This window comes from Vicugna pacos, unplaced genomic scaffold (genome assembly GCF_048564905.1).
Source record: "Vicugna pacos unplaced genomic scaffold, VicPac4 scaffold_20, whole genome shotgun sequence".
Taxonomy (NCBI): Eukaryota; Metazoa; Chordata; class Mammalia; order Artiodactyla; family Camelidae; genus Vicugna; species Vicugna pacos.
The window spans coordinates 13,559,673-13,703,851 of record NW_027328741.1 but is presented as its reverse complement, the minus strand read 5'-3'; the positions used below and the strand labels follow the sequence as shown (position 1 = coordinate 13,703,851).

Sequence of the window (144,179 nt, the reverse complement as noted above, 5' to 3'; positions counted from 1 at the left end):
CAACCGTAAAGAGCTGACATGACCCCTTTAACAGTTTGGACTGCTAGTTTGCATTCTATCTGTCTAGGTTTCCCGTAGAGCTGACAAAATGTTACCAAAATTGACAAGTCTGGCTTCTAGGTCGATTTAGCGTGTTTCAAAAAATAACTTCATTTTCGTATAACTCCCAAAACATGTAAATGAATTCTGTTAAAATTCTTAAAGGGTGCAAATGAGATATCAACATAATGTCAAAACAATTGTCTTCGGACAATCCCTCCCACCACGGCTGTATAGAAACCAAGAGCTAAGCAAATATCACATTTCTGTGAAATGTATCTGGATAGTGTTGATTCATCGATGCCCAGTTGGCAGAGAAGAAGTGCAACCTGCACTCACTCGCTCCCATGTACAGAGCAATGGAAACATCCACTCACCCAGCCCTTGCACAGGACACTTGCCGAAGAGAGGTCTGTTACTACCAAAGACAGGATGAGGCCTCAGAACACCTGGAAGCAGGAGAAGGCAATGCAGGGAATGGAAACCAGTGCAGGGTCTGACCCCTGGTGATGGAGCAACAAGGGTGAAACTCTGTTAACTTGGACGCACACTCTCAAGCGGACAGGAGACATGGGATTGAAGGTGATGTGCTGAGATTTACAAGAGTGCACAGCAGATGCTTGGCTGACAGAACTCAAAGAAACCAGCGCAAAATATCCCCACAGTTGATTCTGAGACCAAGATCCGATCTGCCAAATTTGAGGTAGCAGAGGCAACGGTCAGTGAGGGATAGGGCTACGGATGATGGCACACGCTGAGTCTCAGGGATCTGGAGTGCGTTGTGGGATGTGGTGGGTCGAATCAAGAGAGCAAGCCGAACTGTGTACCAATGATAAAGCAACCACACTGGTCACGCGGTTGAGATTACCGATATGTCCCATGGCCACACCCAGTGCATCTGCAGGACCAGGGACCAATTGGGCATTTTGCCAATAGAGCACGTGTGGGGCTGAATCAGAGCTATCGTGCATCTGGTCTGAGGGATCCAGGGGGCCTTGGGTATGAAATCAGAAAGAAAAGCCTTAGGATCTGCTACATTCATAACCTGGGCTGGGATTATGCTTTGGTTTGAGGCACAGGATGCGCAACAGCTCTGCGGTTGCCTTCGTGCACCCGTGCCACTAGGATGAGAGGACAAGGAAGAGTGGTCCAAGTCCACAGCGTGAGAAGAGGAAGCATTACCATCACCATTATCTCCCAAAAGCGGATGCTACATTTTGGATGGCACTGGCACGGAACGGCACAGAGGACGCCAATGCAGGTCTGCGGGACCATTCCAGCAGACCCTGATGTGTGACATCCATAGATATGCTTCCAATGTTGTGTCAGTAGACAGAGAAGCTCTGGGAAGAACTGCTTTCATTGGGACATTCCCGTGGCTCTTCAAAGCACAAGTGCACTCTCAGTTTGCTGTTTTGGAAACACTCCAAAATGACATAGAGCAGAATGCAGAGCTGAGAACCTTTAGAAGCTTCATTTCCACAAGAGGAAGGGTCCTGCGCACTTTCAGAAATGTGAGATAAGCGTAATCAAAATGAAGTTATGCTACTCGAAATAGTATAGGTTGTTTATCACAACAAATGCAACACCAGCAATTGGAGATATACAGGACAACACACACAGGAACAGGATATGGCATCAATGTCTAGGAGAAATTGTCCTCACAGAAATCCCATGGAATTGCGTAGAGCCAAGAGTCTAAAATTTTCACTTAACAAAGCCCTAGAAGTCTACATTAGATATCTGATATTACCTGACCAGTAGAGATGAAGAAGTACAGTAAAAGAAACAGGAAGTACCATTTTCAGTTCCAAAGATATTGAAGGCCCAAAAGATAAGCTTTCAAACAACTAGACTGCAAAACGCTATCCAGACCAAGGGTTGAAAAGGGTGGTCAGGAAAACACTGAAGAACAACAGTGTCTCAGAATCACCAAAGGCAGAACACCAGAATAGGGGAAGAGAAAGTCTAAAGACGAGCCAAAAAATATCAGAAAACTCAATGGATGTGATAATATCAGGGCTAAAATTCAGTCCTTAGCAGACTAGATAATGCAGAGGGATGCGTGAATGACTGTGAAGACAGGGGAACAGAAATCCCTCGGTCAGAAGCAGACATAGGAAAGCAAGTGCAAACCAATGAAAACATTGCTGTTGAATCCTGGGTTAAGACAGGGCATGAAAGACTAGAATTCATAAGAGTCCCAGATGGAAAAGCAAGAGATAAAGAAACAAAAAATATCTGAAAATTTATCTGTAGAAAAATCACACTGAAACTTGCTGAAAGCCAAGAAAGTATCATCTATGCGAATTCAGGAAGTACACAGCGTCCAAAGGAGGTGGAATCCCAATAGACCTACCAGCAGCTGTATGATTCAAATCAACAAAGTTCACGAATATCCCAGTGATTTAAATGCACCTGGAGGAAACAACATAGTCACAAGGGAACCTCCAGAGGGGTTTCAGCTGATATCTCGGCAGCAATATTGCAGGACAGGGAGGAGTGCCAGGACACAGACCATATCCTGATGGCCAAATGCTGCCATCTAGGGTAGCCTATGCCACATGACCACCATTTCTAATAACGGCAGAGCTAGACAATTCCACAGACCGGCAAACCTTAAAAGAATTCAGCAGTTCAAAATTTCTTCTAAAAGAAAGGTTGACAAAACTCCCCTGAATAGAAAAGCAGCAAGAGGAAATGGAAAGAAGAAAACCATTATTGGAAATGCAAGAAGAGCATGAGTGGCAAAGAAGAAACAAGAAGAAGGCAAGGAGGACATCAAAACCCTAAAGATGGGAGAGGGAAGCAGGAAATCATAGGTGATTGGAAGCACTCTCTTAAGTGAATCAGCTTATTTGACTCTCTGTTTGAAGCGAAAGGAGAGATGCATGGCCTGACGTGTTTGCAAAACAAGCGAGAAGCAGACCAACAAATAATCAAACCAACAAACAAGCACCAAACGGGTACGGTTGGCTGACATATACCAAGGGAACCATGATTCTTCAAAAGAAAATACTCAAGGTGATGTCAAGGATCCTTCAGCAAGCATCGACCCAGTATCGCGGCTTGCATGTAATCAGCACACTTGTATTCGGAAATCAGAGGCGTGCATTCATATTCGTAAATATTGATTCATAAGAGCATATCGTGACCTAACCCAAATGCTGATTTGGAATCAAATGGATTCCTAGTCCGTGATGTAGACTTGTATGTCTTCCAACAGGATGAAGGAATGCCATATTCTACGCTACGTAGAGAAGAAATGTAAGAAGCCTATAACAAAGGCAAGTAGCTCTGCCAAAGTGTACTGAGAGCAAAAGAGCCAGACAGTAAAGTGCACATTGGGGTTGGTTTCATTTCTTGGAATTTCAGCCCCCATGAAACAAATGGATCCATGTCCTGAGAGTGCGGGTGTTTCAGCAGAAATCAGGCGACGCATATGTATTCCGGGTGTACGGATATTACAGGAACATAAGTCTCCTTTCGTGGGTCTCTGTGTACTGTGAACTGTTAGAAAGTTTAAAGACGTGTGAAAGCATCAACTGAAAAGGGACACACGTCCCTCCATTGGTACTGTGCATACAGATCTGAACCAAAGGAAAGAGGGAAGAAGAAAGGCCCATGGGACGCTAGTGGGTAGAATCACATTTACCTTAGGAACCTCTCGTCGGATGCAGCCCCTCCCCCAAGACTGACAAGATGCAGCAGCCATTGGGGATGGCAGTTACCGGTTGGATTCCAGGTGGAATGTTGGTGTGTACCGCGAGGCATGTTGTGGCTGTTGGATCCTAGGTAACTGGGCAGAGTTCTGTGGGTGGATCAGTGTGATGGAGGGGCTGCCGCAGTCTGTGGAGCTTGGCTTAGGTGTTTGGTCCGGGAAGCAGTGTAAGTTCGAGATACTGCTGCTGCCCAAAGACCTGAGTTCACAGGTCAGTTTCCAGAACCTGAAAGGGCAGACAGTGGAAGATCTGCCTGTTATCAGCTTACTGGTGAGGCTCCGAGGTACTTTCCGACTTGCCCAGTCCTGGTGAAGTCGACTTTATGGGAGACACGAAGAGAAGCTGGCCGAAAAGCTGGCTGCACGGATTGAGGAGAGATGCGAACACATTGATGAGAGATGTTCTGCTACCATGGAGAATACTGGCGTGGAGACAGCTGTAGAGGATACCAGGCTCAAAAGACATTCATGAGACATATTGGACCTCGCTGATCCTGGCAGAAACATACGGAGTGCCAACGTGGACTTGAGGAAGTTCCTCAATTCTCTTCTCCAAGAACGGGTCCAAGGTCCCTGACGTCTGAAAGAGAAGAGATGGCAGAGATGATCAAAACGCTCCTGTTCTTGGAAGAGGTCGTGAGAATCCACACGTCCCAAGGGGCATTCCCAAGCCATTCTGACCAAAATTCACCAAGCCCAGGTAAGCCTTTTCCCAGGTTTGGGCCTAGCTAGCAAGCACTTGCCCTTCCCTCCCCTCCACTCAGGCATCCATTTTGAAGGATCAGTACCTGAGCTGCAAGGAAGCCATTACGAGAAGAGCAAGCCCCTCCTAGAATCAGAGTTCCTCCAGCTTCACACTCTGTGAACAACAGTGAACTCCTTAAAGGTCAAATAATCTCGGCTGAAATAGATAGGAATTGAATACTTAGCTCACACCTAGAAACGATGGCCTTCCGCTAGATTCAGCAAATGTTGTGTTTATGTCTTCCCTGGGGTGAAGGGAGTGTGGTAAGTGAGGGGAATCATTGACTGAACTTGAATCTGTATTAGGCCTCAGTTTTTCAAGACAGTATAGGTAAATAGTATAAGTCAGAAAGTGAACTGTACTGTAAAAGTCGCCAATGACATTAAAGTCACAGCTTTTGTGGATCGCCTTTCACTTGAGTCAAGCCCCCGGGGGCACTATATCATGGGGGTGCAGACTTGGTTGCGTTAAATGGCTTTACCCAACATGATCGGATGATTAAGCGTTCTCATCACTGATAGAAGAACACCTGGTTCTCAATAGACTAGCATAACTGCAGCAGGGTTCTCCTAGCTATAATGCCTCTAGGTGCTTTTAGATTCAAACCTAAATGTATATATTTGGTTTGTTTCCTCTTGTATTTTCCTAGAGAGGGATGTTACCCCTTGAAATGCCAACATTGGCCAGTAGGTGTCATTGGGAGTAAAGGGCACCACATGCACAAGTGAATCCAAGGTTGGGGGTTACTTCCTGTTTCCAATAGTTATTTCATGGTTCCTGTTGGTTTCGGAGGCTTCAACCGTAAAGAGCTGACATGACCCCTTTAACAGTTTGGACTGCTAGTTTGCATTCTATCTGTCTAGGTTTCCCGTAGAGCTGACAAAATGTTACCAAAATTGACAAGTCTGGCTTCTAGGTCGATTTAGCGTGTTTCAAAAAATAACTTCATTTTCGTATAACTCCCAAAACATGTAAATGAATTCTGTTAAAATTCTTAAAGGGTGCAAATGAGATATCAACATAATGTCAAAACAATTGTCTTCGGACAATCCCTCCCACCACGGCTGTATAGAAACCAAGAGCTAAGCAAATATCACATTTCTGTGAAATGTATCTGGATAGTGTTGATTCATCGATGCCCAGTTGGCAGAGAAGAAGTGCAACCTGCACTCACTCGCTCCCATGTACAGAGCAATGGAAACATCCACTCACCCAGCCCTTGCACAGGACACTTGCCGAAGAGAGGTCTGTTACTACCAAAGACAGGATGAGGCCTCAGAACACCTGGAAGCAGGAGAAGGCAATGCAGGGAATGGAAACCAGTGCAGGGTCTGACCCCTGGTGATGGAGCAACAAGGGTGAAACTCTGTTAACTTGGACGCACACTCTCAAGCGGACAGGAGACATGGGATTGAAGGTGATGTGCTGAGATTTACAAGAGTGCACAGCAGATGCTTGGCTGACAGAACTCAAAGAAACCAGCGCAAAATATCCCCACAGTTGATTCTGAGACCAAGATCCGATCTGCCAAATTTGAGGTAGCAGAGGCAACGGTCAGTGAGGGATAGGGCTACGGATGATGGCACACGCTGAGTCTCAGGGATCTGGAGTGCGTTGTGGGATGTGGTGGGTCGAATCAAGAGAGCAAGCCGAACTGTGTACCAATGATAAAGCAACCACACTGGTCACGCGGTTGAGATTACCGATATGTCCCATGGCCACACCCAGTGCATCTGCAGGACCAGGGACCAATTGGGCATTTTGCCAATAGAGCACGTGTGGGGCTGAATCAGAGCTATCGTGCATCTGGTCTGAGGGATCCAGGGGGCCTTGGGTATGAAATCAGAAAGAAAAGCCTTAGGATCTGCTACATTCATAACCTGGGCTGGGATTATGCTTTGGTTTGAGGCACAGGATGCGCAACAGCTCTGCGGTTGCCTTCGTGCACCCGTGCCACTAGGATGAGAGGACAAGGAAGAGTGGTCCAAGTCCACAGCGTGAGAAGAGGAAGCATTACCATCACCATTATCTCCCAAAAGCGGATGCTACATTTTGGATGGCACTGGCACGGAACGGCACAGAGGACGCCAATGCAGGTCTGCGGGACCATTCCAGCAGACCCTGATGTGTGACATCCATAGATATGCTTCCAATGTTGTGTCAGTAGACAGAGAAGCTCTGGGAAGAACTGCTTTCATTGGGACATTCCCGTGGCTCTTCAAAGCACAAGTGCACTCTCAGTTTGCTGTTTTGGAAACACTCCAAAATGACATAGAGCAGAATGCAGAGCTGAGAACCTTTAGAAGCTTCATTTCCACAAGAGGAAGGGTCCTGCGCACTTTCAGAAATGTGAGATAAGCGTAATCAAAATGAAGTTATGCTACTCGAAATAGTATAGGTTGTTTATCACAACAAATGCAACACCAGCAATTGGAGATATACAGGACAACACACACAGGAACAGGATATGGCATCAATGTCTAGGAGAAATTGTCCTCACAGAAATCCCATGGAATTGCGTAGAGCCAAGAGTCTAAAATTTTCACTTAACAAAGCCCTAGAAGTCTACATTAGATATCTGATATTACCTGACCAGTAGAGATGAAGAAGTACAGTAAAAGAAACAGGAAGTACCATTTTCAGTTCCAAAGATATTGAAGGCCCAAAAGATAAGCTTTCAAACAACTAGACTGCAAAACGCTATCCAGACCAAGGGTTGAAAAGGGTGGTCAGGAAAACACTGAAGAACAACAGTGTCTCAGAATCACCAAAGGCAGAACACCAGAATAGGGGAAGAGAAAGTCTAAAGACGAGCCAAAAAATATCAGAAAACTCAATGGATGTGATAATATCAGGGCTAAAATTCAGTCCTTAGCAGACTAGATAATGCAGAGGGATGCGTGAATGACTGTGAAGACAGGGGAACAGAAATCCCTCGGTCAGAAGCAGACATAGGAAAGCAAGTGCAAACCAATGAAAACATTGCTGTTGAATCCTGGGTTAAGACAGGGCATGAAAGACTAGAATTCATAAGAGTCCCAGATGGAAAAGCAAGAGATAAAGAAACAAAAAATATCTGAAAATTTATCTGTAGAAAAATCACACTGAAACTTGCTGAAAGCCAAGAAAGTATCATCTATGCGAATTCAGGAAGTACACAGCGTCCAAAGGAGGTGGAATCCCAATAGACCTACCAGCAGCTGTATGATTCAAATCAACAAAGTTCACGAATATCCCAGTGATTTAAATGCACCTGGAGGAAACAACATAGTCACAAGGGAACCTCCAGAGGGGTTTCAGCTGATATCTCGGCAGCAATATTGCAGGACAGGGAGGAGTGCCAGGACACAGACCATATCCTGATGGCCAAATGCTGCCATCTAGGGTAGCCTATGCCACATGACCACCATTTCTAATAACGGCAGAGCTAGACAATTCCACAGACCGGCAAACCTTAAAAGAATTCAGCAGTTCAAAATTTCTTCTAAAAGAAAGGTTGACAAAACTCCCCTGAATAGAAAAGCAGCAAGAGGAAATGGAAAGAAGAAAACCATTATTGGAAATGCAAGAAGAGCATGAGTGGCAAAGAAGAAACAAGAAGAAGGCAAGGAGGACATCAAAACCCTAAAGATGGGAGAGGGAAGCAGGAAATCATAGGTGATTGGAAGCACTCTCTTAAGTGAATCAGCTTATTTGACTCTCTGTTTGAAGCGAAAGGAGAGATGCATGGCCTGACGTGTTTGCAAAACAAGCGAGAAGCAGACCAACAAATAATCAAACCAACAAACAAGCACCAAACGGGTACGGTTGGCTGACATATACCAAGGGAACCATGATTCTTCAAAAGAAAATACTCAAGGTGATGTCAAGGATCCTTCAGCAAGCATCGACCCAGTATCGCGGCTTGCATGTAATCAGCACACTTGTATTCGGAAATCAGAGGCGTGCATTCATATTCGTAAATATTGATTCATAAGAGCATATCGTGACCTAACCCAAATGCTGATTTGGAATCAAATGGATTCCTAGTCCGTGATGTAGACTTGTATGTCTTCCAACAGGATGAAGGAATGCCATATTCTACGCTACGTAGAGAAGAAATGTTAGAAGCCTATAACAAAGGCAAGTAGCTCTGCCAAAGTGTACTGAGAGCAAAAGAGCCAGACAGTAAAGTGCACATTGGGGTTGGTTTCATTTCTTGGAATTTCAGCCCCCATGAAACAAATGGATCCATGTCCTGAGAGTGCGGGTGTTTCAGCAGAAATCAGGCGACGCATATGTATTCCGGGTGTACGGATATTATAGGAACATAAGTCTCCTTTCGTGGGTCTCTGTGTACTGTGAACTGTTAGAAAGTTTAAAGACGTGTGAAAGCATCAACTGAAAAGGGACACACGTCCCTCCATTGGTACTGTGCATACAGATCTGAGCCAAAGGAAAGAGGGAAGAAGAAAGGCCCATGGGACGCTAGTGGGTAGAATCACATTTACCTTAGGAACCTCTCGTCGGATGCAGCCCCTCCCCCAAGACTGACAAGATGCAGCAGCCATTGGGGATGGCAGTTACCGGTTGGATTCCAGGTGGAATGTTGGTGTGTACCGCGAGGCATGTTGTGGCTGTTGGATCCTAGGTAACTGGGCAGAGTTCTGTGGGTGGATCAGTGTGATGGAGGGGCTGCCGCAGTCTGTGGAGCTTGGCTTAGGTGTTTGGTCCGGGAAGCTGTGTAAGTTCGAGATACTGCTGCTGCCCAAAGACCTGAGTTCACAGGTCAGTTTCCAGAACCTGAAAGGGCAGACAGTGGAAGATCTGCCTGTTATCAGCTTACTGGTGAGGCTCCGAGGTACTTTCCGACTTGCCCAGTCCTGGTGAAGTCGACTTTATGGGAGACACGAAGAGAAGCTGGCCGAAAAGCTGGCTGCACGGATTGAGGAGAGATGCGAACACATTGATGAGAGATGTTCTGCTACCATGGAGAATACTGGCGTGGAGACAGCTGTAGAGGATACCAGGCTCAAAAGACATTCATGAGACATATTGGACCTCGCTGATCCTGGCAGAAACATACGGAGTGCCAACGTGGACTTGAGGAATTTCCTCAATTCTCTTCTCCAAGAACGGGTCCAAGGTCCCTGACGTCTGAAAGAGAAGAGATGGCAGAGATGATCAAAACGCTCCTGTTCTTGGAAGAGGTCGTGAGAATCCACACGTCCCAAGGGGCATTCCCAAGCCATTCAGACCAAAATTCACCAAGCCCAGGTAAGCCTTTTCCCAGGTTTGGGCCTAGCTAGCAAGCACTTGCCCTTCCCTCCCCTCCACTCAGGCATCCATTTTGAAGGATCAGTACCTGAGCTGCAAGGAAGCCATTACGAGAAGAGCAAGCCCCTCCTAGAATCAGAGTTCCTCCAGCTTCACACTCTGTGAACAACAGTGAACTCCTTAAAGGTCAAATAGTCTCGGCTGAAATAGATAGGAATTGAATACTTAGCTCACACCTAGAAACGATGGCCTTCCGCTAGATTCAGCAAATGTTGTGTTTATGTCTTCCCTGGGGTGAAGGGAGTGTGGTAAGTGAGGGGAATCATTGACTGAACTTGAATCTGTATTAGGCCTCAGTTTTTCAAGACAGTATAGGTAAATAGTATAAGTCAGAAAGTGAACTGTACTGTAAAAGTCGCCAATGACATTAAAGTCACAGCTTTTGTGGATCGCCTTTCACTTGAGTCAAGCCCCCGGGGGCACTATATCATGGGGGTGCAGACTTGGTTGCGTTAAATGGCTTTACCCAACATGATCGGATGATTAAGCGTTCTCATCACTGATAGAAGAACACCTGGTTCTCAATAGACTAGCATAACTGCAGCAGGGTTCTCCTAGCTATAATGCCTCTAGGTGCTTTTAGATTCAAACCTAAATGTATATATTTGGTTTGTTTCCTCTTGTATTTTCCTAGAGAGGGATGTTACCCCTTGAAATGCCAACATTGGCCAGTAGGTGTCATTGGGAGTAAAGGGCACCACATGCACAAGTGAATCCAAGGTTGGGGGTTACTTCCTGTTTCCAATAGTTATTTCATGGTTCCTGTTGGTTTCGGAGGCTTCAACCGTAAAGAGCTGACATGACCCCTTTAACAGTTTGGACTGCTAGTTTGCATTCTATCTGTCTAGGTTTCCCGTAGAGCTGACAAAATGTTACCAAAATTGACAAGTCTGGCTTCTAGGTCGATTTAGCGTGTTTCAAAAAATAACTTCATTTTCGTATAACTCCCAAAACATGTAAATGAATTCTGTTAAAATTCTTAAAGGGTGCAAATGAGATATCAACATAATGTCAAAACAATTGTCTTCGGACAATCCCTCCCACCACGGCTGTATAGAAACCAAGAGCTAAGCAAATATCACATTTCTGTGAAATGTATCTGGATAGTGTTGATTCATCGATGCCCAGTTGGCAGAGAAGAAGTGCAACCTGCACTCACTCGCTCCCATGTACAGAGCAATGGAAACATCCACTCACCCAGCCCTTGCACAGGACACTTGCCGAAGAGAGGTCTGTTACTACCAAAGACAGGATGAGGCCTCAGAACACCTGGAAGCAGGAGAAGGCAATGCAGGGAATGGAAACCAGTGCAGGGTCTGACCCCTGGTGATGGAGCAACAAGGGTGAAACTCTGTTAACTTGGACGCACACTCTCAAGCGGACAGGAGACATGGGATTGAAGGTGATGTGCTGAGATTTACAAGAGTGCACAGCAGATGCTTGGCTGACAGAACTCAAAGAAACCAGCGCAAAATATCCCCACAGTTGATTCTGAGACCAAGATCCGATCTGCCAAATTTGAGGTAGCAGAGGCAACGGTCAGTGAGGGATAGGGCTACGGATGATGGCACACGCTGAGTCTCAGGGATCTGGAGTGCGTTGTGGGATGTGGTGGGTCGAATCAAGAGAGCAAGCCGAACTGTGTACCAATGATAAAGCAACCACACTGGTCACGCGGTTGAGATTACCGATATGTCCCATGGCCACACCCAGTGCATCTGCAGGACCAGGGACCAATTGGGCATTTTGCCAATAGAGCACGTGTGGGGCTGAATCAGAGCTATCGTGCATCTGGTCTGAGGGATCCAGGGGGCCTTGGGTATGAAATCAGAAAGAAAAGCCTTAGGATCTGCTACATTCATAACCTGGGCTGGGATTATGCTTTGGTTTGAGGCACAGGATGCGCAACAGCTCTGCGGTTGCCTTCGTGCACCCGTGCCACTAGGATGAGAGGACAAGGAAGAGTGGTCCAAGTCCACAGCGTGAGAAGAGGAAGCATTACCATCACCATTATCTCCCAAAAGCGGATGCTACATTTTGGATGGCACTGGCACGGAACGGCACAGAGGACGCCAATGCAGGTCTGCGGGACCATTCCAGCAGACCCTGATGTGTGACATCCATAGATATGCTTCCAATGTTGTGTCAGTAGACAGAGAAGCTCTGGGAAGAACTGCTTTCATTGGGACATTCCCGTGGCTCTTCAAAGCACAAGTGCACTCTCAGTTTGCTGTTTTGGAAACACTCCAAAATGACATAGAGCAGAATGCAGAGCTGAGAACCTTTAGAAGCTTCATTTCCACAAGAGGAAGTGTCCTGCGCACTTTCAGAAATGTGAGATAAGCGTAATCAAAATGAAGTTATGCTACTCGAAATAGTATAGGTTGTTTATCACAACAAATGCAACACCAGCAATTGGAGATATACAGGACAACACACACAGGAACAGGATATGGCATCAATGTCTAGGAGAAATTGTCCTCACAGAAATCCCATGGAATTGCGTAGAGCCAAGAGTCTAAAATTTTCACTTAACAAAGCCCTAGAAGTCTACATTAGATATCTGATATTACCTGACCAGTAGAGATGAAGAAGTACAGTAAAAGAAACAGGAAGTACCATTTTCAGTTCCAAAGATATTGAAGGCCCAAAAGATAAGCTTTCAAACAACTAGACTGCAAAACGCTATCCAGACCAAGGGTTGAAAAGGGTGGTCAGGAAAACACTGAAGAACAACAGTGTCTCAGAATCACCAAAGGCAGAACACCAGAATAGGGGAAGAGAAAGTCTAAAGACGAGCCTAAAAATATCAGAAAACTCAATGGATGTGATAATATCAGGGCTAAATTTCAGTCCTTAGCAGACTAGATAATGCAGAGGGATGCGTGAATGACTGTGAAGACAGGGGAACAGAAATCCCTCGGTCAGAAGCAGACATAGGAAAGCAAGTGCAAACCAATGAAAACATTGCTGTTGAATCCTGGGTTAAGACAGGGCATGAAAGACTAGAATTCATAAGAGTCCCAGATGGAAAAGCAAGAGATAAAGAAACAAAAAATATCTGAAAATTTATCTGTAGAAAAATCACACTGAAACTTGCTGAAAGCCAAGAAAGTATCATCTATGCGAATTCAGGAAGTACACAGCGTCCAAAGGAGGTGGAATCCCAATAGACCTACCAGCAGCTGTATGATTCAAATCAACAAAGTTCACGAATATCCCAGTGATTTAAATGCACCTGGAGGAAACAACATAGTCACAAGGGAACCTCCAGAGGGGTTTCAGCTGATATCTCGGCAGCAATATTGCAGGACAGGGAGGAGTGCCAGGACACAGACCATATCCTGATGGCCAAATGCTGCCATCTAGGGTAGCCTATGCCACATGACCACCATTTCTAATAACGGCAGAGCTAGACAATTCCACAGACCGGCAAACCTTAAAAGAATTCAGCAGTTCAAAATTTCTTCTAAAAGAAAGGTTGACAAAACTCCCCTGAATAGAAAAGCAGCAAGAGGAAATGGAAAGAAGAAAACCATTATTGGAAATGCAAGAAGAGCATGAGTGGCAAAGAAGAAACAAGAAGAAGGCAAGGAGGACATCAAAACCCTAAAGATGGGAGAGGGAAGCAGGAAATCATAGGTGATTGGAAGCACTCTCTTAAGTGAATCAGCTTATTTGACTCTCTGTTTGAAGCGAAAGGAGAGATGCATGGCCTGACGTGTTTGCAAAACAAGCGAGAAGCAGACCAACAAATAATCAAACCAACAAACAAGCACCAAACGGGTACGGTTGGCTGACATATACCAAGGGAACCATGATTCTTCAAAAGAAAATACTCAAGGTGATGTCAAGGATCCTTCAGCAAGCATCGACCCAGTATCGCGGCTTGCATGTAATCAGCACACTTGTATTCGGAAATCAGAGGCGTGCATTCATATTCGTAAATATTGATTCATAAGAGCATATCGTGACCTAACCCAAATGCTGATTTGGAATCAAATGGATTCCTAGTCCGTGATGTAGACTTGTATGTCTTCCAACAGGATGAAGGAATGCCATATTCTACGCTACGTAGAGAAGAAATGTAAGAAGCCTATAACAAAGGCAAGTAGCTCTGCCAAAGTGTACTGAGAGCAAAAGAGCCAGACAGTAAAGTGCACATTGGGGTTGGTTTCATTTCTTGGAATTTCAGCCCCCATGAAACAAATGGATCCATGTCCTGAGAGTGCGGGTGTTTCAGCAGAAATCAGGCGACGCATATGTATTCCGGGTGTACGGATATTACAGGAACATAAGTCTCCTTTCGTGGGTCTCTGTGTACTGTGAACTGTTAGAAAGTTTAAAGACGTGTGAAAGCATCAACTGAAAAGGGACACACGTCCCTCCATTGGTACTGTGCATACAGATCTGAACCAAAGGAAAGAGGGAAGAAGAAAGGCCCATGGGACGCTAGTGGGTAGAATCACATTTACCTTAGGAACCTCTCGTCGGATGCAGCCCCTCCCCCAAGACTGACAAGATGCAGCAGCCATTGGGGATGGCAGTTACCGGTTGGATTCCAGGTGGAATGTTGGTGTGTACCGCGAGGCATGTTGTGGCTGTTGGATCCTAGGTAACTGGGCAGAGTTCTGTGGGTGGATCAGTGTGATGGAGGGGCTGCCGCAGTCTGTGGAGCTTGGCTTAGGTGTTTGGTCCGGGAAGCAGTGTAAGTTCGAGATACTGCTGCTGCCCAAAGACCTGAGTTCACAGGTCAGTTTCCAGAACCTGAAAGGGCAGACAGTGGAAGATCTGCCTGTCATCAGCTTACTGGTGAGGCTCCGAGGTACTTTCCGACTTGCCCAGTCCTGGTGAAGTCGACTTTATGGGAGACACGAAGAGAAGCTGGCCGAAAAGCTGGCTGCACGGATTGAGGAGAGATGCGAACACATTGATGAGAGATGTTCTGCTACCATGGAGAATACTGGCGTGGAGACAGCTGTAGAGGATACCAGGCTCAAAAGACATTCATGAGACATATTGGACCTCGCTGATCCTGGCAGAAACATACGGAGTGCCAACGTGGACTTGAGGAAGTTCCTCAATTCTCTTCTCCAAGAACGGGTCCAAGGTCCCTGACGTCTGAAAGAGAAGAGATGGCAGAGATGATCAAAACGCTCCTGTTCTTGGAAGAGGTCGTGAGAATCCACACGTCCCAAGGGGCATTCCCAAGCCATTCTGACCAAAATTCACCAAGCCCAGGTAAGCCTTTTCCCAGGTTTGGGCCTAGCTAGCAAGCACTTGCCCTTCCCTCCCCTCCACTCAGGCATCCATTTTGAAGGATCAGTACCTGAGCTGCAAGGAAGCCATTACGAGAAGAGCAAGCCCCTCCTAGAATCAGAGTTCCTCCAGCTTCACACTCTGTGAACAACAGTGAACTCCTTAAAGGTCAAATAATCTCGGCTGAAATAGATAGGAATTGAATACTTAGCTCACACCTAGAAACGATGGCCTTCCGCTAGATTCAGCAAATGTTGTGTTTATGTCTTCCCTGGGGTGAAGGGAGTGTGGTAAGTGAGGGGAATCATTGACTGAACTTGAATCTGTATTAGGCCTCAGTTTTTCAAGACAGTATAGGTAAATAGTATAAGTCAGAAAGTGAACTGTACTGTAAAAGTCGCCAATGACATTAAAGTCACAGCTTTTGTGGATCGCCTTTCACTTGAGTCAAGCCCCCGGGGGCACTATATCATGGGGGTGCAGACTTGGTTGCGTTAAATGGCTTTACCCAACATGATCGGATGATTAAGCGTTCTCATCACTGATAGAAGAACACCTGGTTCTCAATAGACTAGCATAACTGCAGCAGGGTTCTCCTAGCTATAATGCCTCTAGGTGCTTTTAGATTCAAACCTAAATGTATATATTTGGTTTGTTTCCTCTTGTATTTTCCTAGAGAGGGATGTTACCCCTTGAAATGCCAACATTGGCCAGTAGGTGTCATTGGGAGTAAAGGGCACCACATGCACAAGTGAATCCAAGGTTGGGGGTTACTTCCTGTTTCCAATAGTTATTTCATGGTTCCTGTTGGTTTCGGAGGCTTCAACCGTAAAGAGCTGACATGACCCCTTTAACAGTTTGGACTGCTAGTTTGCATTCTATCTGTCTAGGTTTCCCGTAGAGCTGACAAAATGTTACCAAAATTGACAAGTCTGGCTTCTAGGTCGATTTAGCGTGTTTCAAAAAATAACTTCATTTTCGTATAACTCCCAAAACATGTAAATGAATTCTGTTAAAATTCTTAAAGGGTGCAAATGAGATATCAACATAATGTCAAAACAATTGTCTTCGGACAATCCCTCCCACCACGGCTGTATAGAAACCAAGAGCTAAGCAAATATCACATTTCTGTGAAATGTATCTGGATAGTGTTGATTCATCGATGCCCAGTTGGCAGAGAAGAAGTGCAACCTGCACTCACTCGCTCCCATGTACAGAGCAATGGAAACATCCACTCACCCAGCCCTTGCACAGGACACTTGCCGAAGAGAGGTCTGTTACTACCAAAGACAGGATGAGGCCTCAGAACACCTGGAAGCAGGAGAAGGCAATGCAGGGAATGGAAACCAGTGCAGGGTCTGACCCCTGGTGATGGAGCAACAAGGGTGAAACTCTGTTAACTTGGACGCACACTCTCAAGCGGACAGGAGACATGGGATTGAAGGTGATGTGCTGAGATTTACAAGAGTGCACAGCAGATGCTTGGCTGACAGAACTCAAAGAAACCAGCGCAAAATATCCCCACAGTTGATTCTGAGACCAAGATCCGATCTGCCAAATTTGAGGTAGCAGAGGCAACGGTCAGTGAGGGATAGGGCTACGGATGATGGCACACGCTGAGTCTCAGGGATCTGGAGTGCGTTGTGGGATGTGGTGGGTCGAATCAAGAGAGCAAGCCGAACTGTGTACCAATGATAAAGCAACCACACTGGTCACGCGGTTGAGATTACCGATATGTCCCATGGCCACACCCAGTGCATCTGCAGGACCAGGGACCAATTGGGCATTTTGCCAATAGAGCACGTGTGGGGCTAAATCAGAGCTATCGTGCATCTGGTCTGAGGGATCCAGGGGGCCTTGGGTATGAAATCAGAAAGAAATGCCTTAGGATCTGCTACATTCATAACCTGGGCTGGGATTATGCTTTGGTTTGAGGCACAGGATGCGCAACAGCTCTGCGGTTGCCTTCGTGCACCCGTGCCACTAGGATGAGAGGACAAGGAAGAGTGGTCCAAGTCCACAGCGTGAGAAGAGGAAGCATTACCATCACCATTATCTCCCAAAAGCGGATGCTACATTTTGGATGGCACTGGCACGGAACGGCACAGAGGACGCCAATGCAGGTCTGCGGGACCATTCCAGCAGACCCTGATGTGTGACATCCATAGATATGCTTCCAATGTTGTGTCAGTAGACAGAGAAGCTCTGGGAAGAACTGCTTTCATTGGGACATTCCCGTGGCTCTTCAAAGCACAAGTGCACTCTCAGTTTGCTGTTTTGGAAACACTCCAAAATGACATAGAGCAGAATGCAGAGCTGAGAACCTTTAGAAGCTTCATTTCCACAAGAGGAAGTGTCCTGCGCACTTTCAGAAATGTGAGATAAGCGTAATCAAAATGAAGTTATGCTACTCGAAATAGTATGGGTTGTTTATCACAACAAATGCAACACCAGCAATTGGAGATATACAGGACAACACACACAGGAACAGGATATGGCATCAATGTCTAGGAGAAATTGTCCTCACAGAAATCCCATGGAATTGCGTAGAGCCAAGAGTCTAAAATTTTCACTTAACAAAGTCCTAGAAGTCTACATTAGATATCTGATATTACCTGACCAGTAGAGTTGAAGAAGTACAGTAAAAGAAACAGGAAGTACCATTTTCAGTTCCAAAGATATTGAAGGCCCAAAAGATAAGCTTTCAAACAACTAGACTGCAAAACGCTATCCAGACCAAGGGTTGAAAAGGGTGGTCAGGAAAACACTGAAGAACAACAGTGTCTCAGAATCACCAAAGGCAGAACACCAAAATAGGGGAAGAGAAAGTCTAAAGACGAGCCAAAAAATATCAGAAAACTCAATGGATGTGATAATATCAGGGCTAAAATTCAGTCCTTAGCAGACTAGATAATGCAGAGGGATGCGTGAATGACTGTGAAGACAGGGGAACAGAAATCCCTCGGTCAGAAGCAGACATAGGAAAGCAAGTGCAAACCAATGAAAACATTGCTGTTGAATCCTGGGTTAAGACAGGGCATGAAAGACTAGAATTCATAAGAGTCCCAGATGGAAAAGCAAGAGATAAAGAAACAAAAAATATCTGAAAATTTATCTGTAGAAAAATCACACTGAAACTTGCTGAAAGCCAAGAAAGTATCATCTATGTGAATTCAGGATGTACACAGCGTCCAAAGGAGGTGGAATCCCAATAGACCTACCAGAAGCTGTATGATTCAAATCAACAAAGTTTACGAATATCCCAGTGATATAAATGCACCTGGAGGAAACAACATAGTCACAAGGGAACCTCCAGAGGGGTTTCAGCTGATATCTCGGCAGCAATATTGCAGGACAGGGAGGAGTGCCAGGACACAGACCATATCCTGATGGCCAAATGCTGCCACCTAGGGTAGCCTATGCCACATGACCACCATTTCTAATAACGGCAGATCTAGGCAATTCCACAGACCGGCAAACCTTAAAAGAATTCAGCAGTTCAAAATTTCTTCTAAAAGATAGGTTGACAAAACTCCCCTGAATAGAAAAACAGCAAGAGGAAATGGAAAGAAGGAAACCATTATTGGAAATGCAAGAAGAGCATGAGTGGCAAAGAAGAAACAAGAAGAAGGCAAGGAGGACATCAAAACCCTAAAGATGGGAGAGGGAAGCAGGAAATCATAGGTGATTGGAAGCACTCTCTTAAGTGAATCAGCTTATTTGACTCTCTGTTTGAAGCGAAAGGAGAGATGCATGGCCTGACGTGTTTGCAAAACAAGCGAGAAGCAGACCAACAAATAATCAAACCAACAAACAAGCACCAAACGGGTACGGTTGGCTGACATATACCAAGGGAACCATGATTCTTCAAAAGAAAATACTCAAGGTGATGTCAAGGATCCTTCAGCAAGCATCGACCCAGTATCGCGGCTTGCATGTAATCAGCACACTTGTATTCGGAAATCAGAGGCGTGCATTCATATTCGTAAATATTGATTCATAAGAGCATATCGTGACCTAACCCAAATGCTGATTTGGAATCAAATGGATTCCTAGTCCGTGATGTAGACTTGTATGTCTTCCAACAGGATGAAGGAATGCCATATTCTACGCTACGTAGAGAAGAAATGTAAGAAGCCTATAACAAAGGCAAGTAGCTCTGCCAAAGTGTACTGAGAGCAAAAGAGCCAGACAGTAAAGTGCACATTGGGGTTGATTTAATTTCTTGGAATTTCAGCCCCCATGAAACAAATGGATCCATGTCCTGAGAGTGTGGGTGTTTCAGCAGAAATCAGGCGACGCATATGTATTCCGGGTGTACGGATATTACAGGAACATAAGTCTCCTTTCGTGGGTCTCTGTGTACTGTGAACTGTTAGAAAGTTTAAAGACGTGTGAAAGCATCAACTGAAAAGGGACACACTTCCCTCCATTGGTACTGTGCATACAGAGCTGAACCAAAGGAAAGAGGGAAGAAGAAAGGCCCATGGGACGCTAGTGGGTAGAATCACATTTACCTTAGGAACCTCTCGTCGGATGCAGCCCCTCCCCCAAGACTGACAAGATGCAGCAGCCATTGGGGATGGCAGTTACCGGTTGGATTCCAGGTGGAATGTTGGTGTGTACCGCGAGGCATGTTGTGGCTGTTGGATCCTAGGTAACCGGGCAGAGTTCTGTGGGTGGATCAGTGTGATGGAGGGGCTGCCGCCGTCTGTGGAGCTTGGCTTAGGTGTTTGGTCCGGGAAGCTGTGTAAGTTCGAGATACTGCTGCTGCCCAAAGACCTGAGTTCACAGGTCAGTTTCCAGAACCTGAAAGGGCAGACAGTGGAAGATCTGCCTGTCATCAGCTTACTGGTGAGGCTCCGAGGTACTTTCCGACTTGCCCAGTCCTGGTGAAGTCGACTTTATGGGAGACACGAAGAGAAGCTGGCCGAAAAGCTGGCTGCACGGATTGAGGAGAGATGCGAACACATTGATGAGAGATGTTCTGCTACCATGGAGAATACTGGCGTGGAGACAGCTGTAGAGGATACCAGGCTCAAAAGACATTCATGAGACATATTGGACCTCGCTGATCCTGGCAGAAACATACGGAGTGCCAACGTGGACTTGAGGAAGTTCCTCAATTCTCTTCTCCAAGAACGGGTCCAAGGTCCCTGACGTCTGCAAGAGAAGAGATGGCAGAGATGATCAAAACGCTCCTGTTCTTGGAAGAGGTCGTGAGAATCCACACGTCCCAAGGGGCATTCCCAAGCCATTCTGACCAAAATTCACCAAGCCCAGGTAAGCCTTTTCCCAGGTTTGGGCCTAGCTAGCAAGCACTTGCCCTTCCCTCCCCTCCACTCAGGCATCCATTTTGAAGGATCAGTACCTGAGCTGCAAGGAAGCCATTACGAGAAGAGCAAGCCCCTCCTAGAATCAGAGTTCCTCCAGCTTCACACTCTGTGAACAACAGTGAACTCCTTAAAGGTCAAATAGTCTCGGCTGAAATAGATAGGAATTGAATACTTAGCTCACACCTAGAAACGATGGCCTTCCGCTAGATTCAGCAAATGTTGTGTTTATGTCTTCCCTGGGGTGAAGGGAGTGTGGTAAGTGAGGGGAATCATTGACTGAACTTGAATCTGTATTAGGCCTCAGTTTTTCAAGACAGTATAGGTAAATAGTATAAGTCAGAAAGTGAACTGTACTGTAAAAGTCGCCAATGACATTAAAGTCACAGCTTTTGTGGATCGCCTTTCACTTGAGTCAAGCCCCCGGGGGCACTATATCATGGGGGTGCAGACTTGGTTGCGTTAAATGGCTTTACCCAACATGATCGGATGATTAAGCGTTCTCATCACTGATAGAAGAACACCTGGTTCTCAATAGACTAGCATAACTGCAGCAGGGTTCTCCTAGCTATAATGCCTCTAGGTGCTTTTAGATTCAAACCTAAATGTATATATTTGGTTTGTTTCCTCTTGTATTTTCCTAGAGAGGGATGTTACCCCTTGAAATGCCAACATTGGCCAGTAGGTGTCATTGGGAGTAAAGGGCACCACATGCACAAGTGTATCCAAGGTTGGGGGTTACTTCCTGTTTCCAATAGTTATTTCATGGTTCCTGTTGGTTTCGGAGGCTTCAACCGTAAAGAGCTGACATGACCCCTTTAACAGTTTGGACTGCTAGTTTGCATTCTATCTGTCTAGGTTTCCCGTAGTGCTGACAGAATGTTACCAAAATTGACAAGTCTGGCTTCTAGGTCGATTTAGCGTGTTTCAAAAAATAACTTCATTTTCGTATAACTCCCAAAACATGTAAATGAATTCTGTTAAAATTCTTAAAGGGTGCAAATGAGATATCAACATAATGTCAAAACAATTGTCTTCGGACAATCCCTCCCACCACGGCTGTATAGAAACCAAGAGCTAAGCAAATATCACATTTCTGTGAAATGTATCTGGATAGTGTTGATTCATCGATGCCCAGTTGGCAGAGAAGAAGTGCAACCTGCACTCACTCGCTCCCATGTACAGAGCAATGGAAACATCCACTCACCCAGCCCTTGCACAGGACACTTGCCGAAGAGAGGTCTGTTACTACCAAAGACAGGATGAGGCCTCAGAACACCTGGAAGCAGGAGAAGGCAATGCAGGGAATGGAAACCAGTGCAGGGTCTGACCCCTGGTGATGGAGCAACAAGGGTGAAACTCTGTTAACTTGGACGCACACTCTCAAGCGGACAGGAGACATGGGATTGAAGGTGATGTGCTGAGATTTACAAGAGTGCACAGCAGATGCTTGGCTGACAGAACTCAAAGAAACCAGCGCAAAATATCCCCACAGTTGATTCTGAGACCAAGATCCGATCTGCCAAATTTGAGGTAGCAGAGGCAACGGTCAGTGAGGGATAGGGCTACGGATGATGGCACACGCTGAGTCTCAGGGATCTGGAGTGCGTTGTGGGATGTGGTGGGTCGAATCAAGAGAGCAAGCCGAACTGTGTACCAATGATAAAGCAACCACACTGGTCACGCGGTTGAGATTACCGATATGTCCCATGGCCACACCCAGTGCATCTGCAGGACCAGGGACCAATTGGGCATTTTGCCAATAGAGCACGTGTGGGGCTGAATCAGAGCTATCGTGCATCTGGTCTGAGGGATCCAGGGGGCCTTGGGTATGAAATCAGAAAGAAAAGCATTAGGATCTGCTACATTCATAACCTGGGCTGGGATTATGCTTTGGTTTGAGGCACAGGATGCGCAACAGCTCTGCGGTTGCCTTCGTGCACCCGTGCCACTAGGATGAGAGGACAAGGAAGAGTGGTCCAAGTCCACAGCGTGAGAAGAGGAAGCATTACCATCACCATTATCTCCCAAAAGCGGATGCTACATTTTGGATGGCACTGGCACGGAACGGCACAGAGGACGCCAATGCAGGTCTGCGGGACCATTCCAGCAGACCCTGATGTGTGACATCCATAGATATGCTTCCAAAGTTGTGTCAGTAGACAGAGAAGCTCTGGGAAGAACTGCTTTCATTGGGACATTCCCGTGGCTCTTCAAAGCACAAGTGCACTCTCAGTTTGCTGTTTTGGAAACACTCCAAAATGACATAGAGCAGAATGCAGAGCTGAGAACCTTTAGAAGCTTCATTTCCACAAGAGGAAGTGTCCTGCGCACTTTCAGAAATGTGAGATAAGCGTAATCAAAATGAAGTTATGCTACTCGAAATAGTATAGGTTGTTTATCACAACAAATGCAACACCAGCAATTGGAGATATACAGGACAACACACACAGGAACAGGATATGGCATCAATGTCTAGGAGAAATTGTCCTCACAGAAATCCCATGGAATTGCGTAGAGCCAAGAGTCTAAAATTTTCACTTAACAAAGCCCTAGAAGTCTACATTAGATATCTGATATTACCTGACCAGTAGAGATGAAGAAGTACAGTAAAAGAAACAGGAAGTACCATTTTCAGTTCCAAAGATATTGAAGGCCCAAAAGATAAGCTTTCAAACAACTAGACTGCAAAACGCTATCCAGACCAAGGGTTGAAAAGGGTGGTCAGGAAAACACTGAAGAACAACAGTGTCTCAGAATCACCAAAGGCAGAACACCAGAATAGGGGAAGAGAAAGTCTAAAGACGAGCCAAAAAATATCAGAAAACTCAATGGATGTGATAATATCAGGGCTAAAATTCAGTCCTTAGCAGACTAGATAATGCAGAGGGATGCGTGAATGACTGTGAAGACAGGGGAACAGAAATCCCTCGGTCAGAAGCAGACATAGGAAAGCAAGTGCAAACCAATGAAAACATTGCTGTTGAATCCTGGGTTAAGACAGGGCATGAAAGACTAGAATTCATAAGAGTCCCAGATGGAAAAGCAAGAGATAAAGAAACAAAAAATATCTGAAAATTTATCTGTAGAAAAATCACACTGAAACTTGCTGAAAGCCAAGAAAGTATCATCTATGCGAATTCAGGAAGTACACAGCGTCCAAAGGAGGTGGAATCCCAATAGACCTACCAGCAGCTGTATGATTCAAATCAACAAAGTTCACGAATATCCCAGTGATTTAAATGCACCTGGAGGAAACAACATAGTCACAAGGGAACCTCCAGAGGGGTTTCAGCTGATATCTCGGCAGCAATATTGCAGGACAGGGAGGAGTGCCAGGACACAGACCATATCCTGATGGCCAAATGCTGCCATCTAGGGTAGCCTATGCCACATGACCACCATTTCTAATAACGGCAGAGCTAGACAATTCCACAGACCGGCAAACCTTAAAAGAATTCAGCAGTTCAAAATTTCTTCTAAAAGAAAGGTTGACAAAACTCCCCTGAATAGAAAAGCAGCAAGAGGAAATGGAAAGAAGAAAACCATTATTGGAAATGCAAGAAGAGCATGAGTGGCAAAGAAGAAACAAGAAGAAGGCAAGGAGGACATCAAAACCCTAAAGATGGGAGAGGGAAGCAGGAAATCATAGGTGATTGGAAGCACTCTCTTAAGTGAATCAGCTTATTTGACTCTCTGTTTGAAGCGAAAGGAGAGATGCATGGCCTGACGTGTTTGCAAAACAAGCGAGAAGCAGACCAACAAATAATCAAACCAACAAACAAGCACCAAACGGGTACGGTTGGCTGACATATACCAAGGGAACCATGATTCTTCAAAAGAAAATACTCAAGGTGATGTCAAGGATCCTTCAGCAAGCATCGACCCAGTATCGCGGCTTGCATGTAATCAGCACACTTGTATTCGGAAATCAGAGGCGTGCATTCATATTCGTAAATATTGATTCATAAGAGCATATCGTGACCTAACCCAAATGGTGATTTGGAATCAAATGGATTCCTAGTCCGTGATGTAGACTTGTATGTCTTCCAACAGGATGAAGGAATGCCATATTCTACGCTACGTAGAGAAGAAATGTTAGAAGCCTATAACAAAGGCAAGTAGCTCTGCCAAAGTGTACTGAGAGCAAAAGAGCCAGACAGTAAAGTGCACATTGGGGTTGGTTTCATTTCTTGGAATTTCAGCCCCCATGAAACAAATGGATCCATGTCCTGAGAGTGCGGGTGTTTCAGCAGAAATCAGGCGACGCATATGTATTCCGGGTGTACGGATATTATAGGAACATAAGTCTCCTTTCGTGGGTCTCTGTGTACTGTGAACTGTTAGAAAGTTTAAAGACGTGTGAAAGCATCAACTGAAAAGGGACACACGTCCCTCCATTGGTACTGTGCATACAGATCTGAGCCAAAGGAAAGAGGGAAGAAGAAAGGCCCATGGGACGCTAGTGGGTAGAATCCCATTTACCTTAGGAACCTCTCGTCGGATGCAGCCCCTCCCCCAAGACTGACAAGATGCAGCAGCCATTGGGGATGGCAGTTACCGGTTGGATTCCAGGTGGAATGTTGGTGTGTACCGCGAGGCATGTTGTGGCTGTTGGATCCTAGGTAACTGGGCAGAGTTCTGTGGGTGGATCAGTGTGATGGAGGGGCTGCCGCAGTCTGTGGAGCTTGGCTTAGGTGTTTGGTCCGGGAAGCTGTGTAAGTTCGAGATACTGCTGCTGCCCAAAGACCTGAGTTCACAGGTCAGTTTCCAGAACCTGAAAGGGCAGACAGTGGAAGATCTGCCTGTTATCAGCTTACTGGTGAGGCTCCGAGGTACTTTCCGACTTGCCCAGTCCTGGTGAAGTCGACTTTATGGGAGACACGAAGAGAAGCTGGCCGAAAAGCTGGCTGCACGGATTGAGGAGAGATGCGAACACATTGATGAGAGATGTTCTGCTACCATGGAGAATACTGGCGTGGAGACAGCTGTAGAGGATACCAGGCTCAAAAGACATTCATGAGACATATTGGACCTCGCTGATCCTGGCAGAAACATACGGAGTGCCAACGTGGACTTGAGGAAGTTCCTCAATTCTCTTCTCCAAGAACGGGTCCAAGGTCCCTGACGTCTGCAAGAGAAGAGATGGCAGAGATGATCAAAACGCTCCTGTTCTTGGAAGAGGTCGTGAGAATCCACACGTCCCAAGGGGCATTCCCAAGCCATTCTGACCAAAATTCACCAAGCCCAGGTAAGCCTTTTCCCAGGTTTGGGCCTAGCTAGCAAGCACTTGCCCTTCCCTCCCCTCCACTCAGGCATCCATTTTGAAGGATCAGTACCTGAGCTGCAAGGAAGCCATTACGAGAAGAGCAAGCCCCTCCTAGAATCAGAGTTCCTCCAGCTTCACACTCTGTGAACAACAGTGAACTCCTTAAAGGTCAAATAGTCTCGGCTGAAATAGATAGGAATTGAATACTTAGCTCACACCTAGAAACGATGGCCTTCCGCTAGATTCAGCAAATGTTGTGTTTATGTCTTCCCTGGGGTGAAGGGAGTGTGGTAAGTGAGGGGAATCATTGACTGAACTTGAATCTGTATTAGGCCTCAGTTTTTCAAGACAGTATAGGTAAATAGTATAAGTCAGAAAGTGAACTGTACTGTAAAAGTCGCCAATGACATTAAAGTCACAGCTTTTGTGGATCGCCTTTCACTTGAGTCAAGCCCCCGGGGGCACTATATCATGGGGGTGCAGACTTGGTTGCGTTAAATGGCTTTACCCAACATGATCGGATGATTAAGCGTTCTCATCACTGATAGAAGAACACCTGGTTCTCAATAGACTAGCATAACTGCAGCAGGGTTCTCCTAGCTATAATGCCTCTAGGTGCTTTTAGATTCAAACCTAAATGTATATATTTGGTTTGTTTCCTCTTGTATTTTCCTAGAGAGGGATGTTACCCCTTGAAATGCCAACATTGGCCAGTAGGTGTCATTGGGAGTAAAGGGCACCACATGCACAAGTGTATCCAAGGTTGGGGGTTACTTCCTGTTTCCAATAGTTATTTCATGGTTCCTGTTGGTTTCGGAGGCTTCAACCGTAAAGAGCTGACATGACCCCTTTAACAGTTTGGACTGCTAGTTTGCATTCTATCTGTCTAGGTTTCCCGTAGTGCTGACAGAATGTTACCAAAATTGACAAGTCTGGCTTCTAGGTCGATTTAGCGTGTTTCAAAAAATAACTTCATTTTCGTATAACTCCCAAAACATGTAAATGAATTCTGTTAAAATTCTTAAAGGGTGCAAATGAGATATCAACATAATGTCAAAACAATTGTCTTCGGACAATCCCTCCCACCACGGCTGTATAGAAACCAAGAGCTAAGCAAATATCACATTTCTGTGAAATGTATCTGGATAGTGTTGATTCATCGATGCCCAGTTGGCAGAGAAGAAGTGCAACCTGCACTCACTCGCTCCCATGTACAGAGCAATGGAAACATCCACTCACCCAGCCCTTGCACAGGACACTTGCCGAAGAGAGGTCTGTTACTACCAAAGACAGGATGAGGCCTCAGAACACCTGGAAGCAGGAGAAGGCAATGCAGGGAATGGAAACCAGTGCAGGGTCTGACCCCTGGTGATGGAGCAACAAGGGTGAAACTCTGTTAACTTGGACGCACACTCTCAAGCGGACAGGAGACATGGGATTGAAGGTGATGTGCTGAGATTTACAAGAGTGCACAGCAGATGCTTGGCTGACAGAACTCAAAGAAACCAGCGCAAAATATCCCCACAGTTGATTCTGAGACCAAGATCCGATCTGCCAAATTTGAGGTAGCAGAGGCAACGGTCAGTGAGGGATAGGGCTACGGATGATGGCACACGCTGAGTCTCAGGGATCTGGAGTGCGTTGTGGGATGTGGTGGGTCGAATCAAGAGAGCAAGCCGAACTGTGTACCAATGATAAAGCAACCACACTGGTCACGCGGTTGAGATTACCGATATGTCCCATGGCCACACCCAGTGCATCTGCAGGACCAGGGACCAATTGGGCATTTTGCCAATAGAGCACGTGTGGGGCTGAATCAGAGCTATCGTGCATCTGGTCTGAGGGATCCAGGGGGCCTTGGGTATGAAATCAGAAAGAAAAGCCTTAGGATCTGCTACATTCATAACCTGGGCTGGGATTATGCTTTGGTTTGAGGCACAGGATGCGCAACAGCTCTGCGGTTGCCTTCGTGCACCCGTGCCACTAGGATGAGAGGACAAGGAAGAGTGGTCCAAGTCCACAGCGTGAGAAGAGGAAGCATTACCATCACCATTATCTCCCAAAAGCGGATGCTACATTTTGGATGGCACTGGCACGGAACGGCACAGAGGACGCCAATGCAGGTCTGCGGGACCATTCCAGCAGACCCTGATGTGTGACATCCATAGATATGCTTCCAAAGTTGTGTCAGTAGACAGAGAAGCTCTGGGAAGAACTGCTTTCATTGGGACATTCCCGTGGCTCTTCAAAGCACAAGTGCACTCTCAGTTTGCTGTTTTGGAAACACTCCAAAATGACATAGAGCAGAATGCAGAGCTGAGAACCTTTAGAAGCTTCATTTCCACAAGAGGAAGTGTCCTGCGCACTTTCAGAAATGTGAGATAAGCGTAATCAAAATGAAGTTATGCTACTCGAAATAGTATAGGTTGTTTATCACAACAAATGCAACACCAGCAATTGGAGATATACAGGACAACACACACAGGAACAGGATATGGCATCAATGTCTAGGAGAAATTGTCCTCACAGAAATCCCATGGAATTGCGTAGAGCCAAGAGTCTAAAATTTTCACTTAACAAAGCCCTAGAAGTCTACATTAGATATCTGATATTACCTGACCAGTAGAGATGAAGAAGTACAGTAAAAGAAACAGGAAGTACCATTTTCAGTTCCAAAGATATTGAAGGCCCAAAAGATAAGCTTTCAAACAACTAGACTGCAAAACGCTATCCAGACCAAGGGTTGAAAAGGGTGGTCAGGAAAACACTGAAGAACAACAGTGTCTCAGAATCACCAAAGGCAGAACACCAGAATAGGGGAAGAGAAAGTCTAAAGACGAGCCAAAAAATATCAGAAAACTCAATGGATGTGATAATATCAGGGCTAAAATTCAGTCCTTAGCAGACTAGATAATGCAGAGGGATGCGTGAATGACTGTGAAGACAGGGGAACAGAAATCCCTCGGTCAGAAGCAGACATAGGAAAGCAAGTGCAAACCAATGAAAACATTGCTGTTGAATCCTGGGTTAAGACAGGGCATGAAAGACTAGAATTCATAAGAGTCCCAGATGGAAAAGCAAGAGATAAAGAAACAAAAAATATCTGAAAATTTATCTGTAGAAAAATCACACTGAAACTTGCTGAAAGCCAAGAAAGTATCATCTATGCGAATTCAGGAAGTACACAGCGTCCAAAGGAGGTGGAATCCCAATAGACCTACCAGCAGCTGTATGATTCAAATCAACAAATTCACGAATATCCCAGTGATTTAAATGCACCTGGAGGAAACAACATAGTCACAAGGGAACCTCCAGAGGGGTTTCAGCTGATATCTCGGCAGCAATATTGCAGGACAGGGAGGAGTGCCAGGACACAGACCATATCCTGATGGCCAAATGCTGCCATCTAGGGTAGCCTATGCCACATGACCACCATTTCTAATAACGGCAGAGCTAGACAATTCCACAGACCGGCAAACCTTAAAAGAATTCAGCAGTTCAAAATTTCTTCTAAAAGAAAGGTTGACAAAACTCCCCTGAATAGAAAAGCAGCAAGAGGAAATGGAAAGAAGAAAACCATTATTGGAAATGCAAGAAGAGCATGAGTGGCAAAGAAGAAACAAGAAGAAGGCAAGGAGGACATCAAAACCCTAAAGATGGGAGAGGGAAGCAGGAAATCATAGGTGATTGGAAGCACTCTCTTAAGTGAATCAGCTTATTTGACTCTCTGTTTGAAGCGAAAGGAGAGATGCATGGCCTGACGTGTTTGCAAAACAAGCGAGAAGCAGACCAACAAATAATCAAACCAACAAACAAGCACCAAACGGGTACGGTTGGCTGACATATACCAAGGGAACCATGATTCTTCAAAAGAAAATACTCAAGGTGATGTCAAGGATCCTTCAGCAAGCATCGACCCAGTATCGCGGCTTGCATGTAATCAGCACACTTGTATTCGGAAATCAGAGGCGTGCATTCATATTCGTAAATATTGATTCATAAGAGCATATCGTGACCTAACCCAAATGGTGATTTGGAATCAAATGGATTCCTAGTCCGTGATGTAGACTTGTATGTCTTCCAACAGGATGAAGGAATGCCATATTCTACGCTACGTAGAGAAGAAATGTTAGAAGCCTATAACAAAGGCAAGTAGCTCTGCCAAAGTGTACTGAGAGCAAAAGAGCCAGACAGTAAAGTGCACATTGGGGTTGGTTTCATTTCTTGGAATTTCAGCCCCCATGAAACAAATGGATCCATGTCCTGAGAGTGCGGGTGTTTCAGCAGAAATAAGGCGACGCATATGTATTCCGGGTGTACGGATATTATAGGAACATAAGTCTCCTTTCGTGGGTCTCTGTGTACTGTGAACTGTTAGAAAGTTTAAAGACGTGTGAAAGCATCAACTGAAAAGGGACACACGTCCCTCCATTGGTACTGTGCATACAGATCTGAGCCAAAGGAAAGAGGGAAGAAGAAAGGCCCATGGGACGCTAGTGGGTAGAATCCCATTTACCTTAGGAACCTCTCGTCGGATGCAGCCCCTCCCCCAAGACTGACAAGATGCAGCAGCCATTGGGGATGGCAGTTACCGGTTGGATTCCAGGTGGAATGTTGGTGTGTACCGCGAGGCATGTTGTGGCTGTTGGATCCTAGGTAACTGGGCAGAGTTCTGTGGGTGGATCAGTGTGATGGAGGGGCTGCCGCAGTCTGTGGAGCTTGGCTTAGGTGTTTGGTCCGGGAAGCTGTGTAAGTTCGAGATACTGCTGCTGCCCAAAGACCTGAGTTCACAGGTCAGTTTCCAGAACCTGAAAGGGCAGACAGTGGAAGATCTGCCTGTTATCAGCTTACTGATGAGGCTCCGAGGTACTTTCCGACTTGCCCAGTCCTGGTGAAGTCGACTTTATGGGAGACACGAAGAGAAGCTGGCCGAAAAGCTGGCTGCACGGATTGAGGAGAGATGCGAACACATTGATGAGAGATGTTCTGCTACCATGGAGAATACTGGCGTGGAGACAGCTGTAGAGGATACCAGGCTCAAAAGACATTCATGAGACATATTGGACCTCGCTGATCCTGGCAGAAACATACGGAGTGCCAACGTGGACTTGAGGAATTTCCTCAATTCTCTTCTCCAAGAACGGGTCCAAGGTCCCTGACGTCTGAAAGAGAAGAGATGGCAGAGATGATCAAAACGCTCCTGTTCTTGGAAGAGGTCGTGAGAATCCACACGTCCCAAGGGGCATTCCCAAGCCATTCAGACCAAAATTCACCAAGCCCAGGTAAGCCTTTTCCCAGGTTTGGGCCTAGCTAGCAAGCACTTGCCCTTCCCTCCCCTCCACTCAGGCATCCATTTTGAAGGATCAGTACCTGAGCTGCAAGGAAGCCATTACGAGAAGAGCAAGCCCCTCCTAGAATCAGAGTTCCTCCAGCTTCACACTCTGTGAACAACAGTGAACTCCTTAAAGGTCAAATAATCTCGGCTGAAATAGATAGGAATTGAATACTTAGCTCACACCTAGAAACGATGGCCTTCCGCTAGATTCAGCAAATGTTGTGTTTATGTCTTCCCTGGGGTGAAGGGAGTGTGGTAAGTGAGGGGAATCATTGACTGAACTTGAATCTGTATTAGGCCTCAGTTTTTCAAGACAGTATAGGTAAATAGTATAAGTCAGAAAGTGAACTGTACTGTAAAAGTCGCCAATGACATTAAAGTCACAGCTTTTGTGGATCGCCTTTCACTTGAGTCAAGCCCCCGGGGGCACTATATCATGGGGGTGCAGACTTGGTTGCGTTAAATGGCTTTACCCAACATGATCGGATGATTAAGCGTTCTCATCACTGATAGAAGAACACCTGGTTCTCAATAGACTAGCATAACTGCAGCAGGGTTCTCCTAGCTATAATGCCTCTAGGTGCTTTTAGATTCAAACCTAAATGTATATATTTGGTTTGTTTCCTCTTGTATTTTCCTAGAGAGGGATGTTACCCCTTGAAATGCCAACATTGGCCAGTAGGTGTCATTGGGAGTAAAGGGCACCACATGCACAAGTGAATCCAAGGTTGGGGGTTACTTCCTGTTTCCAATAGTTATTTCATGGTTCCTGTTGGTTTCGGAGGCTTCAACCGTAAAGAGCTGACATGACCCCTTTAACAGTTTGGACTGCTAGTTTGCATTCTATCTGTCTAGGTTTCCCGTAGAGCTGACAAAATGTTACCAAAATTGACAAGTCTGGCTTCTAGGTCGATTTAGCGTGTTTCAAAAAATAACTTCATTTTCGTATAACTCCCAAAACATGTAAATGAATTCTGTTAAAATTCTTAAAGGGTGCAAATGAGATATCAACATAATGTCAAAACAATTGTCTTCGGACAATCCCTCCCACCACGGCTGTATAGAAACCAAGAGCTAAGCAAATATCACATTTCTGTGAAATGTATCTGGATAGTGTTGATTCATCGATGCCCAGTTGGCAGAGAAGAAGTGCAACCTGCACTCACTCGCTCCCATGTACAGAGCAATGGAAACATCCACTCACCCAGCCCTTGCACAGGACACTTGCCGAAGAGAGGTCTGTTACTACCAAAGACAGGATGAGGCCTCAGAACACCTGGAAGCAGGAGAAGGCAATGCAGGGAATGGAAACCAGTGCAGGGTCTGACCCCTGGTGATGGAGCAACAAGGGTGAAACTCTGTTAACTTGGACGCACACTCTCAAGCGGACAGGAGACATGGGATTGAAGGTGATGTGCTGAGATTTACAAGAGTGCACAGCAGATGCTTGGCTGACAGAACTCAAAGAAACCAGCGCAAAGTATCCCCACAGTTGATTCTGAGACCAAGATCCGATCTGCCAAATTTGAGGTAGCAGAGGCAACGGTCAGTGAGGGATAGGGCTACGGATGATGGCACACGCTGAGTCTCAGGGATCTGGAGTGCGTTGTGGGATGTGGTGGGTCGAATCAAGAGAGCAAGCCGAACTGTGTACCAATGATAAAGCAACCACACTGGTCACGCGGTTGAGATTACCGATATGTCCCATGGCCACACCCAGTGCATCTGCAGGACCAGGGACCAATTGGGCATTTTGCCAATAGAGCACGTGTGGGGCTGAATCAGAGCTATCGTGCATCTGGTCTGAGGGATCCAGGGGGCCTTGGGTATGAAATCAGAAAGAAAAGCATTAGGATCTGCTACATTCATAACCTGGGCTGGGATTATGCTTTGGTTTGAGGCACAGGATGCGCAACAGCTCTGCGGTTGCCTTCGTGCACCCGTGCCACTAGGATGAGAGGCCAAGGAAGAGTGGTCCAAGTCCACAGCGTGAGAAGAGGAAGCATTACCATCACCATTATCTCCCAAAAGCGGATGCTACATTTTGGATGGCACTGGCACGGAACGGCACAGAGGACGCCAATGCAGGTCTGCGGGACCATTCCAGCAGACCCTGATGTGTGACATCCATAGATATGCTTCCAATGTTGTGTCAGTAGACAGAGAAGCTCTGGGAAGAACTGCTTTCATTGGGACATTCCCGTGGCTCTTCAAAGCACAAGTGCACTCTCAGTTTGCTGTTTTGGAAACACTCCAAAATGACATAGAGCAGAATGCAGAGCTGAGAACCTTTAGAAGCTTCATTTCCACAAGAGGAAGTGTCCTGCGCACTTTCAGAAATGTGAGATAAGCGTAATCAAAATGAAGTTATGCTACTCGAAATAGTATAGGTTGTTTATCACAACAAATGCAACACCAGCAATTGGAGATATACAGGACAACACACACAGGAACAGGATATGGCATCAATGTCTAGGAGAAACTGTCCTCACAGAAATCCCATGGAATTGCGTAGAGCCAAGAGTCTAAAATTTTCACTTAACAAAGCCCTAGAAGTCTACATTAGATATCTGATATTACCTGACCAGTAGAGATGAAGAAGTACAGTAAAAGAAACAGGAAGTACCATTTTCAGTTCCAAAGATATTGAAGGCCCAAAAGATAAGCTTTCAAACAACTAGACTGCAAAACGCTATCCAGACCAAGGGTTGAAAAGGGTGGTCAGGAAAACACTGAAGAACAACAGTGTCTCAGAATCACCAAAGGCAGAACACCAGAATAGGGGAAGAGAAAGTCTAAAGACGAGCCAAAAAATATCAGAAAACTCAATGGATGTGATAATATCAGGGCTAAAATTCAGTCCTTAGCAGACTAGATAATGCAGAGGGATGCGTGAATGACTGTGAAGACAGGGGAACAGAAATCCCTCGGTCAGAAGCAGACATAGGAAAGCAAGTGCAAACCAATGAAAACATTGCTGTTGAATCCTGGGTTAAGACAGGGCATGAAAGACTAGAATTCATAAGAGTCCCAGATGGAAAAGCAAGAGATAAAGAAACAAAAAATATCTGAAAATTTATCTGTAGAAAAATCACACTGAAACTTGCTGAAAGCCAAGAAAGTATCATCTATGCGAATTCAGGAAGTACACAGCGTCCAAAGGAGGTGGAATCCCAATAGACCTACCAGCAGCTGTATGATTCAAATCAACAAAGTTCACGAATATCCCAGTGATTTAAATGCACCTGGAGGAAACAACATAGTCACAAGGGAACCTCCAGAGGGGTTTCAGCTGATATCTCGGCAGCAATATTGCAGGACAGGGAGGAGTGCCAGGACACAGACCATATCCTGATGGCCAAATGCTGCCATCTAGGGTAGCCTATGCCACATGACCACCATTTCTAATAACGGCAGAGCTAGACAATTCCACAGACCGGCAAACCTTAAAAGAATTCAGCAGTTCAAAATTTCTTCTAAAAGAAAGGTTGACAAAACTCCCCTGAATAGAAAAGCAGCAAGAGGAAATGGAAAGAAGAAAACCATTATTGGAAATGCAAGAAGAGCATGAGTGGCAAAGAAGAAACAAGAAGAAGGCAAGGAGGACATCAAAACCCTAAAGATGGGAGAGGGAAGCAGGAAATCATAGGTGATTGGAAGCACTCTCTTAAGTGAATCAGCTTATTTGACTCTCTGTTTGAAGCGAAAGGAGAGATGCATGGCCTGACGTGTTTGCAAAACAAGCGAGAAGCAGACCAACAAATAATCAAACCAACAAACAAGCACCAAACGGGTACGGTTGGCTGACATATACCAAGGGAACCATGATTCTTCAAAAGAAAATACTCAAGGTGATGTCAAGGATCCTTCAGCAAGCATCGACCCAGTATCGCGGCTTGCATGTAATCAGCACACTTGTATTCGGAAATCAGAGGCGTGCATTCATATTCGTAAATATTGATTCATAAGAGCATATCGTGACCTAACCCAAATGCTGATTTGGAATCAAATGGATTCCTAGTCCGTGATGTAGACTTGTATGTCTTCCAACAGGATGAAGGAATGCCATATTCTACGCTACGTAGAGAAGAAATGTAAGAAGCCTATAACAAAGGCAAGTAGCTCTGCCAAAGTGTACTGAGAGCAAAAGAGCCAGACAGTAAAGTGCACATTGGGGTTGGTTTCATTTCTTGGAATTTCAGCCCCCATGAAACAAATGGATCCATGTCCTGAGAGTGCGGGTGTTTCAGCAGAAATCAGGCGACGCATATGTATTCCGGGTGTACGGATATTATAGGAACATAAGTCTCCTTTCGTGGGTCTCTGTGTACTGTGAACTGTTAGAAAGTTTAAAGACGTGTGAAAGCATCAACTGAAAAGGGACACACGTCCCTCCATTGGTACTGTGCATACAGATCTGAGCCAAAGGAAAGAGGGAAGAAGAAAGGCCCATGGGACGCTAGTGGGTAGAATCACATTTACCTTAGGAACCTCTCGTCGGATGCAGCCCCTCCCCCAAGATGCAGCAGCCATTGGGGATGGCAGTTACCGGTTGGATTCCAGGTGGAATGTTGGTGTGTACCGCGAGGCATCTTGTGGCTGTTGGATCCTAGGTAACCGGGCAGAGTTCTGTGGGTGGATCAGTGTGATGGAGGGGCTGCCGCCGTCTGTGGAGCTTGGCTTAGGTGTTTGGTCCGGGAAGCTGTGTAAGTTCGAGATACTGCTGCTGCCCAAAGACCTGAGTTCACAGGTCAGTTTCCAGAACCTGAAAGGGCAGACAGTGGAAGATCTGCCTGTCATCAGCTTACTGGTGAGGCTCCGAGGTACTTTCCGACTTGCCCAGTCCTGGTGAAGTCGACTTTATGGGAGACACGAAGAGAAGCTGGCCGAAAAGCTGGCTGCACGGATTGAGGAGAGATGCGAACACATTGATGAGAGATGTTCTGCTACCATGGAGAATACTGGCGTGGAGACAGCTGTAGAGGATACCAGGCTCAAAAGACATTCATGAGACATATTGGACCTCGCTGATCCTGGCAGAAACATACGGAGTGCCAACGTGGACTTGAGGAATTTCCTCAATTCTCTTCTCCAAGAACGGGTCCAAGGTCCCTGACGTCTGAAAGAGAAGAGATGGCAGAGATGATCAAAACGCTCCTGTTCTTGGAAGAGGTCGTGAGAATCCACACGTCCCAAGGGGCATTCCCAAGCCATTCAGACCAAAATTCACCAAGCCCAGGTAAGCCTTTTCCCAGGTTTGGGCCTAGCTAGCAAGCACTTGCCCTTCCCTCCCCTCCACTCAGGCATCCATTTTGAAGGATCAGTACCTGAGCTGCAAGGAAGCCATTACGAGAAGAGCAAGCCCCTCCTAGAATCAGAGTTCCTCCAGCTTCACACTCTGTGAACAACAGTGAACTCCTTAAAGGTCAAATAATCTCGGCTGAAATAGATAGGAATTGAATACTTAGCTCACACCTAGAAACGATGGCCTTCCGCTAGATTCAGCAAATGTTGTGTTTATGTCTTCCCTGGGGTGAAGGGAGTGTGGTAAGTGAGGGGAATCATTGACTGAACTTGAATCTGTATTAGGCCTCAGTTTTTCAAGACAGTATAGGTAAATAGTATAAGTCAGAAAGTGAACTGTACTGTAAAAGTCGCCAATGACATTAAAGTCACAGCTTTTGTGGATCGCCTTTCACTTGAGTCAAGCCCCCGGGGGCACTATATCATGGGGGTGCAGACTTGGTTGCGTTAAATGGCTTTACCCAACATGATCGGATGATTAAGCGTTCTCATCACTGATAGAAGAACACCTGGTTCTCAATAGACTAGCATAACTGCAGCAGGGTTCTCCTAGCTATAATGCCTCTAGGTGCTTTTAGATTCAAACCTAAATGTATATATTTGGTTTGTTTCCTCTTGTATTTTCCTAGAGAGGGATGTTACCCCTTGAAATGCCAACATTGGCCAGTAGGTGTCATTGGGAGTAAAGGGCACCACATGCACAAGTGAATCCAAGGTTGGGGGTTACTTCCTGTTTCCAATAGTTATTTCATGGTTCCTGTTGGTTTCGGAGGCTTCAACCGTAAAGAGCTGACATGACCCCTTTAACAGTTTGGACTGCTAGTTTGCATTCTATCTGTCTAGGTTTCCCGTAGAGCTGACAAAATGTTACCAAAATTGACAAGTCTGGCTTCTAGGTCGATTTAGCGTGTTTCAAAAAATAACTTCATTTTCGTATAACTCCCAAAACATGTAAATGAATTCTGTTAAAATTCTTAAAGGGTGCAAATGAGATATCAACATAATGTCAAAACAATTGTCTTCGGACAATCCCTCCCACCACGGCTGTATAGAAACCAAGAGCTAAGCAAATATCACATTTCTGTGAAATGTATCTGGATAGTGTTGATTCATCGATGCCCAGTTGGCAGAGAAGAAGTGCAACCTGCACTCACTCGCTCCCATGTACAGAGCAATGGAAACATCCACTCACCCAGCCCTTGCACAGGACACTTGCCGAAGAGAGGTCTGTTACTACCAAAGACAGGATGAGGCCTCAGAACACCTGGAAGCAGGAGAAGGCAATGCAGGGAATGGAAACCAGTGCAGGGTCTGACCCCTGGTGATGGAGCAACAAGGGTGAAACTCTGTTAACTTGGACGCACACTCTCAAGCGGACAGGAGACATGGGATTGAAGGTGATGTGCTGAGATTTACAAGAGTGCACAGCAGATGCTTGGCTGACAGAACTCAAAGAAACCAGCGCAAAATATCCCCACAGTTGATTCTGAGACCAAGATCCGATCTGCCAAATTTGAGGTAGCAGAGGCAACGGTCAGTGAGGGATAGGGCTACGGATGATGGCACACGCTGAGTCTCAGGGATCTGGAGTGCGTTGTGGGATGTGGTGGGTCGAATCAAGAGAGCAAGCCGAACTGTGTACCAATGATAAAGCAACCACACTGGTCACGCGGTTGAGATTACCGATATGTCCCATGGCCACACCCAGTGCATCTGCAGGACCAGGGACCAATTGGGCATTTTGCCAATAGAGCACGTGTGGGGCTAAATCAGAGCTATCGTGCATCTGGTCTGAGGGATCCAGGGGGCCTTGGGTATGAAATCAGAAAGAAATGCCTTAGGATCTGCTACATTCATAACCTGGGCTGGGATTATGCTTTGGTTTGAGGCACAGGATGCGCAACAGCTCTGCGGTTGCCTTCGTGCACCCGTGCCACTAGGATGAGAGGCCAAGGAAGAGTGGTCCAAGTCCACAGCGTGAGAAGAGGAAGCATTACCATCACCATTATCTCCCAAAAGCGGATGCTACATTTTGGATGGCACTGGCACGGAACGGCACAGAGGACGCCAATGCAGGTCTGCGGGACCATTCCAGCAGACCCTGATGTGTGACATCCATAGATATGCTTCCAATGTTGTGTCAGTAGACAGAGAAGCTCTGGGAAGAACTGCTTTCATTGGGACATTCCCGTGGCTCTTCAAAGCACAAGTGCACTCTCAGTTTGCTGTTTTGGAAACACTCCAAAATGACATAGAGCAGAATGCAGAGCTGAGAACCTTTAGAAGCTTCATTTCCACAAGAGGAAGTGTCCTGCGCACTTTCAGAAATGTGAGATAAGCGTAATCAAAATGAAGTTATGCTACTCGAAATAGTATGGGTTGTTTATCACAACAAATGCAACACCAGCAATTGGAGATATACAGGACAACACACACAGGAACAGGATATGGCATCAATGTCTAGGAGAAATTGTCCTCACAGAAATCCCATGGAATTGCGTAGAGCCAAGAGTCTAAAATTTTCACTTAACAAAGTCCTAGAAGTCTACATTAGATATCTGATATTACCTGACCAGTAGAGTTGAAGAAGTACAGTAAAAGAAACAGGAAGTACCATTTTCAGTTCCAAAGATATTGAAGGCCCAAAAGATAAGCTTTCAAACAACTAGACTGCAAAACGCTATCCAGACCAAGGGTTGAAAAGGGTGGTCAGGAAAACACTGAAGAACAACAGTGTCTCAGAATCACCAAAGGCAGAACACCAAAATAGGGGAAGAGAAAGTCTAAAGACGAGCCAAAAAATATCAGAAAACTCAATGGATGTGATAATATCAGGGCTAAAATTCAGTCCTTAGCAGACTAGATAATGCAGAGGGATGCGTGAATGACTGTGAAGACAGGGGAACAGAAATCCCTCGGTCAGAAGCAGACATAGGAAAGCAAGTGCAAACCAATGAAAACATTGCTGTTGAATCCTGGGTTAAGACAGGGCATGAAAGACTAGAATTCATAAGAGTCCCAGATGGAAAAGCAAGAGATAAAGAAACAAAAAATATCTGAAAATTTATCTGTAGAAAAATCACACTGAAACTTGCTGAAAGCCAAGAAAGTATCATCTATGTGAATTCAGGATGTACACAGCGTCCAAAGGAGGTGGAATCCCAATAGACCTACCAGAAGCTGTATGATTCAAATCAACAAAGTTTACGAATATCCCAGTGATATAAATGCACCTGGAGGAAACAACATAGTCACAAGGGAACCTCCAGAGGGGTTTCAGCTGATATCTCGGCAGCAATATTGCAGGACAGGGAGGAGTGCCAGGACACAGACCATATCCTGATGGCCAAATGCTGCCACCTAGTGTAGCCTATGCCACATGACCACCATTTCTAATAACGGCAGATCTAGGCAATTCCACAGACCGGCAAACCTTAAAAGAATTCAGCAGTTCAAAATTTCTTCTAAAAGATAGGTTGACAAAACTCCCCTGAATAGAAAAACAGCAAGAGGAAATGGAAAGAAGGAAACCATTATTGGAAATGCAAGAAGAGCATGAGTGGCAAAGAAGAAACAAGAAGAAGGCAAGGAGGACATCAAAACCCTAAAGATGGGAGAGGGAAGCAGGAAATCATAGGTGATTGGAAGCACTCTCTTAAGTGAATCAGCTTATTTGACTCTCTGTTTGAAGCGAAAGGAGAGATGCATGGCCTGACGTGTTTGCAAAACAAGCGAGAAGCAGACCAACAAATAATCAAACCAACAAACAAGCACCAAACGGGTACGGTTGGCTGACATATACCAAGGGAACCATGATTCTTCAAAAGAAAATACTCAAGGTGATGTCAAGGATCCTTCAGCAAGCATCGACCCAGTATCGCGGCTTGCATGTAATCAGCACACTTGTATTCGGAAATCAGAGGCGTGCATTCATATTCGTAAATATTGATTCATAAGAGCATATCGTGACCTAACCCAAATGCTGATTTGGAATCAAATGGATTCCTAGTCCGTGATGTAGACTTGTATGTCTTCCAACAGGATGAAGGAATGCCATATTCTACGCTACGTAGAGAAGAAATGTAAGAAGCCTATAACAAAGGCAAGTAGCTCTGCCAAAGTGTACTGAGAGCAAAAGAGCCAGACTGTAAAGTGCACATTGGGGTTGATTTAATTTCTTGGAATTTCAGCCCCCATGAAACAAATGGATCCATGTCCTGAGAGTGTGGGTGTTTCAGCAGAAATCAGGCGACGCATATGTATTCCGGGTGTACGGATATTACAGGAACATAAGTCTCCTTTCGTGGGTCTCTGTGTACTGTGAACTGTTAGAAAGTTTAAAGACGTGTGAAAGCATCAACTGAAAAGGGACACACTTCCCTCCATTGGTACTGTGCATACAGAGCTGAACCAAAGGAAAGAGGGAAGAAGAAAGGCCCATGGGACGCTAGTGGGTAGAATCACATTTACCTTAGGAACCTCTCGTCGGATGCAGCCCCTCCCCCAAGACTGACAAGATGCAGCAGCCATTGGGGATGGCAGTTACCGGTTGGATTCCAGGTGGAATGTTGGTGTGTACCGCGAGGCATGTTGTGGCTGTTGGATCCTAGGTAACCGGGCAGAGTTCTGTGGGTGGATCAGTGTGATGGAGGGGCTGCCGCCGTCTGTGGAGCTTGGCTTAGGTGTTTGGTCCGGGAAGCTGTGTAAGTTCGAGATACTGCTGCTGCCCAAAGACCTGAGTTCACAGGTCAGTTTCCAGAACCTGAAAGGGCAGACAGTGGAAGATCTGCCTGTCATCAGCTTACTGGTGAGGCTCCGAGGTACTTTCCGACTTGCCCAGTCCTGGTGAAGTCGACTTTATGGGAGACACGAAGAGAAGCTGGCCGAAAAGCTGGCTGCACGGATTGAGGAGAGATGCGAACACATTGATGAGAGATGTTCTGCTACCATGGAGAATACTGGCGTGGAGACAGCTGTAGAGGATACCAGGCTCAAAAGACATTCATGAGACATATTGGACCTCGCTGATCCTGGCAGAAACATACGGAGTGCCAACGTGGACTTGAGGAAGTTCCTCAATTCTCTTCTCCAAGAACGGGTCCAAGGTCCCTGACGTCTGCAAGAGAAGAGATGGCAGAGATGATCAAAACGCTCCTGTTCTTGGAAGAGGTCGTGAGAATCCACACGTCCCAAGGGGCATTCCCAAGCCATTCTGACCAAAATTCACCACGCCCAGGTAAGCCTTTTCCCAGGTTTGGGCCTAGCTAGCAAGCACTTGCCCTTCCCTCCCCTCCACTCAGGCATCCATTTTGAAGGATCAGTACCTGAGCTGCAAGGAAGCCATTACGAGAAGAGCAAGCCCCTCCTAGAATCAGAGTTCCTCCAGCTTCACACTCTGTGAACAACAGTGAACTCCTTAAAGGTCAAATAGTCTCGGCTGAAATAGATAGGAATTGAATACTTAGCTCACACCTAGAAACGATGGCCTTCCGCTAGATTCAGCAAATGTTGTGTTTATGTCTTCCCTGGGGTGAAGGGAGTGTGGTAAGTGAGGGGAATCATTGACTGAACTTGAATCTGTATTAGGCCTCAGTTTTTCAAGACAGTATAGGTAAATAGTATAAGTCAGAAAGTGAACTGTACTGTAAAAGTCGCCAATGACATTAAAGTCACAGCTTTTGTGGATCGCCTTTCACTTGAGTCAAGCCCCCGGGGGCACTATATCATGGGGGTGCAGACTTGGTTGCGTTAAATGGCTTTACCCAACATGATCGGATGATTAAGCGTTCTCATCACTGATAGAAGAACACCTGGTTCTCAATAGACTAGCATAACTGCAGCAGGGTTCTCCTAGCTATAATGCCTCTAGGTGCTTTTAGATTCAAACCTAAATGTATATATTTGGTTTGTTTCCTCTTGTATTTTCCTAGAGAGGGATGTTACCCCTTGAAATGCCAACATTGGCCAGTAGGTGTCATTGGGAGTAAAGGGCACCACATGCACAAGTGAATCCAAGGTTGGGGGTTACTTCCTGTTTCCAATAGTTATTTCATGGTTCCTGTTGGTTTCGGAGGCTTCAACCGTAAAGAGCTGACATGACCCCTTTAACAGTTTGGACTGCTAGTTTGCATTCTATCTGTCTAGGTTTCCCGTAGTGCTGACAGAATGTTACCAAAATTGACAAGTCTGGCTTCTAGGTCGATTTAGCGTGTTTCAAAAATTAACTTCATTTTCGTATAACTCCCAAAACATGTAAATGAATTCTGTTAAAATTCTTAAAGGGTGCAAATGAGATATCAACATAATGTCAAAACAATTGTCTTCGGACAATCCCTCCCACCACGGCTGTATAGAAACCAAGAGCTAAGCAAATATCACATTTCTGTGAAATGTATCTGGATAGTGTTGATTCATCGATGCCCAGTTGGCAGAGAAGAAGTGCAACCTGCACTCACTCGCTCCCATGTACAGAGCAATGGAAACATCCACTCACCCAGCCCTTGCACAGGACACTTGCCGAAGAGAGGTCTGTTACTACCAAAGACAGGATGAGGCCTCAGAACACCTGGAAGCAGGAGAAGGCAATGCAGGGAATGGAAACCAGTGCAGGGTCTGACCCCTGGTGATGGAGCAACAAGGGTGAAACTCTGTTAACTTGGACGCACACTCTCAAGCGGACAGGAGACATGGGATTGAAGGTGATGTGCTGAGATTTACAAGAGTGCACAGCAGATGCTTGGCTGACAGAACTCAAAGAAACCAGCGCAAAATATCCCCACAGTTGATTCTGAGACCAAGATCCGATCTGCCAAATTTGAGGTAGCAGAGGCAACGGTCAGTGAGGGATAGGGCTACGGATGATGGCACACGCTGAGTCTCAGGGATCTGGAGTGCGTTGTGGGATGTGGTGGGTCGAATCAAGAGAGCAAGCCGAACTGTGTACCAATGATAAAGCAACCACACTGGTCACGCGGTTGAGATTACCGATATGTCCCATGGCCACACCCAGTGCATCTGCAGGACCAGGGACCAATTGGGCATTTTGCCAATAGAGCACGTGTGGGGCTGAATCAGAGCTATCGTGCATCTGGTCTGAGGGATCCAGGGGGCCTTGGGTATGAAATCAGAAAGAAAAGCCTTAGGATCTGCTACATTCATAACCTGGGCTGGGATTATGCTTTGGTTTGAGGCACAGGATGCGCAACAGCTCTGCGGTTGCCTTCGTGCACCCGTGCCACTAGGATGAGAGGACAAGGAAGAGTGGTCCAAGTCCACAGCGTGAGAAGAGGAAGCATTACCATCACCATTATCTCCCAAAAGCGGATGCTACATTTTGGATGGCACTGGCACGGAACGGCACAGAGGACGCCAATGCAGGTCTGCGGGACCATTCCAGCAGACCCTGATGTGTGACATCCATAGATATGCTTCCAATGTTGTGTCAGTAGACAGAGAAGCTCTGGGAAGAACTGCTTTCATTGGGACATTCCCGTGGCTCTTCAAAGCACAAGTGCACTCTCAGTTTGCTGTTTTGGAAACACTCCAAAATGACATAGAGCAGAATGCAGAGCTGAGAACCTTTCGAAGCTTCATTTCCACAAGAGGAAGTGTCCTGCGCACTTTCAGAAATGTGAGATAAGCGTAATCAAAATGAAGTTATGCTACTCGAAATAGTATGGGTTGTTTATCACAACAAATGCAACACCAGCAATTGGAGATATACAGGACAACACACACAGGAACAGGATATGGCATCAATGTCTAGGAGAAATTGTCCTCACAGAAATCCCATGGAATTGCGTAGAGCCAAGAGTCTAAAATTTTCACTTAACAAAGCCCTAGAAGTCTACATTAGATATCTGATATTACCTGACCAGTAGAGATGAAGAAGTACAGTAAAAGAAACAGGAAGTACCATTTTCAGTTCCAAAGATATTGAAGGCCCAAAAGATAAGCTTTCAAACAACTAGACTGCAAAACGCTATCCAGACCAAGGGTTGAAAAGGGTGGTCAGGAAAACACTGAAGAACAACAGTGTCTCAGAATCACCAAAGGCAGAACACCAGAATAGGGGAAGAGAAAGTCTAAAGACGAGCCAAAAAATATCAGAAAACTCAATGGATGTGATAATATCAGGGCTAAAATTCAGTCCTTAGCAGACTAGATAATGCAGAGGGATGCGTGAATGACTGTGAAGACAGGGGAACAGAAATCCCTCGGTCAGAAGCAGACATAGGAAAGCAAGTGCAAAGCAATGAAAACATTGCTGTTGAATCCTGGGTTAAGACAGGGCATGAAAGACTAGAATTCATAAGAGTCCCAGATGGAAAAGCAAGAGATAAAGAAACAAAAAATATCTGAAAATTTATCTGTAGAAAAATCACACTGAAACTTGCTGAAAGCCAAGAAAGTATCATCTATGTGAATTCAGGATGTACACAGCGTCCAAAGGAGGTGGAATCCCAATAGACCTACCAGAAGCTGTATGATTCAAATCAACAAAGTTTACGAATATCCCAGTGATATAAATGCACCTGGAGGAAACAACATAGTCACAAGGGAACCTCCAGAGGGGTTTCAGCTGATATCTCGGCAGCAATATTGCAGGACAGGGAGGAGTGCCAGGACACAGACCATATCCTGATGGCCAAATGCTGCCACCTAGTGTAGCCTATGCCACATGACCACCATTTCTAATAACGGCAGATCTAGGCAATTCCACAGACCGGCAAACCTTAAAAGAATTCAGCAGTTCAAAATTTCTTCTAAAAGATAGGTTGACAAAACTCCCCTGAATAGAAAAACAGCAAGAGGAAATGGAAAGAAGGAAACCATTATTGGAAATGCAAGAAGAGCATGAGTGGCAAAGAAGAAACAAGAAGAAGGCAAGGAGGACATCAAAACCCTAAAGATGGGAGAGGGAAGCAGGAAATCATAGGTGATTGGAAGCACTCTCTTAAGTGAATCAGCTTATTTGACTCTCTGTTTGAAGCGAAAGGAGAGATGCATGGCCTGACGTGTTTGCAAAACAAGCGAGAAGCAGACCAACAAATAATCAAACCAACAAACAAGCACCAAACGGGTACGGTTGGCTGACATATACCAAGGGAACCATGATTCTTCAAAAGAAAATACTCAAGGTGATGTCAAGGATCCTTCAGCAAGCATCGACCCAGTATCGCGGCTTGCATGTAATCAGCACACTTGTATTCGGAAATCAGAGGCGTGCATTCATATTCGTAAATATTGATTCATAAGAGCATATCGTGACCTAACCCAAATGCTGATTTGGAATCAAATGGATTCCTAGTCCGTGATGTAGACTTGTATGTCTTCCAACAGGATGAAGGAATGCCATATTCTACGCTACGTAGAGAAGAAATGTAAGAAGCCTATAACAAAGGCAAGTAGCTCTGCCAAAGTGTACTGAGAGCAAAAGAGCCAGACAGTAAAGTGCACATTGGGGTTGATTTAATTTCTTGGAATTTCAGCCCCCATGAAACAAATGGATCCATGTCCTGAGAGTGTGGGTGTTTCAGCAGAAATCAGGCGACGCATATGTATTCCGGGTGTACGGATATTACAGGAACATAAGTCTCCTTTCGTGGGTCTCTGTGTACTGTGAACTGTTAGAAAGTTTAAAGACGTGTGAAAGCATCAACTGAAAAGGGACACACTTCCCTCCATTGGTACTGTGCATACAGAGCTGAACCAAAGGAAAGAGGGAAGAAGAAAGGCCCATGGGACGCTAGTGGGTAGAATCACATTTACCTTAGGAACCTCTCGTCGGATGCAGCCCCTCCCCCAAGACTGACAAGATGCAGCAGCCATTGGGGATGGCAGTTACCGGTTGGATTCCAGGTGGAATGTTGGTGTGTACCGCGAGGCATGTTGTGGCTGTTGGATCCTAGGTAACCGGGCAGAGTTCTGTGGGTGGATCAGTGTGATGGAGGGGCTGCCGCCGTCTGTGGAGCTTGGCTTAGGTGTTTGGTCCGGGAAGCTGTGTAAGTTCGAGATACTGCTGCTGCCCAAAGACCTGAGTTCACAGGTCAGTTTCCAGAACCTGAAAGGGCAGACAGTGGAAGATCTGCCTGTCATCAGCTTACTGGTGAGGCTCCGAGGTACTTTCCGACTTGCCCAGTCCTGGTGAAGTCGACTTTATGGGAGACACGAAGAGAAGCTGGCCGAAAAGCTGGCTGCACGGATTGAGGAGAGATGCGAACACATTGATGAGAGATGTTCTGCTACCATGGAGAATACTGGCGTGGAGACAGCTGTAGAGGATACCAGGCTCAAAAGACATTCATGAGACATATTGGACCTCGCTGATCCTGGCAGAAACATACGGAGTGCCAACGTGGACTTGAGGAAGTTCCTCAATTCTCTTCTCCAAGAACGGGTCCAAGGTCCCTGACGTCTGCAAGAGAAGAGATGGCAGAGATGATCAAAACGCTCCTGTTCTTGGAAGAGGTCGTGAGAATCCACACGTCCCAAGGGGCATTCCCAAGCCATTCTGACCAAAATTCACCAAGCCCAGGTAAGCCTTTTCCCAGGTTTGGGCCTAGCTAGCAAGCACTTGCCCTTCCCTCCCCTCCACTCAGGCATCCATTTTGAAGGATCAGTACCTGAGCTGCAAGGAAGCCATTACGAGAAGAGCAAGCCCCTCCTAGAATCAGAGTTCCTCCAGCTTCACACTCTGTGAACAACAGTGAACTCCTTAAAGGTCAAATAGTCTCGGCTGAAATAGATAGGAATTGAATACTTAGCTCACACCTAGAAACGATGGCCTTCCGCTAGATTCAGCAAATGTTGTGTTTATGTCTTCCCTGGGGTGAAGGGAGTGTGGTAAGTGAGGGGAATCATTGACTGAACTTGAATCTGTATTAGGCCTCAGTTTTTCAAGACAGTATAGGTAAATAGTATAAGTCAGAAAGTGAACTGTACTGTAAAAGTCGCCAATGACATTAAAGTCACAGCTTTTGTGGATCGCCTTTCACTTGAGTCAAGCCCCCGGGGGCACTATATCATGGGGGTGCAGACTTGGTTGCGTTAAATGGCTTTACCCAACATGATCGGATGATTAAGCGTTCTCATCACTGATAGAAGAACACCTGGTTCTCAATAGACTAGCATAACTGCAGCAGGGTTCTCCTAGCTATAATGCCTCTAGGTGCTTTTAGATTCAAACCTAAATGTATATATTTGGTTTGTTTCCTCTTGTATTTTCCTAGAGAGGGATGTTACCCCTTGAAATGCCAACATTGGCCAGTAGGTGTCATTGGGAGTAAAGGGCACCACATGCACAAGTGTATCCAAGGTTGGGGGTTACTTCCTGTTTCCAATAGTTATTTCATGGTTCCTGTTGGTTTCGGAGGCTTCAACCGTAAAGAGCTGACATGACCCCTTTAACAGTTTGGACTGCTAGTTTGCATTCTATCTGTCTAGGTTTCCCGTAGTGCTGACAGAATGTTACCAAAATTGACAAGTCTGGCTTCTAGGTCGATTTAGCGTGTTTCAAAAAATAACTTCATTTTCGTATAACTCCCAAAACATGTAAATGAATTCTGTTAAAATTCTTAAAGGGTGCAAATGAGATATCAACATAATGTCAAAACAATTGTCTTCGGACAATCCCTCCCACCACGGCTGTATAGAAACCAAGAGCTAAGCAAATATCACATTTCTGTGAAATGTATCTGGATAGTGTTGATTCATCGATGCCCAGTTGGCAGAGAAGAAGTGCAACCTGCACTCACTCGCTCCCATGTACAGAGCAATGGAAACATCCACTCACCCAGCCCTTGCACAGGACACTTGCCGAAGAGAGGTCTGTTACTACCAAAGACAGGATGAGGCCTCAGAACACCTGGAAGCAGGAGAAGGCAATGCAGGGAATGGAAACCAGTGCAGGGTCTGACCCCTGGTGATGGAGCAACAAGGGTGAAACTCTGTTAACTTGGACGCACACTCTCAAGCGGACAGGAGACATGGGATTGAAGGTGATGTGCTGAGATTTACAAGAGTGCACAGCAGATGCTTGGCTGACAGAACTCAAAGAAACCAGCGCAAAATATCCCCACAGTTGATTCTGAGACCAAGATCCGATCTGCCAAATTTGAGGTAGCAGAGGCAACGGTCAGTGAGGGATAGGGCTACGGATGATGGCACACGCTGAGTCTCAGGGATCTGGAGTGCGTTGTGGGATGTGGTGGGTCGAATCAAGAGAGCAAGCCGAACTGTGTACCAATGATAAAGCAACCACACTGGTCACGCGGTTGAGATTACCGATATGTCCCATGGCCACACCCAGTGCATCTGCAGGACCAGGGACCAATTGGGCATTTTGCCAATAGAGCACGTGTGGGGCTGAATCAGAGCTATCGTGCATCTGGTCTGAGGGATCCAGGGGGCCTTGGGTATGAAATCAGAAAGAAAAGCCTTAGGATCTGCTACATTCATAACCTGGGCTGGGATTATGCTTTGGTTTGAGGCACAGGATGCGCAACAGCTCTGCGGTTGCCTTCGTGCACCCGTGCCACTAGGATGAGAGGACAAGGAAGAGTGGTCCAAGTCCACAGCGTGAGAAGAGGAAGCATTACCATCACCATTATCTCCCAAAAGCGGATGCTACATTTTGGATGGCACTGGCACGGAACGGCACAGAGGACGCCAATGCAGGTCTGCGGGACCATTCCAGCAGACCCTGATGTGTGACATCCATAGATATGCTTCCAATGTTGTGTCAGTAGACAGAGAATCTCTGGGAAGAACTGCTTTCATTGGGACATTCCCGTGGCTCTTCAAAGCACAAGTGCACTCTCAGTTTGCTGTTTTGGAAACACTCCAAAATGACATAGAGCAGAATGCAGAGCTGAGAACCTTTAGAAGCTTCATTTCCACAAGAGGAAGTGTCCTGCGCACTTTCAGAAATGTGAGATAAGCGTAATCAAAATGAAGTTATGCTACTCGAAATAGTATGGGTTGTTTATCACAACAAATGCAACACCAGCAATTGGAGATATACAGGACAACACACACAGGAACAGGATATGGCATCAATGTCTAGGAGAAATTGTCCTCACAGAAATCCCATGGAATTGCGTAGAGCCAAGAGTCTAAAATTTTCACTTAACAAAGACCTAGAAGTCTACATTAGATATCTGATATTACCTGACCAGTAGAGTTGAAGAAGTACAGTAAAAGAAACAGGAAGTACCATTTTCAGTTCCAAAGATATTGAAGGCCCAAAAGATAAGCTTTCAAACAACTAGACTGCAAAACGCTATCCAGACCAAGGGTTGAAAAGGGTGGTCAGGAAAACACTGAAGAACAACAGTGTCTCAGAATCACCAAAGGCAGAACACCAGAATAGGGGAAGAGAAAGTCTAAAGACGAGCCAAAAAATATCAGAAAACTCAATGGATGTGATAATATCAGGGCTAAAATTCAGTCCTTAGCAGACTAGATAATGCAGAGGGATGCGTGAATGAGTGTGAAGACAGGGGAACAGAAATCCCTCGGTCAGAAGCAGACATAGGAAAGCAAGTGCAAACCAATGAAAACATTGCTGTTGAATCCTGGGTTAAGACAGGGCATGAAAGACTAGAATTCATAAGAGTCCCAGATGGAAAAGCAAGAGATAAAGAAACAAAAAATATCTGAAAATTTATCTGTAGAAAAATCACACTGAAACTTGCTGAAAGCCAAGAAAGTATCATCTATGTGAATTCAGGATGTACACAGCGTCCAAAGGAGGTGGAATCCCAATAGACCTACCAGAAGCTGTATGATTCAAATCAACAAAGTTTACGAATATCCCAGTGATATAAATGCACCTGGAGGAAACAACATAGTCACAAGGGAACCTCCAGAGGGGTTTCAGCTGATATCTCGGCAGCAATATTGCAGGACAGGGAGGAGTGCCAGGACACAGACCATATCCTGATGGCCAAATGCTGCCACCTAGGGTAGCCTATGCCACATGACCACCATTTCTAATAACGGCAGATCTAGGCAATTCCACAGACCGGCAAACCTTAAAAGAATTCAGCAGTTCAAAATTTCTTCTAAAAGATAGGTTGACAAAACTCCCCTGAATAGAAAAACAGCAAGAGGAAATGGAAAGAAGGAAACCATTATTGGAAATGCAAGAAGAGCATGAGTGGCAAAGAAGAAACAAGAAGAAGGCAAGGAGGACATCAAAACCCTAAAGATGGGAGAGGGAAGCAGGAAATCATAGGTGATTGGAAGCACTCTCTTAAGTGAATCAGCTTATTTGACTCTCTGTTTGAAGCGAAAGGAGAGATGCATGGCCTGACGTGTTTGCAAAACAAGCGAGAAGCAGACCAACAAATAATCAAACCAACAAACAAGCACCAAACGGGTACGGTTGGCTGACATATACCAAGGGAACCATGATTCTTCAAAAGAAAATACTCAAGGTGATGTCAAGGATCCTTCAGCAAGCATCGACCCAGTATCGCGGCTTGCATGTAATCAGCACACTTGTATTCGGAAATCAGAGGCGTGCATTCATATTCGTAAATATTGATTCATAAGAGCATATCGTGACCTAACCCAAATGCTGATTTGGAATCAAATGGATTCCTAGTCCGTGATGTAGACTTGTATGTCTTCCAACAGGATGAAGGAATGCCATATTCTACGCTACGTAGAGAAGAAATGTAAGAAGCCTATAACAAAGGCAAGTAGCTCTGCCAAAGTGTACTGAGAGCAAAAGAGCCAGACAGTAAAGTGCACATTGGGGTTGATTTAATTTCTTGGAATTTCAGCCCCCATGAAACAAATGGATCCATGTCCTGAGAGTGTGGGTGTTTCAGCAGAAATCAGGCGACGCATATGTATTCCGGGTGTACGGATATTACAGGAACATAAGTCTCCTTTCGTGGGTCTCTGTGTACTGTGAACTGTTAGAAAGTTTAAAGACGTGTGAAAGCATCAACTGAAAAGGGACACACTTCCCTCCATTGGTACTGTGCATACAGAGCTGAACCAAAGGAAAGAGGGAAGAAGAAAGGCCCATGGGACGCTAGTGGGTAGAATCACATTTACCTTAGGAACCTCTCGTCGGATGCAGCCCCTCCCCCAAGACTGACAAGATGCAGCAGCCATTGGGGATGGCAGTTACCGGTTGGATTCCAGGTGGAATGTTGGTGTGTACCGCGAGGCATGTTGTGGCTGTTGGATCCTAGGTAACCGGGCAGAGTTCTGTGGGTGGATCAGTGTGATGGAGGGGCTGCCGCCGTCTGTGGAGCTTGGCTTAGGTGTTTGGTCCGGGAAGCTGTGTAAGTTCGAGATACTGCTGCTGCCCAAAGACCTGAGTTCACAGGTCAGTTTCCAGAACCTGAAAGGGCAGACAGTGGAAGATCTGCCTGTCATCAGCTTACTGGTGAGGCTCCGAGGTACTTTCCGACTTGCCCAGTCCTGGTGAAGTCGACTTTATGGGAGACACGAAGAGAAGCTGGCCGAAAAGCTGGCTGCACGGATTGAGGAGAGATGCGAACACATTGATGAGAGATGTTCTGCTACCATGGAGAATACTGGCGTGGAGACAGCTGTAGAGGATACCAGGCTCAAAAGACATTCATGAGACATATTGGACCTCGCTGATCCTGGCAGAAACATACGGAGTGCCAACGTGGACTTGAGGAAGTTCCTCAATTCTCTTCTCCAAGAACGGGTCCAAGGTCCCTGACGTCTGCAAGAGAAGAGATGGCAGAGATGATCAAAACGCTCCTGTTCTTGGAAGAGGTCGTGAGAATCCACACGTCCCAAGGGGCATTCCCAAGCCATTCTGACCAAAATTCACCACGCCCAGGTAAGCCTTTTCCCAGGTTTGGGCCTAGCTAGCAAGCACTTGCCCTTCCCTCCCCTCCACTCAGGCATCCATTTTGAAGGATCAGTACCTGAGCTGCAAGGAAGCCATTACGAGAAGAGCAAGCCCCTCCTAGAATCAGAGTTCCTCCAGCTTCACACTCTGTGAACAACAGTGAACTCCTTAAAGGTCAAATAGTCTCGGCTGAAATAGATAGGAATTGAATACTTAGCTCACACCTAGAAACGATGGCCTTCCGCCAGATTCAGCAAATGTTGTGTTTATGTCTTCCCTGGGGTGAAGGGAGTGTGGTAAGTGAGGGGAATCATTGACTGAACTTGAATCTGTATTAGGCCTCAGTTTTTCAAGACAGTATAGGTAAATAGTATAAGTCAGAAAGTGAACTGTACTGTAAAAGTCGCCAATGACATTAAAGTCACAGCTTTTGTGGATCGCCTTTCACTTGAGTCAAGCCCCCGGGGGCACTATATCATGGGGGTGCAGACTTGGTTGCGTTAAATGGCTTTACCCAACATGATCGGATGATTAAGCGTTCTCATCACTGATAGAAGAACACCTGGTTCTCAATAGACTAGCATAACTGCAGCAGGGTTCTCCTAGCTATAATGCCTCTAGGTGCTTTTAGATTCAAACCTAAATGTATATATTTGGTTTGTTTCCTCTTGTATTTTCCTAGAGAGGGATGTTACCCCTTGAAATGCCAACATTGGCCAGTAGGTGTCATTGGGAGTAAAGGGCACCACATGCACAAGTGAATCCAAGGTTGGGGGTTACTTCCTGTTTCCAATAGTTATTTCATGGTTCCTGTTGGTTTCGGAGGCTTCAACCGTAAAGAGCTGACATGACCCCTTTAACAGTTTGGACTGCTAGTTTGCATTCTATCTGTCTAGGTTTCCCGTAGTGCTGACAGAATGTTACCAAAATTGACAAGTCTGGCTTCTAGGTCGATTTAGCGTGTTTCAAAAATTAACTTCATTTTCGTATAACTCCCAAAACATGTAAATGAATTCTGTTAAAATTCTTAAAGGGTGCAAATGAGATATCAACATAATGTCAAAACAATTGTCTTCGGACAATCCCTCCCACCACGGCTGTATAGAAACCAAGAGCTAAGCAAATATCACATTTCTGTGAAATGTATCTGGATAGTGTTGATTCATCGATGCCCAGTTGGCAGAGAAGAAGTGCAACCTGCACTCACTCGCTCCCATGTACAGAGCAATGGAAACATCCACTCACCCAGCCCTTGCACAGGACACTTGCCGAAGAGAGGTCTGTTACTACCAAAGACAGGATGAGGCCTCAGAACACCTGGAAGCAGGAGAAGGCAATGCAGGGAATGGAAACCAGTGCAGGGTCTGACCCCTGGTGATGGAGCAACAAGGGTGACACTCTGTTAACTTGGACGCACACTCTCAAGCGGACAGGAGACATGGGATTGAAGGTGATGTGCTGAGATTTACAAGAGTGCACAGCAGATGCTTGGCTGACAGAACTCAAAGAAACCAGCGCAAAATATCCCCACAGTTGATTCTGAGACCAAGATCCGATCTGCCAAATTTGAGGTAGCAGAGGCAACGGTCAGTGAGGGATAGGGCTACGGATGATGGCACACGCTGAGTCTCAGGGATCTGGAGTGCGTTGTGGGATGTGGTGGGTCGAATCAAGAGAGCAAGCCGAACTGTGTACCAATGATAAAGCAACCACACTGGTCACGCGGTTGAGATTACCGATATGTCCCATGGCCACACCCAGTGCATCTGCAGGACCAGGGACCAATTGGGCATTTTGCCAATAGAGCACGTGTGGGGCTGAATCAGAGCTATCGTGCATCTGGTCTGAGGGATCCAGGGGGCCTTGGGTATGAAATCAGAATGAAAAGCCTTAGGATCTGCTACATTCATAACCTGGGCTGGGATTATGCTTTGGTTTGAGGCACAGGATGCGCAACAGCTCTGCGGTTGCCTTCGTGCACCCGTGCCACTAGGATGAGAGGACAAGGAAGAGTGGTCCAAGTCCACAGCGTGAGAAGAGGAAGCATTACCATCACCATTATCTCCCAAAAGCGGATGCTACATTTTGGATGGCACTGGCACGGAACGGCACAGAGGACGCCAATGCAGGTCTGCGGGACCATTCCAGCAGACCCTGATGTGTGACATCCATAGATATGCTTCCAATGTTGTGTCAGTAGACAGAGAAGCTCTGGGAAGAACTGCTTTCATTGGGACATTCCCGTGGCTCTTCAAAGCACAAGTGCACTCTCAGTTTGCTGTTTTGGAAACACTCCAAAATGACATAGAGCAGAATGCAGAGCTGAGAACCTTTCGAAGCTTCATTTCCACAAGAGGAAGTGTCCTGCGCACTTTCAGAAATGTGAGATAAGCGTAATCAAAATGAAGTTATGCTACTCGAAATAGTATAGGTTGTTTATCACAACAAATGCAACACCAGCAATTGGAGATATACAGGACAACACACACAGGAACAGGATATGGCATCAATGTCTAGGAGAAATTGTCCTCACAGAAATCCCATGGAATTGCGTAGAGCCAAGAGTCTAAAATTTTCACTTAACAAAGACCTAGAAGTCTACATTAGATATCTGATATTACCTGACCAGTAGAGGTGAAGAAGTACAGTAAAAGAAACAGGAAGTACCATTTTCAGTTCCAAAGATATTGAAGGCCCAAAAGATAAGCTTTCAAACAACTAGACTGCAAAACGCTATCCAGACCAAGGGTTGAAAAGGGTGGTCAGGAAAACACTGAAGAACAACAGTGTCTCAGAATCACCAAAGGCAGAACACCAGAATAGGGGAAGAGAAAGTCTAAAGACGAGCCAAAAAATATCAGAAAACTCAATGGATGTGATAATATCAGGGCTAAAATTCAGTCCTTAGCAGACTAGATAATGCAGAGGGATGCGTGAATGACTGTGAAGACAGGGGAACAGAAATCCCTCGGTCAGAAGCAGACATAGGAAAGCAAGTGCAAACCAATGAAAACATTGCTGTTGAATCCTGGGTTAAGACAGGGCATGAAAGACTAGAATTCATAAGAGTCCCAGATGGAAAAGCAAGAGATAAAGAAACAAAAAATATCTGAAAATTTATCTGTAGAAAAATCACACTGAAACTTGCTGAAAGCCAAGAAAGTATCATCTATGCGAATTCAGGAAGTACACAGCGTCCAAAGGAGGTGGAATCCCAATAGACCTACCAGAAGCTGTATGATTCAAATCAACAAAGTTTACGAATATCCCAGTGATATAAATGCACCTGGAGGAAACAACATAGTCACAAGGGAACCTCCAGAGGGGTTTCAGCTGATATCTCGGCAGCAATATTGCAGGACAGGGAGGAGTGCCAGGACACAGACCATATCCTGATGGCCAAATGCTGCCACCTAGGGTAGCCTATGCCACATGACCACCATTTCTAATAACGGCAGATCTAGGCAATTCCACAGACCGGCAAATCATAAAAGAATTCAGCAGTTCAAAACTTCTTCTAAAAGGAAGGTTGAGAATACTCCCCGGAATAGAAAAGCAGCAAGAGGAAATGGAAAGAAGAAAACCATTATTGGAAATGCAAGAAGAGCATGAGTGGCAAAGAAGAAACAAGAAGAAGGCAAGGAGGACATCAAAACCCTAAAGATGGGAGAGGGAAGCAGGAAATCATAGGTGATTGGAAGCACTCTCTTAAGTGAATCAGCTTATTTGACTCTCTGTTTGAAGCGAAAGGAGAGATGCATGGCCTGACGTGTTTGCAAAACAAGCGAGAAGCAGACCAACAAATAATCAAACCAACAAACAAGCACCAAACGGGTACGGTTGGCTGACATATACCAAGGGAACCATGATTCTTCAAAAGAAAATACTCAAGGTGATGTCAAGGATCCTTCAGCAAGCATCGACCCAGTATCGCGGCTTGCATGTAATCAGCACACTTGTATTCGGAAATCAGAGGCGTGCATTCATATTCGTAAATATTGATTCATAAGAGCATATCGTGACCTAACCCAAATGCTGATTTGGAATCAAATGGATTCCTAGTCCGTGATGTAGACTTGTATGTCTTCCAACAGGATGAAGGAATGCCATATTCTACGCTACGTAGAGAAGAAATGTAAGAAGCCTATAACAAAGGCAAGTAGCTCTGCCAAAGTGTACTGAGAGCAAAAGAGCCAGACAGTAAAGTGCACATTGGGGTTGGTTTCATTTCTTGGAATTTCAGCCCCCATGAAACAAATGGATCCATGTCCTGAGAGTGCGGGTGTTTCAGCAGAAATCAGGCGACGCATATGTATTCCGGGTGTACGGATATTACAGGAACATAAGTCTCCTTTCGTGGGTCTCTGTGTACTGTGAACTCTTAGAAAGTTTAAAGACGTGTGAAAGCATCAACTGAAAAGGGACACACTTCCCTCCATTGGTACTGTGCATACAGATCTGAACCAAAGGAAAGAGGGAAGAAGAAAGGCCCATGGGACGCTAGTGGGTAGAATCACATTTACCTTAGGAACCTCTCGTCGGATGCAGCCCCTCCCCCAAGACTGACAAGATGCAGCAGCCATTGGGGATGGCAGTTACCGGTTGGATTCCAGGTGGAATGTTGGTGTGTACCGCGAGGCATGTTGTGGCTGTTGGATCCTAGGTAACCGGGCAGAGTTCTGTGGGTGGATCAGTGTGATGGAGGGGCTGCCGCCGTCTGTGGAGCTTGGCTTAGGTGTTTGTTCCGGGAAGCTGTGTAAGTTCGAGATACTGCTGCTGCCCAAAGACCTGAGTTCACAGGTCAGTTTCCAGAACCTGAAAGGGCAGACAGTGGAAGATCTGCCTGTCATCAGCTTACTGGTGAGGCTCCGAGGAACTTTCAGACTTGCCCAGTCCTGGTGAAGTCGACTTTATGGGAGACACGAAGAGAAGCTGGCCGAAAAGCTGGCTGCACGGATTGAGGAGAGATGCGAACACATTGATGAGAGATGTTCTGCTACCATGGAGAATACTGGCGTGGAGGCAGCTGTAGAGGATACCAGGCTCAAAAGACATTCATGAGACATATTGGACCTCGCTGATCCTGGCAGAAACATACGGAGTGCCAACGTGGACTTGAGGAAGTTCCTCAATTCTCTTCTCCAAGAACGGGTCCAAGGTCCCTGACGTCTGCAAGAGAAGAGATGGCAGAGATGATCAAAACGCTCCTGTTCTTGGAAGAGGTCGTGAGAATCCACACGTCCCAAGGGGCATTCCCAAGCCATTCTGACCAAAATTCACCAAGCCCAGGTAAGCCTTTTCCCAGGTTTGGGCCTAGCTAGCAAGCACTTGCCCTTCCCTCCCCTCCACTCAGGCATCCATTTTGAAGGATCAGTACCTGAGCTGCAAGGAAGCCATTACGAGAAGAGCAAGCCCCTCCTAGAATCAGAGTTCCTCCAGCTTCACACTCTGTGAACAACAGTGAACTCCTTAAAGGTCAAATAGTCTCGGCTGAAATAGATAGGAATTGAATACTTAGCTCACACCTAGAAACGATGGCCTTCCGCCAGATTCAGCAAATGTTGTGTTTATGTCTTCCCTGGGGTGAAGGGAGTGTGGTAAGTGAGGGGAATCATTGACTGAACTTGAATCTGTATTAGGCCTCAGTTTTTCAAGACAGTATAGGTAAATAGTATAAGTCAGAAAGTGAACTGTACTGTAAAAGTCGCCAATGACATTAAAGTCACAGCTTTTGTGGATCGCCTTTCACTTGAGTCAAGCCCCCGGGGGCACTATATCATGGGGGTGCAGACTTGGTTGCGTTAAATGGCTTTACCCAACATGATCGGATGATTAAGCGTTCTCATCACTGATAGAAGAACACCTGGTTCTCAATAGACTAGCATAACTGCAGCAGGGTTCTCCTAGCTATAATGCCTCTAGGTGCTTTTAGATTCAAACCTAAATGTATATATTTGGTTTGTTTCCTCTTGTATTTTCCTAGAGAGGGATGTTACCCCTTGAAATGCCAACATTGGCCAGTAGGTGTCATTGGGAGTAAAGGGCACCACATGCACAAGTGTATCCAAGGTTGGGGGTTACTTCCTGTTTCCAATAGTTATTTCATGGTTCCTGTTGGTTTCGGAGGCTTCAACCGTAAAGAGCTGACATGACCCCTTTAACAGTTTGGACTGCTAGTTTGCATTCTATCTGTCTAGGTTTCCCGTAGTGCTGACAGAATGTTACCAAAATTGACAAGTCTGGCTTCTAGGTCGATTTAGCGTGTTTCAAAAAATAACTTCATTTTCGTATAACTCCCAAAACATGTAAATGAATTCTGTTAAAATTCTTAAAGGGTGCAAATGAGATATCAACATAATGTCAAAACAATTGTCTTCGGACAATCCCTCCCACCACGGCTGTATAGAAACCAAGAGCTAAGCAAATATCACATTTCTGTGAAATGTATCTGGATAGTGTTGATTCATCGATGCCCAGTTGGCAGAGAAGAAGTGCAACCTGCACTCACTCGCTCCCATGTACAGAGCAATGGAAACATCCACTCACCCAGCCCTTGCACAGGACACTTGCCGAAGAGAGGTCTGTTACTACCAAAGACAGGATGAGGCCTCAGAACACCTGGAAGCAGGAGAAGGCAATGCAGGGAATGGAAACCAGTGCAGGGTCTGACCCCTGGTGATGGAGCAACAAGGGTGAAACTCTGTTAACTTGGACGCACACTCTCAAGCGGACAGGAGACATGGGATTGAAGGTGATGTGCTGAGATTTACAAGAGTGCACAGCAGATGCTTGGCTGACAGAACTCAAAGAAACCAGCGCAAAATATCCCCACAGTTGATTCTGAGACCAAGATCCGATCTGCCAAATTTGAGGTAGCAGAGGCAACGGTCAGTGAGGGATAGGGCTACGGATGATGGCACACGCTGAGTCTCAGGGATCTGGAGTGCGTTGTGGGATGTGGTGGGTCGAATCAAGAGAGCAAGCCGAACTGTGTACCAATGATAAAGCAACCACACTGGTCACGCGGTTGAGATTACCGATATGTCCCATGGCCACACCCAGTGCATCTGCAGGACCAGGGACCAATTGGGCATTTTGCCAATAGAGCACGTGTGGGGCTGAATCAGAGCTATCGTGCATCTGGTCTGAGGGATCCAGGGGGCCTTGGGTATGAAATCAGAATGAAAAGCCTTAGGATCTGCTACATTCATAACCTGGGCTGGGATTATGCTTTGGTTTGAGGCACAGGATGCGCAACAGCTCTGCGGTTGCCTTCGTGCACCCGTGCCACTAGGATGAGAGGACAAGGAAGAGTGGTCCAAGTCCACAGCGTGAGAAGAGGAAGCATTACCTTCACCATTATCTCCCAAAAGCGGATGCTACATTTTGGATGGCACTGGCACGGAACGGCACAGAGGAAGCCAATGCAGGTCTGCGGGACCATTCCAGCAGACCCTGATGTGTGACATCCATAGATATGCTTCCAATGTTGTGTCAGTAGACAGAGAAGCTCTGGGAAGAACTGCTTTCATTGGGACATTCCCGTGGCTCTTCAAAGCACAAGTGCACTCTCAGTTTGCTGTTTTGGAAACACTCCAAAATGACATAGAGCAGAATGCAGAGCTGAGAACCTTTCGAAGCTTCATTTCCACAAGAGGAAGTGTCCTGCGCACTTTCAGAAATGTGAGATAAGCGTAATCAAAATGAAGTTATGCTACTCGAAATAGTATAGGTTGTTTATCACAACAAATGCAACACCAGCAATTGGAGATATACAGGACAACACACACAGGAACAGGATATGGCATCAATGTCTAGGAGAAATTGTCCTCACAGAAATCCCATGGAATTGCGTAGAGCCAAGAGTCTAAAATTTTCACTTAACAAAGCCCTAGAAGTCTACATTAGATATCTGATATTACCTGACCAGTAGAGTTGAAGAAGTACAGTAAAAGAAACAGGAAGTACCATTTTCAGTTCCAAAGATATTGAAGGCCCAAAAGATAAGCTTTCAAACAACTAGACTGCAAAACGCTATCCAGACCAAGGGTTGAAAAGGGTGGTCAGGAAAACACTGAAGAACAACAGTGTCTCAGAATCACCAAAGGCAGAACACCAGAATAGGGGAAGAGAAAGTCTAAAGACGAGCCAAAAAATATCAGAAAACTCAATGGATGTGATAATATCAGGGCTAAAATTCAGTCCTTAGCAGACTAGATAATGCAGAGGGATGCGTGAATGACTGTGAAGACAGGGGAACAGAAATCCCTCGGTCAGAAGCAGACATAGGAAAGCAAGTGCAAACCAATGAAAACATTGCTGTTGAATCCTGGGTTAAGACAGGGCATGAAAGACTAGAATTCATAAGAGTCCCAGATGGAAAAGCAAGAGATAAAGAAACAAAAAATATCTGAAAATTTATCTGTAGAAAAATCACACTGAAACTTGCTGAAAGCCAAGAAAGTATCATCTATGCGAATTCAGGAAGTACACAGCGTCCAAAGGAGGTGGAATCCCAATAGACCTACCAGAAGCTGTATGATTCAAATCAACAAAGTTTACGAATATCCCAGTGATATAAATGCACCTGGAGGAAACAACATAGTCACAAGGGAACCTCCAGAGGGGTTTCAGCTGATATCTCGGCAGCAATATTGCAGGACAGGGAGGAGTGCCAGGACACAGACCATATCCTGATGGCCAAATGCTGCCACCTAGGGTAGCCTATGCCACATGACCACCATTTCTAATAACGGCAGATCTAGGCAATTCCACAGACCGGCAAATCATAAAAGAATTCAGCAGTTCAAAACTTCTTCTAAAAGGAAGGTTGAGAATACTCCCCGGAATAGAAAAGCAGCAAGAGGAAATGGAAAGAAGAAAACCATTATTGGAAATGCAAGAAGAGCATGAGTGGCAAAGAAGAAACAAGAAGAAGGCAAGGAGGACATCAAAACCCTAAAGATGGGAGAGGGAAGCAGGAAATCATAGGTGATTGGAAGCACTCTCTTAAGTGAATCAGCTTATTTGACTCTCTGTTTGAAGCGAAAGGAGAGATGCATGGCCTGACGTGTTTGCAAAACAAGCGAGAAGCAGACCAACAAATAATCAAACCAACAAACAAGCACCAAACGGGTACGGTTGGCTGACATATACCAAGGGAACCATGATTCTTCAAAAGAAAATACTCAAGGTGATGTCAAGGATCCTTCAGCAAGCATCGACCCAGTATCGCGGCTTGCATGTAATCAGCACACTTGTATTCGGAAATCAGAGGCGTGCATTCATATTCGTAAATATTGATTCATAAGAGCATATCGTGACCTAACCCAAATGCTGATTTGGAATCAAATGGATTCCTAGTCCGTGATGTAGACTTGTATGTCTTCCAACAGGATGAAGGAATGCCATATTCTACGCTACGTAGAGAAGAAATGTAAGAAGCCTATAACAAAGGCAAGTAGCTCTGCCAAAGTGTACTGAGAGCAAAAGAGCCAGACAGTAAAGTGCACATTGGGGTTGGTTTCATTTCTTGGAATTTCAGCCCCCATGAAACAAATGGATCCATGTCCTGAGAGTGCGGGTGTTTCAGCAGAAATCAGGCGACGCATATGTATTCCGGGTGTACGGATATTACAGGAACATAAGTCTCCTTTCGTGGGTCTCTGTGTACTGTGAACTCTTAGAAAGTTTAAAGACGTGTGAAAGCATCAACTGAAAAGGGACACACTTCCCTCCATTGGTACTGTGCATACAGATCTGAACCAAAGGAAAGAGGGAAGAAGAAAGGCCCATGGGACGCTAGTGGGTAGAATCACATTTACCTTAGGAACCTCTCGTCGGATGCAGCCCCTCCCCCAAGACTGACAAGATGCAGCAGCCATTGGGGATGGCAGTTACCGGTTGGATTCCAGGTGGAATGTTGGTGTGTACCGCGAGGCATGTTGTGGCTGTTGGATCCTAGGTAACCGGGCAGAGTTCTGTGGGTGGATCAGTGTGATGGAGGGGCTGCCGCCGTCTGTGGAGCTTGGCTTAGGTGTTTGTTCCGGGAAGCTGTGTAAGTTCGAGATACTGCTGCTGCCCAAAGACCTGAGTTCACAGGTCAGTTTCCAGAACCTGAAAGGGCAGACAGTGGAAGATCTGCCTGTCATCAGCTTACTGGTGAGGCTCCGAGGTACTTTCCGACTTGCCCAGTCCTGGTGAAGTCGACTTTATGGGAGACACGAAGAGAAGCTGGCCGAAAAGCTGGCTGCACGGATTGAGGAGAGATGCGAACACATTGATGAGAGATGTTCTGCTACCATGGAGAATACTGGCGTGGAGGCAGCTGTAGAGGATACCAGGCTCAAAAGACATTCATGAGACATATTGGACCTCGCTGATCCTGGCAGAAACATACGGAGTGCCAACGTGGACTTGAGGAAGTTCCTCAATTCTCTTCTCCAAGAACGGGTCCAAGGTCCCTGACGTCTGCAAGAGAAGAGATGGCAGAGATGATCAAAACGCTCCTGTTCTTGGAAGAGGTCGTGAGAATCCACACGTCCCAAGGGGCATTCCCAAGCCATTCTGACCAAAATTCACCAAGCCCAGGTAAGCCTTTTCCCAGGTTTGGGCCTAGCTAGCAAGCACTTGCCCTTCCCTCCCCTCCACTCAGGCATCCATTTTGAAGGATCAGTACCTGAGCTGCAAGGAAGCCATTACGAGAAGAGCAAGCCCCTCCTAGAATCAGAGTTCCTCCAGCTTCACACTCTGTGAACAACAGTGAACTCCTTAAAGGTCAAATAGTCTCGGCTGAAATAGATAGGAATTGAATACTTAGCTCACACCTAGAAACGATGGCCTTCCGCCAGATTCAGCAAATGTTGTGTTTATGTCTTCCCTGGGGTGAAGGGAGTGTGGTAAGTGAGGGGAATCATTGACTGAACTTGAATCTGTATTAGGCCTCAGTTTTTCAAGACAGTATAGGTAAATAGTATAAGTCAGAAAGTGAACTGTACTGTAAAAGTCGCCAATGACATTAAAGTCACAGCTTTTGTGGATCGCCTTTCACTTGAGTCAAGCCCCCGGGGGCACTATATCATGGGGGTGCAGACTTGGTTGCGTTAAATGGCTTTACCCAACATGATCGGATGATTAAGCGTTCTCATCACTGATAGAAGAACACCTGGTTCTCAATAGACTAGCATAACTGCAGCAGGGTTCTCCTAGCTATAATGCCTCTAGGTGCTTTTAGATTCAAACCTAAATGTATATATTTGGTTTGTTTCCTCTTGTATTTTCCTAGAGAGGGATGTTACCCCTTGAAATGCCAACATTGGCCAGTAGGTGTCATTGGGAGTAAAGGGCACCACATGCACAAGTGTATCCAAGGTTGGGGGTTACTTCCTGTTTCCAATAGTTATTTCATGGTTCCTGTTGGTTTCGGAGGCTTCAACCGTAAAGAGCTGACATGACCCCTTTAACAGTTTGGACTGCTAGTTTGCATTCTATCTGTCTAGGTTTCCCGTAGTGCTGACAGAATGTTACCAAAATTGACAAGTCTGGCTTCTAGGTCGATTTAGCGTGTTTCAAAAAATAACTTCATTTTCGTATAACTCCCAAAACATGTAAATGAATTCTGTTAAAATTCTTAAAGGGTGCAAATGAGATATCAACATAATGTCAAAACAATTGTCTTCGGACAATCCCTCCCACCACGGCTGTATAGAAACCAAGAGCTAAGCAAATATCACATTTCTGTGAAATGTATCTGGATAGTGTTGATTCATCGATGCCCAGTTGGCAGAGAAGAAGTGCAACCTGCACTCACTCGCTCCCATGTACAGAGCAATGGAAACATCCACTCACCCAGCCCTTGCACAGGACACTTGCCGAAGAGAGGTCTGTTACTACCAAAGACAGGATGAGGCCTCAGAACACCTGGAAGCAGGAGAAGGCAATGCAGGGAATGGAAACCAGTGCAGGGTCTGACCCCTGGTGATGGAGCAACAAGGGTGAAACTCTGTTAACTTGGACGCACACTCTCAAGCGGACAGGAGACATGGGATTGAAGGTGATGTGCTGAGATTTACAAGAGTGCACAGCAGATGCTTGGCTGACAGAACTCAAAGAAACCAGCGCAAAATATCCCCACAGTTGATTCTGAGACCAAGATCCGATCTGCCAAATTTGAGGTAGCAGAGGCAACGGTCAGTGAGGGATAGGGCTACGGATGATGGCACACGCTGAGTCTCAGGGATCTGGAGTGCGTTGTGGGATGTGGTGGGTCGAATCAAGAGAGCAAGCCGAACTGTGTACCAATGATAAAGCAACCACACTGGTCACGCGGTTGAGATTACCGATATGTCCCATGGCCACACCCAGTGCATCTGCAGGACCAGGGACCAATTGGGCATTTTGCCAATAGAGCACGTGTGGGGCTGAATCAGAGCTATCGTGCATCTGGTCTGAGGGATCCAGGGGGCCTTGGGTATGAAATCAGAATGAAAAGCCTTAGGATCTGCTACATTCATAACCTGGGCTGGGATTATGCTTTGGTTTGAGGCACAGGATGCGCAACAGCTCTGCGGTTGCCTTCGTGCACCCGTGCCACTAGGATGAGAGGACAAGGAAGAGTGGTCCAAGTCCACAGCGTGAGAAGAGGAAGCATTACCTTCACCATTATCTCCCAAAAGCGGATGCTACATTTTGGATGGCACTGGCACGGAACGGCACAGAGGAAGCCAATGCAGGTCTGCGGGACCATTCCAGCAGACCCTGATGTGTGACATCCATAGATATGCTTCCAATGTTGTGTCAGTAGACAGAGAAGCTCTGGGAAGAACTGCTTTCATTGGGACATTCCCGTGACTCTTCAAAGCACAAGTGCACTCTCAGTTTGCTGTTTTGGAAACACTGCAAAATGACATAGAGCAGAATGCAGAGCTGAGAACCTTTAGAAGCTTCATTTCCACAAGAGGAAGTGTCCTGCGCACTTTCAGAAATGTGAGATAAGCGTAATCAAAATGAAGTTATGCTACTCGAAATAGTATAGGTTGTTTATCACAACAAATGCAACACCAGCAATTGGAGATATACAGGACAACACACACAGGAACAGGATATGGCATCAATGTCTAGGAGAAATTGTCCTCACAGAAATCCCATGGAATTGCGTAGAGCCAAGAGTCTAAAATTTTCACTTAACAAAGACCTAGAAGTCTACATTAGATATCTGATATTACCTGACCAGTAGAGATGAAGAAGTACAGTAAAAGAAACAGGAAGTATCATTTTCATTTCCAAAGATATTGAAGGCCCAAAAGATAAGCTTTCAAACAACTAGACTGCAAAACGCTATCCAGACCAAGGGTTGAAAAGGGTGGTCAGGAAAACACTGAAGAACAACAGTGTCTCAGAATCACCAAAGGCAGAACACCAGAATAGGGGAAGAGAAAGTCTAAATACGAGCCAAAAAATATCAGAAAACTCAATGGATGTGATAATATCAGGGCTAAAATTCAGTCCTTAGCAGACTAGATAATGCAGAGGGATGCGTGAATGACTGTGAAGACAGGGGAACAGAAATCCCTCGGTCAGAAGCAGACATAGGAAAGCAAGTGCAAACCAATGAAAACATTGCTGTTGAATCCTGGGTTAAGACAGGGCATGAAAGACTAGAATTCATAAGAGTCCCAGATGGAAAAGCAAGAGATAAAGAAACAAAAAATATCTGAAAATTTATCTGTAGAAAAATCACACTGAAACTTGCTGAAAGCCAAGAAAGTATCATCTATGCGAATTCAGGAAGTACACAGCGTCCAAAGGAGGTGGAATCCCAATAGACCTACCAGCAGCTGTATGATTCAAATCAACAAAGTTCACGAATATCCCAGTGATTTAAATGCACCTGGAGGAAACAACATAGTCACAAGGGAACCTCCAGAGGGGTTTCAGCTGATATCTCGGCAGCAATATTGCAGGACAGGGAGGAGTGCCAGGACACAGACCATATCCTGATGGCCAAATGCTGCCATCTAGGGTAGCCTATGCCACATGACCACCATTTCTAATAACGGCAGAGCTAGACAATTCCACAGACCGGCAAACCTTAAAAGAATTCAGCAGTTCAAAATTTCTTCTAAAAGAAAGGTTGACAAAACTCCCCTGAATAGAAAAGCAGCAAGAGGAAATGGAAAGAAGAAAACCATTATTGGAAATGCAAGAAGAGCATGAGTGGCAAAGAAGAAACAAGAAGAAGGCAAGGAGGACATCAAAACCCTAAAGATGGGAGAGGGAAGCAGGAAATCATAGGTGATTGGAAGCACTCTCTTAAGTGAATCAGCTTATTTGACTCTCTGTTTGAAGCGAAAGGAGAGATGCATGGCCTGACGTGTTTGCAAAACAAGCGAGAAGCAGACCAACAAATAATCAAACCAACAAACAAGCACCAAACGGGTACGGTTGGCTGACATATACCAAGGGAACCATGATTCTTCAAAAGAAAATACTCAAGGTGATGTCAAGGATCCTTCAGCAAGCATCGACCCAGTATCGCGGCTTGCATGTAATCAGCACACTTGTATTCGGAAATCAGAGGCGTGCATTCATATTCGTAAATATTGATTCATAAGAGCATATCGTGACCTAACCCAAATGCTGATTTGGAATCAAATGGATTCCTAGTCCGTGATGTAGACTTGTATGTCTTCCAACAGGATGAAGGAATGCCATATTCTACGCTACGTAGAGAAGAAATGTAAGAAGCCTATAACAAAGGCAAGTAGCTCTGCCAAAGTGTACTGAGAGCAAAAGAGCCAGACAGTAAAGTGCACATTGGGGTTGGTTTCATTTCTTGGAATTTCAGCCCCCATGAAACAAATGGATCCATGTCCTGAGAGTGCGGGTGTTTCAGCAGAAATCAGGCGACGCATATGTATTCCGGGTGTACGGATATTATAGGAACATAAGTCTCCTTTCGTGGGTCTCTGTGTACTGTGAACTGTTAGAAAGTTTAAAGATGTGAAAGCATCAACTGAAAAGGGACACACGTCCCTCCATTGGTACTGTGCATACAGATCTGAGCCAAAGGAAAGAGGGAAGAAGAAAGGCCCATGGGACGCTAGTGGGTAGAATCACATTTACCTTAGGAACCTCTCGTCGGATGCAGCCCCTCCCCCAAGACTGACAAGATGCAGCAGCCATTGGGGATGGCAGTTACCGGTTGGATTCCAGGTGGAATGTTGGTGTGTACCGCGAGGTATGTTGTGGCTGTTGGATCCTAGGTAACCGGGCAGAGTTCTGTGGGTGGATCTGTGGGATGGAGAGGCTGCCGCCGTCTGTGGAGCTTGGCTTAGGTGTTTGGTCCGGGAAGCTGTGTAAGTTCGAGATACTGCTGCTGCCCAAAGACCTGAGTTCACAGGTCAGTTTCCAGAACCTGAAAGGGCAGACAGTGGAAGATCTGCCTGTCATCAGCTTACTGGTGAGGCTCCGAGGTACTTTCCGACTTGCCCAGTCCTGGTGAAGTCGACTTTATGGGAGACACGAAGAGAAGCTGGCCGAAAAGCTGGCTGCACGGATTGAGGAGAGATGCGAACACATTGATGAGAGATGTTCTGCTACCATGGAGAATACTGGCGTGGAGGCAGCTGTAGAGGATACCAGGCTCAAAAGACATTCATGAGACATATTGGAACTCGCTGATCCTGGCAGAATCATATGGAGTGCCAACGTGGACTTGAGGAAGTTCCTCAATTCTCTTCTCCAAGAACGGGTCCAAGGTCCCTGACGTCTGAAAGAGAAGAGATGGCAGAGATGATCAAAACGCTCCTGTTCTTGGAAGAGGTCGTGAGAATCCACACGTCCCAAGGGGCATTCCCAAGCCATTCAGACCAAAATTCACCAAGCCCAGGTAAGCCTTTTCCCAGGTTTGGGCCTAGCTAGCAAGCACTTGCCCTTCCCTCCCCTCCACTCAGGCATCCATTTTGAAGGATCAGTACCTGAGCTGCAAGGAAGCCATTACGAGAAGAGCAAGCCCCTCCTAGAATCAGAGTTCCTCCAGCTTCACACTCTGTGAACAACAGTGAACTCCTTAAAGGTCAAATAGTCTCGGCTGAAATAGATAGGAATTGAATACTTAGCTCACACCTAGAAACGATGGCCTTCCGCTAGATTCAGCAAATGTTGTGTTTATGTCTTCCCTGGGGTGAAGGGAGTGTGGTAAGTGAGGGGAATCATTGACTGAACTTGAATCTGTATTAGGCCTCAGTTTCTCAAGACAGTATAGGTAAATAGTATAAGTCAGAAAGTGAACTGTACTGTAAAAGTCGCCAATGACATTAAAGTCACAGCTTTTGTGGATCGCCTTTCACTTGAGTCAAGCCCCCGGGGGCACTATATCATGGGGGTGCAGACTTGGTTGCGTTAAATGGCTTTACCCAACATGATCGGATGATTAAGCGTTCTCATCACTGATAGAAGAACACCTGGTTCTCAATAGACTAGCATAACTGCAGCAGGGTTCTCCTAGCTATAATGCCTCTAGGTGCTTTTAGATTCAAACCTAAATGTATATATTTGGTTTGTTTCCTCTTGTATTTTCCTAGAGAGGGATGTTACCCCTTGAAATGCCAACATTGGCCAGTAGGTGTCATTGGGAGTAAAGGGCACCACATGCACAAGTGTATCCAAGGTTGGGGGTTACTTCCTGTTTCCAATAGTTATTTCATGGTTCCTGTTGGTTTCGGAGGCTTCAACCGTAAAGAGCTGACATGACCCCTTTAACAGTTTGGACTGCTAGTTTGCATTCTATCTGTCTAGGTTTCCCGTAGAGCTGACAAAATGTTACCAAAATTGACAAGTCTGGCTTCTAGGTCGATTTAGTGTGTTTCAAAAAATAACTTCATTTTCGTATAACTCCCAAAACATGTAAATGAATTCTGTTAAAATTCTTAAAGGGTGCAAATGAGATATCAACATAATGTCAAAACAATTGTCTTCGGACAATCCCTCCCACCACGGCTGTATAGAAACCAAGAGCTAAGCAAATATCACATTTCTGTGAAATGTATCTGGATAGTGTTGATTCATCGATGCCCAGTTGGCAGAGAAGAAGTGCAACCTGCACTCACTCGCTCCCATGTACAGAGCAATGGAAACATCCACTCACCCAGCCCTTGCACAGGACACTTGCCGAAGAGAGGTCTGTTACTACCAAAGACAGGATGAGGCCTCAGAACACCTGGAAGCAGGAGAAGGCAATGCAGGGAATGGAAACCAGTGCAGGGTCTGACCCCTGGTGATGGAGCAACAAGGGTGACACTCTGTTAACTTGGACACACACTCTCAAGCGGACAGGAGACATGGGATTGAAGGTGATGTGCTGAGATTTACAAGAGTGCACAGCAGATGCTTGGCTGACAGAACTCAAAGAAACCAGCGCAAAATATCCCCACAGTTGATTCTGAGACCAAGATCCGATCTGCCAAATTTGAGGTAGCAGAGGCAACGGTCAGTGAGGGATAGGGCTACGGATGATGGCACACGCTGAGTCTCAGGGATCTGGAGTGCGTTGTGGGATGTGGTGGGTCGAATCAAGAGAGCAAGCCGAACTGTGTACCAATGATAAAGCAACCACACTGGTCACGCGGTTGAGATTACCGATATGTCCCATGGCCACACCCAGTGCATCTGCAGGACCAGGGACCAATTGGGCATTTTGCCAATAGAGCACGTGTGGGGCTGAATCAGAGCTATCGTGCATCTGGTCTGAGGGATCCAGGGGGCCTTGGGTATGAAATCAGCATGAAAAGACTTAGGATCTGCTACATTCATAACCTGGGCTGGGATTATGCTTTGGTTTGAGGCACAGGATGCGCAACAGCTCTGCGGTTGCCTTCGTGCACCCGTGCCACTAGGATGAGAGGACAAGGAAGAGTGGTCCAAGTCCACAGCGTGAGAAGAGGAAGCATTACCATCACCATTATCTCCCAAAAGCGGATTCTACATTTTGGATGGCACTGGCACGGAACGGCACAGAGGACGCCAATGCAGGTCTGCGGGACCATTCCAGCAGACCCTGATGTGTGACATCCATAGATATGCTTCCAATGTTGTGTCAGTAGACAGAGAAGCTCTGGGAAGAACTGCTTTCATTGGGACATTCCCGTGACTCTTCAAAGCACAAGTGCACTCTCAGTTTGCTGTTTTGGAAACACTGCAAAATGACATAGAGCAGAATGCAGAGCTGAGAACCTTTAGAAGCTTCATTTCCACAAGAGGAAGTGTCCTGCGCACTTTCAGAAATGTGAGATAAGCGTAATCAAAATGAAGTTATGCTACTCGAAATAGTATAGGTTGTTTATCACAACAAATGCAACACCAGCAATTGGAGATATACAGGACAACACACACAGGAACAGGATATGGCATCAATGTCTAGGAGAAATTGTCCTCACAGAAATCCCATGGAATTGCGTAGAGCCAAGAGTCTAAAATTTTCACTTAACAAAGCCCTAGAAGTCTACATTAGATATCTGATATTACCTGACCAGTAGAGATGAAGAAGTACAGTAAAAGAAACAGGAAGTACCATTTTCAGTTCCAAAGATATTGAAGGCCCAAAAGATAAGCTTTCAAACAACTAGACTGCAAAACGCTATCCAGACCAAGGGTTGAAAAGGGTGGTCAGGAAAACACTGAAGAACAACAGTGTCTCAGAATCACCAAAGGCAGAACACCAGAATAGGGGAAGAGAAAGTCTAAAGACGAGCCAAAAAATATCAGAAAACTCAATGGATGTGATAATATCAGGGCTAAAATTCAGTCCTTAGCAGACTAGATAATGCAGAGGGATGCGTGAATGACTGTGAAGACAGGGGAACAGAAATCCCTCGGTCAGAAGCAGACATAGGGAAGCAAGTGCAAACCAATGAAAACATTGCTGTTGAATCCTGGGTTAAGACAGGGCATGAAAGACTAGAATTCATAAGAGTCCCAGATGGAAAAGCAAGAGATAAAGAAACAAAAAATATCTGAAAATTTATCTGTAGAAAAATCACACTGAAACTTGCTGAAAGCCAAGATAGTATCATCTATGCGAATTCAGGAAGTACACAGCGTCCAAAGTAGGTGGAATCCCAATAGACCTACCAGCAGCTGTATGATTCAAATCAACAAAGTTCACGAATATCCCAGTGATTTAAATGCACCTGGAGGAAACAACATAGTCACAAGGGAACCTCCAGAGGGGTTTCAGCTGATATCTCGGCAGCAATATAGCAGGACAGGGAGGAGTGCCAGGACACAGACCATATCCTGATGGCCAAATGCTGCCATCTAGGGTAGCCTATGCCACATGACCACCATTTCTAATAACGGCAGAGCTAGACAATTCCACAGACCGGCAAACCTTAAAAGAATTCAGCAGTTCAAAATTTCTTCTAAAAGAAAGGTTGACAAAACTCCCCTGAATAGAAAAGCAGCAAGAGGAAATGGAAAGAAGAAAACCATTATTGGAAATGCAAGAAGAGCATGAGTGGCAAAGAAGAAACAAGAAGAAAGCAAGGAGGACATCAAAACCCTAAAGATGGGAGAGGGAAGCAGGAAATCATAGGTGATTGGAAGCACTCTCTTAAGTGAATCAGCTTATTTGACTCTCTGTTTGAAGCGAAAGGAGAGATGCATGGCCTGACGTGTTTGCAAAACAAGCGAGAAGCAGACCAACAAATAATCAAACCAACAAACAAGCACCAAACGGGTACGGTTGGCTGACATATACCAAGGGAACCATGATTCTTCAAAAGAAAATACTCAAGGTGATGTCAAGGATCCTTCAGCAAGCATCGACCCAGTATCGCGGCTTGCATGTAATCAGCACACTTGTATTCGGAAATCAGAGGCGTGCATTCATATTCGTAAATATTGATTCATAAGAGCATATCGTGACCTAACCCAAATGCTGATTTGGAATCAAATGGATTCCTAGTCCGTGATGTAGACTTGTATGTCTTCCAACAGGATGAAGGAATGCCATATTCTACGCTACGTAGAGAAGAAATGTAAGAAGCCTATAACAAAGGCAAGTAGCTCTGCCAAAGTGTACTGAGAGCAAAAGAGCCAGACAGTAAAGTGCACATTGGGGTTGGTTTCATTTCTTGGAATTTCAGCCCCCATGAAACAAATGGATCCATGTCCTGAGAGTGCGGGTGTTTCAGCAGAAATCAGGCGACGCATATGTATTCCGGGTGTACGGATATTATAGGAACATAAGTCTCCTTTCGTGGGTCTCTGTGTACTGTGAACTGTTAGAAAGTTTAAAGACGTGTGAAAGCATCAACTGAAAAGGGACACACGTCCCTCCATTGGTACTGTGCATACAGATCTGAGCCAAAGGAAAGAGGGAAGAAGAAAGGCCCATGGGACGCTAGTGGGTAGAATCACATTTACCTTAGGAACCTCTCGTCGGATGCAGCCCCTCCCCCAAGACTGACAAGATGCAGCAGCCATTGGGGATGTCAGTTAACGGTTGGATTCCAGGTGGAATGTTGGTGTGTACCGCGAGGCATCTTGTGGCTGTTGGATCCTAGGAAACCGGGCAGAGTTCTGTGGGTGGATCTGTGGGATGGAGAGGCTGCCGCCGTCTGTGGAGCTTGGCTTAGGTGTTTGGTCCGGGAAGCTGTGTAAGTTCGAGATACTGCTGCTGCCCAAAGACCTGAGTTCACAGGTCAGTTTCCAGAACCTGAAAGGGCAGACAGTGGAAGATCTGCCTGTCATCAGCTTACTGGTGAGGCTCCGAGGTACTTTCCGACTTGCCCAGTCCTGGTGAAGTCGACTTTATGGGAGACACGAAGAGAAGCTGGCCGAAAAGCTGGCTGCACGGATTGAGGAGAGATGCGAACACATTGATGAGAGATGTTCTGCTACCATGGAGAATACTGGCGTGGAGACAGCTGTAGAGGATACCAGGCTCAAAAGACATTCATGAGACATATTGGACCTCGCTGATCCTGGCAGAAACATACGGAGTGCCAACGTGGACTTGAGGAAGTTCCTCAATTCTCTTCTCCAAGAACGGGTCCAAGGTCCCTGACGTCTGCAAGAGAAGAGATGGCAGAGATGATCAAAACGCTCCTGTTCTTGGAAGAGGTCGTGAGAATCCACACGTCCCAAGGGGCATTCCCAAGCCATTCTGACCAAAATTCACCACGCCCAGGTAAGCCTTTTCCCAGGTTTGGGCCTAGCTAGCAAGCACTTGCCCTTCCCTCCCCTCCACTCAGGCATCCATTTTGAAGGATCAGTACCTGAGCTGCAAGGAAGCCATTACGAGAAGAGCAAGCCCCTCCTAGAATCAGAGTTCCTCCAGCTTCACACTCTGTGAACAACAGTGAACTCCTTAAAGGTCAAATAGTCTCGGCTGAAATAGATAGGAATTGAATACTTAGCTCACACCTAGAAACGATGGCCTTCCGCTAGATTCAGCAAATGTTGTGTTTATGTCTTCCCTGGGGTGAAGGGAGTGTGGTAAGTGAGGGGAATCATTGACTGAACTTGAATCTGTATTAGGCCTCAGTTTTTCAAGACAGTATAGGTAAATAGTATAAGTCAGAAAGTGAACTGTACTGTAAAAGTCGCCAATGACATTAAAGTCACAGCTTTTGTGGATCGCCTTTCACTTGAGTCAAGCCCCCGGGGGCACTATATCATGGGGGTGCAGACTTGGTTGCGTTAAATGGCTTTACCCAACATGATCGGATGATTAAGCGTTCTCATCACTGATAGAAGAACACCTGGTTCTCAATAGACTAGCATAACTGCAGCAGGGTTCTCCTAGCTATAATGCCTCTAGGTGCTTTTAGATTCAAACCTAAATGTATATATTTGGTTTGTTTCCTCTTGTATTTTCCTAGAGAGGGATGTTACCCCTTGAAATGCCAACATTGGCCAGTAGGTGTCATTGGGAGTAAAGGGCACCACATGCACAAGTGTATCCAAGGTTGGGGGTTACTTCCTGTTTCCAATAGTTATTTCATGGTTCCTGTTGGTTTCGGAGGCTTCAACCGTAAAGAGCTGACATGACCCCTTTAACAGTTTGGACTGCTAGTTTGCATTCTATCTGTCTAGGTTTCCCGTAGAGCTGACAGAATGTTACCAAAATTGACAAGTCTGGCTTCTAGGTCGATTTAGCGTGTTTCAAAAAATAACTTCATTTTCGTATAACTCCCAAAACATGTAAATGAATTCTGTTAAAATTCTTAAAGGGTGCAAATGAGATATCAACATAATGTCAAAACAATTGTCTTCGGACAATCCCTCCCACCACGGCTGTATAGAAACCAAGAGCTAAGCAAATATCACATTTCTGTGAAATGTATCTGGATAGTGTTGATTCATCGATGCCCAGTTGGCAGAGAAGAAGTGCAACCTGCACTCACCCGCTCCCATGTACAGAGCAATGGAAACATCCACTCACCCAGCCCTTGCACAGGACACTTGCCGAAGAGAGGTCTGTTACTACCAAAGACAGGATGAGGCCTCAGAACACCTGGAAGCAGGAGAAGGCAATGCAGGGAATGGAAACCAGTGCAGGGTCTGACCCCTGGTGATGGAGCAACAAGGGTGAAACTCTGTTAACTTGGACGCACACTCTCAAGCGGACAGGAGACATGGGATTGAAGGTGATGTGCTGAGATTTACAAGAGTGCACAGCAGATGCTTGGCTGACAGAACTCAAAGAAACCAGCGCAAAATATCCCCACAGTTGATTCTGAAACCAAGATCCGATCTGCCAAATTTGAGGTAGCAGAGGCAACGGTCAGTGAGGGATAGGGCTACGGATGATGGCACACGCTGAGTCTCAGGGATCTGGAGTGCGTTGTGGGATGTGGTGGGTCGAATCAAGAGAGCAAGCCGAACTGTGTACCAATGATAAAGCAACCACACTGGTCACGCGGTTGAGATTACCGATATGTCCCATGGCCACACCCAGTGCATCTGCAGGACCAGGGACCAATTGGGCATTTTGCCAATAGAGCACGTGTGGGGCTGAATCAGAGCTATCGTGCATCTGGTCTGAGGGATCCAGGGGGCCTTGGGTATGAAATCAGAATGAAAAGCCTTAGGATCTGCTACATTCATAACCTGGGCTGGGATTATGCTTTGGTTTGAGGCACAGGATGCGCAACAGCTCTGCGGTTGCCTTCGTGCACCCGTGCCACTAGGATGAGAGGACAAGGAAGAGTGGTCCAAGTCCACAGCGTGAGAAGAGGAAGCATTACCTTCACCATTATCTCCCAAAAGCGGATGCTACATTTTGGATGGCACTGGCACGGAACGGCACAGAGGACGCCAATGCAGGTCTGCGGGACCATTCCAGCAGACCCTGATGTGTGACATCCATAGATATGCTTCCAATGTTGTGTCAGTAGACAGAGAAGCTCTGGGAAGAACTGCTTTCATTGGGACATTCCCGTGGCTCTTCAAAGCACAAGTGCACTCTCAGTTTGCTGTTTTGGAAACACTCCAAAATGACATAGAGCAGAATGCAGAGCTGAGAACCTTTAGAAGCTTCATTTCCACAAGAGGAAGTGTCCTGCGCACTTTCAGAAATGTGAGATAAGCGTAATCAAAATGAAGTTATGCTACTCGAAATAGTATGGGTTGTTTATCACAACAAATGCAACACCAGCAATTGGAGATATACAGGACAACACACACAGGAACAGGATATGGCATCAATGTCTTGGAGAAATTGTCCTCACAAAAATCCCATGGCATTGTGCAGAGGCAAGAGCCTAAAATTGTCACTTAACAAAGCCCTAGAAATCTACCTTAAATACATGATATTACCTGACCAGTAGAGATGAAGAAATACATTAAAAGAAACAGGAAGTACCATTTTCAGTTCCAAAGATATTGAAGTCCCAAAAGATAAGCTTTCAAACAACTAGACTGCAAAACGCTATCCAGACCAAGTGTTGAAATTTGAGGTCAGGAAACATTGAAATACAACAGTGTCTCATAATCACAATAAGCAGATTACCAGAAAAGGGGAAGAGAAAGTCTGAAGACGAGCCAAAATTATCAGAAATCTCAATGGATGTGATAATATCAGGGCTAAATTTCAGTCCTAAGCAGACTTGTTAATGCAGAGGGACGCGTGAATGTCTGTGAAGACAGGGGAACAGAAATCCCTCGGTCAGAAGCAGACATAGGAAAGCAAGTGCAAACCAATGAAAACATTGCTGTTGAATCCTGGGTTAAGACAGGGCATGAAAGACTAGAATTCATAAGAGTCCCAGATGGAAAAGCAAGAGATAAAGAAACAAAAAATATCTGAAAATTTATCTGTAGAAAAATCACACTGAAACTTGCTGAAAGCCAAGAAAGAATCATCTATGCGAATTCAGGAAGTACACAGCGTCCAAAGGAGTTGGAATCCCAATAGACCTACCAGCAGCTATATGATTCAAATCAACAAAGTTCACGAATATCCCAGTGATTTAAATGCACCTGGAGGAAACAACATAGTCACAAGGGAACCTCCAGAGGGGTTTCAGCTGATATCTCGGCAGCAATATTGCAGGACAGGGAGGAGTGCCAGGACACAGACCATATGCTGAATGGCCAAATGCTGCCATCTAGGGTAGCCTATGCCACATGGCAGCCATTTCTATTAACGGCAGGGCTAGGGAATTCCACAGACCGGCAAATCTTAAGATAATTCTGTAGTTCAAAACTTCTTAAAGAAAAGTTGACAATACTTCCCTGAATAGAAAAGCAGCAAGATGAAATGGAAAGAAGAAAACCATTATTGGAAATGCAAGAAGTGCTTGAGTGGCAAAGAAGAAACCAGAAAAATGCAAGGAGGACATCAAAACCCTAAAGATGGGAGAGGGAAGCAGGAAATCATAGGTTATTGGAAACACTCTCTTAAGTGAATCAGCTTATTTGACTCTGTGTTTGAAGCGAAAGGAGAGATGCATGGCCTGACTTGTTTGCAAAATAACGGGATGCAGACCAACAAAGGATCATACAAACAAACAAGCACCAACTCTGTATAGTTGGTGACATATACCAAGGGAATCATGATTATTCCAAAGTAAATTCTCAAGTTGATATCAAGGATCATTCAGCACTCATCGACCCAGTTTCTTGGCTTGCATGTACTGAACACAATTGTATTTGGAAATCAGAGGCGTGCATTTATATTCGTAAATATTGTTTCATAAGAGCACATCGTGACGTAACCCAAAAGCCGATTTGGAAGAAATGGGGTCCTAGTCCTTTATATAGATTTGCAAGTCTTCCAACAGTATGAATAAATGCCATATTCTACCCTACGTAGAGAAGAAATGTAAGAAGCCTATAACAAAGACAAGTAGCTCTGCCAAAGTGTACTAAGGGCAAAAGAGGCAGACAGTAAAGTGCACATTGGGGTTGGTTTCATTTCTTGGAACTTCAGCCCCCATGAAACAAATGGATCCATTTCCTGAGATTTCGGGTGTTTCAGCAGAAATCAGGCGACGCATATGTTTTCCGGGTGTACGGATATTACAGGAACAGAAGTCTCCTTTAGTGGGTCTCTGTGTGCTGTGAACTGTTAGAAAATTTAAAGACGTGTAAACCATCAACTGAAAATGGACACACTTCCTTCCTTTGGTACTGTGCATACAGATTTGAACCAAAGTAAAGAGGGATGAAGAAAGGCCCATGGGACGCTAGTGGGTAGAATCACATTTACCTTAGGAACCTCTCGTCGGATGCAGCCCCTCCCCCAAGACTGACAAGATGCAGCAGCCATTGGGGATGGCAGTTACCGGTTGGATTCCAGGTGGAATGTTGGTGTGTACCGCGAGGCATGTTGTGGCTGTTGGATCCTAGGTAACCGGGCAGAGTTCTGTAGGTGCATCAGTTTGATGGGGGGGCTGCCTCCCTCTGTGGAGCTTGGCTTAAGTGTTTGGTCCGGGAAACTGTGTAAGTTCGAGATACTGCTGCTTCCCAATGGCCTGTGTTCACGGGTCAGTTTCCAGAACCCTTAAGAGCAGACAGTGGAAAAAATACCTGTCATCAGCTCACTGGTGTTTCTCCGAGGTACTTTCAGAATTGCCCAATCCTTTAGAATTTGACTTTATAGGAGACACGAAGTGAATCTGGCAGAAAAGTTATCTGCACGGGTTGAGGAGAGATGCGATCTCATTTATGAGATTTGTTGTGCTACTATGAATAATACTGACATGGAGAACTGTAGAGAATACCAATCTTGGAAGACATTCATGGACATATTGAGCCTCGTTGATACTTTCAGCAACATGTTGAATATGAATGTGCACTTGAGGAAGTTATTTAATTCTCTGCTCCAAGTACGGGTCCAAGATTTCTTCCATCCAAAACATAAGAGAAGGTAGAAATGATAGAAGCTCTCATGTTCTTCAATGATGTCTTGAAATTCCAAACGTTCCACGGGGCATTTACAAACCACTCAGACGACCATGCACCAAGCCCTGCTAATCCTTTTCCCAGGGTTGTGCCTTGCTCTCAAGCACTTGCTTTTCCCTCCCCTTCACTCAGTTATACATTTCAGAGAATCAGCCCTTGAACTGCATTGAAGCCTGTAGGAGTACTGGAAGACCCTCCTAGATTCAGAATTCCTCCACCTTCACTTTCTGTGCACAACAGTGAACTCCTCCATGGTCAACTACTCTCGACCAAAATAGGTTGGTTTGAATTCTTAGCTCACACTTTGAAATGATGACCTTCCCCCAGATTCAGATCATGCTGTGGTTATATCTACTTTGGTGTGAAGGGTGTTTTGTAAGTGAGTGGATTCTTTGCCTGAATTTGAATATTTATTTATCCTCAGTTTTTCAAAACAGTATTTGTAACTATTATAATTCTGTTATTGAAATGAGTGTAATTGTTGGCATAGATATGTAGTGACACATTTTTTGTGGACCATCTTTTCCCTTCAATCAAGTACCTGGTGCAGGATATAATGTGGTTGCCATATTTGTCGGGTTTAATTGTGTTTCTCAACATAATTGGACGATTAAACATTCTCATCTTTCATAGAAGAGCACATGATTTTCAATAGCCTAGCAAAATTGCAGCAGTGTTCTCATATCTATAATGTCTCTAAGTGCTATTGAAACCAAGCCTGTATAAAAATACATTGTTTGGGTTTCTTTGTGCTTTCCTAAATAGTAATGTTGCCCCTTGAATCACCAACATTGACCAGTATGTGCCATTACTAGGAAAGGGCACCACATGAACAATGGAAACCCATGGTTGTGGTTGTTAATGATTCTAAAAATTATTTCATTGTTTTTCTTAGTGTTGGAAGCACGAAGAGAAAAGTGTTGACCTGCCTCCTTCATGACTTTTGGTTAACTATTTGAAAGTCTGTTAACTATTTGAAAGTCTGCAATGGAGGTATGTACACATTGTCAGACTTGGAATCTTCGAACACATCCTTCCACCATTGATATAGAGAAAAATAGCTAAACAAGGATCAAGTGTCTGTGAGTTATGTCTAAATTGTGTTAATTTATCCATGCCAAACTGGCAGAGTACCAGTGCAAACTTCGCTCACTCTCTCCCATGTATACAGCAAGATAAACATCCACTCTCCCGGCCCTTGGCTCAGGATCCCTGCTGAATAATGGCCAAACATCTCTTACTTCAAAAGTCAGAAAGAATTCTCACATAACCTGGAAAGAGTAGAAGGCAAAGTAGAGAATGGAAATCAGTGCAGGACCTGACCTTTGGTGAAGGAGCAGTAAAGGGGAAACTGTGTTTTACTGGGATGCACACTCTAAAGTGGACAGGTCATTTAAGATGGAAGACGATGTGCTGAGGGTTAAAAGAGTGCATAGTGGACGTTTGATTGACATAACTGAAAGCAATAATCACAAAATTTCTCTGCAATTGATTCCCAGACCAAGACTGCATCTGCCAGTTTTGAGCTAGGAGTGCCTGTGGAATCTGTGTGTTAGGGGTGTGGCTGATGTCACAAATTTATTCCCAGTGGTTTGGAGATTGTTTGGGGCTGTGGTTGGTACTATCTAGAGAACAGATCTGCCTGGGTCCTCTCTTAATATTAAATCTGCTGGCATATGTGTTGTGGATTAGCTTAGTAACCCAGGGCCTTAGTCACAGCCTTTTCACATCCACAGTATAATTGCTCATTTTCTCCATAAAGGAGAAATGGTCTCAATCAGAGCCATCTTTATCTGGTTTCTAGAATCCAGGGCAATTTAGTGTTGAAATAAGATTCTATAGCCAAAAGATCTGCAACTTTCATAGGCAGGATTGAAATTTCTTATTGTCCAAAGCAGAGGTTTTTGAAATGCTCCATGCTTGCCTTTGAGTTCCCATGCCTTATTGACAAAAGTTCTTGGAGCAGAGATCTGATGAAAAATAGGAGAATTTGAAGCCTTTCCATCAACCTTGCCTACCACATGCTAATGCAACTATAGTTGTGGTGCTGACCCAGTACTACACTAAGGACCCAATTGTGGCACTGCAGGATTGTTTCAGCAGGTTCTAATGCGTGACATCATTAGATTTGTTTCCACTTTTGTTTTTGTTTGCAGAGAACCTGAGGGAACCCATTATAAAATTTTGACTTTTCCGTGGCAACAGTGAGGACGAATGCACTTTCATGAGTGTGTATTGGAACAATTCCCTCTCCACATATCCAGCCTGCAGCCCAGAAACCATTTGGAAACCTCTATTCCAGCAAAAATTAGTAGTCCCAGCACTGTCAGAGCTATGATAAACATTTAACCAAAATGACACTCTGCTAACTTTACTAGAATAGGTTATATTCACCACAACAAAAACCGCAGTAGCAATCATAGATATAACAGGCAACAGACACAGAAGGAATGCATGGCATCATTACATACCAAAAACAATCCTCACAGCATTAAAACTAAATGTGCACAGAAATGATTTCACTTACAAAAGCCGTTCAAGTCTATAATAGATAACTGATAATCCTTAACCCATAGCGATAGAGAGATATAATAAAGTTAAAAGAACTATTCCAAATTTTCAAAAGACAGGAGTCTCCTGAAGGAACATCCAATGTATTAGACCCCCAAAATTTACTAGAACATGACTTGAAAAGGGAGGACATAAAAACACTGAAGGAAATCTTGAGTCTATGAATACAAATGCAGGCTAGAATAAATGGAAAGAGAAACACTTTAGATGAGCCAAATATAATCAGAAAACTCAATGGTGAGAATAGCTAAGCTAAAGACAGTCCAAATCGTACTAGATAATGCACAGGAACAAATAAATGACTTAGAAAACAGGATAACCGCAATCACTCAGTCAGAACACGACATAGAAAAGCAAGTGAAAACCAATGCAAGCAATGCAACTGAAACCTGGGATAAGAGAAAACATACCAGTGTATGACTCATAGGAATCCCACATGGAAAAGAATAAAGACAAATGGTTTGAAAAGGTATTTGAAGAAATCAGACTGAAATTTTCTTAAACCAAAGCTAGATCCGGCCATCTCAACACAGCAAGCACAGAGCGTCCAAGCATAACGAACCCCAGTAGGCCTACAACAATATATATTCTAATTTAAATGGCCAAAATTGATAATAAGGAAATGATTCTAAATGCACCAAAATAGAAACAAGTGCATTGCAAGAGAACTTTTTAATGTCTTCAGCTGATTTCTCAACAGATAGATTGGTATTTTTTTCTTCCCTCTTTCCTTTTGTGTTGATCTCTATTCCAAGAACTGATGAAAGGCAGATTCCTTCAGTCTAAACAAGATGAATGGGCAGAGATTCTAAAAGTGTTCAAGTTCTTGGAAGAGGTCATCAGAATCAACACATCTCAAGGGGCTTTTTCAGAAAATACGAGACCATGCACCAAGCCCTGTTTATCCTTTTCCCTGGAGTGGGCCAATGTATTAAGACTTCCTGTTCCTTCACACTCAACCAGCCATGCAGGTATACCCTCAGTCTGCTACTGCAGGAGAATTAGAGCCAGGTCCAATTTTACCAATACTGTAGGGAGAACCTGAGCCTGCTACTGCAGGAGACACAGCACTGTGTCCCATTTCACCAATCTTTCAAGGAGACCCTAAGCCTACTCCTGCAGGAGACTCAGAGCCGAATCACATTCCACCAGCTGTGTAGGAAGACCATCATGCCTTCACTTGCAATGGATCCAGGAATGTGTCCAATTACACTAGCCTTGTAGGGAGACCTTGAGCCTGTTCCTGCAGGAGAAACAGATCTCTGTCATATTCCACCATCCCTCCAGGAAGATGCAGGGCCTCCTCCTGCAGGAGACTCAGGAATTGGTCCAATTTCACCAGTCCTGCAGGAAGACTCTGAGCCAATTCCTGCAGGAGACCCAGGACTGGGTCCCATTCCATCAATCATGCACTAAGACCTTGAAGTGGGTTCAATTCCACTAGCCTTGCTGGGTGACCCACAAGCCTGATCCTGCAGGAAAATTAGAGATATGTCATATTCCAGAAGCCCTGCAGGAAGACTGAAAGCCTGCTTCTGCAGGAGACCCAGGAATAGGTCCAAATACGCCAGCCTTCCTGGGAGAGCACAAACCTGATCCTGCAGGTGATACACAGTGAGGTACAATTCCAACAGCCCTGCAGGGATATCCTGAGGCCACTTCGGCAGGAAACACATGACTGGGTCACATTCCAATACCCCAGAAGGGAGACCGTGAGCCTGCTACTCCAGGAAACCCAGAACTTCGTCCCATTCCACCAAACCTGCAGTCAAACACTAAGACTGCATCTGCAGAAAACACAGTGCGGGTCACATAACACCAGCCCTGTAGTGAGACTACAAACCTGCTCCTGGGGGAGACCAAGCCATTCACAGAGAATATGAGCCAGCTCCTGCAGAAGAACAAGAGTTGTGTGACATTCTACCAGCTCTGCAGGTAATCCGTAGGCTTGCTTCTGCAGGAGACAGACATCCCAGTCCAATTCCATCAGCCTCTCCAGGGAGAACCCCAGCCTCCTCCTGCAGGAGAGCCAGAACTAGATCCCATTCCACCAACCCTGCATGGAAACACTGAGCTTGCTCCTGCAGCATACCCACAGCCAAGTCATATTCAACAAACCCTCCAGGGAAACACTGAGCCTGCAATTGTAAGAGACCCAGGACTGGGACCAATTCCAACAGCTCTCCAGGGAATCCCTCACCTGCTCCCATAGGAGACTAAAAGCCATCAGTTCTGGTGGGGTCCCTGAGCCTGCATCTGCAAAAGAACCACAGGGTGGAGTCACATTCCACCAGCACTGCAAAGAGAACAGAACCTGCTACTGCAGGAGACACAGGACTAGGTCCCATTCCACCAACCTTGCAGGGATACCCTGAGCCTTGGACCAAGGAATGGGACAAATTCTGCTAACCTTCTAGGGAGACCATGAGCTTCTCCTGCAAGAGAACCAGAGATGGGTCATATTACAGTATTCTTCCAGGAAGACCCAAGGCCTGCTCCTGCAGGAGATGCAAGAACAGGCCCAATTCCACCAGCCTGAAGGCAGAGTCCAAATCTGTTCTCGCAGGTGACCTAGAGAAGGGGCCCATTCCACCAGCCCTGCAGGGAGACTCTGAGCCTACTACTACAGGAGACCCAGGAATGGGTCCCACTAAACCAACCCTGAAGGGAGACACAGAATCTACACTTGCAGGAACCACAGAGCCAGGACACATTTCATCAGCCCTGTAGTGACCCCTGAGCTGGGTCCAATTACACTATCCTTGCAAGGAGACTCTGTGCCTACTCCTGAAACAGAACCAGTGATGGGTCCTGTTCCAACAGCCCTGCAGGAAGACCTGGAGCTGCTTCTGCAGAAGACTCAGGACAGGGTCTGATTCCACCATCCCAGCAGTGAGAAAACTAGCCTGCTCCTGCAAGTGACCAAGGTCTGAGTCATATTCAAATAGCCATGCAGGAAGAACATAAGCCTGCTGTTGCAGGAAACTCAGAACCATGTGCCATTCCAGCAACACTGCAAGGAGACTCTGAGCCTGCCCCTGCAGGAAACAGAAACCCAGTCACATTCCACAAGCCTTACAGGGATACCAGGGCCTGCACATGCAGGAGACCCAGGCCTGGGACCAATTCTACCAACCCTGTGGAAAGACCCTGAATCAGCTCTAGCATTAGACTAAGAGCCATGTCACATTCTACCAGCCCTATAGGTAATTTATCAGCCTGCAACCTACACCTTCAAATGACCCAAGAATTGGACCAATTCCAATGGCACTGCAGGGAGACCATGAGCCATGTCCAATTCCACAAGCCCTGCAGGAAGGCCCCGAGCCTATTCCTGCAGGAGAACCTGAGATTGGTCATGTTGCAACATGAGCCTGCTCCTCCAGGAGACCCAGGACTATGTCCCATCCACCAGCCCTGCAGGGAAGCCCTGAGACTGTCCCTTCAGGAGAACCACAACTGGGTCACATTTCACTAGCAATGCAGGGAGACTTAGAGCCTACACCTTCAAGACAACCAAGAATTGGAACAATTCCAGCAGCACTGCAGGGACACCATTAGCCAGGTCCAATTCCACTAGCCCTGCATGTAGACCCCGAGCATGCTCCTGTAGGAGACCCAGCACTGGGTCTCATTCCACAAGGCTTGCAGGGAGAATCTCTGCCTGTTTCTGCAAGAGACCAACAGCTGAGTCACATTTCACCAGCCCTGAAGGGAGACCCCAGTCCTGCACCTGCAAAGGACCTAAGACTGGAACAAAATCGACTAGCCCTGTAGGGGGACCCTGAGCCTGCTTCTGAAAGAGAATCAGAGATGGGTCATATTCCAACAACCCAGCAGGGACAGTCCAAGCCTGCTCCTGCAGGAGTTATAGAGAAGGGTGAAATTGCAAAACCTTGCAGGGACACCCTGAATCTGCTGCTGCAGGAGAAAAATGATGGGATCTCATTCCACAAGCCTTACAAAGATACCCTGAGCCTGGTCTTGCATGAGATCCTGAGCTGGCTCCTGCAGGAGACCCAGGACTGGGTCCCATTCTAACAACCCTGCTGTGGAACCCGAGTCTGCACCTGCAAAACACACAGAACCGTGTCACATCCCACCAGCTCTGCAGACTGTAAGATTAGCCCTACAGGAGACCTAGAGCCAGGTTACATTACCAGTCCTGCAGGGAGACCCTGAGCCTGATCTTGTAGCTCCCCCTGCACCTACATACATACTTCTATGATACCCAGAGCCAATTCAGGCATCACCACCCCTACGGGCTGAGATGTCTCTGCAACCACCAACACTGTCATCTAATTCTAAGAATCAACCCACTCCCAGACCTGAACTTTACTTCCCTTCTCCTGGCATTATTTTTGTTTCTTTTTTCTGTCATTTCCTTGTTTTCTTTCATGTCATTTAGAGTACCATCTATTTTTATGTTTTAAGTTTACCATAATAAAATTTAGATGTTTTTCCATTTTAAATTGTGCAATTCAGGAGCATTAAGTGCATTCACAATGCTGTGTAACCATCGTCACTGTCTAGTTTCAGACTGTTTCTTTCCTCAAAATAAAACCCTGTATCCAAAGCACACATTCTCTTTTCTCCCTCCCCCAACCCTTGAGAAGCCCTAATCCTCTTTCTCTCTGTGTGTCTTTCCCTACACTGGATGTTCCCTATCAATGAAATCATACAAAAGATGGCTGTTTGTGTCTGCTCTCATATTTTAACAAGGGATTGGTGTTTTTTTTTCACTTGAAGTAGCATTTTGGTTATTTCAAAGGGAAATCCATGTGGATTAAAGATGAGATGTACAAAATGAATATTTTTAGTAACTATGTGCATAATCTCGAGATAGGCACTGCTATTCTATGTGTGAAACCAGAGCCAGGAGGGAGATGCTTAGCTCTTCCTGTGGCAAAACATAACCTAACAAAATAAAAAAAAATAATAATAATCAAAATCCATGAAAGACAAACCACAACATGGAAATATCATTTTTCATAACCTAAAGTCAGAGAAAGGTTTCACATCCCTGTGGTCCAAAAATATCTTGAAACACTGTGTTCTAAACAGAAACAGAACAAACACATGCAATTCCAACAAGAGGCAATGCAGGTGGCCAGTGTATATTAGAGATGCTCGACCTCTCAAGTGAGAATGCAAGAAGATGTTCACACTTCGGAGACAGCATTGGTCAACATCACACTGGCAGGCCTTTAGCCTGGTGACAACCAGCTCTAGTGACAACATGAGGAGACAGAGGCCACAGTAGATCCCCTGGAGGGAAGAGTGAGCAGACTCCCCTCTCTGGGAGAACAGTATGCAGGATGCATCACAGTTCCACAAGTGCACCACTTTCCGAGCAGTGCTAATGCTTAGTGTTGATCATACTAAAATTCTTGCACAATTTTTCAAAGATGTCTTTTCAAGGATGTTCATCACAATCCTGGTTAAACTACTACGGAAATGGAAGCAACACTAATGTTCATGGAGAGGGGGTGGGATTCATCAGTTCTGGTTCAGATGGAGGAATGACTGTTGTGCAGCTGGAAAAATGAGTGCTAGGTCTTTACCTGATGTCAAGGAAGCCCTCAGTTTGGATGCCTGTTAATCCATCATCTACATCCAAGATGCCATCTCTATGACCACATATGTGTCAAATCATCATAGATGTAAATGAATCTTGTGGTGTGTGAGAGACAGAGGCAGAGAGAATGAGAGAGATAGAGACTGAGAGATGTTCAGCAAACCATTAATGACGGTCACTTCTGGGAGTGGGATTTGCAAATCTCTGCACTTTTCCTTTAGGCAACATTTCAAGCGTTTATAATGTATCTATATTGCTTTACTAATTCTAAGGTATTAAAAGCATATGTTACTTGAGATTCATTCATATTTCATCTATAGAATAAAGTTTATTATTTTTATTTTAAATATTTGTTACAAGTACAATCAGCATTTATGAGAGTAAAATGATAAATTCTAAAGAATTAAGAATCAGATAAAGAACAAAACCTTTTGGTGACTCAGACACAGGCCAGCTATTTGGCAGTAAATGGCAGGGTGGGACAGGTTTCTCCAGAAGATTGTGTATGTTCTGAATCAGCATCCAATAGAGGCAAGGAAAAATTACAAGACATGTACGCTGAAAACTACAACAGCTTGTTAAGAGTAATTAAGAAAGACCTAGCCCTATTTTAAAATTTGAAGGAGCCAAAATGGCAGAGTAGACAGACTCACAGCTTGACCTCTCCCACAAAATACTCAAAGAATTACATCTACAAAAATATTGAATTGCACAGAAACCTCCTGAACTCTGGTAGAGTGTCTCTTATTTTGAAATACAGGAAGATTCTAACAAAATATGGTAAGGAATAAAAAGAGAAAAGAAAAATTCAGTGCAGGACTGATCCTGCAGGGAAAGAGTAGCATAGGAAGAAAGGCACCCTCACACTGGGACACAACCTCTCTAGCTGGGAGATCAGCTAGGAAAGAAGCAGAGCTTCCAAGGTTTGGAGGAGACAGTGGCAACTGCATGGCAGGCAGAACTGGGGAAAACTGACACAGAGGGTCCCTGTGATGACCAGCCCTAGACATGAGCTAGCAGGGATGAGCCAGAACTGGCTACTGGAGTCAGTGAAGAGCCCAGGCAGAGGGCTGGGTCACACTGCAGAGAGGCAGCCTCAGGAAACTAGAGGGCAGTGTGAGCTCTGGCTGTGTGTGTGTGTGTGGAACACAACAGACTGAAACTCTCATAAAAAAGCACCAATGTTGGTATAATGGGGGAGGAATGAAACACAGCTGTGCCAGAGTTACTTTCTCCACTTGGCTCCATTGTTGGTGTGTTCTCATGAGAAGAGAAATGGGGCTTGGTGATAGCCAACACTGCTGCACAAAGGCAGAGCTGAATGTTGACTCCATACCCTGTGCCATTGCAACTTCACAGGCAGGACTGAGATTTGTTTACAGCCCCAGGCAGAGAGGGTGGATTTGCTGTATCTGGTCACTTTGTGGATCCACACCTCTGAGACTTACAGGCAGTGAGTGGAATTCTGACTCAAGAAGGGTGGCCAGTGAGGGTATTTACAACAGGGTGGTGTATGGTTCCATATGTGGGTGCGGGATTGGGGTTTGAGCTGAACCTGTAGTGGACCACAAATTCATGTGTGTGACTGCACACTTGCTAAGGCAGGTCCAAGGGACTGACACTGCTGGATCTGCACTGATGTTTCCTGGGGCTCAGAACCTGAGGGGCACCAGAGTAGGTGGCTGACATTCCCATAGCTAAGGCAGGGATAAAGCCAACATCAACAAATAGTACTTTGTAAGTCAGCATAACAAGTGACAGGCAACACCACAGAGAGAACTCCCCAGTGAACATCTTCTGCCTATTCTTCTTCACAACTGAATTGCTCCAACCCTGCCTACTACATATCACAGCTCAGAAACGGGTCTAAAAGAAATACATAGAGCCAGAGAAATATAAGTAAAATAAAGAAGCCGAGGAACCACTTTCAATTAAAAGAACAAGAGAAATCCCCTGAAAGAACAATCAGTAAAATAGACTTTGATAGTCTACTAGACTTCAAAAAAGGGAATGATCAACTCACTGAAAGAACTAAAAGAGACTATAAATAGAGACAGAAAACTTTAAAAAGAAAATTTAAACTATAAAGAAGAGCTAGTTAAAAATAGAAAATTCAACTACAGGCAATCAAAAGAAAACTAGATAATGCAGAGGAATGAATAAATGGCTTAGGAGACAAGATAAAAGAAATAACCCAAAAAGAACAGCAGACAGAAAAGTCAATAAAAACCAATTAAAGCAAGATAATATAAAGTGTGCCAGCCTATGCATAATGGTGAGTCCCAGAAGGAGAAGAAAGAGAAAGGGGGATTGAAAAGATAGTTAAAGAAATCATGACTGAAAACTTTCCAAACCTTAAGAAGGAAAGAATTATCCAAGTACAGGAGGCACACAGGGTCCCAAACAAGGAGAAACCAAATAGACCTACACCAAGACATATTATAGTTAAAATGGTTAAAGTAAAATAAAATATTCTAAAGGCAGTGAGAGAAAAAAAAGTGTTTGTTACAAGGGAGTCCCATAAGCATTCAGCAGATTTCACTACCTAAAGTCTTCTGGCCAGAAGGGAGTGGCAAGATATATTCAAAGTCCTGAATAAGAAAAAGGCTGCAAACTAGGATATTCTATCTAGAAAGACTATCCATTAGAACAGAAAGAGAGAAAGATTTTCACAGACAAGCAAAAACTAAAAGAATTCAGCAGTACTAAATCTATGCTAAAAAAAAATTTGAAAGTTCGAATCTAAATAAAAAATAAACAGGAAGCTATAGAAATTAAGAAACCATAATTGGAAATGCGATAAATACAGTGAGATGCAAGGGAAAACATGAGGATATAAATAAGTCAGTAAGTCAATAAAGAAAACAAGAAAGCAAACAAGAAAGAGAGAATAGCAAAATCATGAAAGGTGGAAGAGGAGAGCAAGAGAATATTTTTTTTTCTCTTTTTTTTTCTTTTTTCTCTTTGTCTTCTTTCTTTTTAGGATGCATTTGAGCCCACATGACTATCAACTAAAACCAAACAGATGAAGTAAGTGGTTACCATACTTGAATGACAATATAACCACAAATCAAAAGTATATAATAGAGTCATAAAACCCAAAAAGAAACCAAGCTAATAGAAAAGGAATTTATCAAACCACAAAAATAAAAATAATTAAAAGAAAGATCAAATAATTACCAAAATCAACTGGAAAACAAATTTCAAAATGGCAATAAGCCCACATCTATAAAATAACTACTATAAATGTCAATGGACTAAATGTTCCAATCAAAAGAAAAAGAGTGAAGGAGGAGGAAAGATGGTGGAGTAAAAATGATGCTCAGACTCACCCTCTCCCACAAATTCACCAAGAGTGACATCCACAGACACACCCACCACCCAGAACACCTGCTGAACTTTGACAGAATATTGGCTTCTTCAAAAGATAAAATTTTCCACAAATCTGGTGGGAGAACAGGAGAAAAGGAGAAAAAGGAAAATAGTTCTGGACCATTCCAATGGGGAGGGAGCTGCAAAGGAGGAATAGCATTAATACACTGGGTCTCTCCAACTCCAATGGCCAGTTCAGCAGGATGGAGATGGAACCTCAGAGGCTCAGATCTGTATAGAATAGACTTTGACTGACAGAACTAAGTTAATGGGGCACAAAGGGTCCCAACGATCCCCAGCCCTAGATGCGAACCAGCAGGTGTGGGATGGGACAGCCTGCCTGAGTTGAGCAGAGGACTCGGGCTGACTCTACAGAGGAAACCTTGGGGGACTGCAATGTTCTGTGTGCCATGGCTGGGAGAGTATACAGAACAGCCTGGGTCCCCCATAAAATACAAAATAAAAAAAAGGCAGAAAACACTGCTGGTGTGCCCTGGGGGGAAGGGTAGCCATAGCCTTTGTGTCCGCAGACCCACAGTGCCATTATTGGAGACTTCTTGGGAGAAGAGAGTCAAGGCTCAGCCATAGTCACCATATTTTCTGGTGCATGGTTCCCAGGTAGAGGAGGGGTCAAAACCCGAATCCCTAACTAGGGGCTCCACAACCTCATAGGTGGGACTGAGATTTGTTTACAGTCCCAAGAAGGGACCATTACACACCGATGCTTCTCTGAGTTGGCTCTTCTAAGACAAATGCACAAGAAGCAGTGTTCTGGAACAGAGCAGGGGTGAGGGCTAGTGCAGCTGTTTCCTCTGAGTCCACCTACAAAGCATGGACCTAATGCGGCAGGGGAGCTACCTGCCAACTACCTTGCACAAGTGTGGTCCTGGGACCAGGCATCTGGTGGGGGGTGCAGACCACCCATTTACAGATGCTGGGACACAGACCAGGGGCACGACTAGACGGCCTCTGGAACCAGCAAGTGGAGTTTTCACAGCAGGATATGGGCAGGAGTGTGACAACCACAGGAAAAAAAGGAGCTCCTGCTCAATAGCCAGGGCAGATTCAGGCCACCAGAACACCAGCCACACCACCAACAAAGGGGATAACAGGCAAAAGGCGTGGAAGGAAGACTTGGCAACCACCCATAGTTAAAAATAACCTTATGACAAAATTATTAAGAGTGTATATTCTTGCAGAAAGGCCAAGATAGTGGAGTAGAAGGATGCTTGTATCTTATCCTCTCCAATAAATTCACCAAGACTGACATTCACAGACACACCCATCCACTCAGGACATCTGCTGAACTTTGATAAAACATTGCCATCTTCAAAAGACAAAATGTGCCACCAATCTGGTAGGAGAAAAGGAAAAAAGAAGGAAGAAAATGCAAAATGGCTTGGGGTTGGTCCTTTGAAGAGGGAGCAGCAAAGGAGGGATAGTGCTGGTTGACTGGGTCTCCCTCTTTCCAACGGAGAGGTCAGCAGGATGGACAGGGAACCTCTGAGGCTCAGATGTGTACAGAACCACCCTTGACTGACAGAATTAAGTTAAATGGGCACAAAGTGTGTCAACAACCCCCAAACCTAGAAGTGAATCAGGGGTGGGAAGGGACAGGCTGCTGGATCCAGGCAGACTCTGGTTGACTGTACATAGGTAACCCTGGGGGACTGCAGTGTGCTGTGGACAACTGCTTGGATTGTATACAGATCAGAACAGCCTGGGCCTCCCATAAAATAAGAAAAAAAATAAAGCAAAGCAATATTGCTGGCTTGCCTGGGGGAAGGGGTGTTTTTTCCTTTGTACTGCTGACTCACGGCAACATAACTGGTGATTTCTCAGAATAAGAGAGATTAGGCTCAGCCACAGCCATCATACCCACCCAGGCAGACATGGGGTTGAAACCTGAATATGTACCTGGCAGTTCTGCAACCTCATAGGTGGGACTGAGATTTGTTTACATCCCCAGACATATAGGAAGTTTCTGTCCTGGTGCCTCTACGAACTCATACCTCTAAGACAAATGAACAAGGAGCAAAGTTCTGGCAAAGAGCAGGGACTAGGGCTGGTGTGGCCATTTGCCTCAAGCCCACCCACAGAGTGTGGAACAGATGTGGAGTGGGGAGTAGCACTGAATAGGGGAGCAACCAACCCAATTACTGTGGAAGACTGCTGCACCTGGACACGGCATTGGGAAGGGGCACAACCTGCCCACCTACCATGCAGGAGTGCAGCACCAAGATGCAGCACTGGGAGGAGATGTGACATGTCTACCTACAGGCACTGGGAGCAGCACAGACCAAGGGTGTGACCAGAGGGTCTCTGGAAACAACGAGCTGAGTTCATGAAGCAAGGCAAGGGCAGGAGCCGTGACAACCACAAAACAAAGAGGAGTCCCCATTCAATAGCCAGGGTAGGATCTGGTTAACAGGTTAATGGCCACATCATTAACCAAAGGGATAACAGACAAAAGGCACAGAAGTAAGACTTGGTAACCACACATATTTAAGAAGGACCTCTTGATAAAATTACTAAGGGCACACAATCTCCACAGGAACATACTCTTTTCTTTTTCTGTTCCATTTTCTTTTACTTTTTAAATGTTACTTCTTAAATAATTTTTATATTTCTATTTTTAATCCCTTTTAAAATTTTCTTTTAAAATACTTTTATTATTATCTTTCAATTTGTCCAATTTCATTTTTATCCTTGTTTTGTTCTTCTGTTGTGATTATACTCTGTTCTCAAATATTTTTTCTTCCTTTAATATTTTAAAAATTCATCCCAACTCAATTGTTATCTTGTTTCAATATGTTCTTCTGTTATTGATTATACTGCTTTTAAAACTAATTTCTTTGTGCTAAGTTTTATTTCTGCATCCACTTTATAGATAAATAAATAAACTCTTAAAAGACCACAGTAGATAATTTATACTCCATAAGCCATAGTGCCAGAGAGATATAAGCAAGATAAAAAAGCAGAGCAACCTGTCTCAATTAAAAGAACAAGATAAACCCCCTGAAAGAACAATCAATGAAATAGACATTGATAGTCTACTAGATGATTTCAAAAAAGGAGTGATCAAAGTACTGAAGAAACTAAAAGAGATTGTGTATAGAGACAGAGAATATGTCAAATAACGAAATTGAAACTCTAAAGAGGAGCCAGTGAAAATTGGAAAACTCATTTGCTGAGAGGAGAGTTGAGGTAAAGGCTGTAAAATGTAGGCTGGATAATTGAGAGGAATGAATATGTGACTTAGAAGACAGGACAACAGAACAGCTGAGAGACAACAAATAAAAATCAATGAAAGCAATATAAGGGACCTATGGAATAACATAAAGCATGCCAACCTACTCATAATGGGGGTCTCAGAAGGAGAAGAAAGAACAAAGGAGATTGAAAAGATATTTGAAGAAATCATGACTGAAAACTTCCCAAACCTAAAGAAGACCTCAGACATCCAAGTACAGGAAACACAGAGCGTCCCAAACAAGGAGGACCCAAACAGACCCACACCAAGACATATTACCATCAGGATAACCAGGGTTGAGAATGGGAAATGATTCTAAAGGCAGCAAGAGAAAAACAAAGAATGAGATACAAGGGAACCCCCATAAGACTTTCAGCTGATTTCTCTACAAAAACAGTACAGGCCAGAAGGGAGAAGCAAGGTATATTCAAAATCCTGAATGAAAAAATGATGCAACCTAGGATACTTTATCCAGCAAGAGTATCCTTTAGAATAGAAGGAGAGATAAAGAACTTCACAGACAAGCAAAACCTAAAAGAAGTTAGCAACACTAAACCTATGCTAAAGGAAATATTGAAAGACCTACTCTAAATAGAAAAGAAGCAGGATGCTACAAAAAGGAGAAAACCATAATTGGAAAGGTGATTGCTACAATGAATTACAACAGAATAAACGTGAAATCATAAAAGAGGGCATCTAAATCATTAAGGGTGGGAGAGGCGAGCAAGAAAATATACAGGTTTCTCTCTCTCTCTCTTTCTCTCTGTCTCTCTCTCTTTTTTGTTCTTGGTAGGATGGGTTTGAGCTTATATTACTATCTGTTTAAAACAAACAGATATAGTAATGGGTTAATATATGTACAAAGTAGGGTAACCACAAGCCAAAAAGTTACAATAGAGTCACAAAACTAAAAAGACACCAAGATAATAAAAAGGAAAATTATCAAATCACAAAAAGAAAAAGTAAGGAACAAAGAGGAAATACAAAATGAACTGCAAAACAAAGTTCAAAATGTAAAAAACACATTTCTATCAATAATTAATATAAATGTCAATGGACTAAATGCTTTAATCAAAGGACATAGAGTGCAGAGTGGATAATAAAGAAAGTATCTACAATACGCTGTATACAAGAGACCCACGATAGGGAGAAGGACACACATAGATTGAAAGTGAGAGGATTGAAAATGATATTCCACACAAATGGAAATGACAAGAAAGCAGGAATATCAACAGTGATTTCAAATAAAATAGACTTTAAAACAAAGATTATAAAGAAAGATTAAGAAGGACATTTTATAATGATTAAAGGAGTCATAGATGAAGATATTACACTCAGTAACATATATGAACACAACATAGGAGCACCTAAATACATAACAGATAAATAGAAAATACTAACAGATAAAAAGGGAAAATTTGATCGGAATACAATCACGGTAGAAGACTTTAATAATCCATTAACATCACTGGACAGATATTCCATACATAATATTAATAAGACAACATAGAAATTAAATGATACAATAGAACAATTTGTCTTGGGTAATATTTTCAGAACATTATATTTCCCTAAAATAGAACATACATTCTTCTCAAGTGCACATACCATATTTTCTAGGATAGATCATATACTTTGGCACAAAAGAAGCATTAACAATTTGAAGAAGATAGAAAATATTTCAAGCAACTTTTTCTGACCACAATACCATGAAACTAGAAATTAACTACAGAAAAATAAAGGAGGAAAAAATGATAGTATGGAGGTTAAACAACATACTACTTTAAAAAAAAATGGGTGGATGATGAAATCAAAGAAGAAATAAAAAACACATTGAGACAAATGATGATGAAAACACAACCACACAGAACCTATGGGATCCAGAAAAGGCAGTGCTTAGAGGGAAGTTTATAGCGAGACTCAGGTCTACCTCAAAAACGAGGAACAACTGCAATAAACAATCAAACTTACCACCTAAAAGAATTAGAAAAAGAAGAGCCAAAATAAGAAAAGTAAGCAGAAGGAAGGAAATAATAAAGATCAGGGAGGAAATAAATAAAATAGAGATATAAGAAACATTTGAAAAAATTAAGCCAAGAGATGGTTTCTTGAAAGAGTAAACACAATTGACAAAATTATGTTCTATGCTGGAAATTGACACAACAATGCAAACTATAACTCAATAAAATAAAAATTAAAAAAATAAATATATTAACAAAAGAAAAAAGAAAAGGTAGTTTCTACTCACCAGACTGGAGGAGGGGACTGCAACCCATGCTTGGTCACACCCCATGGGAAAACCTGGGGTCAGGATCGGAGGAGCAGGGTGCTGTGGACATGATCTCTCACAGGGTTTCTGCAGGAGGGGAGTGTGAGGCATGTGAGCAGGCTGAGGACTGGCCATTTGAGTAAGTTCATGGGCTCTGTGGTGGAGGGGCTCCCCCAAGTTTCTGGACTTGACTCTGGGTGAGTTGGGCAGGTGGACAGTGGCTCAGTGTGAGTCCAAGTCCAGTGGAGGAGGTAGTGAGTTAGATCTAGAAGGACTCCTTCTGGGGTGGGAGGGCCCACAAGGGAGGCAGGAGGCCAAGTCCAGGTGACTGAGAACAGGGTGTGTCCTGTATAGGGCTGCAGGGCAGATGAAAGCATCCAGTCTACAGAAGGTGGAAACACGGTCCATACAAGGGCTCAGCTCAGATGTCACCTGCTCAGAGGAGCCTTCTCTGCCTGCACAGTCTTCAGGGACAGCCTCCTCCACGCACATCTCCCCAGCAGACAACTGCTCCATTTCCTGCATAGCATTCAGGACCCTGGCCCCTGCTCCGTACCCAGCCATCGTTCCGCTGCCCTGAGGAAAAGCCCTCACAGGAGCCATAAAGCCCTGCACGACCTGGGCCCCACCTCTCTGTCTCCTCTGCCACCACTGTCTCCAGCTGGCCCTCTTCTCCTCCACTCCTGCACTCCTGACTTCCCCCAGCCCTATGTGCTCTCCAGAGCACATGTCCCTCCTAACATGCTGTGTGTGCTCACTGTGTCTAATCCACTGCATGCCTCCCACCCAGGTCAGTGTCCAGCACACAGTAGGGCTCAGTAAGTAGAGAATGAATGACTCTAACCATGACTGCTGGGAAGGCTTTGTCTGTGGCCTACAGTGATCACACACCTGTCACACAATCTCTGAGGTCCTACTGTGTGTTGGGTGGGTTCCAGATACCGGGCACAGCAGGTAGTGAAGCAGTCAGGTCTCCATCCTCATGCAGCAGACAGCCTGGTGGGGGACACAGAGAAAATTAATTAAAATATACACAATGTCCGGAGGTGATATGTTCCATGGAGAAAAATAAGGTCAGGGAGGACATTTGAGCAGATTCCGGGAGGTGTTTAAGAAGCAGGCGGAGAGAGATCCTGGCTGAAAGAGCAGCCATCCCAAAGGCCCTAAGGGCAAAGTGGGATGTATGTGGAGGGTCTTAGTTATCCGTGTGAGTTCTTAGTCCTGCCTTGAGTATGTATGTTGCTTTCATTTGTAAATCTTGATTTCACCTGTATAGCAAATTAACCTGCATCATCAATCTGCATAATTTAGCCAACTCTGTTTCAGGTGTTGTGGGCACAATGGCAGGCTAATTACTTGGGTTGGTAAAGAATTACCAGCGTCTGAGAAGGGTTTAGGAAAGTTCAATAGGGACACTGCTATAGGCAATATCAGGCCACACAGGCAAGAGGTGCCTACACGAGCGCCAAGGTTGAGTGTGTGGGGTCTGTTATTGGGGGGGTGCTGTGCACACAAGGAGGAGGGGGCTGCATGATCAATTCATGCACAGGTACCTGGTTGGTTGTGAGATCTGTCAGGGGCTTCTCTGAACAAAAGTCTTTACCACTTTAATAGGGGAAGGATGTGAGGCCTCTCTTCCTGGGGCAATGAGGTTTCATAGGGTAAACACACAGCAAGAGAAGATGTTTTATAGCTTGTGGAAATGCAGGTATGCAAAGGGTCCTGCAGTGGGGAGTGGCAGGTAAGGGGCCACTGGGCTCTAGGCACACAAAGAGCCCATGGGTGAGGGTGTATGACTCTGAAGAGTGGCTGCCGGCTTCACACCAGGGACTTTATGTGGAAAGAGGAGAATCTAGGTTATCGGCACGTGTCTACTCAGTGACCTCCCTAAGCCTAGCTCTGTCAGGCACCAGATGGCTGTGAAATGAACATGAAGGTCCCCACCCTGAGGACCCCAATGAATGAACATCTTGATATCCTCAAGCCCCTTCCCCTGCACCACCGCCCCACCACATCTGGGTCTCAGGCTTTGACTCTGACATCAGTGGCATCTCCGTTCCCGACATCCAGCTCCTCTGGACATCTCTGTGATGAGCTGTTCCATGTCAGCAAGCCCCAAACTGAGCTCTGCCTTTACCCCATGATTGCTTCCTTCCTGTGAAGCCCCTCGTGAAGGAGCCATCACTAGCAGCATCCTACAGCTCTGAGGCTCCGCCTTCCCCACCCCTCTGATGTCTCCCAGCCCATGATCCCCTCTGGAGGTCCCTATTATCCTCTCCCTCACACTTCAGTCTTGGGCTGCACAACAAATCCCTCTTCACAACCTCCCAAAAGACAGGTCCAGGTCCACTTGGGGACACTGAGGTGACACAGGCGGGTGTTGCTGGGAATGAAGAGCAGGATACTGTAGCAGAGGAGAGGAAAGGGCTCCCAATCCACCAGAACACACGCTAAAGTGGTGACAAGACACCCATAAAGGGTGAGGCAGGCATCACACTGCAGCCCCGCCCTCTGCACCCCCAGGGTGCCCTGTGTTTTCTGCTTTGGCCTAGGGGAATCCCCCCTCACTCTCTGTTAGAGGGGTGCCCATTCATTCTTTCACACCCTCATTAACCATGTACATGGGTCCTGCTTAGTGCCAGGCCTCAGCTAGATGACAGCTCATCCTTGGGGACACAGCTCAGATCTCACCTCCTCCATGAAGCAGTTCTGGATTCCCACGCCCCAGAAGCTCCTCTGGCCTCAGTTGAGACCACTAGGGCTGTGACCACACTCTGATTACATCCCAAGTCTGTGATCTCTGTGAAAGCCCTGGGCCCAATGTAGAAAGAGACTCAGAAAAATGGGGCCAAAACGGGCTAAGAAAAATGTTACTAGTTCTCTATTACAGAGAAGGGCACTGAGCAGAGAGAGGGCAGTGTCCAACCAAAGTCACAGAGGAGGGTTTCAGTGAGCCCTCCCATGGCCCTGTTACAAGTTCTCTGTTACAGATGAGGACACTGAGCCACAGAGAGGGAGCAGAGCCCTGCTATAGCCTTGGCCCCACGGCCTGTGTCCTTTATGATTAGCTCCATGCTGCCAGCAGGGGTGTGGGCCTGGAATGGACGTTGAAAGCAGCCTGACCCCCAAGCCCCCTTCATACACAAAGTCAGCCTCAGGAAACACCCCTCAAGACCTACCCTATACCCCTGGGATTGGGACCTGATTCCTGTTCCTGGAAGCTGGCTGGGCTTCCCTGTGAATTGCCCCAGGAGATGCTTGGGACAGCCACAGGGCCCCTGAGGCTTCCTGTCCCCAGCTGAGCAGCTCTGGTCCCCTTGACTGTCCCTGGCCCAGGCCTGATTACACGACGTTTTGGCCGGGTAGCCAGCTGTGGAGATGAGGAAATGGGGGCAACATGCAGGTACATGCAGAGGTTCAGGTATTCACTCAACAATCATTGATTCAGGCTTTGCAGTGTGGCTGGCCTGGGCCCAGGCCTGGGTGTCCAGTAGTGAATACAGTCAACCCCTTGAGCCTTCTGGGAAAGCAGTCCTCAGAGAAACGGGCCCTCAGTGCACCCACCCTGCTCCCCATGAACAATCACACTGAGATGAGGCTGCGGCCATGGGTCCCAGTGGAGGATGAAGGGAGGAGGAAAACCCAGAATGGACACTGACCATGAGCCTGGACACTGAAACCAGATGACCTGGGCTCTGTAATCTGGGGTGGTCACCTCAGCTGTTCTCTCTCTGCCTCAGTTACTTCTGCAGAAATGGGTGATAATGCCCGTCCCAGCCCCACAGATTTTTATGAGGAGTCAGTGAGCTTCTCTAAGGCGTGTAGGACAGTGCCTGGCTATGGGTCAGGATCCTGCTCACCTCACAATAGTCTGTCCCACTTTAAAGATGATAAAGCCAAAGCTAAGGGGGTTATGAGACCAGCCTGGGCTAGCCCCCTTCTCATGGTCTGCAGTCCAGGTCTCCTGCTTTTACATCATACCTCTACCCCCATATCCACCCAGCAAAGTAGATGCTGAGAATCTGAACAAATCAGAGTATGGAGGCACACCCTCTCCCCAACTTGGGCTCTTGGGGTGGTGGGCAGGTTGGGGATATCGGTCTCCTCCAGACTGTCCAGGAGGCCCAGCATGTCGGTCACCTCATTTCCACTCAACACGGAGTAGGTGTGTGGCCAAGGGCCAGAGGGCGCTGGAGTAACCCAGGGTGGGTGGATGCTAGGTAGGTGTGGGAGGCACAGAGTGGCCCCTGTAAGACAGTGTCCAGGCAGCCAAGGTGCGATGAATGAGGGTCCCCAAAAGGGGCAGAGGACAGAGTCCAGCCTGGACACCACCCCCTGCTGGACCCTGATCTGGGGTGAGAATTGGGACAAGCCAGGGCCCCGCTGGGACTCTACATCCAGCAAAGAGGTGAGGAAAAGTTAAGGAGACCGTGCTCCCTGTGTGAGGGCGCTGCTTCCAGGATCCTGGAGGTTCCATAGACCCTTGTGAAGTGGCTGCTGTTTCCAGCCCCATGTGGGCAGAAGAACTGAGGCAGGGAGGACAGAGTGACTCAGGACAGAGCTAGGATTCATCCAGGAGTGTGTGCTGAGCCTCTTGCTAAGAGCAGCCTCTGGGCATCATGGACTCAGGAAGTGTCTTGTCGTCCCTCTTAAGGCTCCTGGCATGTTAGGCAGGAAAGGTCCCAGTGCCCATACCTGGGCCTCTCTGGGTGATTCTGACATGTGGGATCATGATGGTCCTGGGAAAGGAGAGAGAATGTGGGCTGGGCGTCAGGTCTGCATCAGACCCTAATGATGTCCCTAATGTTGTGTGACCTGGAAACTCCCTGACCTCTCTGCGCCTGGCTTTCCAGCCCTGACTCAGAGGACTGCTGTGATTGGCACACAGTAGCACCTCAATCAGAGGAAAAAGACAGCCCTTCCCCAGGAACCTCTCCTCTTACATTCCCAAAGCTAAGCCCATGTTCCACACATCACCAGAGCTGAAACTTGACAAACAGGGCAAGTGAAATCCAGCAACTCCTCCCTCCTGCCTGAGGCCCTTCCCTCCTCAGTGACAGTGGCTCAGAGCAGGACTCTGCATCCCAGAAGTCTGAACTGAGCCTTGTGACCTGGAGGAGTCCCTGTTCCACACAACGTTTTTTCCAGGTCCTTCCAACAAGACACAAGAGCACCTGGTCAGTGTCTTAGCTGCAAGGTCCTCCCTTTGCAAATTGCCCCATCACATCCGGGCTAGATGATGTGAGTTCCAGAGCACATGACCATCCAAATGATGACTTCAGGGAAACATCCCTTCCCACACTGCACTCTTCAGAGCCCACCTTCTAAAATAAGGGGTAGTGACCCACGGGTGTGCACACTTTTATCAGAACACAGCCCTCACCCACCCACCATTGGAAACACGTGAGAAGCAGAGATTCCCAAATGCCTGGACCCCTGTCATCCAGAAAGCAGAGGGTAGGGTAACAGACAGAAGGGGAGAAAGTACTTTCAGACTATATATCTGATAAGGGGTTAACACCCAAAACATATACATAACTCTTACAATTCAACAGCAAAAAACAAGCAATCTGATTTAAAAAGTGGGCAGAGGAACTGAATAGACATTTTTCCAAAGAAGGCACACAGATGTCTAACAGGTACATGAAAAGGTGCTCAACATCACTCACCATCAGGGAAATGCAAATCAATGAGATACCCCCTCTCACCTTTCAGGGTGGGTGTCATCAAAATACAAGAGATAACAAGTGATGGTGGTGGTGTGAAGAAATGGGAAACTTGTGTAATGTTGGTGGGAATGTAAATTGGTGCCATCACTCGGGAAAAGAGTAAGAAGGCTCCCCCAAAATTTAAAATTAGAACTTCCATATGATCCAGCAAGTCCACTGCAGGGAATATATCCAAAGGAAATGAAATCACTATGTCAATGAGACAACTGCACCCTCATGTTCACTGTAACATTATTTACAATAACCAAGATATGTAAACAACCTAAGTGTCCATCAGCAGGTGAATGGGTACAGATAACGTGATGCATATATATGTATATAAAATGGAATCTTATTCAGACATTAAAAAAGTGAAATACTGCCATTTGTGACAACTTGGGTGGACCTTCAGGGTATTATGCTAAGTGAAATAAATAAGACAGAAAGACAAATACCTATGATCTCATTTATATGTGGAATCTACAAAATAAACCGTAACACATAGAAACAGAGATCAGGTTGGTGGTTGCCAGAGGTGAGTCAGGGGGTGATTGAAATTCGGGAAGATAATCAAAATGTACAAACTTCCAGTTAGAAGATAAACAAGTCCTGGGGACATAATGTACTGCAAGGTGACTGTAGTTAACAGCACTGCGTTGTGCATTTGATAGTTAAGAGAGTACCTCTTAAAATTTCTCATCACAAGGAAAATAGTGTGTGACTATGGGTGATGACAGACGTCAGGTAAACTTAATGCACTGATCATTTCACAATATGCACATGTAACAAGTCATTATGCTGCACACCTAAAGCCAACAAAGTTATGTGAAAATTGTATCTCAGGAATACTTATGTCAGGAAGCGGGGGTGCGAGACTGGACTACATACTGCAGGAGCTGTCTTTGCCCTCCAACAGCAGAGGGTGGTAGTTGTGACAGGGACTGTAGGTCCCTCAAAGCCTAGAATGTTTACTGTCTGGACCTTCACAGGGAGAGAGTGCAGACCCTGCCCTGGAAGACAGTGGTCATGGCAGCAAAAACGGCCTGCCTGTATGCAGGCTCAGCCCAGACAGCTCCTGTGCTCTGCTGTCACCGCATTTACTTCCCTCCACACCCTCAGAGGGAGAGGCTTCAAAGTTCTCATTTTACACATGAGAAAACTGAGGCTCATTTGCTTTGAATTATTGACAAAGTGGTGGGGGAAGCTTTGAACTCCAGTGTTCTGATTTCAAAGCCACATCTCAGTCCTGATTTTTAGAAGGTGGAGTTCCAGGCAGTGGGGACCCTCCACCTTCCTCACTTGTAGTCGTACTCCAGGGCTGCCACCCCCAAGGCGTCTGGGTGAACACATTTAATCCGCTTACTCTGCACCAGCTGAGCCCTTGGCTGCCAGTCTGTTGTCACTGCCTGAAACCAGCTGAGGTTTTACAAGTGAACCATCACCCCCTGCCAGCCCACCTGCCCTGCCATGTGGGGCAGACCCCTCCTAGCCTGGACATTCTAAACCCTTAGCTCACACATTTGCACAACTGCATCTAAAGGGCCCTACTCCCTGTGTGGAGATATCGACAAGGGGAAGGGAGGGGAGTTTGGGGTGGCCGCTTACTGTGAAGGTGACACATGACAGGGACATGTTCATGTCCATAATAGCACTCAATTTGAAGCTTAGAACATGGTCACAGCGAGGGGTAAAAGCTGAGAGGCTACAAGGCTGCCTAGAAAGGGGCTTGACTATTGAATTGCAAATGTGTAATTTAATTTAAAAATTAGCCCCCTGGGTGATAAGAATTTGCCCCTAAGGCCAGAATTGGCCACCTGACCCCTGGGAACCCCTCAATTCCAGAATGTAATCATCTGAGCATGGAGGGGGCTTAAATTGGAGTGCTGTCCTCTCAGTCATGGTGCACCTGCCCACGTGTGCACCCATGATCTGCAGTGCTCACACATCAAGGAGGTCCAGGTCATAAGGAAGGGATGACAGACTGTGAGGTCACAAGTGTGCCCCTGCAGGGGTGAATGTTGTATAGAGAAGAGCCCCCCACTCTCACCTCCAGGAGGAGTGATGGAGGGAGCAGGACTCCTGAGCCCCTAGGCTTAGCAAGCATCCTGGCTGAGGGTGGGGAGGCAGTCCACTCCGAAGTCATAGGTCAGATGGTAGATTGGGGTCCCACCCCCACATCTCACAATTGAGACCATCTAGTCTGCTTTCTCTGTAAACTGGAACCCAGTCACCCTCACCCTCAGAACTGGGGGCAGCCTGTGTAAATTACAACACAAAGCCCTGAGCTGTTTCAGGTGCCCGGGGGTGCCCAGCCCCCCTAGGCCTGGCAGGTGGGAGAGGAGAGGTGTGGGTTAGCAGGTGTGACAGCAGAGCTGAGACTTGGCTGAGTGCATGCACTCTAATATCCAGGAACTGGGAGCTACCAGTAGCAAATCTGTTCAATGAGGCCATGTGTACTCTCCCTTGTCATTTACAATCCCCTGTTTGAACAGAGGCCTCTGGAGTCTATTAGCCACATTGTTGCCTGTCACCTCACTGTTGCAGTTCCAGGGTCTCCATTTAGCCAGCTTGAAGGAATAGTCAAACTTTTTCTTAAAACCAGTGACAGAAAACCAAAGTGGCTTAAAGAAACAAACAGGGCAGGAGAGAATGACTTACCTAACTGAGACGTCCACAGGGAGATAGCTTCAGGCAGGTCTGTATCTGGTGCTCAGTGACATCAACAAAAGTCATCCTTCCCCACCTCTGGGCTCTGCCACTGTTGTCATCTTCACATGGCTCTGCCTTTATGAAAGCAAGATAGTCACCAACTGCCACAGGCTGACATCACCACCCCTCAACTCCCAACTGAAATAGAACTTCTCTGCTCTCAGGATTCCAGCAACTAGGCCTGACCTCCGTGGAGCCTGATTGGGCTGGTGCTCAGCCTTGAGCCAATCACAGTGGCCAGGGAGGATGGAAAATTCTGATCGGCCAGATCAAGGCCATGTGACCATCCTCTCCAGGAAACCTGTGAGCTGTTCACCTGTTTCCAGCTTGGGAGAGTGTGATGTCTCCCAGAGGATCCTGCTTCTAGCACAACCTGCTGGTGGCACAGTGAGCTGGAATGAGCCTGTCTGCTTGGTGACAAGTGACAGGTCACTTAGTGGTTCCTTGCTCCAGGGAGGGAGGCATGTCCACACAGTATTGGGGCTTCAGAGCCAGAATGTAGTAGAAAATCCTCCTGGTCTCCCAAAAGGTGGGAAAGTGAGCAGTGACACTGGAAAGGCACTCCTCTCTGTGGCCCTTGGCTTTCTCCTTGTTACAGTGGAGAGTGCAGTGCTGCCCCTGACAGCCCACTTCCCTGCTGGGAGGCCTTTGCAACAGGTGGAGAGTGCTTGGAAAAGCCCGTTTATTCTGAGGAACTGTTATTGCTCCTGGTGGGATCATTATTTTCATGTCACTTGTGACGTGGGCCCTGAGGGGTCCCTGATCTGGGGGCACAGACACCCACAGAAACTTGGCCCAGTATTGCTGTTCATTCAACAATGACTTACCAAGCACCTACTGTGTGCCAGATTCCCAGGGTAGAGCAGTGATGTTGACAGCACAGGTCCCTGCCTCACCTCATCTCTGCATCCCAGGTGGGGTCAACAGAGTGGGAGTTCAGGAAGCAGAGGACGTGGCCGAAGCCTTGTGGGAACCCCTGGGTTTTTCTCTGTGCTGAGGGCACTAGCAGCACACCGATTGTGGGACTCAGTACCCGCAGGACCCAGCATTGATGGGAAAAGGAGAGGGGCATTTCTACAAGCCCATCCTCACTAACCCCAGGCTCTGGAGGGCAGCTCCAGTCTGCTCAAACCCAGGGGGCAGCTTCCGCCATCCTGATCACCCTCGGGTATTACTCCCCGCTCAGATGCAATTTTCCCTGTGGCAGCTACACTCAGAATATGTGTTTGTTTCTCTCCCATGTGGTTAAGTGGACTTCAGATGCATGATAGCGATGGAGTGGCTAAGCCTCTGGGCAGATTGCTGGGTGACCCACGGAACTTGCTGCACATGGTGAGCTCCCTTCTGCCAACCAATGGGCCAGGCCCCACCACTGTTCTGTCTGTTCTACCTCACTTAATCTGCACAGACACTCTGTGCGGGACATCCTGTTATCCCCCATCTCTGCTGACCTTGGGTGGACAAAGCTTGGGTTTGAGAAAGTTGCCCAGGTCACATGGTTGACAAGTGCGGAGCTGAGGATTTGCACCCTGGTCCCAGGAGTCTGGATCATGGAAAGGGCTGGGTGGGGCAGCTTATTGCAAAAGGAAGTCCTGCCCAAGCCCCTCCCATGAGAGCCCACCCAACAGCACATGTAGCAGAGTCAGCATTTCCTGGACGAGACGGACAGAACCTCAAAACTACTTTGCAGATTGTTTCCATGTTCTTTTGCAAGCACAGAAAGGCCGCAGGCCAGGGAAGGATAAGGCCAAGAGTGTTTTCATTGGGGAGAGTGAAGGACAAGTGTGAAGAAACACAGCACTCCCAGCAGCCCTCTCGGCAGAGCCTGCCACTGGGTGAGCAGCTACCGTGACTACCTACCATAACCCTGTGAGGTTCAGGCCTGTACAACTCTGCCTGTGAGAAGAGCAAAGTGAAGCTCAGAGAGGTGTGGGGACATTCCAAAAACGAACAGATAAGGTGGGATCATCACCACCATGCTGTGCTGGGACAGGCAGTCACCTGTCACACTGCTCATGCATGGCCTGCTGGGAGTAGTTAAGGCCTGATAAGAGCACAGGAACACTGTGGTGAAGGTGATGTTTCTACCTGGGACAGCTGGTACCGGGTACTATAGCTGATTCTTCATTGTGCCTGCTTTGAGTGTTAGCGTGTTGCAGCCTCATGTAGGGGAAGGGCTGTCACCTTTCCACACCGGTGCAAAAGAGCATGTACACACTGGCATCACCATAGACCACCGGCAGGATCAGGATCTGGAGCTCAGAGCAGAAACTGCCAACACCTCAGGAACTGGTGCAAGAGGAGGACCTGAGTCCCCCCGAAACATTTCTAGTTTTAAAAACATACTTCATTAGGGGGAAGTGATAAACAATTGATCCCTTCAAAATATTCTGTTACCCAAGGAACAATAGCACCTCAGCATTGTAAGAGGATTAACTCAGTCATTAATAACCATCACTATAGGTATGAGAAAACAGAGTGTTAGGAGTTACAAAAGGGTCTCAAGTTCATGCAGGTCAGAACTGAGAACCATCCAAAGCATGTGCTGCATGATAGCCTCTCTAAGCTACCTGAGGCTTGGTCTGCTCCTGACACAGGGAAGATGGTTCTGAGAAAACCACACTCCTCAGGGGACCCCAGGGAGTTGACAGAGTTGAGTTTGGGTTCCTGGTCATCTTCTAAGTCTGGAATTTTGAGATTCTTCTGCACCTGTCCTTCCTCCAGAACAGAATCTGATTCAGGCGGGATTCCAAGGACTGAGGCATGTGCCAGGCAAGAGAGCAGGCATGGCTGGATGAGAGCATCACCAGTGCCATTAAAAAAGAGGCCAGGGCACTGAGATTTCCAGTGATTTAGCATCATGGATGGGAGGGGTCATGTGTTCTACAGTGAGTTCCGAGTATCCTGCACTGCCCTCGAGGACCTGCAGGGGGCGAACGAAGCCAGCGTGTCTTAGGTGGCGGTGCGCATGAGCAGTCCGCGTCAGCAGCCAGCGTCTTCCCTGGGGGCGGAGCCTGCTTTCCTCAGGGCTGAGAGGGCGGCGCCAAGGAGGCTCCGGGACAGCGCTGCCTGCGTGTCTGCGGGAGGATGCTCCCCGCTCTCTGTCTGAATTTACGCTGGTTTCCCACGGCCTAAGCCCGCTTCCCGCCGGGGTGTATGTGGACCTGACCGAGCTGGGGCCCCGGCCAGCAGGGCAGGAGGAGACGGGTGCGCTGGCGGGCCCGCTTCGACTATTCTCCTCGCCCGCCGGGAGCGGGTGAGTGTCCGTGTCCATCGGGGCCGCTGGGGTGTCCGCGCCCCTGGTCCTCACCGCCCGGGTCCCCCCTTCCTCCGTGTGAACGGAGGTGTGTACACCAAGGGTCAGGAGCGGGGACGCGGGTGTAATGGGAAAGGGGCTGAGAAAGTACTGAGAGTTAAAGAGAAGTGTGTAAAATTACATTATGTTAATTTTTATATTTTAAGTGTGTCAAAGTCAGAGTTTATCATGCTTTTACTTTCTTGTCTTTAAAGGAATGCAATCATTTAGTTTATACTTAAAATATGCTTCTCAGCTTATCTCATTTTCAAGTCAAAATACTGCCACGGTTGACATTTTCTCATAATACAGTAACAATCTTAAACGTGTGAATATAAACTCATTGAAAAAATCTTGCAGTATTCCATGGTGAGTTGTCTTGTTAACAATAATATCCAGGCCATTGCTAAATTATTACAAAAATATAAATTTTTTGAAGCACTTTTAGAAGTTCCACACACAGTGGTATTTTTAAAACACCAACCAGTGCATAGTGCTTAAGATCATTTAAGATGAAATATATTCAAACCTAAAACTTTAGAATACTCAAAAGGCAGGGTAATGGCTGCTTTTACATTGCAAATACATTTTTTTTCTTCATAAGTGCAAAATACGAAGGTATTCAGCTAAATTTTGTATATCTTTATTCAAAAGGTGAAATTAGAATATAATCTCCTTATTTTTTATTTTAAGGCTATTTCCCATAAAAATTGGTATTTTTATCTGTAGGACCTTAATTGTCTATTCATTTGTTTTTTTCTTTTCGTTTATTTTCTTTAACAGAGAGTGCATTCTTGTGTCTTGTTAGAGTTTTTAATTCTCCTAACTTATTCCAAGACTTTCTGACACTGATAGTAAATAATGGGAAAGGCCTTATAGTAACTGCATCTTTTCATGTAGTCAGGATTTTTTTTTTTTTTTGGATAACTTTTTTTTTACAATTTCCACTTGGTTCACAATATTATCCCATTATGACAACTCAATAAAAAATTGTAATCTGTTTACACCAAGACACTTATGTCAGCACAGTGCTTTTACTGATATGATTTTACATTAGATTATAATATAATATTTGATTTGATTTACATATAGACTAATACCTATTTTATATATTTACACACATATATGAATATCTGCTAAATGCCATTAATTTGCATGGCGTGGTAGCTGATAACATGTGATCTTTCTGACCATTGGCTATTCTTATGTGTGTCTAACGTACTTCTTAGAAGAGATACTAGAATATCACACCTCTCATTATACAGTATTTTAAAGGTTATATTTTATTTTACTTATTTTTAAACATTTTTTATTGAGTAATAGTCATTTTACAATGTTATGACAAATTCCAGTGTAGAGCACAATTTTTCAGTTATACATGAACTTACATATATTCATTGTCACTTTTTTTTTTTTGCTGTGAGTTACCACAAGATCTTGCATATATTTAAGATTCCACACATGAGTGATCTCACATGGTATTCCTCTTTCTCTTTCTGTACTGAATAACATTCTTCAGGAGCATCCATATCTCTGAAAATGGCGTTATGTAGTCAGTTTTTGTGGCTGAATAGTATCCCATCATATAAATATCCCACATCTTTATCCAGTCATCTTTTGATGGACATTTTAGGCTGTTTCTATGTCTTAGCTGTTGTAAATAGTGTAGAAAAATCAGCTGAAAACCTTATGGGGGTTCCCTTGTAACTCACTCTTTGTTTTTCTCTTGCTACCTTTAGGATCATTTCTTTATCCTTGACTCTGGCTATCTTGTTTAGGATATGCCTTGGTGTGGCTCTGTTTCGGTTCTTCCTGCTTGGGACCCTCTGAGCCTCCTGTGCTTGGATATGATTCCTTCTTTAGGTTTGGGAAATTTTCAGTCATGAGTCCTTCCCATACCTTTTCAATCCGCTTTGTTCTTTTTCCCCTTCTGGAACTCCTATTATGCATACATAGGCACAGTTTATATTACCCCATAAGTTCCGTATATTGTTTTGTTTTTCATTTGTTTTTCTCTCAGCTATTCTGGCTGGGTGCTTTCTGTTGTCCTGTCTTCTAGGTCACTTATTTATTCTTCTGTATTTTCTTGTCTGCTTTGCACAGCCTTTAGGTCAGCTCTCATCCAGCCAATGAGTTTACTAATCCTACCTAGTTCTTCTTTATAGTTTCTATTTCATTTTTGATACATTTTATATACCTAAACACTATTTCTTTTAGTTCCTTCAGTACTTTGATCACTCTTTTTTGAAATCTTGATTTAATAGACCATCAATGTCTATTTCTTTGTTCATGCTTTCAGAGGATTTCTCTTGATCTTTTCATTGGGAGTGGTTTCTCTGCTTCTTCACATTGCTCATATCTCTCTGGCACCATGGCTTAAGGAGTAGCAGTTACCTACTTATCCTGGAGATGGTGTGCCCTTAATGATTTTATCGAGAGGTCTTTGTGTCTTTGCCCTGCTTCATGAACTCAGCTTGCTGTTTCATAGGCCTTCTGTTGGCACCCTCATCTGTGCTGCTCTCAGTGGCTGTTGGCCAGCAGATTGTGCCCCCTCCTAACACTAGGTCAGGAGCTGAGCTCTTATCCAGTGGGTGGGCAGGTCACTCCCCCTCCTGATGCCACAGTCAGATGCTGTGCTTGGGGGGAAGCAGGTGGGCAGATCACACCTTGTCCCAGCACTGAGGTCAGGTGCTGTGTTCCTGCCAGGAAGGTGGGTGGCTGCCCACCTGCCCTCTCCTGGTGCTGGTCGCTCCGCTGCTCTGTGCAGCTGCCTGCTCTGCCTCGGGTAGGCGGTCTGTAGGTGGGCTCAGGGAAGACCACGGAACAGCCCCGCCTACGCTCTGTGCCAAATCTGAGCTCCTTGTTTCCCTTGGTGGCACAAGTTCTCTGAGGTGTCAGGGTAGAAAAATCCTCTCTGCCTCAGGCTATAAACAAGTCTCAGTCATGCCTAAAAGGTTGTGGGGCCCCCACGTGCAGATTCAGGTCTCAGCCCTGCCCCCACCCGGGCACTATGCACAGGAGGAGATGGTAGCTGTGGCTGAGCCCTGCCTCTCTTCTTGCGAGATGTGCCAGTAATGGCACAGGTCTGAGGAGACATAGGCTTCAGCACCCCTCCCCCCAGGGCACATGCCTGCATATAGTTTTGTTTACCTTCTGAGCTAAAATTTACCTGACAATGAAATATATAAATTAGGCTTTTGAGGTTCATCCTTGTATCAGTAGTTGATTCTTTTTTATTGTTGCATTGTATTCCATTGTTTGAATATACTATCATTTGTTTTATCCATTCTCCTACTGATAAATACTTAGGCTTTGGATATCTTTTTTTGCAAGCAAACTTTTTTTTAAAAAATGCAAATATAATATACATGCTTAAATGTGAACATATCTTAAGTATACAGCTCAGTGATTTTTCACAAAGTAAACACATCTATGTAACCTTCATCCAGTCAAGAAACAGAACATTGCTGTTCCACTTTGGGTTTCTTCCCAGATACTATGGCACCCCCTTGATGGATTTACCATCCTAAATTCAGCCACCATGGATTGTTTTTTTCGCTTTTGAAATTTTTAGTCCCGTACATTACACTCAACATTATGTAAGATTCATCCACTAGTGTTTTCTTTAAACTAGTATATTTATTTTTATTGCTTTAAAGTATACAACTTGTATGCATGTGCCACCACTTACGGTTGTGTATTTATTGTTGACAGGTGTTTGGGTCATTTTCTATTTGGGGCTATAACAAATAGTGATTATGAGAATTTTCTGGATGTCCTTTTGTGCTCAGATGTAGAAGCTTCTGAAGGGTACACAGGGAGTGTGTGTGTGTATGTATGTATATGTGTGTGTGTGTATATATGTACACACACACATATATACATATATAACTTTCATTCAAAAAGCCTACTTTCAAAGTATTTGTAAGAATTTATATTCCCACTGGCCATGTGTAAGAGTCCCCATTGCATGTTACCCTCACCAATGCTTCATATCACTTAACAACTAACTATTCTAGTGGATGTCTAATGGTGTTCCAAGTGTCATTTTAGTACGTATTTTTATTATTACTAAAGAGCTCAGCCACTTTTCATAGCTTATTTGGATTTTTCTTTTTGTGTGTGAAGCACCTGTTCAATTTTTTTGCACATTTTAATATTGAGGTTTTGCCTTTTTCTCCACTGGTTTTTGTTCTCTATATGCCCTAGATACAAGTCTTTTGTTGGATATAGATATAGCAAATATATTTTCCCACCATGTGGCTTTTCACTTTCTTAATGGTATCTCTTGATAAAAATAATTCTTAATTTTACTGAAGTCCAACTTAAAACTCTTCTTTTATGTTTAGTGCTGTGTCCTGTTTAAGAACTCTTTGCCACTTCAAAGTCATTAAAATATCTCCTACACTATTTTCTAGATGCTTTATTTTGGTGGGGGATTAGGTTATTTATTTTAATGGAGGTACTGGGAGTTGAACCCAAGACCTTATGCATGCTAAGCACACATTCCACATGAGCTTTACCCTCCCCCAGATGCTTTGCTTTTTGTTTCAAATTTATTAGATTTATAATCTATCAAAAATTACTGTTCATGTATGGTACAGGGTTTAATTCAATACTGTTCCATTGGTCTATATGTCTAACTTTAGGTAGTTATCACATAGACTTAATATTGTTTTATAATAAGTTCTTTAACATTGTTCTTTAATATCAGCTTGGCTATTGTTGGCTCTTCAAGCTTCTCTATGTATTTAGAATCAGCTTGTCAAGTTCTACAAAAAAACAGTAACAACAATTAAGTTTTGGGGATTTTGATGTGCACATATAAATCTTTGAATCAGTTGAAGGGGAACTGACATCTTTAAAATGTTGAACCCTCCAATCCATAAATTTGGATTACCTCCCCTATACTTATTTTTATCACTGCTGTTACAAATTATCACAAATTTTGCAGCTTAAAGCAACACAAACTTATTATTTTATGGTTCTGTAGGTCAAGTCAGGAACAGGTATCACTTGGCTAAAAATCAAGATTTCAGCAGGGCTGTATGCCCTTCTGTAAGTCAAAGGAAGAATATATTTCCTTGTCTTTTCCGGCTTCTAGTGTTCACCCACATTTCTTTACCCATGACCCTTCCTCTATCTTCAAAGCTAACAGCTTTACAGCTTTCTAATCCTTCTTCCAAAGTCATATCTTTCTGACCACATCTGGGAAAGATTTTCAATTTTTAAGGACTCCTGTTGTTAGACTAGGTCCATGTAGATAATCCAGGCTACTCTCCCTGTCTCAGAGTCCTTAACCTGATACATCTGCAAAATACCCTTTGCCATGTAAAATAACATATTCACAGATTTCAGGATTACAACATGGATATAGGTAGGGGTCAGTGTGGTGCACTATTCTGTTTATCAAACTGTTTAACATTTGATGCTTTCTGACAAACGTATAAGATAGAAGATCCTGATCATGTTTAGAATGCTTCCTCTGCAAAATATTGGGCACTGAGTTTATTTGAAAGGACTGAAAATAATATTACCACAGGAATGGTTTCCTAATTCTGCTGACATTTACTTACTTTATACTTAAATACCCAAAATGGTCAGCCAGGAGTGGGATCTTGGCAAATAAAATAAAAGTATAATTCAAGCTTTTATCACTGAATTTATTAGCTAATTCTATTTTAGAAACAGACATAAAATAAAACAATTTAGAGTAAGTCTGCTTACTTATATATTAAGTGAACATAAAGTTTTAAAAGCATGTCTGAATATGGGATAAAGTGAGCATCATAAAATGTAATATTAATATTTAGTACCTGGAAATCTCAAACTCCCAATTTATAAACAAGTTCATACTGTATAGCACAGGGAACTATATCCAATACTGTTTTGTAGTAACTTATCGTGAAAAAGAGTATGAAAATGAATATATGTATGTTCATGTATGACTGAAGCATTGTGCTGCACACCAGAAATTGACACAACATTGAAAACTGACTATATATATATATATATATTTGAAAGGACTGAAAGGACTATATATACCAAGAAAAAAATTAGATTGCTAACCAATAAAAAATCTGTCAGTAATATAATGCTAGAAACCCTGAGACACAAAAGATAATTTCAGGCATACATCTGTTTATAGAGTCATAGAAAATATAGTGCCTATGCAAGTCCCTGATAAGCATGAGAAAATAGGAAAGGCAATATAAAAGTTCAAAATGCTTTGCTATGTAAGAGCTGCAAGATGACTCAGACACAAACTTAAGTGGTCAAAATGTCTATAAAATTAATGATAACTTAAAGTAATTGAGGACATCATTTTAAATGAGATAAAAATAGCTGCTCAATTTTCATATTACTAAGCAAGTCATTTCTGTTTATAGTAGGTTTATATTATTTTTATATGTATTTATATTTTTAAAGACATCAACTTAGAGCCTGGCTGATAACTGACAGTGGAGAAACTGATTGATTTAAATGGGCATCATAGGCTTATCAGATTTCATATGCTTTAAATATACATTAGTTATTAGCTGTCAGGAAGAGTTCAATTTTCATTTATTCTAACATAGCTGTGTCACAGGCAGGTTACTCTGTATTTACAATGGAGGATCATGATAGATATAAAGATATCAAGCCTTATTAATCTTCATAGAGGTGCTTTTATAAGACAAGGAGAATAAAATAAGAAAAATCTAAAATACTACTTTTTTTTATAATGTTCTAGTAGTTTTATCTTTATCTTTATTTTTTTACTGAGTTATAGTCCATTTACAGTGTTGTGTCAATTTCTGGTATACAGCACAATTTTTCAGTCCTTTATGAATATACGTATATTTGTTTTCATATTTTTTCACCATGAGCTACTACAAATTCTTGAATATATTTCCCTGTGCTATAGAGTATAAGCTTGTTTATCTATTCTATATATACCTGTCAGTATTTACAAATCTTGAACTTCCAGTCTGTCCCTACTCACACCCCTCCCCCCTGTAAAATAGTATTAAATCAACATATATTTTTGAAGAATTATGAAAAATGGGAAACTATAAGTTGTTTCTTTAAATTGGAGCAGAGAGAAATACTTTAACTGGGAAAATACTTAAAATCTGGCAAGTTTTATGATTTCATGTTCACCCCTGACAGCTTTTCTTTCCTCCTTTCTCCTTCAATCTTTATTGGACCTTCTAAAGAATTAAATTACAAAAAAGAAAAAAAGAAAGAAAGAAAGAAAATTAAGAAACAGCTCTGCATCTAAAATAACCTCCTAACTGGAAAGATGGTATACTTTGTGAAAAATTTACAGCTGCCAACTTATGATCTATGTCTCTGTCCACACTGCCTTACTTGTTAGGGAGGGTCTTAAAAAAAAAGTAAAGAAAAATAGCAAATTATAATGGATTTTACATTTTAAATTCTTTTCTATGTGTCTACAATCTGCTCTATCATGAGTTATTAAGATAAACATTATCAGCTATACTCTACTTTCCTATCATGCACATTGTGACTCTAAGAAGCACGCACGCTCTAACTTACCATCTGCAGGTGGTGTACAGGTTAATGCAGTTCTTTTGACAATATATGGTTTTGTAGTCTAGTTGTCTAACTACTACATAATGGAAAAGATGTAGAACTACTGGTACCACTTCCCTCGGTCTCTGTCATTTACCTTAAACATACCTGGAAAAGTAGATTCAAAAACTCATTGGCAAGAACATTTTTCACACTCCAGATCTGATATTCTTCTAGAGTTAAGATGGCCATTCTGAAAGAGAAACAATATTTAAGAATATCTTAAATCTTCATTTTCTTATATTATTTGAATTAAATTTGTTTTATTAAACTTGCAATGGTCATTTGTCTGAAAGAAAACTAATGATTTAATGTAGATGCTATGTATTCATCTGAAAGTAGGCCAGCAAGAATAAGTTCAAAAGTAACCAAACTCTGAAGTAGTCAGTCATAACGTGGGCAATTTATCACCAAAAAACTTCCTCCAGTAAGACCTGGGAAATAACTCACAGTATCTTCTGGTTCAAGGTGAAGTTTACTAACAGAACCCACAAAAGGCTCTGGGTAGAGAAAAAGGACTATTTATTAACTTTGAAAGCATTTTTCCAAACTCTTTGGATTATGCCCTTTGACCCTAACAATTTTCTAAGATCTTTAAAACATCTGGCAATATTATTAGACTTCTTAAGAGATTTAAAAGAACTAAATATATATAATAAATGAGTATCTATATTAACATTTCCTCAAAATAAAATGTAACATTACTTTCACAAGTTGAGTAAAGCAGTATTTTTTTTTTTTGGTGTCAAAGTGTACCAAAAATTACATTTATATACAGTAGACAATATTTCTTGGCAGGCAAAAATATAACCAAATGCTTCTTACTTCATGTTTTGAACAATCACCTTAACAATCCTAGATGAATAATAATGTTCTTAGCGTTTATTACTTAATTATATTTTTATTATCTAATGATTTATTATTTAAAGATGTTTAATAATATTTACTATTAATGATACTCATGTATTCATTCTGTATTACCATTTATTACAAGAAAAGATTTTAAAGCACTGTGATGGTAATTATTGGCTTTCATGATGCAACTTCCATTGAAGTATATTAACACCAATGTAATGGTACAAAATAATGGGTAATATTGTCACCGTCTAGTCACCAGTGAATATGGGTAATAGGTTTGGTTGAAAGGTCCAAAATTTATTCTAAATTTTTACCATTTCATTATTATGGTTACACCGAGATGGAGCAGCTAAATGATCTTTTTTTTTAATGTTCAAAAGTACAGCCATAAGAAGAAACTCGGTCTTATATAAAAATAGACAGAAATGATAACCTCCATACTTATCAAACACCCAGAAGAAAGGGGATGGAAATTGTATCTCTACATAAGGTATTTCCTAATAGAAACTTTCCTGTGTTTCTGTTTTCATATATACCAAATAGAAATGGCTACCTTAGTTTTGGGCAGAAAAGTAAATGAAGACGGTTATCTGAATTGCCAAACAAAGATCAAGCCCTGAAAAATTCATTTCTATTATTTATTTCTATTGAGTGTCAGTTAATAAGACTATGATGATTTCTTCTGGATTTGTGATTAAAAAAATGTTACTTATTTTTCTAAGCCTGTGTAAGGCCACTATGGTCTACATCCTACCATTTGCAACTTGGTACATGTCAACATTTGAATAGAAAGGGTCAAATTAACTCATATGTGTCTCACATATATGGATTATCTTCAGTTTCACAGGGATACATAGACATTAAGGCAAACCTATTATAATATCTTTAATAAATGTTGTGAAACTAAAAAAATTCAAGGCTTTATTCTTTGTAAAGTACATGCTTGTTTCTGCTATTATACACTTATTCTGGCTGCTATTAAAGAACTTAGGACAGACCCTCACCAATATTATTGAAAAAAAAATTTAAAAACTATATACACCACCCAGATTGAGATGAAAAATAATTTCCATCATCCCAGATATCCTATGGTCCTTCTCAGTTAAATCACCCATCTCCAAAATCACTATTGTAACACTTATTAACATTAGTTCTGTCTCTGTTCTAGAACTTCATATAAATTAAATTGTACAATTTGTTCTTTTATTGTGGCTTCTTTTGCTCAATATAAGGTTTGTCTTACCATAATGTATTAAACTGGGAGAAGTAAAGATTATAAACTACAGATGGCAAGGGCTGTCTCTACTTAATTTTTACAAAATGCCTAGCTTATAAAATATAATGTTTTTATGTAAATAACACTTAATGGAGTTGTTTAAAGGTCGAATGGGCTTTCCTTAGGGACAACTTGGAGTTATTGTAACCACAGGTCCAAATAAGCATTTAGCAGGGATGATGCAGAAGAGATTCAAGTATGTATATATAACGTATGTATACCAATTCAGAATATAATGTATTTTTAGAAAAGAATAAATTAGTCTCTGCTAGACTCACCTTTGTGGTGTCATGTGCATTCTATGTGTCTTCTACAATGTTGGATAGATCCACAAGTAATTCCTTTAAAACCAGAAACCCAAATCAATAGTTAGGAAAGAGAAGGTATCATTTTTATTAGACAGTAGCTGAAGTATAAAATATTTTTTTGGTCAAGTTTTTTTTTTTTAATTCCAGAAATAGATTGCTTGTTTACCTTAAAAATTTATGACAATTTTCCAGTGGTTTCATTTTTTTTTTTACATAATACATTCAGTTTATTAAATTTTCTAAGGCAAATTCTCTTCCCAATTTTGCATCTTTGGGTATGTATATTTAGAGTAGCATAATATAGAACCTAGAAGTAGAAAGAAATCTTTTTCTCAACCTCTTTTAAAAAATTCTTCACTCTATGTTCCTGTTGGAAGTTTACATGCAAGAAGATGTATACAATCAGACTTTACCAGGGTATCATCGGTGCAGTTGTCCTTCCAGACCTCTGTGCAACCACGTGTCTCTCAGTTCAACCCTACAGAGAACTCCATCACCATCAACATCAAATACCTTGAAGCAAACTAAAGAAAACAAACTCTTATGGAGGAAAATTACTTTTATATTCTGAAGTATAATACATTTTATTACAAGCTGCCCTAGTGAAATTACTTAGTTCCTCAAACAACTACATTCTGGATTAAGTTCTTATTTGGAGGAGATTGTGTCATTAAAGTCCTTTGAACTTGTAGGAATTCCTGTACACTTCACAAGTCTCTCTCCTTATATAATTAGCCAGCTTAGAGAACTCTATCTTTCATCTAAATCTAAAGTTAAATTTCTTGAAAACTGAAAAAGAAGGGCCAAGTTACTATACAATATCTCACAGATTTTGAGAAGGTAATTCAAGCTTTTAAATTAATTTCTAATATTTATAACTGATCACTTCAGAGTTGATTCTTACAATGCTGAAAATATTCCATCTACATTAAGAATCAACAAAAAGCTGGAACAGTCAGCTCCCCGTATCCATTTGTTCTGCATTCACAGCTATAAACAATAGATCAAAAGTATATATATATATATATATATATATATATATATAAATTTTCCCAGAAAGTTCTCAAAAGCAAAACTTGAATTTGCTATGCACTGACAAATATTCACATATCATTTACATTGTATTTACAAGTTATTACATTGTATTAGGTACTAAAAGTAATCTAGATATGATTTAAAGTATACAAGAGGATGTGCATAGATTATATGCAAATACTATGCCATTTTACATAAGGACATGAGCATCCATGGACTTGTTATCTGAGGGGGTCTCAGAACCAATCCTCAGCAGATAATGAGAGATGACTGTATAAAGATTTTGCCTCTCCAATGTAATTAATGTGCACCCAATATTTTTGCCTAAGAACAATTTCAATTCTTCAATGAAGTTTATATACAACAAACTAAAAATCCAAAATATCAGCACTTTGCTAATTAACATCAATATCAGCAAAATTCTAGTTAGTCTAGTTGGTTAACTTCCACTAGTCCACTGGCAAAAAAATAAATTTAAAAAAAATTTAAGACAACAACCTCAATTGAGAAACAAAGACTTCAGCCTCTTTAATACCAGAACTTTAATGTGAACAAATAATCTATCACAAAGCCAGGTTAGAGTAACGGTATACTATCAGGGAAGATAAAAGAAATCTAAATTTTTAAGATTAAATAATTATCTACTTCACACACCCATGTAATAATTATGCTATTAAGTTAACTGAGTGCATCACAGTACAACATTACTAAAGAATATTGAACTATTAAGTATCATACCCAAAATATGCAGTATTTGTGAAGCTGTATTTTAGAAAGATGCAGAGATAATGACCCTAGTGAATATGTAAGAATTAGGTTCCAATTAAATGTAAACTGCTGCATTTTCCTAAACAAATATGGTTAAGATTTAGGAATGTAATATGCTTACAAATTATGCCATAATATTTTAGATAGGTTTAAAAGATAAATTTAGTATTTAATAAAATTGTTTTATCATAAATTTAATTTTGCTAATAAAATATCAATATACACAGTGATAGAAAATAAGTTGGAATTCAAGTTAAGCAAGACAAATTTTCTATATAGACTACCAGAAAATATTTTCTATATGCTTAACATTTTCAAACACATCATGACTGATGTAGTTCATTTATCATGAATTGTACATTTATCTGGAAAATCAACCATTATTAATAACAAAGATCTTAAATTACTCCACAGTAAAAAAGAATAGATGATTGAACCTTTACACTGACCTCAGTAAAACCTTAGCAAGAGATTGCTATTTGCAAAAGGGATGAAAATTCAAGGATTAATCAGATGATTTTTTACATGAATGGATGCTAATTTTTTTCTCTGTATAGCTTCCAAATTTTGTGATGTTTAACACACTTACATTTCTGTCTTTCAGCCAGAGGTCCTCTGCAACAAGCTGATAGCCCACAGGATATCTCCTTAAAATCTATGTGGCTGTCATGATTTTCACCAAAAGCATTAAATAAACCTGTAAAATAGGAACACAGACAGAATAAATCACAACCAACAAACTTTCTGTTAATAATGACATGCCTATGAAAGGAGGCATGACTCGCATAAACTGATTTAGTTTTTAAAAGTTAGCAGTAGTTTCCACTGTCTTAGGAAGTTTTTCCCCCACCCCCCGGCATAATTATAACCAAAATTTAACTTCCTAGAAGAAAATACTATCATTTAGTGTTTGGTTTTGTCTGCATACCTGTCTCTATCTTATATTAATTCCAAAAGTCAAAAGTGATTGTAGAATGTAAAAAATAAAGATGTATTTTAAAAATTTAACTGGAAAAATGTCAGAGACCACAATTATCCTAATTTGGAAAGACTAAGAAGAAAAAGGAAAAAAGAAGAAGAAAAGTTGAACTCTATCAAAGATATACTGTGTTGTTATTAATGAGATTCATACAGCTCCTTCATGAAGCAAAGAAAACTAACACACTATATTATAAGAGACAGAAATTCTGTACTGCAGTATTCATTGTACCACTTAATCTGTATAACTAAATATATTAAATTTCAGAAATAAAGGGCAATTTATAATCTAATCCTGTGGTTTTTAAACTTTTCATAAAAATAAATGGAATCATTTTATTTTCAAATGAAATGATTTCTCAATCTCTAATTATAAAAAGGTAAAAACATAACTGCACTGCTGAAGTGGAAACCCTGTCTGTTCTAGCTTCCCTAACAAATAAATATTTCTAAAACACACTAGAAACCTGAAGAATACAGACTGTCTATTTCAAGAATCTAATTCTGTGCCCTCAAAGAGCAGAAAATTGAAGCTAAGAAGTAGTTAAATGACTTGCTAAAAGTAAGAAATTTTTTTTAAAAAGGTCTGAATCAGAAGAAGAACCCAAGCTTTCAGATTTCAAATACAGTTTTTGTGATTATCACCCACAACTGCTCCTTGTAAACCTCATTTAAAATATATATATATGTATATATAGTAGTGAAAAGTTTAGAGCTAAGTGGGGACCTTAGAGATGGTCTAGTGGTTTCTTAATTTTTTAAGGGTGGGGGAAGTATACAGCAGTGGAACCTTCTTCTATATAAAAGAAATACAATAGACACTCCTCAGCTGAGGAAGAGGTGGGGTCATGTGTGGAAGCTAGAGCTTTGCCTAGTCAGTGTCCACCACCCTGACCCTGCACCAGATGCTGAGGCACCACACTGGAGCACACTTTCATAATGATTGTCTTGGTCAAACTGATTTTACATATGAGAATATTCAAGTGCAGAAAGGTAAACCGACTTACACAAGGCTCCAAAGGTGGAACAAGGCTCAGGTGTTTAGCAAAGAACATTTGTAGAAAATAGAAGGATTCCCACCTTCACTCAGAGATGGACGAATTGGTGGTGAAGCCAATGGGCCAAATGTCTCTAAATCAAATCATCCAGTTCTGGATTGAGCCCTCAGCAACCAATAGCATTTCTCCAGATGAATGATGTCTGATTCTTCCACTGACAATCAAATCAAACAAGATTATAAAATCTCACTCTTCTCTTCTGGACAATTAATTAGTTCATCCTGATAATGTAACTTCTAAATATACATTTTAATTTCCCAGTTAAACTGTTAAAAAACTACCTAAAACAAAAACTCTGAAAGACAAATATATTGTATCTAAAGTGGCATGAAAATCAAATTCAAATTAATGTAAAAGAGGCTTTAGAATGGGAAAAAATTTGCAATTTCCCATTAAGCAGGCTGTTTAATTCCAACATGTAAAATAATAAACCAAGATACTTATTTTTTGCTTCCCACACTTTTATCTGTATACCCTTTGGTGATTTTAATCTCTATCTTGGATTTGAAAATTCTTGATCATAGTCTCTCCTGGCTACACAGGTAACACACTAATAGCAGAAACTATGTTTGATTTATCCTGTCACTATGGTAACCACTTACACATTTAATACTTATTAAATAAATGTACAAAGGCGATAGACCTAAGCTTCTCCTTCTTGGCCCTAAAATTCTTACTACCCCTCCTATAAAGGCAGGAGCCTCCTCTGTAGGACAGAGAGTAAATGTATCTCATGAGAAGGATTCCCCAACAAGGGCTGTCTTTTCAGCGTGCTTTTAGATTTTTTTATGGGACATTTCAATAAAAGGATCAAGGACCTAAGCTTCCCAGTATGGTGGGCGTTGTGATGGGCATGGGAGGATGCTCACTTGGGAGGATGAGATGTTAAAGACACTAACAGTGAAAAGGACAGGGCAAGATGAAGGGCGATTGGGAAACAGGAACACAGAGATGTGACATCTACTTCCCACTGTCATCTAAGTGATACCTACTTGAAAGAAACATTTCTACAGTTAAATTCTATAATGGGGGTTATTTAAATGAAGCACACATATACTCAATGAGTAGATCACATAATTTTTAGAGATTCAGAGTGCAGTAGCATTTTCAGAGTACTTTTTACATCAATAACTAGTATTTATAAATTCCTGTGTGCTAAATAAGTATGTGGAATTATTTCCATTTTGCTTTTAGACTTACTAAAGCTTAACGTATTCACTGCACTGATACAGAGTAATTTTTCTAATGAATAAAAATGATAATGTACAACCTTGTTAAAGATTCTTTAATTTCACCATCACCAGATTTATGAACATTTAGGCCTATGTGTCAGGCCCCGTTTCTTACCAGCTTTTTCACCAACACCTTACATTGAGGTTATATTGCATTGCCCAGAGGTCAGGAAATGTTCTTTCACACATCCACATCTTTATTAGGTCCTGTGTCCTCTGAGGAGAAACATTCTCCCCACTTTCACATCCTTCCATTTTACAGCCTAACCCCTAATCCTTCTCTAAACACCTTCTAATGCTTTCCAACCTCACCAGCTACCCCAGGATTTTAACTTCTCTCTTCTGCAACTGTCCTCCACTGTATATAGTATCCAATATTCAAGTGAAGTATGAGTCCTCATTTACAGGTCTGTTGCCTCTCTAGATTACAAAGTATTTGGATTCAGTAACCTTGTCCTTTTATCACTTTTGCTGCTAGAGTTCCTTTCATAGGACCTGATACATAGTAACCACACAATAAATACTTCCTGAATGAATGAATGAATGAATGAATAGCCAAGGCAATCTTCACAGCCAAGGCTTCCCCAACCCAGCTCAGTATTCTTTCTGTTATATCAAAGAGACTCTGCCCCATGAAAACAATAGACCACGCACATTTTAACAAATGTATATAATTATTAGGAACTATTATTAGAACAGAGACTAGCACTACTGTTCTCATAGTTATGTCACATAAGTAGTGTATTAAAGCTCGTTCTGATTTCTTGTTTATACAAATCAGCTATGTCTGTCACCAGTTTAAATATTAGTAATTTAGAAAACAGAAGTTATTGATTTATCTACTCATCAGAAATCATTACAACAGATCTATTTACATACCTCTTTTGTCAGTTTATATACCAACTGGAAAAGAAGGGGTGTACAGTCAACTCTGAGTGTATAATTGCCTGCAAAATAAATAAGAGAGAATTTTAATACCTCCAAATGGACTACAAACCTGTATTTAATTCTAACTTTATTTTCTAATTATAAACAATATATAACAGATTTCAAATTCAAGGCATCATTCCTGGAGAATTAAAAATAGGGTGGACCTTACAGATTATCATATTCAGTGAAGTATGTCAGACAGAGAAAGGCAAATATCACATTCTATCACTTATATGTGGAATGTAAACAAACAAAAAAATGATACAAATGAACTTATTTACAAACCAGAAATAGACTCATGACATAGAAAAGAAACTATGGTTACCCAAGGGGAAAGGGGGAAGGGAAGAGATATGTTAGGAGTTCAGGATTAACAGATATACACTATTATATATGAAACAGATAACCAACAAGGACCTACTGTATAGCTCAGGGAATTATATTCAGTATCTTATAATAACCTATAATGGAAAACAATCTAAAAACAATGTATATGTATATGTATATGTATATGTATATGTATATGTATATGTATATGTATATAACTGAGTAACTTTGCTGTACACCTGAAACTAATATTACAAATCAAATGTACTTCATTAAAAAGAAATAAATAAAATTTTAGAATAGATAGATAGGTAGGGAGATAAATAGACAGACAGGCAGACAGTCTGGCTAAAACTAAAACACAAGGTGGAAATAACTCTTCAGGAGCCAGAGAGGCTGCAGTACACACTCAGGATAGGGGACTGCAGAGGCGGACTCTGCTGCTAAGGCTGCAGCTCCTGCAGTAAAAGTAAGGGTCATTGCTCATTACGGCAGCAGTACCTAGGGGTCTTTGGCAAAGGAAGTGGTAAGGCCATAATGTTCATGTTTTTATTCATTTATTCAATTCAATATCAAGACTTTAGACTAGAGCATGTCAGTAACTAACATGTGTCCTGTGACACTTACCTAGAAATAACCATAATACGATGAAAGCCTACAGATGCACATGCCACATGTCAGGGTCAAAAGGAAGTCTGTAGTGGGTGCTTATTTCAGAGTTGTTCCAATACATACAGGAACTATTTCTGTATGAAATATTTTAGCCCAACTTTTAAAAATAGCTCCACAGGAAGAATGTCAAAAGTACTAAAGTATTAAGTAGTAATTCAAGATAGGCAAATGGTAAATATACTAAAGAAATTAGGATCAATAGCTTAGTTATGAATCATATTGATTCATTTGAATCATAATAATGTTCTCTCTAGTAAAATGGAGAAATGGAGGTATTATTGAGGCATCTCATAGAAAGAAGATAATCCTAGTTTATGAGTTGGAGTTGATAGACTTAAATACTGGTATACTATTTCATGACAATCTGAAATAAAATTTACCTTCTATGTATGAGTCTGCATTGATATATGCAACCTCTCTCTTCTGGAGTGTTTTCACATTCTCCTGTAGTTGAAGCAAAGCAGTCACTTAACTCACAGTGTTTACAATTTTGGAAATACAAGCAAAACAAATTAATTCAGTAAAAGAGTGGTTTGCAGATACCATTATAAATCAAACACCTATGCTTTTGACCATAATTTTAAGAAAATGCTATTAACTGGTTGATAATATTAATGCAATTAAAACAAGAAAGAAAAATATTAGTGATGCTGTAGCCACTGTTCATAGCAACAGCAGGGAGACCAAGAGGAAAACTGCCCCTGATCCCCTGCACCATAATATGAAGGGGGAAGGCTTGGAGATGCTCAGCCTCACCCTGGATCTACTGGAAGAGGACTGCTCAAAGTAAGGCCTGGAAATCTGTATTTTTAAAAGGTGTCTCTGGAAATCCTTACAGACTTTAAAGTATGAGATCCCTTGATGTTGGGGATCCAAGTAACTTTACCATATTAAAAGTGAGGAAGTTGGAAATTTGATTTATCAAGAATTTTTTGAAAGAGAAGATATTGATGAAAAAGAAAAATATAGGAGGGGAGGATAGAGAAAAGAACTAGAGGGAGAGAAGAGTGGCTATTAGGACAAAGACAAGACATTTCTCACACATATATGCACACACGCACACACATTCTAGAAAAATACAGCAGAAGAAGACTAATGCCATCACACAACATGGGAATATGCAGAGAGAACTCTTTTCTTCTCTCTGTTTCTCTCTCTCTCTCTAGCTTGCTACCTTATAAAAGCAGTTACAGTAAAAACATTTAAAGCTGTGAGTGGTCATCCCACAAATGAGAATTCTCACCTCTGCACTTGACCACATGGGATAGATAACAGCTGATTCTGCGGCAGAGTTTCCATTATGACAGAGCTACAGTAGAAATAAAAAAGATTCTTTAATTATATGTAAAGGTAAATGTGCTGCTGAATATGATCAAGAAGCTAGTAGAAAATGGGAAACAATATTCAAATTGTCTTTTAACTCACATGAATTTAAATTAATGCAAGGCATATTATCTTGTATCTTGGATTTATTTTATCTGTATTTTAAGCTGCTTAAATTATAAAAAGACACATGTATTTCTATATACATGTATTCACAAGAAATTACATATTTCTAAAAGTAAATGACCTTAATGAATAAGCTCTGATTCATCTAAATAAGTGTATTATGAAATGCATGTTCATAACAACAACATAATAATAAGACTTTGCCATATAAATGGAATCAAATGTGATACAAGCAACTGTGATTTTATTCCCATACTTATTTGATTCAAATTATTATTTTAAAGTATGCAGAAATGAGTCAGAAGGAAAGCATTTTAAAAACCATTCACAATAATAAGAAAGATATGACATTCTTTAAATCAATTCTATAAAATTTGGACTCATAAATGATGAACAAAACAGAGGATAGTCACAGGAAAGTGCTTTTTGGTGCGCCTGCCTTTAAAAAAATACACAAGCCTACCTTGAACATGTAAGAACTTAGAGTTACTGGACAGAGAGCCTAAGGGAAAAGATGAAAGAAGGGGCTCTATGAGAGACACTTTAAAATAAAGCATTAAGAGCCAGTGACAAATGAAAATTAATCATAATTGAATTAAAAATAAATCCTTGAAATTTTAGAGTAATTCAATTTACAAAATCATTGTATTACACTTCCCAACCAGGCACTTTTGTAAATGGTAAAATATACCTATGGTTACAATTTAGTGTTGAATCCATAAAGGAGAGACTATAATCAGAGTATAGTCATCTAAAAAGAGCATGTTGTTTTCCTGGATAGAAGAAATCCAAGGAAACTGTAAAAACTTGAAAATTAATGCCAAGGATCTAAATCAGATTTTCAATAGGCTAATTCACTTGTCAGAAGCAGCTTCCTAGGTTTGACTATTTTCTGAGCTTACAGATTTTACTTACTTATCACAAAACAAATATAAATAGAAACTAAAATATTTTAAAAATAATGAAAAAATTGGTTTGTGCTTAGTAATTAAGAGGTTGTTCTGTTTTGCCAAACTGATTTAAAAGCAAAGACAAACTCTATTTCTTAAATTTTCTTGTTTTTATCCAAATTAAAACAGTATCAGGTAATGGAACACATCTGTGATTACCCTGAGATACATGTTGACCAAGAAGATATGTTTACTGTCTTAGTTACCTCAGCCCATTTGTGGAACCCAGAAGTCCAAATTTTTCTGCATCCCAGCTGGTAAAAATGGCAGTTCTTCTCAGTCTCCAGCTTGTAATCATTGTTAACATGCATGATTAGGTACATCTGCCTAAAAACAAAGGAAAATTCACTGAAGTCACTTTCTGTCATCACTTGCCATGGAAACATTATTTACCTCTACTAATCAGTTTTCCAAAATTCTGGACAACTTCTTATACATCAGCAGTTCCACTGGTTAGGTCAATACCTCCAAATACCCAGAAGTCCTGATGATCTCCCAGAATAACACATCTGTCTGGAACCGAAGGCATTCAAAAGAATGACAACTTAGAATGTATTATAAAGAGCAGTAATTTATGTTTTTAAAGTAAACTTCCTCCTGCTTGAGTTTCCTCCATAGAAAACCATCAAGGTAGTGTCTCCTTTTAGAATTTACCTTTTTTTCCCCACATTTAATTATATCACATCAACCAGGAAAAAAATATTAAGAGTTGATTAAGATTTACCTTGTCTTACTCCTGTAATCTTTGTAAAAACAAAATGTTTTAAGCATTTTAAAAAATTCATCAACTCACCAAGTTTCACAGATCCTCAGGTAGTTCTGATTACATCATAAATGCTTGTGACTTTCTTGAAGTTATGAACATGCATTTTAACCTTCCTAGAATTTCACAAAGGGAACAAATTACTTCACATAGAGCTTTATGTCTAACAGGTTCCTTCCAATGTTTTATTATAAGTCTCAGAAGTACAGAAAACTGTTTAATAAGATGATAAATTCCCATATACCCACCACCTAAATTCAATCATTGTTAATACTGTTGAACTATTTGCAAGCGAGTTGTGCAAATCATGACAGTTGTCTCCTATGTATTTAAGAATGCACCTTACGATGAAATCAAATAAAAAAATTAGTATTTTATATTTTTCCTCCCTCATAGCTCTATTGTTGGTATTTATTTAAACTCCAAAATTATTACTCAACATGAAAAAGAATCTTGTTCTTAGCAATTTTTTTTTTAAAAAAAATGTGTATTTGTCCATTTAGAGCTCAAATCAATTAAGGGATATAAGCCCCAGGTGCTTTTTTTGATATTTTGACCAGGGAAAATTTCTGTTTCTGACTTTTCTCTTAAACTGTTACTGAAGCTACATGCTCTGTTTTCCTTGTGTCTGTATGTATCTGTTTATAAATCACATTTTTCATTGTGTACCTCTAGAGGGTATTAATACATGAGATAATAAAGTCTCCTATGTTAAAGGAACTCTGTTCTAATTGAGTTAAATAAACACTTTTTAAAAATTCTTATAAAATAAAACTGAACTTCTAATACCTTAAGAGTTCTGAAATTTTAAAACAAGCTTCTTACAGAACTTATAAAATACTTGCAGAATCCAAATTCACATTGCTAAGGCAAATCATTAATCAACAAGGCTAATTCAACCATTTTAGTTTAATAAAAAACAGCTATCTCCTCTCTGATTCATCAGTGTGAAGTTTCCCTTTCCCTCTACATTTCAAGCCAGTCAAACTAAAGTTCTGATCATGCCATGCTGTTTCCCAGCCCTGCACAAGCTGTCCTCTGCAGCTGGCGTTTACTGCCTGTCTTGATTCCGTGGAAAACTTACTGTTTGTGTAAAATTAAGCTCAATGAGCACATGTTCTGTGGTCATGCCTCCTTAATACCAGAACTGTCTGGGGTTAGTAACAGTAACGACTATGATGGTAAGCGCACGGGGCCATGTAGCAGTTACGCGTTCACCACTGTGACCACCTAACCCACCCCCACAGAAGTGACCGGTGAACTTCGCTCCTTTCCCCCTTCTCTCCTACTCCTTCCCTTAAGTTAACCTAGTATTTTGCATGTACAGTGTTTTGACAGTTATCTGAAACACTGTTTTAAACCATCAGTTGAAAAGGGAAGACAAAATGTTACACCTGGCCCAGAGGAGGAGAGGGGTGGGGAGTGGCTCAGAGGAAGCCGAACAGGACGCGCGGCCCCCGATCACAACACAGCCCCGTTCCTTCCCGAGTTTCGCAGCTGGGAAAGCAGAGGCGTGGGGCCCGGACCGCTTCGGGGCCTTCGTGGGAGGCCGAGGGAGGGACAGAGACCCGCGCAGGGCTGGGGAGGGGCCCGCAGGGACTCACCGTCTGTGCAGCGGCTCCTGACCCACAGCTGGGCGGGCGGCGGTGGCGGTTGAGGCGGCGGTGCCGGCTGAGGGGGCCGAGGCGGCGGCGGCTGCGGTGCCGGCTGAGGGGGCTGGGCGGGCGGCGGTGGCGGTTGAGGCTGCGATGCCGGCTGAGGGGGCTGAAGCGGCGACGGCGGCGGTGCCGGCTGAGGGGGCTGAGGCGGCGGCGGCGGCGGCTGCTGGAAGGACTTGAGGGCCTCGAAGGCCTTCGCCAGCTTTTCCAGGGTCACCATGGCGGCCTCCCGCCACGCGGGGACAGCCCCCGGAGTCCCCGGGCCGACCGGCGGCTCCGGTCAGCAGCGATGGCAGTGAACGGATCCCGGGGCCGCCAGCAGTTGTGGACCCCAAGCGCGCGGCCATCTTGGAGCCATCCCGACAGTCCCCGCGGCCCTGCGTCCTGCCGCGCTTGGACGGTGGGGCGGGGCCGGGCAGCGGGATTGACAGCCGGAGGCAGCGGCCTCCGCCAATGGCTGCCTCGCTCGCCCCTTGGGCTCAAAGAGCCGCCACGGCTGCTGGAGTCACTGCCGTTCTTCCCGGCGAGGGACGGGGGGTACTGCACGGGGATCGGGAGGGCGGTTCGGGGGCGGGGTTGCAGGGCAAGGCGAGGAGGGTGGGGAGGGAGGGTGACTTGTGTTTGAGGGGATCTCTCGGCGAGGGGCGTCCCCGGATGACGGATAGCATGTGGCAGGGAGGCCGGGCAGTGGGCTGGGAGCCCGAGACCCCCGCGGGGCGCTTGCCCACCCCGCAGCGCGGGCGGAGGGCCGGCTCGCGGGACAGCCTGCTATAATATGTTGACTGTTACATATTTGGCCTTACCCTTGTTAGTAGCCTCAAATCACTCCTTGTTCACCTTCAGGATCATTACCATAAATATACTTCTGACAATCCTCGTACTTAACTATGTTCCCTCATGCTACAGGGGCATGCACATGCTAATCTCACTCTTAGAAATAATCTTTTACAGATCAATCCCCTACTCCCCTCAAGGGATTTGCCTATCTAATTCCAATCACTCTCATGGCTCAGCTAATTTGTGAATTCACAAAGCCCATTACATTAACATATTTCCTTAACACCATGTAATTCTCCTTTATCACAATTATTAAAGTATACTTTATAATAACATAAAAACTCTTCCATGCATGAAGGTTGATATTCAACAATTAAGTTCACTGTATGAAGTTGTAAGTACATATACTGTATATTATGAAAAATGTTTAGGAATTACATACTATAGTTAAATTCATTCATATTTTTTCATAGAAATATGGAAATACTTATTCCAAGTTGGATCATCACTATATGTGTGTGTGTATATATGTATATATCTTTCATCCTTCATTCACATTATAAGTTCTGATAAAATATTGCCAACAATTAACTTTTATACCAAGGAAGGAAAGAAGGAAAGAGGAAGGAAGGAAAGAAGGAAATGGAGGGGTTTTAGAACTCTTGAGATTGAGACATATTAGATAAAAACTCAGATCTGTACATTTGTATATGATAATTATTTTCCTGAAATTATATAAAAACGCATAAAGAAAACTGAAAGCTAAATATAAAATTATTTACAACCCAAATTTGAGGTTAATTTATATCTTCAATTGATATGCACTTTTTTAAATTTAATACTACACTGTTCCATTGCTATAATCAAATTCATAAACAGAAAACTATATATGATATATAATCCTCTCACCATTTATAACATCTCTGAAAGCATTTTTGAAGTAGAATATTTTATAGTTAAAGTTTTTATCATTAGAAAGGCTTTGAATATTTTAACACTATTAGATTTAATTTACTTCATCGTATTATTTTTTCCAATACATGTGAAATAATATCTTATATGGTTTTGAGTCATTCTTTAAGTAGTTTGTTAATATTGTGTAATAAGTGAATTCATGGAATATTGTTATAGAGTTAGACATTTTTATTTGAAGATGTCATCTTTTGTAGTATAATAATAAGGCCATTACTGTAGGAATGTAAAGGAGTTAGACATTGCTTTTAGTAAAATCATCACTCTAATGGGCATATTGGCAATAGCAGCATGTGGTTAAGATCATGTCAATTTTTTGTAAATCTTTGACAAATTCTGAAATCACTCTGGTTGCTTGCAAATTTATAAAACACAATTACTTAGTGGAAGAACAAGGCTGTAGTCAGTGCATGACAAAGGAATGCTGCTTAGTAAATAAGTGAGAAGAATTAAGTTTAATTCAAGGAAAGCAGCATTCTTAAAATATTTTTAATTGATTCGAGAAACAGAGATTTTATGATTATTTAGCAGAGTTTATATAGACATTTATGTGTGTGTGTGTGTATCCTTCATCTCTGTATCAATTCAAATAAGATTTTGCCAAAAAAATAAATTTTAGAGCCAAAAATACCAATCAAAAAGAAAAGAAGAGGGAAGGAATGCAGGAAGGCAACTTAACAACAAAAAATTTCATCATTATTTAGAGTAAAGATCTATATCAACTAAACATTGGTATTGTGACCTCCACATCCCACTAAAACTTATGCCATTTACCTACAAATATAAGCTTTCATTTGCTTCTACAATAAATAATACATAATTTTAATGAAACTGCAGCTCAAAAGACGGAAATAGCATTAGAAATCCAGTCATCCAGTGCAGTAACTAAAGCATGGGTATGACCTGACTCTAAGCAATCAGAGAACAACCAAGAAAATGTGCCAAACTGTTGGATACCCAGATTTGTTCCCAGGGCAGGGAAATAGGCATATCAAGATAAGTAAAAGAATATACCATGTTTAAAGCTTAATTATAAAGCAAAATAGATATATATCTATATCTATTTCAAAATGTTAAATTTAAAAGTGGACCAGAAAAAAAATAAACAAAATTACTTCTATAGAGAAAACAAAGAATAGCCTTGTCTTCTTCTATTAAAGACTGACTAGCCACAAAATATTATGGAAATAGCTATAAAGCTTTGAGAAAAAATATTATAATTCTATAATTGTGTTACCACTAATGTTGTTATGTTTGTAGTTAAGCCAAAGTAATACCAAGACATTCAAAGAATCAGAAGGAATGGTAACTATATATTTATCCTAAAAAATAAATATAAATACTAAGAAAAGGATACATTTTTTAAAATTTAAGAAGTACGATATGATTATATAAATGCTATGTTAAAGGGTATTGAATCTACAGGTAGACAAAATAAGGATCACGTCTATTTTGAAAATATTTCAAAATAAATGCCAATAAATAAAAGTAATTCTTAAAATGATACTTCCGTCTAACTTGTTTGATTTTGTAAATGCATGTTACTTTATATCAATTTGCATTATTGATTATTATATGGTTAATAACACAGATACAATTAAAAGAAAATTATAAAAAAGTTGAGATAGCAAAAATAACTTTCTTTTCTAATATTTACAAATAAAAGATTTAACAGTGAATTTTTATCAATCATAAGTCTTTATATTTTAAGTATAATATAAAATTATAATGGAGAAAAATGTAAGCAAAAAATGATTCAAATAGAAATGTTAAGGGGAATAATCGTTTATAACATTTGCCATCTACCTCTGCTTGGTACTATAACCAATCACAAGCCACTGTAGCCGCTGACCTCCAACACTCCCTAAAAGTTCACAGTGGAGATCAGGAATGGAGCACTTTGTGCTGTGGGAAAACTGACAAAATAGAGCTTCAGATAGATGTTTTCAGGAGAAGGTTTTATAAGCCCCAATTCTTGCATCTCCTTACATCTAGAAGAGCACAAAATTCATTAATGGTGACGTCTGCTCCTCATAACTGGCAAAAGAACTCAATGTGTGTTTGATTGCACGTAATCCCCTTCACTAAAATTACATATATAATATTGAATTTCCCCCTGTCTCTTCAGAAAAGGCCCTCAGAGCCATCTGAGGTGCTGTCTCCTAGATTATAGTCCTCATTTTGCCCCAAATAAAACTTAATCCACAACTCTCATGTTATACAATTTTATTTTAGTAAACAGCATGTATATTAAAATAGTTCAAAACATTGATGTAACAATTGGTGAAAAGATACCTCTGCCTATATAATTTCAAATTGAAATAAAAAAAAAAAAACTGGGCCACCATGATAATGAATCTGTGTAAGGAGAGACATTTTCAGCATGATGAAAGGAAGATAAATCACTCTAAGCTTAAAACTATGCATCTGGACAAATTAGCAGTTGTGAGAGTAATAACCAAATATACTTCTAGAAATAAAAAGGATGAAAAAAAATTTACACCCAGACATCTTCACAGAGAGAATTTCTGGAGGATGTACTTCAGCCCAATCTGCTTGATGATCCATGAACTGGTCCAACACAGACGGGAAGGAGACCATAGAAAGAAGCAGAGCCCTGCAGCTTAGTGGGCAGCAGGTTTTATCAGCAAGATAACTTAATTATGAGACTTGTCTTGAGCAGCCACAAGAGTCTCCCTGCAACCCCACCAGAATCTTAAAAGTTTATATAGAAGCCTTAAAATACTGTCCGATGGTCTCGGCAACAAGCACATTACTGTCGCAAGGCTGAGTACTTGGTGGGACTTCTGCAGGGAAGGCAAGCGAAACACATTCCAGTAGTCATGTCCTCTTGATGATCCCTTCAAGACTGATCCCTATCAGGTATAAGTAGTGGGGAAAAAGAAGAAAAGGAAAACAGAGTTAATGACTTCTTGGATATGTAAAACATTTTAAAATTTCTGTGCAAAATTTATAATTAAAATAATGAGTATATTTTTAATGATAGCATTCTGGAAGTCTCTATATCAAAGATTAAATTTAGCTAATTATGGGCTTGTGAGTAATATTTTTTCTGTTTCTATATTTCATAATCTATATTATTCACTAAAGATTTTTAAGAATTTAATTACAAAGTTAAAATCATTTCAAATGTATAAATAAAGAGATATTAGAATGGTTATTTTAATAGAAAAATTACAGTGTGAAGCATTAAAAACAATGTAACAACATCAGTAAAGCTGAGTAATTATATTTCTTATGGTTTTCACAAATAAAATGTTACTTTGTTATTAATAATTATATTTACAGTCTTTGAAAACAATCAGGGATTCTCAATATAGAATGTCTAATGTTCATAAAGCAAAATTGTGTGCATAATTTGATTCTAGGACAAAAATATACATATATATAATATACAAACATATAATACCCAGGAATTACATACAAAAAAGAATGTTTAATTCTTTATTTGTTACATTACAGTAAGATTTGATTACATTTTTTATTTGCATTTCTAAATTATGAAACATTTGATACATACAGGTTATGATTATAAAATATTTATCCATTACTCTACCACCCAAACTGAGAAATAAAACATGACATTTCCAATATATTTACCCTTGCTCATTTATGTTGCTTAAAACTAAAACTGATATAACTACATTTTATAGTAATAGGTATTTCTTTCTGGTGTTTCTTTTTCTATATTTTTATTTTCAATAATTTTTGCAGCATGTTTAAGTGTTCCTCTTGCAAATATCCTAGAGATTTCCCCCAAATATCTGAGAATTTATGCATTTTAATGTCTTTTAATAGGGAAATTGACTTAATTTAGGCTTATCCATATGTATTATTGACTAATTTATTTATGACTTTATTTTGTTTTCCACATATAACTTTGTTCATTAATTTTCTTTTTTTTGAGTGACTTTCTTTTGTTTTTCCTTCAGATGTGTTTTTCAGGCATTAAACACCTCACTCAATATACCACTGAAGATATTTTCATTTATTTCATACTTGTATAATATTTTGGCCTTTTCTAGATTTTAAAATTCAGGATGACTTTTCTACAAAACATACATTTCAAGAAGCTGTCTTCTAATCCAGTTTTGCCAATATTATATTAAAAAAACCTGTTTATTTTTATTTTCTGATAGTTATTATTCTATCCTACACAAGGATAGTTAAATTTTTTCTAATTATATATTTTTATGTATATTTTCTACTTTATATCAAGAAAATAGTCATGTTAACTGTTTTTTATATTATAAGTTCATTATGGTATTTTGCTCCATCTTTGGAAATTAGTTTCTGCTATTTAAAGGATTATCTAGTCCATATTTTGACTTTGTTCACTTTACTTTTTGATATAGCACCAAAGGCATGATCAATGAAAGGAATAATTTCTAAGCTGAACTTTAAAAAAAATTACAATTTGTTTTCTTTGCAAAAGACATTGTCAAAAGAATGATAAGACGCCACAGATTGGGAGGATGCATATTCAAAAGATATATCTGATAAAAGGCTATTAGCCAAAATATACAAAGAATTCTAAAAAGCTCAACAATAGAACATTAAACAACCTGATTTAAAAAATGAGCAAATTACCTGAGCAGATAACTCACCAAGGATGATGACAGATAGCAAACATACGAAAATATGTTCAGCATTGTATGCCATTAGGAAACTACAAATTAAAACAAGAAGATACTACTACATACCTATTAGACTAACCAAATGTAGAACACTGACAACACCAAACATCCTGCCAAGATGTAGAGCAACAGGAACGCTTACTTTTTGCTGATGGAAATACAAAATGATTAAAACAGTTTGGAAGGTAGTTTGGCAGTTTCTTACAAAACTAAATGTGCTCTTACCATAAAATCCTTCAAGTCTACTCTTTACAGTTTACCTAAAGGAGCTGAAAACTATGTCCACATGAGAACCTACACAAGGATATTTACATCAGATTTGTTTGTAATTATCAAAACATGGAAGCAACAAAAATATCCTTCAGTAGGAGAATGGATAAACCAAAGAACAATCAGACAATGGATTATTATTCAGTGCTGAAAATAAATGAGCTATTAAGCCATAAAAAGATAATATAGATCCTTAAATGTATAATGATAAGTGAAAGAAGCCAATCTACAAAGGCTATGTATTATATGATTCCAACCTCATGATATTCTGGAAAAAACAATACTATGGAGATAATAAAAAGATGAAAAGTTGCTAAGTGTTATGAGAAAGGGAAGATTGATTAGGTAAAGCATAGAGGATTTTTAGGGCAGTGAAACAATTGTGTGTGGTACTGTAACAGTGGATAAATACCATTGTACACTTGTCCAGACACATAGAGTATTCAACACCAAGAGTGAGTCCAAAGGTAATTATGAGTGATTATAATGTGCCAGTGTAGATAAGTATATATTTATATATGCTGCTGGGTCCTATAGATCCCAGGACATGGGCTTTCTCTGGGAAGAATGATTGTTGCATCAGGGTCTTGGTCCTCTCACATATGTAGATATAGGGTAGACTGACAAAAAAAGAATGTCTGGATACTGAGAAACTCAAAATTAAAGTGAGAAGATTTACAATAATAAAAACCAACTAATCCCTTGAAGATTTCTAGATTAATTAGACAAAAAAGAACAGGGAGGATTTTCTTATAGAGTTTCCAACCTTTGTCTAACAATTTGTACACCTCACAGAATATATATTTTTAAATGTACATATAAAAATGACAAAAAATAACTATATATTAAGTCAGAAAGGAAGTGTCCACAAATTTCATGATGCTAAAGTTGTACTATTTTCATAAAAATAAGTAAGATAAAATTTAAACAACAAAAATGGCTAATTGTCTGGCTAACTGAAATTTATCAACCTTCTTTTTGAAATTAACTAAAACATGTACTTTATTATTAAAGCCCTTAATGTGCTTTTATTTTATCCTATTTACCTCTCTTTCTTCACTACGGAGTATCCTGAGATTTTAAAATGCATTCTCCTGCTTTTCTTTATAATTTCTTGAACACACTTATATATCAATAAAATGATATCATTTAGTTTAAGTTGCCATTTATATTTATTAAATGTTATATTGTTGTTCAATTTCCCCTGAAACATTCTCTTTACTGCAATTTTTATATTTAGAATTATTAATTTTTATAAAACTGAAATTTTTAGAATGCAACTTAAAAATTACTCCATTAATCCATTTTCCAAAAAGTGGATGTTTGATTTATTTACGTTTGATTACTATAAGCAATGATGTTATAAACATACTTGTATATTTATCTTGGTGCACACTGAACACAGGCAGAAGGTTGAAGGTAACTTAGGAAAGAAATTGCTAGAGTTTGTGTGTTGAAACCTTTAATTTATAAGGATATTATAATTTTCTGAAGTTAATGTAATAGAGGAGAACAAATCTGACACTATATTAGATCTGTTCCTTTAGCTTTGACCACTGTGCCCTGTCTCCTAGGCTTGGTCTTGCTAGCTTTGCACTCACATAAAGATAACAAGCTGTAGAATAGAGAATAACATTTGTTTGTTGGAGGTTTACAGGGACACCATGAACTGCCCCTCATGGACAGCTGCAAGAACAAAGAATTTCTACAGCAAGATGTTTGCAACAACCTACCATACACCTTCCCTTGTTTTTTATTTGTTTGTTGTTGTTGTTTGTTTTTGTTTTTGTTTTGTATAAAAGAAGCCTGTATTGTGACTGGACCTGGATGGTTCTCCAAGACATTATTCAGCCATCCTCTCGGTCTGCCAGCTTTCCAAATAAAGTCGCTATTCCTTGCCCCAACACCACATCTCTTGTACTTAAAGTTTAAAGTTTAAACTTAAAGTTTCACGTTTGGGTAAGTGTTTTTCTAACTTTTCTGCTAAGTGTTACTGTCTAATATTTATGGCTGGAATTTACACTCACCTAAATTTCTTCAAGAATAACTTGACTATCATTGGCTGTGTCTTTTTCCATATAAATTTTAGAGTAAGTTTGTTGAGTACCATTCAAACCTCTGCCAGCATTTAATCATAGAGATTAAATCTGTGAATCAATTTGGTAAGATTTTATATGGTTAAAATATAGGCTTTCCGTATTCATGAAGAAGCTATATTTCTCCATTTAGTTTTGTATCTTTAATGCATTTCCACACAGTCATATTTTTTTTCTGATGGCTCACAAGACATTTATTTGGTGAATTTCTTTTCTTCATATTTTCTGTGGTTTAAATTGTATCTGTTTATTGTATTTCTAACATTTTGTTTCTAGGCATAGAAATACACCTGATATTTAGTCCCTGAAAACTACTCTTTTATATCTATTTTTTTAAACATAAACAGTTTAGATTATTTCTTTCAGATTCTAGTAAATAATACATTTGATTCTGTTTCTTACTAAGTTCTTATGTACCTCACTTACAATGATGAATGGAAGAGGTCATAGAGGATATTGTTATCTTGTTTCTAATTTTGAATTTAATGTTTTTACCTTTTTTGTATTAATCACAATAGTTTACTTTGGGTGTTTTTTTTTTCCAGATATTCTTTGTCAGAATAAAGAAGTTCTTTCATTTCTTGTTTTCTAAGAGCTTTTTATCAGGAATAGTATCGGACTTTAATCACGTACTTTCTCTGCATCTTCTGAAATGATCAATTGCTTTTCCCCTTGTAGTTTTGTAATCTATTAATGTGCCATAATACATTAATTTATTGTATACAGGCAAACTAATTTGCATTGTTTGAATAATCCCATTTATTTTTACAGGTCAATTTTGCCTACAGATTCATATTTTTCTTCTGTATTTACTTATTTTTGTTCTGTTATTTTGTGTGATAGTAAATATGAGACAGTTTATGCTTTAAGAATTAAATATGCAATGCTGAATCTCACTTTTTTCATAAGGGGTACCTGAGCTCAAACTATTTAAATTGTGAGTTATGAACAAGTAACATTTAGTCAACCTGTGATGAAAGAGTCATGGTGAAAAAACGCCCACTATAAAACTATGTAAAGTGAACGCTAGGTCCTTGCTTCACCTAATCCACATAACTGGATATTTACATTTGCTTTTCTCACAGGAGGGTACATCCTTCTTTTAATTTTATATTTATATATAATATGCTGGAAGGAGCATATTCTTGTCAGAGATTTTATAGTTACTAAAAATTTAATCTAATTTTAAGGGGGTCGATGTCAAAGTGTACCAAATAACTACTTCCAGAGATTTGAGGTGTGACCATAATCACTGAAAATACACAGTTAATTTATGCCAAATGACTTTCTATTATTAATGTACATATGTACATGAAAAGGTTGTTTTAGTAAATTTAGTACATTATACAAGGACTAACAATACAAAGGTCCCTAAACATTTAAATTTTCATTAGTAATATATTTATGTGTGATCATTTTTTTAATCACGTAATACTATTTATTGCTCATACATGATATACCAAAATCATGAAAGACATAGCTCTAAGGACTAGAGGTGTATAATATAAAATAAGAATGTGCTTTTTTTTAAGGAGTTAACAGTTACATATTAATGGCTTTAAGTCTAGCATATATTTCTTTCTCTTAGTGGCCTTGAATTTTTATATTTACATTGCCTATTTGTCATTTTTTGAGCCAACTCAGATGAAACACAAACACAACTCTAAAAAATTACCTAAACACACTGACACAACTTTTTTTTTAAATCAAGAAGCAACTCCATCACTGTCTTCCATGTTTATGTAAACTGGTTTACTACACAGGGAGCTTACAGGGCCTTCTGAGGAGAATAATTTGCCTATACTTTGATGATCACTTAAGAAATTGTCATGGATACATTTGGTAGAATATAATCATTCATATTATTACATTTATACCATTGATGTTTTCACTGTTTCTGCCTTTGTTGCTTGGTTCTTAAATTATAGTTAAATAATGATGAAGCCTCTGTTTTCTTAAAACAGGGAACACATATTTATACTCCTGTAAATATTTTTAAATACAAGATCTAAAAAGAAAAACATATCTGATATTGCAATCACTGTAAAACATATTCATTTGTGTCTGTCAGCTATGGGTCTGCAACAAAACATCCCATAACTTAGAGGCTGATAAAGATAAATATTCTTATGCACTGACTAATTGTTCAGCTGGGGTTCTAACTCAAACTGCTGACCCACTAGGCCAGCTCTGCTGAGACCTCTGATGCCCTCACTTTTGTTTAGTTCTAGGACATGGGTTCAGTTCAGGTCTAATCTTAAGTGCCTTTGATTTGTTTGAAACCAATCAGCCTACTCAGCATGTCTTCATGGTAGAGGTAGAGTACAAGAGAGAAAGCCCAGTGCATAGGCACATTTCAAGCCTTGGCTTGCATCACATCATATCTGCTGATAGCCTAAGGGCCCAAGCAGGTTACAATTTCAAGCCCAAAAGTAGGAGAAGATAAATACTCCTCATGTGGAAATATAATGGCAAAGGATATTCTAATATGCACCATAACCTTCCCTGATCTCCACTCAAAAGTTCCCCACTGGAAATTAGAAGCTTAATTGTAATGGTTAGTAATTTTAAAAAAGATCTTTTTTAGAAAAAGGACTCTATATTAACGCTTTCTATATCACTGACATTTAAGACAGTGCTGGTCACGTATTAGGCACTCTCTAAATGTTTACTGGCTAGCTGGCTGGGTGACCTGGTGTCAGACACATAGACATGTTATCAATATAATAATGTCCAACTAAAAGAAAGTTACATTATTGTACCAAGAACTGGATTGTCTTGCCCACGCAGTTTTTAAAAAATATGCATATAAAATATAATATACAGTATAATTCACTCAATTCACAATATGAAACACAACAATGAAGGTAATATTCCCACTGGATATTCCCCATTGACATTCTCTGATGTATTAACTCTCCTGGAAGGAGTTGCATTAATTATTAGATATTTAATTAGATTTTCACTAATGGTGTAAACACAATATGAAAATTGACTTTGATTTGCATTGTCATTTAGATTCACTAATCAACTGAGAGATATGAACAATCATGGCTGGAGACTGAAACTTCAGCATTGAGGGGTTTTTAAAATATGCTTGGCATCATTAGATGAACATATAGTCTCGATTACAGAATGTGAAATTCCATTAAATTACCCCATATGAGTCAATGCCCAGAGGACCATTTTTGATCAGGGTAGAATAACTCATTCTCTAGGACCTTAGGATGGAAAATTTTATATTTTAATGAAAAGTAACATCATGAATACTCTTTATTCCTTCACTGTAAAAGGCAGGAACTGTTTTTCCCCTTCAGTAAGTATAACAGTTGCTTGAAAGAATAAACAGACTTTGAATTTAAAAACTAGAAAAATTCTTTGTTTTTGTTTTTGTGATTTAGATTCCACGTATGAGCGATCTCATATGGTATTTTTCTTTCTCTTTCTGGCATACTTCACTAAGAATGACATTCTCCAGGAGCATCCATGTTGCTGCAAATGGCATTATGTTGTCAGTTTTTATGGCTGAATAGAATTCCATTGTATAAATATACCACATCTTCTTTATCCAGTCACCTGTTGATGGACATTTAGGCTGTTTCCATGTTTTGGCTTTTGTAAATAGTGCTGCTATGAACATTGGGGTGCAGATGTCATCCTGAAGTAGATTTCCTTCTGGATACAAGCCCAGAAGTGGGATTCCTGGGTCATATGGTAAGTCTATTCCTAGTCTTTTGAGGAATCTCCACACTGTTTTCCATAGTGGCTGCACCAAACAGGACAGAAGTAGACTCACAGACAGAGAATACAGACTTGTGGTTACCAGGGGGGTGGAGGGTGGGAAGGGTAGACTGGGATTTTAAAATTGTAGAATAGATAAACAAGATTACACTCTATAGCACATGGAAATATACACAAAATGTTATGATAACTCACAGAGAAAAAAATGTGACAATGAGTGTGTATATGTCCATTTTTGACTGAAAAATTGTACTGAACACTGGAATTTGACACAACATTGTAAAATGATTATAAATCAATAAAAATGTTAAAAAAGAAAATAAAAAATAAACAATAATAAAAAACTAGAAAAATTCTGTACTTTTTACTTATTTTGCCAGTGTTTTTCTTTATAATTATTAGTAGTAAAAAATCACAAAGTCACTTGGGATCTATTGTCCACCCCCTTTTTTTTTAGTATTGGCTAAATGAGCTAACCCTGCAAAATACACATTATCTTTGCCCACAACAGGCATGTGTGTGTGTGCCCCCACATACAGAACACAATATATCCACACGCCCTCCTTACTACTATTTATTGTAGTATAAAATCTCCTAAGTTTAGGACCAAAGTCATTGTTTTGAACTCTATGTCTCTGATGAAAACACAGAAATGAATTCTTCACTGCCTCTCCTATGAAACAGTCATTGTCAAACACTTGCACTGCTCTGTAACTACTGACTACATGTCTTTCACTATCTTAATAAGACCACATACTCCCAACATCAGGCACTGTGGTTTGAACCTCAGTCTATATACCGTGTACATAACAAGGCCTAGCCCAGATTTGTTTAAAATCTGTTTTCTGCAATAGGGCCATAGGTTTGATTGGGATAGTCTCTTGCAAATTCTCCTTTGATTTTTGTTTAAAATGAATTTCTAATTCCTCAGTTGTCTTAGTTATGATAAGGTTTGCAAACCCAAATGAATTTGGAACACACCATAATCAACATTTGTATGAATGAATCATAGAAATATGTGCACAATTGGTAAAATATATACCACAGTGGTTGGTGTAAGTAGTCAGTTGTATTACAAAAAACAATAATAAAATAAAACAGGCACATGAATAGTTCAGTAAATTATACAAAAAGTTTATTTATGATCTATATAATTTTTCTTATTTATCTGGGTAATTTTCTATTTTATCTATCAAATGATAGGATTAAGAAAGATAATTTTGAAATTTCTCTACATTTCCAAGAAAAATATAGTAGAACTTTAGAAATCTATATATTAATGGCATTTGCATTTATTTATACACAGTTCCTATGTGTTTCTGGCTAGAAGTAGAAATTACTGGCTTAAATGTGTGCTGGTTTCCACTGTTCACTAGCTAAAATTGAAGTAAATAACTATTAAAAATAATAACTATTTAAAATTCAAAGTACTGAATTTTCTTCCAACTAATTTTATCAGAGCAGCAGTTACATAAGATTCAAATCTATATTTATATTTTTCTTGGTAGTACATGAACTTCAGAATTCCATGTAATAGAATATGTAAGCTATCCACCTCTTTGTATGTGTCATGAATATTAAATTATTAATATATTATCTTAGAAGTTAAAAGTAAGGATTTAGTTAACAAATGATTATTGAATTTTTTATGTAAATTTTGTGTCCTGCACTGTAAAAATTTGAAATCTACAATCATAGACTATAGAACAAGCAGATATACACAAGACAAGTTAAGCCCACACTGTTTCAAGAGGCTTCTATTTTTAAAATGTATTAAATATTTATTTTCACAGATTGATGTGTTTAGGCAAATCGTTTTAAAATATGTTGTCACAATTACTTTGGAAACAACAATAATTTTTATCACTATCCTAATTTTCAGTGTATATTCACATGTGATTCCAACAACTATGACACTAAGTTGCTGAAGCAAAATCAAACATTTTAGAAATAAAGAAATTAAAGTATAGGAAAATTAATTGACTTGCAGCAATTTTTTGAACTGTCATCTTGGCTAAGCTAGAATAGTTTACAAGAATCCCCTATCCTGTATGATACTTTGTTAACTGGCCCAAATAAGAAATTCTTTTTACAAATTTTGGAAGGGGAAAATAAAGCAGCTCATCTGAAATCTGTTATTTTAGAGGTACGAGTAACAAACAAACAGATACATGTGGATTCTAGCTAGTTCTTGCTGTCTTTCTCTCCACACCCACATCATCTTCCCAAATGAAAATCTTGCTGACCAAGAGCCACTGAGACCCAACAGATAATTGGAGACAGCAGCTTTCCATAATCTTTTCCACCTTTGCAGACCCACTTGGGCAGCCCAAACTGCTTTATTTCAAAGGGTTGGATATCGTCTTTTCTCTGATCCTCCAATTCTCCCTTTTAGAAATTTATGACCCCAGCAATACACACAATTTGGGGAAGTGCTATCACATATCTAACCCTTTTTTACATAATACTCATATTTTTTTCATTTTC

General features: G+C 42.7%; 1 protein-coding gene and 1 long non-coding RNA gene across 7 annotated transcripts; both read right to left on the bottom strand.

Moving 5' to 3' along the window:
- Positions 1-57,065: 57,065 nt before the first annotated feature.
- Positions 57,066-62,174, bottom strand: LOC140694158 (uncharacterized). Its single transcript, XR_012069913.1, has 3 exons — positions 61,996-62,174; positions 57,549-57,661; positions 57,066-57,340 (listed from the first exon to the last, which is right to left on the bottom strand). It is a non-coding gene; the product is annotated as an uncharacterized lncRNA (long non-coding RNA).
- Positions 62,175-62,849: 675 nt separating this feature from the next.
- LOC140694151 (putative N-acetylated-alpha-linked acidic dipeptidase) lies at positions 62,850-127,077 on the bottom strand. Of its 6 annotated transcripts, XM_072957562.1 has the most exons (15): positions 126,964-127,077; positions 126,271-126,309; positions 125,602-125,667; positions 124,739-124,802; positions 123,309-123,376; positions 121,220-121,351; positions 119,751-119,858; positions 117,772-117,882; positions 117,329-117,391; positions 115,025-115,109; positions 103,993-104,118; positions 96,518-96,622; positions 95,606-95,713; positions 64,019-64,090; positions 62,850-62,962 (listed from the first exon to the last, which is right to left on the bottom strand). In XM_072957562.1, exons 1-6 carry the CDS (start codon positions 127,066-127,068, stop codon positions 121,304-121,306), a joined length of 390 nt encoding a protein of 129 aa, XP_072813663.1. In that variant the 5' UTR covers positions 127,069-127,077; the 3' UTR covers positions 62,850-62,962; positions 64,019-64,090; positions 95,606-95,713; positions 96,518-96,622; positions 103,993-104,118; positions 115,025-115,109; positions 117,329-117,391; positions 117,772-117,882; positions 119,751-119,858; positions 121,220-121,303. The 6 variants fall into 6 exon arrangements, 5 of the variants coding, with proteins under 5 accessions (XP_072813663.1, XP_072813664.1, XP_072813661.1 ...); XM_072957563.1 differs by lacking the exons at positions 62,850-62,962; positions 64,019-64,090; positions 95,606-95,713; positions 96,518-96,622; positions 103,993-104,118 and adding an exon at positions 111,867-112,110 and having other exon boundaries at positions 121,147-121,351; XM_072957560.1 differs by lacking the exons at positions 62,850-62,962; positions 64,019-64,090; positions 95,606-95,713; positions 96,518-96,622; positions 103,993-104,118 and adding an exon at positions 111,867-112,110.
- Between the last annotated feature and the right edge of the window lie 17,102 nt (positions 127,078-144,179).

Excerpts from the sequence above, each read along its gene's own strand:
- LOC140694151 (XM_072957562.1), bottom strand. The coding sequence starts at position 127,068 with ATGCATGTTAACAATGATTACAAGCTGGAGACTGAGAAGAACTGCCAT. Across the intron at positions 124,803-125,601 it reads CCATGTGGTCAAGTGCAGAG|GAGAATGTGAAAACACTCCA; the intron begins GTGAGAATTCTC and ends CTTCAACTACAG. Across the intron at positions 121,352-123,308 it reads TATATAAACTGACAAAAGAG|TGGAAGAATCAGACATCATT; the intron begins GTATGTAAATAG and ends TTTGATTGTCAG.